Here is a 144,179-nt window from a genome sequence, read left to right on the forward strand (position 1 = left end):
CACTGTAGTGTGGCAACTAGGGGATTTTCACAGCAACTTCATTGCAGTGTTAATGTAAGCTTTACTTGTGACTAATAAATAAACTTTAAATTTAACTTTTTACTTTTGCAATTTGCAGAAAATGTGAGAAAACCGATGAACCCCGATTTCAACATCTGTCTTGTTGTAAATTATGCAAATATTAAACTTTAAAACACATAAGAAAGATAACAGTACGGAACAACACTTAAAATTAACTGCAATAATGGTTAGCCAGGCAATATGCTTAGATTATCCCCCCACACCCCAATCCAAATCTATTTACTTTCCTAACTCAGAGGATACACCTTCCCTTAAACAACATCCCACAGGTTTTAACACTATTGCCAAAATATTACCGGCACGCCCGCCCGAGGCTCGTACGATTGCACCCGAGGCCAACGGAGAACGCCATTCTGTAAGCCTCACCTGCCCCAATTCCGGGATGGCATGCCAGTAAAATCAGGGCCAATGAGTCAAATCCAGCAACAGTAACATTTACCAAACAGAACCTATAGCTTTCATTTGGGAATCTTTCTTCCAGTTTAGAGTAGAACCTATGGGGTCTGAAACAGACTGATTTCTGCTTTCTTTTGTGTGAGAGCCCTGCTTTGTAATTGCGCATGACGATGATCTGGGTCCCCAGACTGCTCGCCTCCACATTTCTTAATAAAGCATCTCTTTCACCCTGCTACCAAACTAAACTGCATCTCATAATTCCTCAGTGTAACTAATTCCCTATCAGTTTCTTTTTTATCCAATTCTTTACTTTTCATTTCATTCCAACTTCTTAACACTGAGTATTGACTTGGAACTCACCAAGGCGCTTCATACAGCACCTTCAAAGCCCATGACCACTACCATCTAGAAAGACAAGGGCAGCAGATACATGGGTATACCACAACCTGGAAATTCCCTTCCAAGCCACTCACCATCCTGACTTGGATATACATGGCCATTCCGTCATTGGCACTAGGACAAAACCCTGGAACTCCCTCCCTAACAGCACTGTGGGTGTACCTACACCACATAGACTGCAGCAATTCAAGTAGGCATTTCAGCATCACCTTTTGCAAGGGCACTTAGGGATGAGGAATAAGTGCTGGTCTAGCCAGTGAAGTCCACATCACTTGGATGAATAAAAAGAAAAGTACCTGACCATGGAATCTATTTACACAAAAAACTAATGGGGCAGCTTGGTTGAATGCTTTAATTTTACTGTTGCGGTGATTTGAAGTGATTTGAAAATGAAAGATGTATTTATGATGTGGAATAAATACTACATTGTGATACAGCGCAAGAATCTTTCACTAACTCAATAGTATAGCAAAGTGGTACAAGGAATATGGCTCAAGAATCATTAAGAACATTTTCACTTCACTTGTGGTTGGTTGTAAATGCCATTACTCTACTTATCTCTTACATAAGAACCTAACATAAGAATTAGGAGCAGGAGTAGAGCATTCGGTCCCTCTAGCTGGCTCTAGCAGTCAATAAGGTCTTGGCTAATTTGATTGTGGATTTACCTCCACTTGCTAATCTGCCTCCCAGAACTATTGACTCCCGAAGATCAAAATCCTCTCTTAGCCTTGAATATAGTCATAATCAGGTTACATAAGATGTCACCTCATCAATTTGGAAATCCAAATGCTCTACATTGACTGATTCCCTTTTATCAATCCAACTTATTACAATCATCTCTTATACATTTGTCAAACATGATTTCCCTTCACTAAACCCTGCTGGCTGCTTGATTGTATTATGATTTTTTTTTAAAGTTCCATGACTATTTCCTTAATAATAGCATTTCCCCAATTACAGATGTTCGGCTAGTTGGCCTATAGTGTCTTGTTTTCTGTCTTCCTCCTTTCTTGAATTATATTCATGACCAACTTTGCTTTGGGATATCATCAGAGTTTATGGTCAGTTGTTTAAAGCTCTTCTTTCTCCTACTCTTCCGAATAGTGAGAGGAGACGCGGGAGTATTAGAACATAAGAACATAAGAAATAGGAGCAGGAGTAGGCCATCTGGCCCTTCGAGCCTGCCCCGCCATTCAACAAGATCATGGCTGATCTGACGCGAATCAGTTCCACTTACCCGCCTGCTCCCCATAACCCCTAATTCCCTTATCGATCAGAAAACTATCTACCCGTGATTTAAACATATTCAACGAGGAAGCCTCCACCACTTCAATGGGCAGAGAATTCCAGAGATTCACTACCCTCTGAGAGAAGAAGTTCACCCTCAACTCTGTTCTGAACCGGCCCCCCCTTATTTTGAGGCTGTGCCCTCTAGTTCTGGTTTCCCTTCTAAGTGGAAAGAATCTCTCCACCTCTACCCTATCCAGCCCCTTCATTATCTTATATGTCTCTATAAGATCACCCCTCATCCTTCTAAACTACAACGAGTACAGACCCAATCTGTTCAATCTCTCCTCATAAGCTACACCCCTCATCTCCGGTATCCACCTGGTGAACCTTCTCTGCACTCCCTCCAAGGCCAATATATCCTTTCGCAAATAAGGGGACCAAAACTGCACACAGTACTCCAGTTGCGGCCTCACCAGTGCCTTGTACAGTTGCAGCAAGACCTCCCTGCTTTTATATTCTATCCCCCTCGCGATAAAGGCCAACATTCCATTCGCCTTCTTGATCACCTGCTGCACCTGCAGACTGAGTTTTTGCGATTCGTGCACAAGGACCCCCAGGTCCCTCTGCACAGTCGCACGATGTAATTTTTCTCCATTTAAATAATATTCCAATTTACTATTATTTCTTCCAAAGTGGATAACCTCACATTTGCTAACGTTATATTCCATCTGCCAGATCCTCGCCCACTCGCTCAGCCTATCCAAATCTCTCGGCAGACTTTCCGCGTCCTCCACGCAATTCGCTTTCCCACTCACCTTCGTGTCATCAGCAAACTTGAATACCCCACATTCAGTCCCCTCCTCCAGATCATCTATGTAAATGGTAAACAATTGAGGCCCCAGCACCGATCCCTGCGGCACGCCACTGGTCACCAACTGCCAACCAGAAAAGCACCCATTTATCCCAACTCTCTGCTTCCTGTTAGATAGCCAATCCCCAATCCACGCCAACACCTTACCCCTAACTCCGTGTTCGCCAATCTTCTGCAGCAACCTTTTGTGAGGCACCTTATCGAACGCCTTCTGGAAATCTAAAAACACCACATCCACCGGTTCCCCTCCGTCAACCGCACTAGTGACATCTTCATAAAAGTCCAGTAGATTCGTCAAACACGACTTTCCCTTCATGAATCCATGCTGCGTCTGCTTGATCGAACCATTCTTATTCAGGTGCTCTGTTATTTCCTCTTTAATAATGGACTCTAGCATCTTCCCAACTACGGACGTTAAGCTAACCGGCCTGTAGTTACCCGCCTTTTGTCTACTTCCTTTTTTAAACAGCGGCGTAACAGTGGCTGTTTTCCAGTCAGCCGGCACTACCCCAGAGTCCAGCGAATTTTGATAAATTACTACTAACACATCTGCTATTACCTCAGCCATTTCTTTCAGTACCCTGGGATGCATTCCATCCAGGCCCGGGGACTTGTCTACCTTCAGTCCTATTAGTCTACCAAGCACCACCTCCTTAGTAACAGTAATTGTATTAAGGACCTCCCCTCCCACCAACTCTCGATCTCTAATATTCGGCAAACTATTTGTGTCTTCCACCGTGAAGACCGACACAAAAAACTTATTTAAAGTCTCAGCCATTTCCTCATTTTCCACTATTAAATCCCCCCTCTCATCTTCCAAGGGTCCAACATTCACTCTAGCCACTCTATTCCTTTTTATATACTTGTAAAAACTTTTACTATCATTTTTTATATTTTGAGCTAGTTTAGTTTCATAATCTATCTTTCCTTTCTTAATCGTTCTTTGTTTTTCTTTAAAGCTTTCCCAATCCACTAATTCTCCACTATTTTTGGCCACTCTGTACGCATCTGATTTTATTTTAATACTCTCCTTTATTTCCTTCGTTATCCACATCCGGTTATCCTTTTTCTTACAGTCCTTCTTTATCACCGGAATATATTTTTGCCGAGTACTTAAAAAAATCTCCTTAAAAATCCTCCACTGTTCCTCAGCTGTCCTACCTACCAGTCTGCTCGCCCAGTCTACATTAGCCAATTCCACCCTCATCCTATCGTACTCCCCTCTGTTCAAGCAGAGGACACTGGTTTGGGACCCTACTTTCTCACCCTCCATCTGTATCAGAAATTCCACCATATTATGATCACTCATCCCAAGAGGATCCTTCACAAGAAGATCCTTAATCCTACCTGTCTCATTGCACAGAACCAGATCCAAGATAGCTCGCTCTCTCGTAGGTTCTGTAACATACTGTTCAATGAAACAATCCCGACAGCATTCCAAGAACTCTTCCTCAAGCCCTCCACGTCCAATTTGAGTCGACCAATCAATATGTACGTTAAAATCCCCCATGATTATTGCCGTTCCACTTTTGCACGCATCCATTATTTGCTTGTTTATAGCCCTCCCCACCTCTAAGTTAGTATTTGGGGGCCTATAGACCACGCCTACCAGTGTCTTTCTCCCCCTACTATTCCTTATCTCCACCCACAACGATTCCACGTTTTGCTCCTTAGAGCCTATGTCGTCTCTCACTACCGTCCTGATATTATCCTTTATTAACAAAGCTACCCCACCTCCTTCTTCTACCTGTCTATCCTTCCTAAATGCCTGATAACCCTGTATATTCAGTTCCCAGTCCTGGTCACCCTGCAACCACGTTTCTGTGATGGACACTAGATCATATTCATTTGTATGGATTTGTGCCAGCAACTCATTTACTTTGTTTCGAATGCTTCGTGCATTCAGGCAAAGTGTCTTTATGCCAGCCTTTATCTGGACCCGGTTTGCTGAAGCGCTACGAACATCTCCCAAGCCCTCTCCTCCTTTAGCTAGTTGTTTATTCACTATACTCCTGGCATTAGAGTAGACACATCTCAATCCTATGGTCTGACCTCTCCCCTTCTCTGTTCCCAGTCCACCTGCCCTCTTGCACTGCCTATAACCCTTCTCTGTTTGCGAGCTACCTTCCTCACTCTCAGTCACGTCACTTTGATCCCCTCCCCCCAACCTATCTAGTTTAAACTCTCCCCAGTAGCCTTAGCCAACCTTCCTGCCAGGATATTGGTCCCCCTGGGATTCAAGTGCCACCCGTTTTTAGTATACAGGTCACACCTGCCCCTAAAGAGGTCCCAATGGTCCAGGAACCTGAATCCCTGCCCCCTGCACCATTCCCTCAGCCACACATTCATCCTCCACCTCACTCCATTTCTTTCCTCACCTTCCCGTGGCACAGGCAGCAATCCCGAGATTACTACCTTTGCTTTCCTCCTTCTCACCTGTCTCCCTAATTCCCTATACTCTTTTTTCATGTTCCCTTCCCCCTTCTTACCCACATCAGCGGTATCAATATGTACCGCTACCTCCGGCTCCTCTCCCTCCCACCTCAGGATTTCTGGGACTCACCCAGCGACATCCTGGATCCCAGCCCCAGGGAGGCAAACCACCATGCGAGACTCCCGCCTGCCTCCGCAAAATCGCCTGTCCGTCCCCCTGACTGTCGAGTCCCCGATTAATACCGCCTTCCTCCTCCTTTCCTTAGCCCTCTGAGTTACAGGGCCGGACTCCACCCCGGAGACACGGCCACTGCTGCTTCCCCCAGATGGGCTGTCCCCCCCCAACAGTACTCAGACAGGAGTACTTGTTATGTAGGGGCACTTCCACCGGGGTGCTCTCAATCACCCGTGTTTTACCCTTCCTGGCCGTCACCCACTTGGCCTCCCCCCATGGCCCTGGTGTGACCACCTGATGATAGCTCTTGTCTATCACCTCCTCATTCTCCCTCACCTGCCTAAGATCGTCAAGCTGCAGTTCCAGCTCCCTAACACGGGCCCTCAGGAACCGCAGCTCGACACACCCCTCACGGATGTGGATGTCCGGGAGGCCAGGTGCCTCCAGGACCTCCCACATACTGCACTGCGAGCAACACACTGGCTTAACACTCATATTTCACCCTTCCAAGGTACACAGAGAAAAGTAAATTATAAATAAAAAAAATAAGAAACTCACCCCTGCTCGCCCTTTCTGCCTAAGCCCGATGAGCCAAAGCCACTCAGTTCTCACTGAGCTCCCTCTCACTCCGCTGCCCGCTCCCAACGCTGCCCGTTAGATAGTGGGGCCTGCCTTTTAAACCTCCCATGCACTAAAAAAAACCTCAAAAGACCCTTCCCAGTAAAGCTCGCAGCCACTGCCGGTTTCGCGCCAAAATTTAAAAATAAATAAATAAATAACACCCGCGAAAAAGTACTTTAAATTAAATCTTACCCCAAAAATCCTGTCACCAGTCACACCTCTGCCTTTCTCCAAAGCAACAAAGAGATAGCCTGTAACTTCTACTTATACTAATTCCTTTCTTGAATTAGTATTAGTAGCCTATCCGAGCCATTTCCGACTCTGAAGAGCATCTTACCCAGGCCTACCCATCCCTCTAACCTTGTGCATTTACCGTGGCTAATCCACCTAATCGACACACCTTTGGACACTAAGGGGGAACTTAGCATGGGCAATCCACCTACCTGCACATCTTTGGACTTTGGGAGGAAACCAGAGTACCTGGAGGAAACCCACGCAGATATGGGAAGAATGTGCAAACTCCACTGACAGTCACCCAAGGCCGGAATCAAACCTGGGTCCCTGTCATTGTGAGGCAGCAGTGCTAACCACTGTGCCACCTATTATGCACCTATTGTTCTGACAGATCTATCATCCTTTAGTTTTTTGCTTTCTTGGAAGTAGCTCTTGATTAGTGTGTGATTCACCTACTTCAAGCCTGTGGGTAGAAGCCAATTGTCATACCATTGGTCTTAGTATAGGAATATAAAAACAGTTAAGTCAGCACAGATTGGCATCAAACCTGGGAAGTTCTCTGATTCAACACCAAACTGAATAAATGCACATGCTAACTGAGCCATTGGAGGAAACTTAGAATTATTGATCTCCAATGTCTTTTCCTTCAGAAATTACCAGATGATACCATCTTAGTAACTATTGGTTTCAGTGAATATTAATCCTCCAGAACAAAAATCAAAGGATGCGTTTTGGAGATGCTACATAAATTAAGGTATTTTGTTACAACAAGCCAAACAAACAAATCAATGGCTGGAAAATTCCGGCTGTTTGTGCCCAGCAGCCGCTGAGGACAGAGAATCTGGCAGTCGCCAAATCTCCGTTCAATGCAGCAGGACTGGAGAATCCCACTGGCATGAATGGCCGGAAAATTCTAGTCAATTATTTTCGATATGACACTGATCTGATGAGAAGGGTTGTGTCTTTTTTATGTTAGTTTTACACCAACCACTCACATAGATACACTTGTTTCAAATGGCGACTTTGGCTCAAATAACTGAGGAAACATTTTATTCAATTTCTTTTCTGAATTCCTCCCCATATTTCTCGTATTTTCTTTATTTATTCTCCCTCATTTTCTTTGGTGGTCTTCCCCCTCTCTGTGATGCTGTCTTTGTTTTAACTTTCCAGCCATGCTTTCCAACGTCCATTACATAATCTTCAAGAATCAAATCAAGCCGCATTTGACTAAGTGCTCTGTCTAGAACGTGAATTGTACTCTGTCAGCTTAACCTGGTCTGAAGTGATTTCCCCCTCTGCTGTGAACAGATAATGTCCTCAATGTACATGGAAGGGCTGGAGACTTCTCGACCACAGATACCAATTATTGCCCGTACATTGGAACAAAGGGAAAGGTGGAGGCTATTTAGCCCCTGAAGCCCGTTCAATTAGATTCATAGAAAAAAAAAGAGAAAATAGAAGCAGGAGTAGGCCATTTGGGCCTTTGTGTCTGCTCCACGATTCATTATGATCATCAAATTCAATAGCCTGATCCCAACTTCTCCCCTTTTCCTGATAACTCCAGCTCAGAATGATGGAATGAAAGTCTCCTCTCTCTGCCATGAGGGATTTTTGTAAAAAGAATTTGAGGACAAGTTTAGGAACACTTTTTGTCCCTACTTCCTCGCCGCCTGAAAGTATCAACCTCCCAGGTGTCTTACAACCTCTCATTCCTTGACCAACTATTCATATGTATGCCAGCACAGAGAATGCCCACTATGTCACAGTGGGAGGCTTCAGAGCCAAGGCCAGTCACGTTCTCACCCATTCCCATGTTCTTTTTATTTAAAGACTAGAACTAATATATCCCTCTATATAAAAACAACACAAACATGTCTACTCTTGGGATTCAACATAACAGCCACCACTAACAGCAACACAGGCTGCAGGTCACATACTGCTTTACATCCTGACTCCATGCTGACACGATTTGCATTTTCTCTTGAAGTTATATTTCAGCAGTAACTTCCTCCACATTCAGAAGATTAAGGGAAAGGAACAGCAGTGACATTGCTGATTAAAATTAAACTAGCAGTGGGCCCGAGAAACACAGTGGCAGGTTGAATAGCTCACTTGCCATATGCTGTCATTGCTGATTTTGTGCTAATTGGCTCTTGCAGGAGTAGAATGCATTAAGATGTGTTTTTTAAATTGCAATATTAATCCACTTTACAGCAACTGAGGATTGCTGATGTTTCAGATACTGAATTACAACCATCCAACAGCGAGTTTTGAATGGGTTTTTTGGAAAATAATTTTCATTTGAATACAGAGAAATGTATTTTATTTTTGGAAAATTGTGTTAAAAGGTAAAAATATTCAGTGGAATTGATTTGTAATACTAAATATTACAAAGTGACATTCTTGTACACTTAAGCAGCATCTTGCGAATGATTTTAAAATGTCTAGTTAGAGATAGGTTGGCAAAAGACTTCCATGTAGAATATCCTGTTTAGTAGCATGGTTAATGAAGAGAAGTCATTTTATTCCCTTTACTCATGCATTCAAGAATGTTGATCACCATAAAAACATTTACTCTTGATGTGATCCAAATTCAATTTTACCATCATATCCAATAGGATTTTCCAACACCTCCTAGGCTACTGGAGAAGACACAAGATCTTACTGTCTGGTTAGCTGGTCATTCTCACTACTTTAAAATTCTCACCCTGCCTTCCAAGCCCCTCCCTATCCCCGTACTCCATTTCAGTTCAACAACCCAATGGGATGGGGCAGCACAGTGGTTGCCTCACAGTGCCAGGGACCCGGGTTTAATTCCAGCCTTGGGTAACTGCTTGTGTGGAGTTTGCACGTTCTTCCTATGTCTGCGTGGGTTTACTCCGGGTGCTCCAGTTTCCTCCCACACTCCAAAGATGTGCGTGGATTGGCCACGCTAAATTGTCCCTTATGTGTTAGGGGGATCAGCAGGGTAAGTATGTGGGATTATGGGGATAGGGCCTGGGTGGGATTGTTGTCAGTGCAGGCTCCTTATGCACTGTAAGGATTCTATGATAACCCATCCAATTATAGAATCGTAGAATCCTACATTGCAGAAAGAGGTCATTCGGCCCATCGAATCTGCACCGACCTAAATCCCATCTAGGTCCTACTCTCATAATCCCACACATTTACCCTGGCTAATCCCCCTAGGGCCTCTCCAGTATCACTGATTTTAAAGGTTCAGCCATTGTAGCTTTCTGCTTCCAGCTGCCTAGGCTTTAAGCTCTGGAATTCCCTCCCTAAATCTTTCCAGCTCACTATCCTCTATTAAGGCAATCTTAAAACTAATCTCTTTGAACTAACATCTACTCGTAGGCTCTGATGGTTGTTTATGTGGATCAATGTTATATCCTGTTAGATTATGGTCCTGTGAAGTATACTGGGATGTATCACTGTGTTAAACAGTCTCAACACCAGGTTAAAGTCCAAAAGTTTATTTGGTATCACAAACGTTCAGAGCGCTGCTCCTTCATCAGGTGAGTGGAGTTCACAAACATATATTGTGCTCGGTGCTATAGTAATCGTTCCTGCTCGGCAATTCTTGAGGGCTGCCTTGGAGAACACTTACCCGAAGGTCGGAGGCTGATGCGCATGGTCATCGTCGACCAAAATGGCCGCCCCCATGAATTGCACATGGGTGAGGGCGCCAAACGTAGCGACTCCTGGTGGTCATCCTCCTCCGACTCCGTCGACCGCAATGGCGTCGTCCTGGACTCGCACGTGGACGAACCCCGTGAGTACTTCGATGACGATGGTGATGATCCCCGTTCTGAAGGGTCACAGGCCGCACTGCCGTTCTTGGGCTTTGATCTGCAGACTTACCTGGATAGTCACATGAGCAGCCTGGGAATGGAGGGATACAAACGATTGGTCTAGTTGGACCAAGGAGCGGCACAGGCTTGGAGGGCCGAGGGGCCTGTTTCCTGTGCTGTACTGTTCTTTGTTCTTTGCACACCTTCGCATAATACCCCTTTTTACCGCATAGGTTACAGACTACCGCTTTAGCAGGACACTTTTGTCGTGGATGCTTGGCTCCTCCGCAGAAGTAGCACCGCGGGCCGCATGGGGCTGCAGCCGTCGTCTGGTCCACATGGGAGCACGCCATAACACTGCACTTCGAGCCCGTGGGGCGAGGAGGGATTTGCGACTGCTCCTGCCACGTTGTCTCCACGTGGTCCTCCGGATACAGGACCAAGCTCTTCGAAGCCGCCTCAAGCATTTCAGCTAATTCCATAGCTTGGGTCAGGTCGAGATTTTCCTTTTCTAGCAGCTTGAGACGGATGTATGAAGACCCGACCCCGGCCACAAACGCATCTCGGGCGAGGTCATACATGTACTGCTCAGCCGACACAGCTTTGCAGTCACAGCCCCTGGCAAGCTGCAAGAGCTCATTGGCGTAATCCTCCATGGTTTCGCCCGACTGCCGACGTCGTGTAGCGAGGAGGTAACGAGCGTGGATCTCGTTGGGAGGTTTCGTATAGCGCTTTTTTAAAAGCTCGAGGGCCCTCGGGTAAGTGGTGGCCGCACGGATCGCGAGGTAGACTGTGTCGCTTACCCTCGCATGGAGGACCCGGAGTCTGTCATCATCTGTGGTGACCGCTGTGGAGGCTGCCAGGTAATCTTCAAAACACTTCAGCCAGTGGTCAAAGGTGTTAGAAGCGCCCACCGCACGTGGATCTAGCATCAGACGTTCTGGCTTTAGGATTTGCTCCATACTCTCCTTTCTTTTTTTTCTTCCGTCGAGAGTTTAATGTTAGTTAATAAAATTGATGCGCATCAATTGGACACGAGGCACGAAGCTTCAGTAAAAGAAGGCTTTTATTAACTAACAATGGAACTAACAGAACTTTAACACTCTATCCCAGACTGAAGAGGTCCCGCCCGAGCAGGGGGTCTTATACCTCTCCCAGGAGGCAGAGCCCGACTGGGATGTACCACAACAGTAACAACCACAGGTGTATCAATCCCACCCTAGCCCAACAACAACATTAGAACAACCCAACAACAACATTAGAACAATCCCACAGTGGGAACCAACGATGGTTCACCACAGAGGCTGAATGCCCTTGACTGCTGAAGTGCTCCCCGACAGGAAGGGAACACTCCTGCCTGGCGATAGTCATGTGGTTTCCGTTCATCTGTTGTCGTAGCATCTGCATGGTCTTGCCAATGTACCATGCCTCGGGACATTCTTTCCTGCATGTACCGTGTACCTGGTGGATGGTGTTCTCACGTGTGATGTTGGCATCAGTGTTGATGATACGGCACATCTTGCAGAGGTGGCTGTGGCAGCGCCTTCAAGACACAACACAGAATCACCAAGCAGCAGCTGATAGCCAAGTTCCGCATGCATGAGGATGGCCTCAACCAGGATCTTGGGTTCATGTCACACTAGGTGTAACCCCTACCATCTGGCCTACGCTTGCAAAATCCTACTAACTGTCCTGGCTTGAGACAATTCACACCTCTTTAACCTGTGATTATCCCTCTTTCCACTCGCACTGTCTGTACCTGTAAAGAATTGATTACCTGTTAAGGTTCACATTCCAACCATTATCTTGTAATTGAGTCTGTGTCTATATATGCCATGTTTGTGAAAACCTACCTCTCCACTCACCTGATGAAGGAGCAGTGCTAACTTTTACATTCGATTTTGGCATTAGGGTGAGCATAATGTCTTTCACTTCAGGTATAATTCACGAGATCCACTAGGAAGATTTTATCAAAACAAACTTTACCCAAGAATAGTTAGACTATAACAAAAATAATTAGCATAACTTTTACCAAAGTACTTGCACATTGCAAAATGTAATTTTTAACAGCTAGCTATCTCTATTGTTCCAAATCAGCAGTATCCCCCATTGACATAAATCCCTTCTGTAGAACCAGTTAGCACAGAAACCAAAGATGCTTACACGATGCTAGATTTTCAGCCTTTTAACACTTCGAGACAGAAATCCAGACAACAGTTTCGAGAGAAGGCGATATCCTCAAAAGAGTAAACTTCAGAGAAGTAAACCTAGTCTCTGGCAGCTCCCAGCCTCCAGAGACAGAAAAGAGAGGCACTTCTTCCTCTCCCAAAAAGCAGACTAAACTGGAGTTCTGTGTAAGCCGAGCTGTACCCAGTCATATGACCATACCTGACAATCATCCCAATCAAATCCAATCTGCAAAATCACAGGGGAACACCAAGAGCAGCAGAACAACATTAGCTCAGATCAAGCAATTATGCTGCTGCAGCAATACAGGATGCTGGTTGGAGACAGAATGACTCCATGCATAGAACTGCTACAAAAGTTCCTGCACAAGAATATGACTCAAATACATTTCTTAAAGGCATAGTATCATCACAGCTGGGATTCCTTGCCTCCCTTGGTGTGTCTTTCCTCTACCAATTTACAGGGATCAGCTTATTATATACCTTGCTCTTCACTTCTCATCAGTCCTTGTGAGCAGGATAGCACCAAGACCAAACGAGCCTTTACCCAGACTCTAAGAAAAAACCAGAACCACAGAAACAATAGCTCCCGTATTCAGTGTGGTCTGCCGTCTTCCATTTCTACTGACCTTTTATCCTTGGTAAGCTGCTTTCGGAGAGTGGGTGCAGAGTTGATGGGCTGAATGGCCTCCTGCTGCATCGTGAAGATTCTATGAAATTGAATTTGAGAGAAACCCAGATGGGTTGTTGGATACATTTAATCAGTGGCTCTCAAACTCTCACATCTATATTGTTTTTCCAGGAGATCTGCAACGTAGGTTGGGTGATGTGGGCAGATAGGTTTGGTGTGAGCTGAGGACAGTATGGACACACTGTGAATTGCAGAGCGGACTGGATACATCACCTGAGAGAGGAGTGTACATGGAGTGCTGGGCCCAGTGCCAGATTTAGACTTGGTGAGGCCCTACGCTATATAAAGCTTGGAGGCCCCTTGTTAAAAAGTTACATCAAAAGGTCTCAAAGGTGTGCACCAAAACAGGACCTTGGGTCACCACAAAAAAATTGAAAACATAATTATGCCTTTTAATTATTTAATAGCAGGGTATTTAAAGTGAAAAATACAAATTTTCAAATGAATGCATTTACTGATTACATATTTATCATTTGGCTGGCTTGATCTCTCTCAGATTTTGGTAATTTTTAAAGTTGCTCTTCAAGCTGGTGCTTTTTTCTTTTCTGGTATCCGCTCTTAAATGTTCACTTCATTGTAAACCTTCTGAAATTTTGAGGCCATTGCGGATTGTGAGGCCCTAAACTGTAGCTTGTTTAGCTTATGCCCAAATCCAGCACTGACTGGGCCCCGTTGGAACATCAACACCTTGGCCATAAATTGAGTTCTCAGGGGTTGTATTGGGTGGGGGGGGGGGGGGGGGGGGTACATAAAAGATGTGCTGGGAAACTCCTTCCCAGAGGTTCCCTAATAAAAGATTTGATGGATTGCAAACTTCCTCTGGACAGCTAAACAGTAATTTAAATCACACACATCAGATGGCTCCAACTGTGTTGCTTCAATAGTTACCCACAAAAGAAGTTATTAAAACCACTTCTAGCTTCTGAGTAACTATTGTACAGACCCACACCAATCCTACCACAGGACTCCCCTCATACCCGTCTACCCCCTCGGAGAAGGCCTAACCCAGCTCCCCGGTGCCTGACTGGACATTCCCCCATAGCACCATCCCCACCAGGAGTGAGCTGCACTGTCCTGATCTCACCTGGCCTGAGTCAGAAGGTCAGGCTAAAAAGGGTCGGTTGGATTTTTTGGTAAGAACTTTCAAATGGAGTTGCAATCTAACTCGATCACCAGTCCATCGGAATGTCAAGCCCAATTTAAATACCAGCTTTCTCAAGAACATTAAACTGTTTAAGATGCAGCATTGTATTAGGGTATTACACAGCATCATAATTTAATGATCTGATTATTAATCCATTTAAAAAGGTACTGAAAAAGCTTTAGAATGATTACAGTAGTTACCCACTCACTTGTGATTTCACAGCATCATCATGTGGTCAAAATAAGCATTGCAGGAGAAAAATACTGCAAGGTGAAACCTTGCCATTTGGCATGAGGGATGGGGCAGCACAGTGGTCAGCACTGCTGCCTCAGCGCCAGGGACCCAGGTTTGATTCCCAGCTTGGGTCATTGTCTGTGCGGAGTCTGCATGTTGTGTCTGATTGGGTTTCCTCGGGGTACTCCGGTTTCCTCCCGCATGTCTGAAAGATGTGCTGGTTAAGTGCATTGACCCAAACAGGTGCCGGACTGTGGCGACTAGGGGAATTTCACAGTAACTTTATTGCAATGTTAACGTAAGCCTTACTTGTGACTAATAAATAAACTTGTTATTTGAGGACCAAACTCACAAATCCAAGACTAAGGCCTTTTGCTGGATAGTACTTTTTTTTTAAAAACTGGGTGACAGTAATCTCGATACACCTACATGCTTTAGAGACTTGAGACAACCTACAACAAGCACCTCAATTAAGCACTGGGGGGGGGGGTGGGGGGTATAATCATGTGCCTTCAGAAAATACTCTAAATTTAGTGGAAGAAACACAATCCAACAGCAGTGCCGTCTCCTAAGCCAAATTGCCCAGTACTGAGGTGCTAATCAAAACCTGCTGGGTTTTGTTTGTATGCCCAACAAAAATTGCTCTACTTTGATCCTTAGAGGCATGATACTTCTGGGAGGGGGGGGAACAACACATGGGCATTTTGGCTTGTTACCAAACAAAATGAAGGCACCAAACAGAAGGTGTTGGGAATATATAAACCTCTCCAGGGGAATGGAAAAGAATTATTAAAAAAGGAGTTGTAGTTGACTGACAGAGTAACGAGCATATGCTTGTTAAGTAACTGTTTAGTTATAGGGACAGAAATTAATGGGAGGCTGTGGCGTAGTGGTTGTCACTGGACTAGCAATCCAGACAACTAGGGTAATGTCCATATTTGAATCTCATCATGACAGATGCTGAAATTGGAATAGAGATTTGGAATTAAGAGTCTAATGATGACCATGAAACAATTGTTGATTGTCCGAAAAAAAGTTCACTAAATGTCCTTTTAAGGGAAGAAATCTGCTGTCCTTCCCTGGTCTGGCCTGCATGTGACTCCAGAGGTGCAGCAATCTGACTCTTAAAATGCCCCCTCAAGGGCAATTAGGGATGGACAATAAATACTGGCCCAGCCAGCGACACCCACATGCCACAAAAGAATTAAAAAACAGATCAAGTATAGTTTCTGGATGAGGACAAATACTATCTAGCTAGGAGATAATGGAGTCTGCTTGGGTGGACAAGATTGTAAATGTACACAAGACATTGTTAAAATTCCAATGTATAAAGTGAACATTCATGATTAGGCAGAGTGCTATCTCAAGACGATGCTCTCAGAACCTGTCCTTGAGTCGCCTGTAATCAGTTTGTGGAACTCCACAACACCGCAGAACAATCTAGCCAACCTCTTGAAGCACCATCTGCCCTACATATGGCAGAGTCTGCAGATCACATGTTGGACTTATCAGCCATTTTAGAACCCACTAAAATCAGAGGGTAAGCAAGTCATCCTCAATTTGGATGCCCAAAACAACTGGGGGGAGCAGGGAAACAAAAACCCATGGCCAGAAGCATCGAAGATGCAGCAATATCTTCGCACACAATAACTAACAGCATGGTGTATATATATATATATATTTTATCAGTATGATATATCTTTATTTATTTGTACTTTTACAAAAGCTACAAGACATACATTTCACAAACAGCAAGCAAGTCAGCAGGAGACTACAGTTAAATATGACTGAGGCAGCTGCAAGTTGCAAAATTAGCTTGACCATAGAAATATTTTACGGCTAAACACAATTACTGCAGATAAATACAAGGTACACCAACCATAAGATGCATCACACCTGATTTTCAAAAGGTTAATACCGCAGGATTGAAACAGCAACTGAGGTCACAATTCAACCTGATTATAAAGTTTTGAGATTTAGTTGACAATTCAGGAAATGTGTCCACAGATGCACATTTGGGTCAATTTAAATTTCAGCTGATTTAAGGATATGAAAAGCTAACATCTAGTGAACGAGCTACCTGCCATTCAGGCACAAGGCTCAATGTCAGATCCTTCTTCTGGAAGATGCGAAAGATTCTCTTTTCCCTGCCGAAGAGCAGCATTTTGCAGTTCCAACATGACAATTTTCTCCTCCAACTCTTGGTTTCTTCTCTGAAGCTCGGCTGAAACAAGAGAGCTTAAGCTTTAGAAATCAGGCCCAAATCCTTATGTTTCATTTTCTCCCACCGACTCTAAACCAGTCTTTGCCATGTGGAGACAGATCCTTAAACATCCACAATAATATTGCTCTCCAGGGTTAGACGATGTGCTGAACACCACAATATATGATAACAGTTTAAACTAGATTAGGAGGGGATTGGGAACCGGAGGGAAAATTTAGAGCAGAGAACAGGAGGTGGAGAATGAGCGTGCAACTCTGAAAGACAGAAGCAGTACAGGTGAAAAAATGTACAGCACAGGCATTTTAAAAAGGTACTTATGTAAATGCAAGGAACATAGTAAATAAAGCTGAGCTGAGGGTACAGATAAATATCCTCGCTATAAAGGAATCTTGACTTAAATTGGCAATTCAACATCCCTCGAATATCAGGCAGGAGGGGGATAAAAAAGGTGGGATGTACAGCATCATTGGTTAATGAATTACATTTGAGGGGTGATGTACGAAGTGAAGCATCAAATGAGGCCACATGGGTTGAGCTGAGAAATATAAAAAGGGGCAGCCACACTGCTAGGAGTGTACTATAGACCCCAAAATAGTGGGAGTTCGAAGAGCAAATTGTAGACAGATTTCTAAGTGAAATAACAATAGAGCAGTAATCAATGGGGACTTGAATGATTGATATCAATTGGGGTGGATATGAACAGTGTGAAGGGCAAAATTCATGCACTGCATTCAAGCCAAGATTTTAGCCAGCACATAAGCCCAACCAGAGGGGTGCAATTCTAGATTTAGATTCAGAAAATGAAGTTGGGCAAGTGGATGACACAATAGGAGACCATTTTGAAGATAGTGACCATAATATAGATTGATTCATCAACAAGGGAAAGGACAAAGCAGGAGTAAAAGTTCTAAATTCTAAGCCATCTCATATCTGGGTGGCAGTTCAATAGTGATTTTAAAGACACCCAATATGGGAAAAGTGACCACAAGTGAAGAAAATGGAGCTTAAAATTCCCACACTATCACTACCGTGTGACAAACTGTCAAACAGATTCATCTAGCTAGAATGGGTTGTGCTCGATCCCAAAAAAGAAATTAATGCATTTTCCTACAAAACACCCAAGCCTATAACAATTGCATTTTTTGAGATACTTCCAACATGAAGTTTGCTGTACGAATTGCGAATAAAAATGTAATGTTCTTCTTTAGCTAGACTATTCATTGAGATCAAATACTTTTTGCTGGTTGTTCAATATCGGACAGTTTCTTGTCAACTCAAAAAATGACAAACTATATCCCAAATGTTTTGCTGAAGCATGACAGACAATTCTCTTAAACTGCAGAAGTTGATGTACAGACAACCTGAAGGCTGAATTTTGTGCCTTGCAGGGTGTGGAAAGCAAAAAAAAAACCTACTTTTCCTTGGGGGTTGATTAGAATGGCCTGTGTAAAGAGAAATAAAAATCAAGACTCTTACCCACTTCTTTCTGTTCAGATTTACATGTGGATTTCGCTGTTTTATTCTGCAAAGAGAGAATCCACCATTACAATTTAATTACCTTTTCAAGCAACACAAAACCATATAATGCAAAAATACAGGACTGGGCGTTGAAGCATTACTCAAGATGACAGCCAGCCAACAGGGAAGATGTGAGCAGGTGTTTTCTGGGAAAGAACACTCGAAAATGTCCCTTGCTGGATTGAGAAATCCCAAATGGTACCCAAACAAAGTAGGCCTCAGCCAATGGTGTTTGGTTGGTCTGCTCTGAAGCTAATCTTGAGTTTTGGGTGAAAAGAGGTAGACAAATGAAAAAAAAACAGGTGACAGTTCTCCATATCTATGGGACAAAATTAGAAACCAAAATATAACTTTCAAATCAGTCTCCTGGAAAAAAAGCTTCCTGATGCTGTTTGCAGGAGCCTGCTATTTGCATTCCCAATTACAAAAGTGACCACACTTCAAAAGCAAGTTAGTCATCAACAGTGAAGCACGTTAGAACAGGGATTGTGAAAGGTGTTACAAAAACCCAAGTCTTTTTCCTGCAAAGGGAAAATGTGTGCACAAAGCAGACATAGCAACTGACCACTCTGCAGAATAACGAGTCAAAACATTCATGCACCCAAGTTTGTGTTTTAAATACCATAGGTGGTCAATTTCTGACATCTCGGGAGGGGAAAAAAAAAAAGAGGGAAAAGAATCTTCCCATCAGTTTTTGTTTCATGTGGTCAAAGACATTTACATACCAATTTGACTTTTGGTTCTGAGGCTAGACTCTTTCCTGCCTTCATCCCCACCTTCTGCTTGCAGGGTAATGGTTCTGTTTTCATTTGAAATTTGGCAGTCACCTCTCCTGTAAAATAAAAGCAGTAGGATTTGACGGAATGGATTTAAAAAACGCAAATAAAAAGGAAGACACAATACTCAAAAAACTAAGTGTCATAGGAAACTTTACACTTCCCCTGGAGACAAGCAACATAAAACTAGAAAAGTAAAACAGCAGTCCCCAGAAAATTTTGTGGCAAGTAATGATGCTTATACAAGACACATCCAATGCAGAAAACAAGGGCAAACCAATTGATAATTAAAACTGGGTACTATTTACTAAAAAACACCACTTAAACTGGTTCAGCCATACACAATTCATGAAGTCAAAACTGCATCAACCATAAACAAATGAACCAAGACCACACAAGATTTAAAATCACTCGGATCTCTAGGGGAGTGAACACATTGTGTTAAGTAGAAAATACCCCAGTAGGAGAAAAGCCAGCATTATTGAAATTAAAAAAGAGGTTGCCAACTTTCAAGTTGCAGCCAACTTAAAGATGTGCATTAGTCTTACAAACGGAAACAGATGGCAGGGAAATCAGCCTGGATATAGAGAAGTAAAACCACTCAATACTACAGCAGGTTAATGCTGCTTTGCAATATGCCATTATTTTGCCCCTGACTTTAGCAATACTAGTTTTTCATTTTGATGGGCATGTATCCTACTTCTTCAGATGTGATTTGAGACTTTTGTAATTTAAAAGCAAACTTTTGAATGTACAGTGGAATAAGTGCACTCGACAAAATGTGAACACACTCAGACTCTCAGATGAATGCATGCATACCTCAAGAAAAGCCCCAGATACTTTTCCAAATAAATTTCATGACACTTACATTTCAACAGCTGTGTAAAATGGTTAGGAATCAAGTGCGCAAAGGAAGTATTCACCTATGATCTGGGTGCGATCGGTTTCAAGTTAGTATTCACCCCAACAAGTAATATTCCCTGAAAATAATCCTACAGACAGACTGTAAAGCCAATACAGAAAACAATGATTTCACTATACCAGCAGTCTTCGATTTCTTTGGGGGTGGACTTAGTGTTCTCTTCTGTTCCATTGCACTGTTGTGCCGTTTTATGCTGGTCACATTATTTTGGGAGGCCAAAACTAAAGAGTTGCTGGCTTTCCGGTTGACATGTGGATGACCAGCCATACCTGTGAAAAATAAGTTAAAATCGTAAATCTAAAATGGAGAAACATATTCCAACTGGACTAAATTGGAGGGGAACAGGTTGGTCTAAATGAAGTGCTGAAACAAAATTCACTGATTAAAAAGATCCTGGATGGGATTTAAGCCAACAAGATGATTTTGATCACTCACTTAACAGAACAAGCAGATAGCCAGAATAAATTTGTAACTTTTACAGAGCAACATCAGTTCAAAGACGGTATAAAATATAAAATACAAGGACAAAGACAGAAATAACCAGCAGGGACCCAAGTGGATTAATTTCCACACATGGCATCTTCAATTATTCAGCTTTTAATATTAGAAGTCCAATAACATGGGTGGCAAGATGGCAGTGGTTAGCACTGCTGTCTCACAGCGCCAGGGACCCGGGTTCAATTCCCGGCTTGGGTCACTGTCTGTGTGGAGTCTGCACATTCTCCCCGTGTCTGCATGGGTTTCCTCTGGACGCTCCGGTTTCCTCCCACAGTCCAAAAGACGTGCTGGTTAGGTGCATTGGCCATGCTAAATTCTCCCTCTGTGTACTCGAACAGGTGCCAGTGTGGCACAACTAGGGGATTTTCACAGTAACTTCATTGCCGTGTTAATGTAAGCCTACTCATGACACTAATAAATAAAATAAACATGAATCAATTAATTAGTGCTGCAAAGATTGATGGAAATTTGAACAAGGAGGCTTTGGAATGACTAGCTTTAATGTACCTCAACAACTGCCAGAGTATTGCAAAATTAACTGTCCAGTAAAATTGGATTTGTTCAATCCCAAAGTATCTCCCTTAGCGAGGTAGGCAACAATAACATAGATCAACTCTACTTATTCACCCACACTGCTCTGCCAGGAAGTAAATTGTGCTAGGACCACAGATTCCCAAAAGTGAAATCTTACTAAAAGCAATCCAAAATGGCAGTGGAAGGGATTTCTGTGCATCGTTATTAGGGTGATATTTTAAGAGGTCATTTTTAATTCTGGGAAGATTAAAAGTTTAATTGTAGAAAATGGATGGGAGAAAGCATCTAAACCAGTTTGAAAACTAGTATATGGAAAAGATTGGGGCCATTTTGAGTGAAAGGGGTTACAAGATCATAAAACAGCAGATGGGATTCCTTAGCTAGGGAATTAGAAATGAAGTGTCTACAATGCTTACAAAGAAATGCAGCCCAGAGAATTGTTTTGTTTTTGGGAGTTAGAGCCCTGGAAGTCTACATCACCATGAAGATGGACACAAAGTTTTTGGGTTTTGATTTATCTGTGTATTTGCTTGGGGAGTGTTCTGCAGTTTGGAAAGGGCTATATTGAAAAAAGTGCTGTTGTTAGGCGTTGCTGTCAGTTGGCTCAGTAGAAGCCCTGAGAATGGGGGTAGTGGCAGGAGGTCACTGGCTCTAACCTGAAACCAGGTTAGGGCCCAGGCACAGTCCTGGGAATCACCTGTAGTTTGGAGTAGCCAGAGAAATTGGAGTTTGGAACTGCTCCTGGATTTCACCAGTCTGGTAAAGTTAGCCAGCTGTTGAAGAGCTGAAATTGTACAGGTTGAGGTGGAGGTGCAGACTGAAATCCAGAGAATGGAGTCTCAGGAAGTTAAGTTGCTTATGAATGCCTGGATAGGTTGCTGAGTAATTCGTAGAAACTCTCTGGGTTGCATTTGTTATTTATTTTACAGTGTGGTGTGCTTTATCAGTTTGTCTGTTAACTTACGTCCACCTCATATTAACTCATGCTCAGATGTTAAAGAGCACAAGGTAGATATCATAAATTGTCTCATCTTTTTGACATTGTATGGAAAAGTTAATTTTTGCTTGTTCAAAACAGGGGATCTGATGACTTCACTTCTTGAATCTCACCCTCCTTTAAACATAACATTCTGGTCCCTCACCAGATCTTAAAAATGCAGGGGTCTGATCTCAAATCATAATACACACTTTCCAATCCTGATGGAGTCCAGTGGTTTAAGCATCGAGTAGTTTGTTTAGGTATCTTGGTGTAGCTTCGCCTGACTTAAGAGGTCTCCAGCTGGCATGATGCATTATTATTTGATCAAGGGTTCTATTATTTTGCATCACTCAGCTTAGTTATTCTAAAATTAAGTGAAAATTCAATTCTAAAGTAAAGAACATCTTTCCTGTATTATTTATTTGTCACAAGTAACCTTATATTAACATTGCTATAAAGTTACGTGAAAATCCCTTAGTTGTCACACCCTGGCACCTGTTTGGGTACACTGAGGGAGAATTTAGCATGGCCAATGCACTTAACTAGCACATCTTTCATACTGTGGGAGGAATCAGGAGCACCAGAGGAAACCCATGCAGACATAGGGAGACTGTGCAGACTCGGCATAGACGTGACCCAAGTCGGGAATCAAACCCAGGTCCCTGGCGTTGTGATGCAGCAGTGCTAACCACTGTGACAAGTATCAATTAAGATTTCTTTCTTTATGCCATCCTAAAAGTTTGTAGGGGCATGGCATAATGGTATTGTCATTGAACTAGTAATAGACACCCAGGGTAATGCTCTGGAGCCCAGGGTTTGAATCCCACCATGGCAGATGGTGAAATTGGAAACGAATAAAAATCTGGAATTAAATGTCTAATGACAGCCATGAATCCATTGCCAATTGCCATGAAAACCAATCTGGTTCACCTTACCCTACAGGTGATTCCAGATCCTAAACTCTTAATTCTAAATGGCCAACAAGGCACTCAGTTCAAAAGGCAATTAGTGATCAGCATTCCCATGAATTAAAGAAACACATTTAGTCCTGTATTAATGGAGGTTGATTAGTGAACACGAGGCACTTTTTCTTTCAGAATCCTTCCACAATTTAATCAGCAAAGTGCACAATATTTACCTATATTAGGAAGCTTCGAGTCTGCTTTTGTTGCCTGCACAGTTAGTTTTGATATTACCAGTGAAGATCTTTTCCTTACTTCAGGTATCTTTGAGATAGCTTTAGTCAAAGGTTGATTAGTTTCTGCTTCAAGAAGTATCTGGAAAAGAACATATTTTAAAAAAAAATCTTTGGTTGTAAATTAAGAAATAGTGTGCAGAGATAATGTCAATAGTATACTATACACAGATAATAGTGTTAAGAAATAGGCAATTAGACCAATGCAAAACTATTAACAGCAATTTGAAGATCGGTGCGGATATACCCTTAGTGATCTTCAATTTCCAGGGACCTGTTGCCATTCAATAAAGCCAAAAAAAAGCAAAAACAAACTCTCTCCTAGCTTATAGATGGCCAACCAACGTTGAATCAAGGCAAGCAGTGCACACAATTATTAGCCATTATAAAGTGACCGGCTCAAGTGAAATACCAAATGTTGTTTAAAATGTGGTTGTGAAAATACAACTTACTTTAGTAGTGACTGCAGCGTGGCATGATGGAACTTTGTTATTTGTTGTACTTTGCCCAATCCCTATCGCACTGTTTGGTCTTCCCGAAACTATACGAGGTTTTGGAACGTGCGTCTTTGAAAAACTAGGTGGTTGCATTGGAGGTTTTCCTCCTCTTCCCACAGCAGCAGAACAACCTACTTTACAGGTTCTAGCAGGTGGTGGTATAGAATCATTTGGAGCTCCATATTTGTGCACTTCAGACACAGGTGCTTGACTAACATTTTTCCTTATGGCTCCAGGGAGACGAGAAACTTGTTTCAAGGAATTCTCAGTTGCAATTTTGGTTTGCTGCAATCGCAGTCCAGGTCTTGGTGCATTTGAATCTTTTCCAGGACAGGTTTTAATTTCAGTGACAGTAGTGTCAGAGCTTCTGCAGACATCTTTAGTGCTGTCTTGTTCCTCTGGGCACTCACCCACTCCATTACCCACACTATCCTGAAGTGTGGAGGTTGAAGCCAGAAAAGAATGTAGATATTCTGGAGAACTCTGCCTCCTCCCTGTAAAGCATGGAGTAGACATGCAATGTGGAGCCCATTCTGAAATCATAACTAAATCTGCCTGCTCACAAATACTTATTTCTTTGTTCTGGGAGGTTTCTCTCAAATGTACACTTCCTTTGAGAGCACAATCACCTTTAGGCAATTCTGTAGAACAGTTGACATTACCGCCTTGATTTGTTTTATTAGATATTTTATTCAAGCATATGGAATCACCCCGCTTCTCTAAATTCAGAGTTAAATTTGAGATGCTACTTTTGCCAGTCTCCTTCACTCGCTCCAACTCTGATCCACAATCTGGAGCACATTTTCTCACAAATCTGGCTTCAGTCAAGCTTCCTGACGATAGAGACAGTCTGCAATCAGGCAAGTTAGTTAATTTGCTGGGGTTAATTTCCAAATTGTTGCCACGCTTTGATGCATCAAATGTAGCAGTGCAGTCATTGACATTCACAATTCCATTTGATTGCTCTCTATCACCCCTAGGTAAAAGCAGCTCACAATCAGACAAGACAGGTGCTTTGCAATCATTTTCAAGATTACTTTCCTGTGGCGGGACATCAAATGTTGCATTTTTGTGGTCATCCACAGTTGTATTATTTAACTGCAGCAGCTCACAATTGGACAAGACCAGTGCATTACTATCATTTTTAAGCTTACTTTCACTTGGTTGTGCATCAAATGTTGAATTTTTATGGTCATCCACAGTCATGGTACCATTTAACTGCACTACAGCTTGGTTGTCACTGGCCTGGAGGTCATTTCCAAAAGTGTTTTCATGTCCTGATAAGTCAAACGTCACGTTTTTATCTTGCACAGTTATTGTTTCGTTCAACTGGATTAAATCAGGTGTAGCAAGAGATGGCTTGTAATCTAACAAAACAGGTGCCTTGGTTTCATTGTCAAAACTGCCTTTGTGCATTGGCAAAATTAGGTTTTCATCACTTTGCATGCTTCTTTCAAACAACTGATCTACCTTAGATAGCAATAAATTGCAGTCAGGCAAAGTCTTGGCAGGCATGAAACTTTCACAAGAAGCATCACCCCTTGCACCTAAAGATTGTGTATTTGATGCACCGCTCCCTTTGATTTCAGTGAACTGGATTAAATCTACTGTCGGTGGGAGCAGCTCACAATTGGATATGGTGGGTGACTTGCTGAGGACATTGTTGGAATAGACATCGTGCTTTGGTGCATCATCTTCATGGTCATTTGGGTCACTTGGCACCATGGTTTCATTTAGTGGAATCAAATTTCTTGCAGGGGACCAAGGCAGGGTTTCAGTTTCAATATCATTATTCATCTTAGCACTAACAGGTGAATCTTCAGTTTTGATTTCTGCTTCTGTGAGAACTAGTTGACGATTGTCATCTGTTAAGCCTTCTTCTTGCAGTTTTGAGGTGCTGCCACCAAGTGGCAATTTTGCAAGAGGGGTTTCGGAACAGCAGGAGAAGAATGAACAGTCAAATGGTACAGGTTCCTCATTTATCATGGAAACATTGGCTGCAGGAACAGGATTTATGGCATCAACTGTACAGAGAGGAGAGGTCTCACTTTTACTACTTAACTCAGCAGCTATACGTAGACATTCTTCTGCAACAAAACTGCTGAATAAGGGTGAGACATAACTAGGTTCCATAAGCTGTGGTGGGCAATGGGCTGATTGCATGTGCTCACGTTCAAATATACTGTCAGACACACTAATATTGGGCACGTTTTGTTGTACCATCACCCCATCTACATTTTTTGTTTTTAGAGGAATCTGCCTTGTACTCTTGTCACCAGAACTTGGAAGACAGTGTGTTGCATTCAGAGAATTTTCATTTGGGAGTGCAGCCATTTTGCATTTAATATCCATCCTTCCACTCAATTTTTGGGTAGAGTTTAGACTGAGGGATCCTCTGCCAAATGGCCTGTTTTTGACATTTGAGACACTTGACGCTTGTTTCTTAAAAACCTTGGTACTCTCAAGTTTTCAAATTATTGGTACTAACTTCCTGCTGCCTCAATTCAGTTTGTGGAATATTTGAGCAACTTTTACATGGATTTTCTCTGGTCAACAGTGGATGTCTACATGTGATGGTGCTACACTGTTCCTCTTAGAAGCAGCAGAAACAACTGTGTTACTTGCAGTTTTAGTGGAAACACATGTTGAAGCACGACACTTTGGTGTAGCTAATGAAGACTTCATTGAACGCTGTCTGGACGAAGTTGGCACTTTTCAGCACTAAGGCAAGGAAAGAATAAAATCTCATCAGCAACAATCTATATAAAAACAGCTTATCAACAACAATGTACATGTGGGTTGAGAGAACACAGTACACAAGCATTTAAGAGATTTATCAGTACATTATACATCAAATAACAAAAATTGAACTAATTTGATGTGAAAAGAGTAGAATGTTCTAATTGCATAGTCCTGTAAGTGATCATTTCTAACATGTGCAAGACAGGATGGACCAGGAGAGAGACTTTCCTCATTCTAGCTTGATATCTTCAAAAACAGTTGAATTGTGAAGGCAAACAAAATTTGACAGAAAAGATGAAAAAACAAAGATGATTTGGAAGACAGGACTTGGGAGTTGGAGAAGGCAGGTTGGCCCTTTAAGATCATGGCTGATCTGGTTGTGGTCTCAATACCACTTTTTTGTTGTCTCATTGCAGGAAAAAAATGATTTTCATTTCCATCTTGGAAAGTAGACCTCTTATGCTTAAACTGTCTTTCCAATATAGGGAGGGGATGACTTAGTGTTATTATCGCTAGACTAGACTATTAATCCAGAAACTCAGCTAATGCTCTGGGGACCCGGGTTCCAATCCCGCCACGGCAGATGGTGGAATTTGAATTCAATAAAAGATGGCTGGAATTAAGAATCTACTGATGACCATGAAACCATTGTCGTTTGTCAGAAAAACCCATCTGGTTCACCAATGCCCTTTAGGGAAGGAAATCTGTCATCCTTACCTGATCTGGTCTACATGTGACTCCAGAGCCACAGCAATGTGGTTGAGTCTCAACTGCCCTCAGGCACCTGGGGATGGGCAATAAATGTTCCATGAATAAAAAAAACTAATTGGAAACATCCTCTTCATATCTACCCTATCAAGATTCCTCAGGATCTCATGCTTCAATAAGATCAACTCTCAATCCTCTAACCTTCAAAAAGCCAGTGGATATAGGCCCAACCCATCAAGTGTTAAGGTAAGCCCCTCAACCACCAGGAATGAAGCAAATCAACGTTCTCCAAACTGCTTCTAAGGAAAATATATACTTTCTCAAACAAAAAAACACCAAAACTGTACACAGTTTTTAAAAATAAAGGCAAAATACCGCAGATATTGGAATCAGAAACAAAAACAGAAAATGCTGGAAAATCTCAGAAGGTCTGACAGCATCTGTGGAGAGAATAGAGTCAACATTTGAAGTCTGGATGGCCCATTGACCGAGCTAAGAACAAATAAAATCAGACAAGAATTATAATATGTGGGGGAGGGGTGGGGCTGTAATTGGACAAAGGAAATAAAAATAGTGAAGGCTGAGAAAGATGCTAAAGTGTCCATTAAATGTGGGAATGGCATTTCAGAGGTTCAGATTGGAAGGGACTATCTGAGGAATGTGGAAGATGCCCTGAAAGGGGGGGGGAGAAGACAGAAAGACATCAGTGGAAAGAGTTGAAGTCACGATGCACAGCAAGATTGGAGAAATGGAAAATTGTAAGAATGAAAAATGATAAAAATGGATGATTGAGATGAAAAATGAAATGATATAAATGGAAAGGGGGTGACGGTGGAGGGGAGAGTTCATGCTCTGAAGTGGTTGAACTCAATGTTCAGTCCGGAAGTGTAAAGTGCCCAATCAGAAGCTGAAGTGCTTTTCTTCCAGTTTGCAATGGGGTTCACTAGAGCATTGCAAAAGGCCAAGGATGGACACGTGGACAGGAGAGCAGGGTGGTGTGTTACTGCGACAGGAAGATCTGGGTCCTGCATGCAGATGGACAGTATTTTAGGTGTGATCTTGTCAAGGTCCTGTACAGCTGCAGTACACCCAGTATTCCCTATTGGGGTGAGGAAAGGGGTGGCATTGGAGAACTAAAGGCAAGGCAAGCAGCCACAAAAACAGAAGCAAAGACACAGGATTTCATTTTATTCATTGGATGTAGGCATCACTGGCTAAGCCAGCAATTATTGCCCACCCCGACCCTCAAACTGAATGGCTTCCTAGGCCATTTTAGAGGGCAGTTAAGTGTCAACCAAATTGCTGTGAATCTGGGGTCATTTGTAGGCCAGACCAGATGGAATGGCAGATTGCAGAGGCAGCACAGTGGCAGTGGTTAGTACTGCTACCTCAGTGCCAGGGACTCGGGTTCGATTCCTGGCTTGGGTCACTGTCTGTGTGGAGTTTGCACATTCTCCCCGTATCTGCGTGGGTTTCCTCTGGGTGCTCTGGTTTCCTCTCACTGTCTGAAAGATGTGCTGGTTAGGGTGCATTGACCTGAACAGGTGCCGGATTGTGACGACGAGGGAAATTTCACAGTAACTTCTTTAGTGTTAATGTAAGCCTTGCTTGTGACTAATAAATAAAATGTTTTTAAAACCTCTTCCCTGAATGGCATGAGTGAACTAGATTAGTTTTTAACGACAATCAATAATGGTTTCATGTCATTAGACTTTTTAATTTCAGATTTATTTGATATAAACTTCACCATTTGCCATGATGGGATTTAAACCTAGGTCCCCAGAGCACGGCTGTTGGGCTCTGGCCTACTAGTTCAGGGACAATACCGTTACACCACCACCTCCCCGTAAGTCAGTTAAAAAGACTAGATTCTCTAGTTGGAGGAGAACCTTTGATAAGAAAAAATGTAATGGCGAAGGAATTAGCAACGATGCTCTCATACAAACTCCACCCCCAAAAAAAGCTTCCAATCCACAACCTATAAAGGACAGGACAAAAATAACCCTGTTGAGGCAAGTAACAAAGGGTGAGTGAGGAAGGGAGTAAAGTAATAAAAGCTACATCCGAGAGAGAATTAATGGGCACATCAGACACTCTAGATTGTTAGTGCTTCCCTGACACGTCAAAATTTCCAAAGTAGCAAAAATTTCATCCTCAAACTATATTTGGAGATGACTTGTCCAAGCCTGAGACTATGTTGGGAAGAACATGCAGTCACTGGCAAACTTAATTATTGAGTGTAATGCAATCTCAATGTAACGAGATTACCAAGACTTGATGCAATCGTCAAAATATCAAACCAATCAACTCAGTCTGCAGTACTACGACCCTCCACAATACGCGCATTCCTCTAATTCTGGCAGTTAGTGTATGCACAATCAGCATACAGTGGTTAGCACTGCTGCCTCAGTACCAGGGATACAGGCTCGATTCCAGCCTTGGGTCACTGTGTGGAGTTTGTACGTTTTCCCCATGCCTGTGTGGGTTTCCTCCGGTGCTCTGGTTTCCTCCCCTGTCCAAAGATGTGCAAGTTGGGGGATTGGCCATGCTAAATTGCCCCTTAGGGTCAGGGGGATTAGCAGGGTGCATACATAGCATTACAGGGATAGGGCCTGTGTGTGATTGTTGTCAGTGCAGACTCAATGGGCCAAATGGCCTCTTTTTGTATTGTAGGGATTCCAAGATGTCCACACATCATAACTGCTCTACCGGTGGCAGGAGTGCCTACTGCTGCTTAGTCCCTAATTCCTGGGATCTCTTCCCTAGATCCCTACACCTCACTCTCTCCTCGGATACATCCTTTGAAATCTACCTATCTGACCAAGGTTTTGGTCAAATAATATAAAGCAAAACCCTGCAGAAACAAAAACAGAAAATGCTGGAAAATTTCAGCAGGTCTGACAGGTCCACACAGTGGTTCGATTCCTGATTTGGGTCACTGTCTGTGTGGAGTTTGCATGCTCTCCCCGTGTCTGCATGGGTTTCCTCCAGATGCTCCTGTTTCCTCCCACAGTCTGAAAGGTGTGCTGGTTAGGTGCATTGACCCGAACAGGCACAGACTGTGGCAACCAGGGGGTTCTCACAGTAACTTCATTGCAATGTAAGCCTTACTTGTGACTAATAAATAAACTTTACTTTAGCATTTGTGGGAAGAGAATAGAGCCAGGGTTTCCAGTCTGGATGACCCTTCATCAGAGCCACTTGACCCAACACCACCCTGAACAAAGAACAAAGAACAGTACAGCACAGGAAACAGGCCCTTCGGCCCTCCAAGCCTGTGCCGCTCCTTGGTCCAACTAGACCAATCGTTTGTATCCCTTCATTCCCAGGCTGCTCATGTGACTATCCAGGTAAGTCTTAAACAATGTCAGCGTGCCTGCCTCCACCACCCTACTTGGCAGCGCAATCCAGGCCCCCACCACCCTCTGTGTAAAAAACATCCCTCTAATATCTGAGTTATACTTCGCCCCTCTCACCTTGAACCCGTGACCCCTCGTGAACGTCACTTCTGATCTGGGAAAAAGCTTCCCACCGTTCACCCTATCTTTCCCCTTCATAATCTTGTACACCTCTATTAGGTCTCCCCTCATTCTCCATCTTTCCAGGGAGAACAACCCCAGTTTACCCAATCTCTCCTCATAGTCACGACCCTCCATACCAGGCAACATCCCGGTAAACCTTCTCTGCACTCTCTAACGCCTCCACGTCCTTCTGGTAGTGCGGCGACCAGAACTGGACGCAGTGCTCCAAATGTGGCCTAACCAGCGTTCTATACAGCTGCATCATCAGACTCCAGCTTTTATACTCTATACCCCATCCTATAAAGGCAAGCATACCATATGCCTTCTTCACCACCTTCTCCACCTGTGTTGCCACCTTCAAGGATTTGCAGACTTGCACACCTAGGTCCCTATGTGTTTCTATACTCCTGATGACTCTGCCATTTATTGTATAACTCCTCTCTACATTATTTCTTCCAAAATGCATCACTTCGCATTTATCCGGATTAAACTCCATCTGCCACCTCTCCGCCCAATTTTCCAGCCTGTCTATATCCTGCTGTATTGCCCGACAATGCTCTTCGCTATTGTAAGGAATAATCATTAAGACAACATATATTGGAAGGAATAATTATTAGGACAAGTAGGAGATAATAATTAACATAGAAGAGATAATCACTACTTAAGAAGCTCTCATATATCACCACATATCTTATTAAGCATACACTTGTACCCTTTTAAGTGCACAATACCTTACCAGGTCAGAACACATGGAAACTCACATAAATGAACATAAAGGCTAAAAGAAGTCAAGCAAACACACAGAAGCTGAAAGTAATTTCTTAAATAAACCTGAGAAGGTAAAAAAGACTTGGATGCCCTACAATGGTTGAACAAACAACAACCTTGGCTGATTAGACAATAAACTTCAGATAAGAAGGCAAGATGTAACCACAATGATATCATAGCACATTCATTAGTGACCAATCAGAAAGAAGGCAGATAACGTAGGTCTAGTAAACCATGGTGGCTAACGAAAAGTGGCCTTGGGGTCTGCAACAAAAAAAACCTTGACTGTAAGATAAGAATGATGAAATATGAAGCTAAGTGTGGATAAAAAAAGACCGAGAGCACTGGTTTTTTGGATTCATCTGGAAATCCCGGCTTTATTGAAATGTATTAGCTAATAAAGCCTTACTGCCTGGAAGATCAAGACTCAGACTCTCTATTCTGATTGATGAACTCTTCTTGCCGTCCACGGGGAACCACGGCACTATCCGCAAGTCCAGCCTGGGCAGCTCAGGCTCGCACTTTGCTTGATAATGTTTGTGAAAAGCCTCAGGACATTTTTATCAGAGACACTGCAGCCAGTGGAGCACAGACTGGCTCTGAGAAAGAGCCACCCAGACACCTTCAGCTCTATTCTCTCTCCACAGAGGCTGTCAGCCCTGCTGAGAGTTTCCAGCATTTTCTATTCTGGTTTGAGCGCAGACCCTGTTGGAATGTGGAGACAGTTAATCTCCCAACCAAGGGAGTGAGAGAAAAATGCCCAATACAAACCTCCCCGACATGGCCACCCTGGGTGCTGCCGGGCCCGCCGACAGGATGCCGCCTGCGGCAGTGTGTGCGGCTCCAGCAGCAGCTCTGGGTGCAGACAGGCAGAGAGACAAACAAACCGGCTTACAACGCTGCGTTCGGCTCCAGCTTCAAGACAAACACCCACTGGAAGCCGGCGCCGCCATTTAAACGGGAGGCCCCGCCCCCTCCCGTCAGCCCGCTCCGGCTCTCGCGGGATCTCCGCCCCGACCGTCACCCGATTCACATTCCAGGAGCGAGGCGGACACTGACTGTCACCATGGAAACCAACCGCCCCGACATCCACTGTCACCATGGAGACCAAACGCCCCGACATCCACTGTCACCATGGAAACGAACCGCCCCGACATCCACTGTCACCATGGAAACCGAGAGCTGGCTCGGAGGAGGCACAGCCAGTTTAAAATGGCGGCAGGTTACTTCAGGGGCGAGTTTTCCGTTTGCACCGCATTGGAGGAAAGCAGGACACTGACACCCGCTGTCCGGGTATGGATTTACCTTGTTGGTCCTGACGGGGAGATATTTGTCTATAATTGCCCTTCCATATTAGGGTGGCATAATGGTTATCACTGCCACCTCACAGCGCCAGCGACCCGGGTTCAATTCCAGCTTTGTGTCATTGTCTGTGTGGAGTCTGCATGTTCTCCCCGTGTCTGCGTGGGTTTCCTTTGGGTGCTCCGGTTTCCTCCCACAGTCTGAAAGGCCGTGCTGGTTCGACGGATTGGCTGTGCTAAATTCTCCCTCAGTGTATTTGATTTATTGTTGTCACATGTATTGGGATACAGTGAAAAGTATTGTTTCTTGTGCACAGACGATGCATACGGTATCTACAGTACACGGGGGAGAAGGAAAGGAGAATGTAGTGATACAGTCATAGCTAGGGTACAGAAAAAGATCAACTTAATATATGGTAGGATCATTCAAAAGTCTGATGGCAGCAGGGAAGAAGCTGTTCTTCAGTTGGTGGTTATGTGTTTTCAGACTTCAGGGGGATTAACAAGAAAAATGTTAGGTTAAAGGGATGGGGCCTGGGTGGGATTGTTGTTAGTACAGGCTTGATGGGCTGAATAGTCTCCTCCACTGTAGGGATTCTATGCTTTTAATTTCAAAATAAATTCTAATGATGAAAGTAAAGGCAGATTTCTCTTAATGACATGAAAGGTGTAGATGTGATGGTGCAACAATGTTAGTTAAAAGTTAAAGTTTATTGATTAGTCATAAGTAAGGCTTGCATTAACATTGCAATGAAGTTACTGTGAAATTCCCCTCGTCTCCTCAGTCTGGTGCCTGTTTGGGTCAATGCACCCAACCAGCACATCTTTCAGAATGTGGGAGGAAACCGGAGCACCTGGAGGAAGCCCACGCAGACACGGGGAGAACGTGCAAACTCCACACAGACAGTGATCCAAGCCGGGAATCGAACCCAGGTCCCTAGCGCTGTGAAACAGCAGTGTTAACCACTCTGCTACTGTGCTGCCCCAATAGTATGTCTGATAGTATATCTGAACATGAGCACACAATCTGCCCTTTACCCACTTTGCCTTATAAAACCCAATCACTTGTCACCTTTACTCAGCAGATTTGTTGCAGAATAATGTCTACATATAGCTGCTGAGCTAAGTAATAAAAATGAGACCTCTCCTCCATACAGTTAATGCCATAAATTCTGTGACCAATAATTCCATGGTGAATGAGATATCTGTACTGTTGGACAGTAACCTTCAGCAAAATTGCCACTTGGTGGCAGCATTTCAAAGTTGCAAGAAGATGACTTGAAGTAACCTGAAGGATACTAATTTTCACAGGAGCAGAAATCAAAACTGAAGACTTGCCTGCTAGTGCTCAGATGAATAATGACTGTATTGAGATTGGAAGTCTGCCTTGGTCCCCTTCAGGAAATTTGACCCAGCTAAAAGAAACCATAAATGACCATGGAGATGATGCAACAGTGCATAGTGTCTGTTCCAATAATGTGCTGAACAAGTTGCCCACTGTATTCAGTTGCAAGCTGACTCTATTTGCAGTCAATGGAATCCAGTTGGTTGAAACCACGACTGAGATAAAATGCAACCTTTGATTGAAAGCAGCTTTGGAAATGAGCCCAAGAGCTCTTGTTTTGTCAAATTGCAAATGGGGCAGTTAAATGGTAAATTGACTATAAAAATACATCCTTTGTAGTAAAACATAAAGACCGTCTTGAAGTGGACAGCAAAGCATCTGTCTTGTCCAACTGCAAGCTATATCTATCTAGAAGTAACAATGCAGTTAAATGGAACCATAGCTGTTCAAGACCAAAAAGCAGCATTTGATACATCAAAGCCTGAGGACTGTTTGGAAAATAACCCCCAGCAAATTAACTAACTTGCTCAATTGCAAGCTACCTTGACCTTCAGGAGGTACGAATGAAGCCAGGCGGACTCCCAAGAATCATAAACTCTGGATGTGGATCAGTGTTGGAGCATGTTGGATTGCTACCTGCTCCAGTGTCAAATTCAACTCTTTGAGTTTAGAGAAGGGGACTCTACATGTGAGAATAAAATATTTAGTGAAGCAAATCAAGGATGTCGTGTCAGCTGTTCCACAGAATGGCAAAAAGGAGCTTGTGCTCTTAAATAAGAGTCTGCATTAGAGAGACACACCTCAGAACAAGGAACTAAGTATTTGTGAGCATACAGATTTAGTTGATATGATGAATTCAGAATGGGCTCCACATTGCATGTCTACTCCATGTTTTCCAGAATGTCTACAACTGACCATTCTTTTCCGACTTCAACTCCCACATTTCAGAGTAGTGTGGGTAATGGAGTGGGTGAGTGCCCAGAAGAACAAGACAATACTAAAGATGAAGGTGGCGGGGGGGACGATGGCTAGTGGCATCACTAGACTATTAATCCAGAAACTCAGCTAACGTTTCTGGGGACTCAAAAACTATAAAAAACCTTTCGATCTGAGTGGCAGTAAAGACTTGGGAGGAAAACTATTCCAGAAGTGTAAGTGGATTAGATTAACACTTTTCAGGGCCAGGTAGCATTCCATGCTTCCCGAACCCAAGAGATTTCCAAATTCTGACCATAACAAGACTTGCAGCTTATGAATGATTAAATAAACCCCTTCCTGGTGTCTGTGGAAAAAAGGAGCCAGGGGGTAGCTCAAGATCACTGATGGCTCTAAAAGGAGAAACTTGAGATGTTTAGCACCCCCCCCCCCCCCCCCCCCCCGCCGCCACACACACACACAACTTTGCTTTGTCTGCACATTCTCCCCGTGTCTGCATGGGTTTCCCCCGAGTGCTGCAGTTTCCTCCCACAGTCTGAAAGACTTGCTAGTTAGGTGCATTGGCCGTGCTAAATTCTCCCTCAGTGTACCCGAACAGGTGCCGGAGTGTGGCGACTAGGGGATTTTCATAGTAACTTCATTGCAGTGTTAATGTAAGCCTATTTGTGATACTAATCAAATAAACTTTAAAAGATAAAATTTATAACTAAAATCTGGACAACCTGCTCACAGGCAGTGCCATTCCACAGTAGCCCTTCGAGCTATCTCACCTTCTCATTTTATACCACCCCCCTCTCCCTCCCATCTTCAACCTGATCCTCTCCCAACTGCCCGCTGGAGACTGAGGACTTATTCTGGGCACAAGCTCACTACTTCTTGGAGCAGTTTGCTGAACCGCCCCAACATTTTCATCCTCCCTCTCTGTGAATTCTTCCTCACCTTCAGTCTTGTGAAAAAGAAAGCAGTGGCCAAAGAAAGCACATGTACTTCAAAGGATAACACGGTCCGCAAAGACCTGGCGGGTTGTGTGGGGAAAACAGTGATATTCCTTCTCAGTCACGATTCAAAATGGTTGCAAGTGTAGGCGGCGTGGTGGCAAAGTGGTTAGCACTGCTACCTCACAGCGCCAGGGGCTCTGGTTCGATTCCCGGCTTGGGTCACTGTCTGTGCGGAGTCTGCACGTTCTCCCCGTGTCTGTGTGGGTTACCTCCCACAGTCTGAAACACGTGCTGGTTAGGTGCATTGGCCGTGCTAAATTCTCCCTCAGTGTACCCGAACAGGCACCGGAGTGTGGCAACTAGGGGATTTTCACAGTAACTTCATTGCAGTGTTAATATAAGCCTACTTGTGACATTAATAAACTTAAACCCTTCCCTTGCCAGATTTCTGCTTTTCATTTTATTATAGTGTAATTTTTCTTTACACCAGTCCCTTGTATAGAGAGGCTGACTGCTTAATCATCAACTATTGTTGGGTCAAAATCTTGGCATTTTGGACCATTCGGGACAAGCTAGCCTTGCCAGTGATGCCCGTCAAAGAATATAACCAAAACTACTGATTATCAATCATTTCACATTAGAATTGTTCATTCTTCAGTTTGAGGGTTAATCACACTGTATAGAAGCACTGAGTTGTATCTATTAGCACTGTCAGCGAACTGGTTAAAGAAACAAGTCAAAATGAAATATCACCTCAGTGTGTTTCTAACCCTGACATTTAAGTGCTCTCCATAGCCGCTTGTGTGTCCAGCCTGGTGACAGTTAAGGCTGGGGGTTATTGCCTGAAGATTCATACTCCTCCAGAACATTTCCAGGCTTTGACTTTAATGTCAGATAAGTTTCCCTCTCACATACACACGCTCTCCCTCCATCTCACTCTCTCATTCTCTCTCCCTCACTGACACACACACCCTTTCCCTCTCATACACATTCATCCTCTCCTCCTTTCTCCCCGGCACTCTGACTGGTGCCAGTGATCACTGATCGTTCCTCCATATCTGCTGTTGATAGTCTCACGCATGGACAAGCTTGGTGTGGAGGAAGCTTTACTCTACATCTAACCCCGTGCTGTCCCTATCCTGGGAGTGTTTGATAGGGACAACGTAGAGGGAGCTTTACTCTGAATCTAACCCTCCCTGTCTCAATGTCTCATCTCCCTTCTAAATTGTCCAAATAGTATTGGCTTTCCACAACCAGTACGGTAGAAGTGGGATGCTTCCCACAGTCGAATAGCAAACGCAATGCCTGGATAAAATTCAGAGCACAAGCACTAGGCTGCAATTACTGGGCCAGTCTTATGTCAGTTTTGTGCTTGAGGGAGGGCAGGGGAGTGGGTGAGAGAACAAGGGTGCTGACAGCAAGTTAAAGCATTTTGGAATATGAAACAGATGGGCACAGATGTGTAAATATGTAGAAATCTCCACTGAGAGGCAAGTTTATTATGACAAAGAATCGGCTAGTTGACACTGTATGCAAATTAATCCAGCAATACAATTTTAATGCAATATAAATTATAAAAACATGCAGATTCCAGTATTTTCCAGCAATTGTTCATAAACACAGATAAAGAGAGAGGTTAACACTTTTTCTCGGATAGCTTTGTAAACAGTGTGTGCTCAAGTGTATTGGGAATTGCAAAATGAGACCTCGACGTTACAAATGAGGGGGTGAGACTCTCAATTTGCAGGGGATAGAGTGAAAGTTGGGAGTGGGACAGTCTGGCACAGGCAACTGTGCTGGAGCTTGGATCAATCTGGTTGGCTAGTCAATGTTTTACTGACAGGAATCTCCAAGCCTGGGACTGTCAAAATCCACTCATCAATTGGTGAAAGGCTGAGAGGGTAGCAGTTATGTTCTGACCCTCTCCCTCCAGCCACCTGGCAGCCAGAGGGGCTCTGGGAAACTATCAGTCCTCAGGCACCCACTATCTCTGCAGTGCTGGCGAAGGTGGTCAGCTACAGTGAGGGGAACCTCCCTCCCTCCATCACTGTTTAGCTGCGCAAAGCCACACAGTCACCGATTAGCACTAAAAGGTCCAGCTCAGTCCTGATGCCAAATTGCCACATGAGCTGGCAAGAGGCAGGCAGAACCAAGCACTCAAACCTTTCGATCTGAGTGGCAGTAAAGACTTGGGAGGAAAACTATTCCAGAAGTGTAAGTGGATTAGATTAACACTTTTCAGGGCCAGGTAGCATTCCATGCTTCCCGAACCCAAGAGATTTCCAAATTCTGACCATAACAAGACTTGCAGCTTATGAATGATTAAATAAACCCCTTCCTGGTGTCTGTGGAGAAAAGGAGCCAGGGGGTAGCTCAAGATCACTGATGGCTCTAAAAGGAGAAACTTGAGATGTGTTTAGCCCCCCCCCCCCCCCCCCCCCCCCCCTTGCTTCGTCTCAGTTTGGGGGAGGGGACAATTTTTTCCAAAGCAATAAATGGCATGTTGGTCCTACAAGAAGAACTCAGCACCACGTTTCTCAAGGGATGAGTAACCAATGCTGGACTTGTCAACCATGCTCACACCCCGTGGAAGAATCAAAAAGAGCTTTCTGACAATGAAGACAGTTCCAGCACAACACAGCTGCTCTCCTGGTTAATGTTCTGCTCTGCAGCCGTGCCCTCAGCACCAGCCCAGAGCCAAATATTGGATACAAAACTCTTAAAGGAAGTATACAGCAGAAAACATTCAGTTAAGACACATTGCAGTTAGGATTCAATGTACACAGGCCTGTATCGTACAATAGCTTTTTACATATAAGGCAAGACCCTCTGAAGGTGTTAAAACACCAGAAATATTTACAATGACATCTGAATTCTACCATCAAAAGGATTATTTTGTTCTGATATTTCAACATTGTCACTGGAATTTCAGTGGAGAGATGCAGGCAGAGACACAGTTGCTGCACAACTCAAAACCTGGCCTGTGTGAGAAGCGATCCCTCAGAGCCAGTTAACACATGGGTAGAGGGATCCCTCAGAGATCTAATACACTGGGGCACGGGGACTCCTCGGGGACCTATCACACGGGGAATCCCTGGGGACCTATCACACCGGGGCGGAGTTGGTAGAATCTGGTCCATGTCAATAAAGGGACAATCAGATGATGTCTAAAATTCAGTCCGGCCTCCAATATCTCCAGTGTCAATTCTTCCCTTTCTACTTTAGTCAGGTTTCTGCGCATCAGGGACAAAATAAAACGGGATTTGCTGCGGGTTCAGAGAACGGGTGCTGAAAATGCTGAGTTGCTGCTGCTCCTGTGGCCCCTGATGTGGATTCAGTTCTTAAATGAAGCTTCAAGCCTGACACAGACAAGGCTGATAGCTGAGGATGGCTTTCCCTCTGCACAGCACCCACAGACAGGCAGGTGGCTGGTCACCTTCATTCTTTGCACACCAATCTCATACAGACGTTTGGACAGGGCTGCAGCACACAGCCATAAAAAGGTTGAGACACAAATGGATTTTGGTGTTTGGAAAAAAATATCCAGTTTACTCTTAGGTTTAATGAATTGAGTCGCTGCCAGACCGCGGGGTCAAGACTCCATTCGCTGAACCATGTTTCGACTGCACTAAGTCTGCTGCCTTATATACTGAACCGAGAGGAATTTCCCAGCTCACATCAGACTCAGGAGAGACTGAAACACAGTAAAATGCAGCAGAATACTGCAGCCAGTTCTGAACTGGGATCATCTAGCTTTGCATTCCAGACCAGTAACCCCTTCATAGAATCCTACAGTGCAGAAGGAGGCCATTTAGCCCATCGAGTCTGCACCAACAACAATCCCACCCAGGCCCTATCCGCGTGACCCCACATATTTAGCCTAGTTAGTCCCCCTGACACTAAGTGGCAATTTAACATGGCCAATCAACCTAACCTGCACATCTTTGGACTGTGGGAGGAAACCGGAGCACCCGGAGGAAACCCACGCAGACACAGGGAGAACGTGCAGATTCCACAGTGACCCAAAGCCAGATTTTGAACCTGGGTGCCTAGTGCTGCGAGGCAGCAGTGCTAACACCGTGCCCCCCAAACTCCGTGTCTCTCTCACTCCCCAATGGATTCCCCATTTGTCTGTCTGACTTGATTTGGAAGTTTCAGTGAAATGTTCAGAATCAGCGAATGATGCACTTCCACCCACGTGGGAGACATTCCCAAGAACACTTCCTATTCCAAACTCTCAGATCCTGATGGTTTGGAAGAGTTGGAGAGTCGGGGAGGTTTTTAAATGTATGGTTTCTAAGCCCTAGATGGCACCTGCCTCCCTGAATCAGTGCCTGGCAGCACCGGGCAGTGAGAAACCCATTCCCACTCAACCCCAGTCTGCAATCACTGACTCTGTCTCCACTGTAATAGGACAGGCCCTTGGATGTCAGGGCCAATATATCCAGATGCATTTCCCAGAGTGCTCAGAACCATCCTTCCAACAAGAAGGTAGCAACTTTCCAGAAACCATCCCATCTCCTACGTGTAGGGGAATATGTTGCAGTGTGTTGGGGTCTTTATGTCCTGTTAAAGCAGCACAATGGGGCAGCAGAAGGAACAAATCTGATCAGGAACAGAAGAAATCGTCAGATCAGATCTGTTCCACTCGCTTCAGCCAAAATAAATGGACCGCACAGGACAGACTGCCCAGTATGAATCCCCTAGGTCAGTGCCACTGACCCTGCACCTGTTTACGCACTCAGGTGGGCTAACACTGGTGTAAACCTTTCCAACACAACAGCGAGAATGGTTTTGGTCTTGTATTTGGCATGTGTCCTTCCCTGGTCATGGGCACCATGAGCGATGTGGAAACTGCAGAACGCTGTCAATCCCATTACAGAACTGTGACTCTCCGGGCTGTGGCTTCTCCTGTTAAACTGACCAACCAAACAACCTGAGGCAACATGAGGAAAATCTTTAAATCTTTTTTAAACACAACGAGTGGCCAGGATTTGGAATGTGCTGCCTGAAAAGGTGCTGGATATAGATTCAATAGGAACCTTCCAAAGGGGAATTGGATAAATACTTGGAAAGAGCCAGCACAGAGGCACTGGACTGAATGGCCTCATTCTTTGCTGTTTGTTTCACATGCAGACCTGTGCTGCGAGGGGTACTATCCACACAGTCTAATGGCACTGCCCAGGGCAGGCAGCCACACAGAGCTCGAAGTGACGAGACCACACAGAGCACTTCCCTGCCCCCCGTCTCTGGGGCTCTGATGCCGACAGGATCCCCAGCCCTCAAGCACCATTCCACGAGTGAGCTAGAAACTAGATCAGAAACCTCTGCACTCGTGATTAAACTCCCTCGCCCCATTCCAACCAACTTCCTTTGCTGATACACGTCCTCACCGGGACTTACTGCGCAATCCAATCTCACCAGTAAAATATAAACAGCAAGAGACGCACTCTCCTGGATACAGAGATACAGCAGATGAAGGAGCAATCAGTATCATTATTAAAATTAAACTGTTTGCATGGACTATCTCCATTTTATACTTTATGCTCAGCTAGCACCCCCCACCCCCCCTCCTGACACTCTCACTTTATGGTCAAGGCAGGTTTAGAGACTTTTTAAAATAAAAATAAGTGTTTCATAGAATCCCTACAGTGCAGAAGGAGGCCATTCGGCCCATCAAGTCTGCACCAACCACAATCCCACCCAGGCCCTATCCCATAACCCTATGTATTTACCCCGCTAATCCCCCTGACACTAAGGGGCAATTTAGCATGGCCAATCCACCTAACCAACACGTCTTTCGGACTGTGGGAGGAAACTGGAGCATCCAGAGGAAACCCACACAGACACAGGGGAACGTGCAGACTCCGCACAGTCACCCAAGCCGGGAATCGAACCCGGGTTCCTGGTGCTGTAAAGCAGCAGTGCTAACCATTGTGCCACCCATCGTTTCGACTGTCACCTGAGTTTCGGGAAGATTGGCACTGGATAGTTCCACCGTTTCCATTCAGCATCACCCTCCCGAGGAATTCCTCGCACCCTTCCCCCTCCCTGGAGTTTATCAGTGCAGTGCGGAACCCACCTGCCCAGGGTGGGGGTGGGAGGAGGTGGCCAACAGGCAAATTCTGTCGAGTGACACGGGACCCGAATATGGCAAACTGCAAAAGGATGGTGAAGTATTTCTAACATGTATAAGAGTCACGGCTGTGCGTGTGTTGCTGCAAGGTTGGTGAGTTGTTCTGTTCCGCATTTTTGAAAATGTTATTGAACAGACCTGGGGAATTAATCGGAAATATCTCTGCCTCTCTCCAGTGTTTCTGCTCGAGTTGCACATTTCAGAAAAAAAGTGTTCACTGGTTCAACCAGTCACAATGTCTGCTCTGCACCGACCCCAGGGAGCAGTGTCCATAGTTCAAACTCCCACTTCCCCCTGCTGAGGTCAGAGGTTAGGCATGGTGCTCAGGAATGACAACTTTACACAGCACCTCAAACCCCGGAAATCACAAGCGCGTTCTCGACTTAGCTTTCCTCACCCGCTTTTAAACTCGCACCACCAACCAACCCCCCTCCCTGCCCAAAACCACCCTCCCAAAGGAGCGATGGACCCCTTCAGTTACTGCACCAAGCTTCTGATCCAGTCAGAGGTGACGAGGATTGAAAAAGAGGAGTCCAACCACACCATTCCTTGTGCGTCATCCGAAAAGCGGCACACTTGGCGGGCTGAGAATGGCAGTCCCGAGGGCTGCGGAACCAGTCACCCCTCCACCATTTGGCTGATGATGTTGATGAGGTTGTCCATGCCCCACAGGTAGCCGTCCTCCCGATTGCCCTCCACCCAGGCCACCCGGTGGTTCAGTGTCGCGTGGTCAGGTAACAGCACTGTCTTCCCAAAGTCAATCATCCAAACCTTGGCCAGCTCCGACTTGTCATGGACGAACAGGAGAGAACTTCCCACCACCTGGAACAAAAGAGACAATTCCAGTCAGGGATCAGAAAATACTACAGATGGAAGAAATTAGCAGATGGCCACTCAGCACATCAAGCCACTGCTATTCAATACATTCACAGCTGATCATCCTTCCCAACCCCACTTTCCCACACTATTCCCAATCTCCTTCATTTCTGTACAGTCCTGAACCCAACAATCTGAGTACTGAACATATTCTCAATGATGGAGGATCCACAACCCTCTGGGATAGAGAATTCCAAAGATTCACAATCGTCCCAATCCATAAGGGCAGGAGAGATCATTGACAAGACTGAAGATGCATTAAAAGAAAAACAACGTGGATAGCTATTGGTCCAAATTTACTGCCATCCTGATTTACCCTCGAGACAGTGGTAGTGAGGCACCACCTTGAACTGCTGCAGTCTGTGTGGTGAAGGAGCTGAAAGAAAGAGGGGGCCATCAGTTGAGCCCCAACTCAAGTGGGCCCCAAAGGAGGGAGTGGGGAAGTGACTGCGATGCATTCCATGGTTAACCAGCACAATTACATGATTTATTTCCCTCTGCAATCTGATACGAGTGGAAGTCATCAATGAATTGAAGAGTCTCCGAATCCAAATGCTGAGAAAACTACAGCACGTGTGGAGTCTGCATATTCTGCCTCGAACAAGTGTTGGGGAGCCACCCACTCCCTCTCCCTCCCAGCCAGCCAGCCAGCCGGGGAGTCTGGGGCAATAATCATCCTCCATAAACCAGTACCAATTATTGCCAAGCCTCAAACACCTGACAACAGGGTAATGACATGGAGGCACATGAGACAACAGTGTCCCACAAACTCCAAGCCAAAGAGCAGGAGTCACAGGCTGACACGTCAGCATCCGGAGGAACTGACATTCGGAGGAGCCCAAATCAGGATCACGAAGCAGAGACCCGTGCCCCGGATAATCTGACAAAAAAACCAAAAAGTCAGGGACAGCCGTTCCTTCAGATGTTTTTGCTTGTGAAAGTGTCACAATCCCTAAAGGTTTCTTTTTCCTTTCCTGCTGCTGCTAGGATTGCTGAGTATTTTCTGCCGTGAACCTTTGATGTGGCGGTTGTCTTAGAAACTGATCTGGGATTTGCGCGCTACGGGCTGTGGGACAGCAGGGAACACCCATTACCTCATGTGTGTTGAAGAACTCGGAGCCCTCCAGTGCTGTCCTCAGTTCTTTCAATCGCGTCAAGTAGTTTCTCTGAGAACAGGACAAACAGGAACATTAGCAACACACAGAGCCAGGTTGGGGGTCAGAATGCCAGCAAGCAAAACCATCCACAATACCCAGAGAGAATCTGGAGGAAACTATGATCTCCAATGTGACGCTGAGACTCTTGTGCCCGAAGGAATGTAGTAACGGAGAGTAAATAGTTACCAAGATGTTTCTATTGCTGTCCACAAAATCTTCCAGCGCCTCCATAACCTCCTCTTTGAGTCTGGTTTTCTTGAAGCTTGTACTGCAGGAACCATCAGCTTTCTGGGGAACGAAAGGGAATCTTTAACTAGAGATCTGAGCAGAGTCAACAACAGATAGATAGATAGTGCCCTGCAGCTGGAACTGGTGACCAAGCTTCCCCCAATGTCCTCCTACCCTGTTAACCTCCTCATTCTGTGACTGGCTAACATAGGACTGCGCAGCACTGAGCACTGCACCTTTGGAAGGAAACACTGGCCTTGGAGGAAGTGCAAGATAGATTCACTGCAATCAGACCTGGAAGCCCCCTCAGAAACTTATATGTTTCAATAAGATCACCTGTCATTTGTCTAAACTCTAATAAGGTATATGGGCCCAACCTGTTCACCCTTTCCTTATTGGATAAGGCCTTCATCACAGTAAAGATATTAAGGGGAACAGATGGGAAAGATACAGCAAAACTATTTCCACAGGCTGAGGAGTCTAGAACGAGGTGACGGTAGTGAAAGACCTTTCAGGAGTGAAATTAGAATCATGGCATCATTACGGTGCAGAAGGAGGGCATACGGACCACAATCCCACCCAGGCCCTATCCCCATACATTTACCCTAGCTAGTCCCCCTGACACTAAGGGGCAATTTAGAATGGCCAATGCATCTAACCCACACATCTTTGGACTGTGGGAGGAGCATCCGGAGGAAACCCACGCAGACATGGAGAGAACATGCAGACGCCGCCACAGACAGTGACCCAAGCCAGGAATCGAACCCAGGTCTCTGGCACTGTGAGGCAGCAGTGCTAACTATTGTGCCACCCCCTGGAAATGCTTCTACACTGAAAAGATGAAGAGAATTTAGAACCATCTCCAGCAACAGTTGATGCTGGCTCATTTGTTAATTCTTGAACTGACATGATGGGATTTTGTTACCAAAGGCAGCCTGGGATATGGGGAAAAGGTGGACATATGCGATTAGGTTACAGTTCAGCCATGTTGCTCCTGATCCTATGCTTCCTCAAGCATGTTCTTGCCAGCACTGGAAGTTGACTGGTATATACGAGCTCTCCACTTACCCTTATGCCTTCTATCCTGAACCCTAGTGTTGCAGTCGAGCTGAGTGTCTCCCGCCACTGCATGTAACGTGGCTTCAAAACAGCTTCCTGCTCGTGCTCCTCCTGCGTGGGTGCATTTGGATCCACTGCGATCATCTTCTCGTACATGTCTTTCCGCAGTTTGGGCTTCTCGCGAGCTTTGGTCAATTCCTCCTCAAGGTACGTCCTTCAAAAGCAAATTTGGAATCCAGTGTCAGAAAAATAAGAATGGACTAAGTGAGCACTAGAAACACGCGCTGCGACTCCGAGACGGTTGTTGCAGCTGTGTTCCTGTTCAAATCTCATCATCACCTCTCCTCACCCCTCTCAATCTCAGTGCCAGCATCAAGCCCCCTCACGACATCTCTGCGTTCTTCCAATTCTGGCCTCTAAGCATTCCCCAGTTTCCATGACTCCACGAGTAACAAAAACTTCAGGAATTCCCTAACCTGTCTCTCCTTAAAACATCCCTTTTGGACATCTACCCAAATATCTGCTTGTGTGGCTCGGTGTCAAATTCTGACAGATTATATAACATAGGATATGCAGCACAGGACGGCACAGTGGCTAGCCAGGGACCCGGGTTCAATTCCGGCCTCGGTCACTCTCTGTGCGCAGTCTGCACGTTCTCCCCGTGGCTGCGTGGGTTTCCTCCGGGTGCTCCGGTTTTCTCCCATGCTCCAAAGATGTGCGGGTAGGTGGATTGGCCATGCTAAATCAACCTTAACGTTAGGGGGATTAGCAGGGTAAATATGCAAGGTTCCGGGAATAGGACCTGGGTGGGAGGAGATGAAATCACACAGCCAGGTATGTAACACAGGGCATGCAGCTAAACATAACATCAGCCCCTGCAGCTCTCACACTCGGGAGTTTGGACCCGTCAAAGATGGAGAATTGGGCAATGTGTTAACAAAGGAACAGGCTGCGGTTGAAGAGGAGACAAAATGCTTTTAGCCTTTAATTACAGCAGAGTGGAAGGTTTGAAGTCACTTTGCAAACTACACATTTGCATTCTGGCCTGGTGTTCACAGCCAGCCTGCTGTAAGTCCCACGCTTTAAGGAAATGTTCCTCGATACTGTGACACACTATTTCACAACTGTTATCCGATGTTTCCACAAGTTTGTCAGCCACAATCGAATACCATGGGAGAGGGACAGGAGGAGGGAAGGGCTTTTGCAAACCCAGCAGGGAGTTGGCAATATCAGAGGGGAAAAGTTCTCATTTCCCACTGAAAGATGCTCTCACTAGGATGTGTGTCCCCGGTGGAGCAATTGGCCACCTACACCTCGCCCAAGTGCTCATTTTTTTACGTGAAGCTAGGTAGCTAGTGTTGATAAACTATTCATTCACTCTCGGCCTTTTGGCTAAGATCAAGCATCGGATCAATCCAAGATGGGGTGCAATGCCTCATCCTGTCAGCTTGGACCTTGTTTGTCTCTCTTCTGGGGACCATGAATTGGATTTTGAATTTGTTTTTTTGGAGAAAGCAAGGAATGGATTTGCTTGGACCAATCTGAGTATTGGCTTTGTAACTTTAAGGATGGAGGGACTTGTTTTTAAAAAAGCTATTCCCTCACAGGGGAATCACAATTAGTCCTCGTCCGCAACCTGAGCACGTTTTCCAGCGGAACACAAGAGACAGTGACGGGTTTTCCACAGTCCAGCCCAAAGGCACTCGGTCAAATTGCAACCCCTAGGCCCAAGGTCACTGGCTGCGCAGCCAGGAGATTACTTTGGATCCTGTGTGCTCTGGGTGGCTCCGACAGTGTAACTTTCTCCAATTACAAGCTCTCTAATCAATATCCTGCTGTGATTCATCAATATATCACTATGTTAAAACCTGAGACAGAGCAACTAGTATTTATTACTACACCCATAACCTAATAAAAACATCCCAAGATGTGAGTGTCATACAGCAAAATCGGACAACTTGCTAGAAAAAATGATATTAGGATAGATGGCCAAAAGTCTAGTCAAGAGGAGAAGTTTTAAGGAGCATCTTAAAGAGAGGTAGAGAGGTTTAGGGAGGGAATTTGGGAGCTTGGTACCTCAGAAGCCACAGTTAATGTTGGAGCGATGTTGGGGATGCTCAAGAGGTCAGAACTGTCGGGGCCCGGCCGGGCCGGAGGGGGCCAGCCAGGCCGGAGAGGGTCAGCCAGGCCGGAGAGGGTCACAGAGATCACAGAGGCTAAGAGGGCGAAAGAAGTTCAGAGGAAAAGGAGACAGTGCCCCACTCAACACCAACTGACACTTCATGTTTCAAAGTCCAACTTACCTCACCCCCATCTTACAGTCCATGATTGAGGGGGAGTCAAACTCTGACAACAGATCATCCATCTGGTTGTAACTGTCACCATCCTTGTCCACCACTCCATAATAGCCTGGTACATAGGGACGCAGCAACGGGTCCTTCATCAGGGACTCCAAGCACTGGTGCTCACACTCACAGTACTTCTTCAGGATCTTTCCATAATCTCCAGCTTTAAAGTTACCTGAAACAAACAGGCAGTTTTGTGAACACCATTTGTCATCCTTCAACAGTTCACACTTCTGTTGCTCCCCATCACAATGGGTCAGCTTATTCTATAGAACCCTTGGTTATTGTCCTGTGAAAGATGAGGCAGCTCAGCCCGGCTGCATTTCACAACGTCACCGGATAGTATCGAGAGACGATTGGATCCCTGTGCAGTCAGGCCCACTCATCAGGCACTATTTCCCCTTCCCCTGGAGTGCCTCTTCACACCAAAGTGGACACATTTCAGCTGCAAGTTGAATGGAAGGGAGAGTCTTCATTGCTCGAGAATCATTGTTTGCTTTACTCAATACCGCCCCAGGGGGCACATTCTTCCTGTGATCTATTAGAGGAGCCTGGGCTGCAAGCTCGGGCAGGTGAGGCAGCTTGCACAATAACTCAGTGTCTAGAGTGGCTTACCTGCATGGCCTGCTAACTGCACCCAAGGATAGCGCTTCCTGAAGGAGACAACAAAGGGGGACCAGTGCACCATGGTCTTCAGCCTCTTCCACGTCTTGCTCTGTAAAAGAAAATTACTTTTAAACAAAAATAAAATGCACATCGCATTCACCCAACATGGACACCCCTGTCCCGCCCCTAACATTTCCACCCAATCCTGCAGCTAAAGCAGCTAGCAATGGCAACAATAATAAAATAAAACTGTACTTAGTTTCTTTAACACAGTAAAACAGCTCCAGCTATTTGACAGACGTGATGAAACAAAATTTGACACTAACCTACACAAAGAGGCATGAGGACAAATGGCCCGAAGCTTAGTTAAAACGGCGAGTGTTTAGGAGGAGGACAGAAGGGTGGAGCTGTTTAGGGAGGGACAGAGCTGAAGGCTGTTCTATCGTTTGAATTAGTGATATATTTCAGCAGAGTAACTGACTCTATCCTGTGACTGCACAGGCAGTATTCAATGGTAGAGCAAAGAAAACCTGGTGCACAAGAGGATAGAATTGGAGGAGCAGTGATCTCGCGAGTGTTGTTGGAAATTGCAGATTTGGCAGGGGGCAAGGCCACGGAGGAATTCACAGAGGCTGACAGTCCCTGTAAGAAGCTTGCAATATGAACTAATCAATGTGCTATTATCAGCAGTGACAGACTGGCCCATCCCTCTTTGCGTGTGTTTTATTGACACTGCTGAGGTTAATGCCCTTCTGAATCTTCCTCAAACTGCAGCTTCTCTCCACTCTTGCAGAGGAACAGCTACCTCAGTCTTTACCAGGACTTAAGATAATGACGAGCTATGCAGAGAGCAGTAGTTCAACATTCCCTCACCTTTGCCCTTCAGTTGAAGAAGAGAAATACATTATAAATCAGGGCTACACAAACAGCAGGCAGCAGTGCTCTCGAGCCCAGGGTGCTGTCAAATCCAGCGCTTGCGGTCTGGGAGTATTTAAGATGTCTTTTTTTATTGAGGACTCTTACAGCCAACATCACAACTGAAAATCGTTGCATCCCCTTGTGTCCTGAACTAACTTATCCAGCTACTTCTAACCCCAGATACGAACACACAAACTACACAGCCTCTTACTTAGAGTATAAGATCAGTACTGGAAAGCAAAACACAGGCAGAGCTGGTCTGCTCAGTATAAGATGTCAAGGAGGAAATGTTTGTTACGTAACCACATGTTTGATTTCCGGTGACCATGTTCTGCCTGAATAATTGCCATGCAAGTCATCCCAGCACCGCCACGCACACATGCTGGACACAACGTGGTGTCTTCTCTTCAAGGTGACTCAGTCTGCTACGTGCAAGTGTCCCAAATAACAGGTGCGACCTCATTCACCCACCCAACATGGGCAGTCCCTCACTGAGCAGTATTGCCGCATGCACGCACAGCCTTACAAACACTGCATTCAATTATATCTGTGTAACCTGCTAACAATCAAGTCCCATTATTTAATTCCCCCCCCCGCCCCCAGATAACCACGTACTATTTTTTGTACCTTTTGCACATGTTGAAACTGTTCTCCTTCTCTCCCAAGAAACTGGGAAGAGTTTAAAATTGATCCAGGTCTGAACAGCAACCAACAAATATTAACCCTCCAGGATAATTAGCATCCATAAACCACAACTCAATGCCCTTGAACCAGCTCCTATTCCTGTCACCTCTATAATATCCTGCGCATTAACCTTCATCAACAAACACCCACCCTGCCATCACTGCTGAAAAATTCAGCTTCACAGCATCCCTGGACTTCCCTTTGTTCGTCATTTCCCCAAAGCTATCTCATTAAAACCAGACAGCGTTCCTGCTGGCTGGAAAGAGCCAACGTTTTGCTGAATGTTTGATTCCGGATTGTCTCTGGGCTCTTTCATGATGCAGCAATCCTGGAGGTACGCGTGTGGGTGTTGGGTGAAAGAAAGATTGGGTTTGGCTGGGATATCGAACTGCCTTTTGAAGCTGACTAGCCATTGGCGGCCATGCCTTCAAGCTGCCTGTGTCCGAGCTCTGGAACTCCCTCCCTGAACCCCTCTACCACTCTCTCACCTTCATTAAGACACTGTTTAAAACCTCTCTCTTTGACCAACTTTTGGTCACCTGTCCGATCATTGCCTTAAGCAACTTTGTGTCAAACCTTGTTCAATAATGCTCCTGTGAAGCACCTCAGAACGTTTCATTACAATAAAGGTGCTATATAAATGCATATAAGTTGTTGTTGACTGGAGGCTGTTCTTTGCAGGGGTTAATCAGATGGTGAGCTCAGTCCCTTTAAGTGCTCCCTTTACCCCTGGCAGTGGGCAGACACAGCAGGTTCTGTGAACAACCAGTTTGATGCCATTAAAACAGCAGCCCCATTGGTCACCTCACAGCTGTTTGGCTGAATAAGTCAGCCATTTTTCACAAGCAATTGACTTGTGTGAAGCACTTTTGGATATTCCGCACTTTGGGTGCAACATTAAGTGCATCGCTGTACATTTTAACACAGACACCTCTGTACATATGGCGGGACACCAACCCTTGTGATGTCCTCTGCTGCTGGGACTCCTGTGAAAAGCCTCCAGACTGTAGCAGACCCATTGGTGCCATTACACAAGAGAAGGAATGTTTCACGCACGCAAGGCTGGACCTCAGAGACGGGACAACTCCTTGTGTTGAGAAGACGGGCAATGAACTGGAACATGTCGATAGCACGGCATTCCTTCACTGGGCGGTCTGGTGCTTTATCTCAAGCAGCAGCTTTCTCCCTCTGATACACCACTCTCATACTGTTCAGCTTTGTACCGAGATAGCACTAAGATTCGGAGTTATTGCCCCACTATTGCCCCCCCGCCCTGTGCGGAGCTACACAGACAAGATCATTCCAACAACTTATAGCACCATTGACACAGTAAAATCGCCTAAAATGCCTCACAGGGGTTTTGTCAAACAACATTTGATATCAACAAAAAGGAGATAGGAGGATAGATCCCCCAGAGCCATGTCGAAAAGATAGGTTTTAAAGGCAAGTCTTAGAGGAGGAAAAAGAGAGTCAGAGGGAGTTAGGGAGGGAATTATGGAGGTTGGACCCTTGGCAGATGAAGGCACATGATGCTCGGAGGTGCCAGTATCAGAGGAGTGCAGGTAGCTCAAAAGCATTTTTGGACTAGAGGAAATTAGATAGGGAAAGGGAGAGGCCACGGAGGGATTCGAAAACATGGGTGAGAATTTTAAAATCGAGACGTTGCTTAACCAGGAGCCAGTGTAGCTTCATCAAGGGCAAGGGGGAAAGAGCAAGCAAGAGAAAAGGGAGAGTAAAGGACATGGGCAAATGGTGCAGGATGGAAACAAAGGAGAGAAAGAAAAATCAACCCGGACTGTTACTTTACATTACTTGTTCTCAATGGTCTGTTCAACGCCGGCATCTCCACATCCTGACTAAACAAGTCCAGCGATGGAGAGGACAGCTGGAATCATTAGGAACAGTGAAATATCCACATAGTATTGAGGCAGCGGGGAGAAACATTCAGGGGAAAGGATGAGGCAACAAGGGTCGAATTGCCTTCTCCTTTCTCTGCCTGTGTTGTGTTATTGGATGTGGACAGGGTGAAGCTCTAAGACAACAGCCACGCTCTGAACACTCACTCAACGCTCAGACAGAACAGCCACCAGGGGGTCAAGTGTCACATTTAATCAACAGAGATTGGCTTTCTGAATGTGCTGCAGGAAATAAAAAGTCAGAATAAAGCCCAGCAGCCTGTTCCCAAAACAACGCGTGAGCACAATTCCGTCAGCCATGGTAAGGATAAGCTCCGTGGGGGGGTGGAGCTTCAGCCCCCATCTGCTGTGATCCTGAATCCATGGTTCTCTCCCTATTGTCATCATACTGTGCACAGGCTGAGTGCTGGTTCAGCTCTGTTGCAGCTTACTTGTCACCAGTGATGACACATCTTTTCCATTACAGCCCATTTGTGGTTTCTGCGGATTTCTCAAGTTTTTTTTGTAACACAATAAACGCAGCACAAGTTGCAGCAAATCTGCCCTAAACCACATCCACGGCAAAGGCTCCATTTTCAATCTACACAGCTGTGAACTGGAACATGGATTTAAAAGGCCTCCGGGAGCAACGCTAACTGCTAGGCTGCTAAAACCCCGTTCAGTGCCAGATCGACAAGTTCACACAGCATCACCAAGACATGTTAGATGAGCCAGTTACTTACATTACACTCGGATTTATAAACTTCCAGCCACCAATCTCTTCATTCAGATAAACGTGCCCTCAACAACAATGTGCATTTATATTGTGCATTTATGTTAAGTTTATTGAAGTTTATTTATTAGTGTCACAAGTAGGCTTACATTAACACTGCAATGAAGTTACTGTGAAAATCCCCTAGTCGCCACACTCCGACGCCTGTTCGGGTACGCGGAGGGAGAATTTAGCACGGCCAATGCACCTAACCAGCACATCTTTCGGAATGTGGGAGGAAACCGGAGTATCTGGAGGAAACCCACGCAGACACGGGGAGAACGTGCAGACTCCGCACAAACAGTGACCCAAGCCAGAATCGAACCCGGGTCCCTGGAGCTGTGAGGCAGCAGTGCTAACCACCGTGCCTTACTCATTTTGTGTTTACATAGTGCATAGGGCTGAGTACGATGCTCTGTCGGAGAGTTGGTGCAGACTCGATGGGCTAAAAGGCCTTGTTCTGCACTGTAGGGATTCTATGATTCTATAAAGGAAGAGAGGGGGGTTTAAGAGAGCGAATTCAGAGCTTAGGGTCCAGGCAGCTGTAGGCATGGCTGCCAACAGCACAGTGATGGAAATGAGAGATGCACAAGAGGCCAGAATTGGAGGAGCGCAGATATCTCGGAGGGTTGTTGGGCTGGGGAAGGTTACAGAACTCTGAGATACTTGGCAAAGCCTCGAGTGGAAATGGAGAGCAGAATACTATCAGTGATAGCCTAGAGACCAGAACACATGCCTGCTCTCAAAGCTGAGGAAATGGCTCCCACTCTGGATATTTAAAAGGACCCCCCCCCACCCCCACACAAGCTGCTATGCAAATGCACAGGACAAGAACACAAAACTAAGCTTTCAGCAGGTTGAGCCCATCTCAGGTGACCTTGCTGCCTCTTCACCATCTCCTCCCCCCCTCCCACCACCCGACCCAAAGTTCTGCTTTGTTACAGCACAGGGGTCAACTTGCATTCCATGCAGAAATGGCTAGAACTAACCATGGGTGCAGCTGGCTCTTGGAAGCCCTACATCCAGCATATAAGGATCTGAGCCCCTGTATGACAGCAGTGTATAACCCTCCATACTGAACACACCAGATTTCAGATTTGCAGCATTCACAGTGTTTCTGTACAGCTACCCTGCCTTCCATATGAAAAAGAATACATCAGGTTTGTGTTTATGGAATTGGAACCCAAACTCTGAGGTCACGAGTTCAAATTCCACCAAGGCAGGTTGTTCAACTCAAGTCAGCAGAATAAGATTAATACAGAACAGGAGGAGGCCATTGAGTCCATTTTTGCATGTGCTGGCTCTCTGAGAAGGCTATCCAATCAATCCCACACCTTTGCTCTTTTCCCAAAGCCCTGCAAATTTCTCCCTTTCAAGTAAACTGGGGTTGTTCTCACTGGAAAGACGGAGGATGAGGGGTGACCTAATAGAGGTGTATAAAATTATGAAAGGCATAAATAGGGTGAACCGTGGGAAGCTTTTTCCCAGGTCGGTGATGACATTCACGAGGGGTCATAGGTTCAAGGTGAGGGGGGGGGGGGGGGGGGGTTGGTTTAACACGGATATCAGAAGGACGTATTTTACACAGAGGGTGGTGGGGGACTGGAATGTGCTGCCGGGCAAGATGGTGGAGGCGGACACACTGGGAACGTTTAAGACTTATCTTGATAGCCACATGAATGGAGTGGTAATGGAGGGATACAAAAGAATGGTCTAGTTTGGACCAGGGAGCGGCGCGGGCTTGGAGGGCCGAAGGGCCTGTTCCTGTGCTGTATTGTTCTTTTAAAAGTTATTATTGAATCTACTTCCACCACCCTCGGGCAGCGCCTTCCAAATCATTGCAACTCGTTACACAAAGTCATTCCCTTCATCTTTAGATAATATGTTAAACCTATGTCCCTCTGCTTACTACCTCTCCTGCCAATGGAAACAGTTTCTCCTTATTTGCTTGCTCAAAAACCATAATGTGATTTTTTTTAAATTCACTCAAGATGTGGGTGTGACTGGCTGGGCCAGTATTTGTTGCCCATCTTTAATTGCCTTTGAACAATTCTTGCTTGGCCATTTTAGAGGGCATTTCAGAGTCAACCACATTGCTGTGGCTCTGGAGTCACATGTCGGCCAGACCGGGTAAGGATGACAGATTTCCTTCCCTAAAGGACATTAGTGAACGAGATGGGTTATGATAATCGACAATGGTTTCATGATTAGACTTAATTTCAGGTTTTTTCACCATCTGCAATGGGGTTGGAATCCAGGCCTCAGATCATTACCCTGAGTCGCTGGATGACTAGTCCAATGAGAGTGATAGATTGCAATCAAGACCTGGTAACTCGAGGGTTGATACCAGAAGTGAATGACCATGAAAACTGACAGAAACCCAAGTTTTCCTTCAATGGAAGGAATCCTATCCTCCTTGTCCAGTGACTCCAGTCCCACGGGTATGTGTTAAGATTCACAAGAGTGAAGGGAGGCAGTGGCCTAGTTATATTGTCACTGGACTAGTAATCTTGAGACCCAGGGTAATGCTCTGGGGACCCGGTTCGAATCTCACCTCGGCAGATGTTGAGATATGAATTCAATAAAAAATCTGGAATCAAGAATCTACTGATGACCATGAAACCATTGTCGAGTGTTGGGAAAACCCATCTAGTTCCCTAATGTCCTTCAGGGAAGGAAATCTGCTGTCCTTAGCTGATCTGGCCTACATCTGACTCCACAGCAACAGCAATGTGGTTGACTCTCATATACCCTCACGGATGGGCAATAAATGCTGGTACAGCCAGCGACGCCCACATGCCGTGAACGAATAAAAAAAAATCTGAAGCAGTGTGACTCAGTTGTACAACAATCACGGCTCAGACAGACTCATCATCTTCTGAGTGTTACTGTGAATACGGCAATTAAACTGAGCTCCACCAGTACTGACTGGCCACATCCGACAACAAATAATCTAACAACCCCCTACCCACCCCACACACAATTTGAAAGGTGCTCTCAATCACAACATGTACACCGGGGGGGGGGGGGGGGGGGAGACACAAAGTGTTACGCAGCTTCACCAACCAAAATTCGACCAGTGAAAGTATTGGTGACAGCTGCCCCAAAGCTCACTGAGCATCCCTGCTCCATGTGCCAAACAGTCCAATTAAAAACCAGTGGTAAAGCCCCAATACTCACTGATTTTGACAGGCTCCAGGCAAAAGTGGTTTCAACAACTACAAGCGATCACAAATCCCTGACGGCTTATCCACAAGAGCTGAATGTTTAGGTGGAGAATGTACCGAGGCAAGACCAGCAATGTCGGGAGGGAGTGGGGGAAATCATCAGATCACAATCACTGCAGTGAAAAACAAAGACAGCTGCTGCTACTAGGAGTGCCTCCTCAATGAATGCTGCAGCCTTGGAGTGCTGGCTTTATCCCAGCTCTCAGGGAATAAGACACTCCCCTCAGTACGTGAGAGACGGCACAATGACGTTCGCAGCAGCTCATGACTGATAATGATGTCAGAAAGCGACCTTGGTTCGGCTGTTTGTTTTTAAAACTCGCTCCTCTCTTTTCAGACAGGGCACTGAGTTTCAGTCCAAACTCACTGACATGTCCCTTCTGGGACCAGGGCTTGTGTGGTCACCTCTGCTGCACCCAGGCAGCTGCCCGAGCTCCTCATGTCCCTCGATAAGAGATCTCGCTACATACTTTATCCTTCCCAGGGAAAGCACCGAGGGCTTCCAGTTTCTACGAAGCAGGGATGGCCAGATTTGCTGCTGCAGTAGCTTTGAGACGATTGCTCAGAAAAATCACAACTTCATAAGATTTGATGCTTCTACGGTCCTACTGAAGATTAAACTTTTGTACATAGTCGAATTGCACTAAGTCACCAGCCCATGACCCAAGAGACTATATGGCAGTCACTACACTACAGAGATTTGAATGATACATACACAGTATCGGAAAATAGAGTTAAACTTCTCTTGGCTCAGAACTTGTGCAATTATATTTTCCAAAATGCCCAATTTGAATCACAGGACTGATACTGACTTTGTGACTTAATACACTGCTATTCCAGTCCCTAATTACTGGATGCTGTGAATTAGTCAGCTATTATAAGCTGATCCACTTCCAGAAACTATTTGCTCAACTCTGCCTCCACCCCCAAAGACACAGGCACAACAGCATTTATGTAGCGCCTGTCACAACCTCAGAGCACCCCAAAGCACTTACAGTTTATTTGAGCCATCTCTGGCCACAAAGGAAGTGTGACAGCCAATTTGCACACAGCAAGATCCCACAAACAGCAATGAGATGATGACCTGTTTTAATCTGAGCTGAGGGGGCCGAGTGGCCAGGACCTCCCCTGCTTGTCTTCAAAATAACATTATGGGATGTTTCTGCCTCCAAATGAAGTCTCAGACGGGGGCCTCAGTTTAATGTTTCAGCACCTTCAACAGTGCAGCACTCCCTCTGTATTGTATTGGTTTGTCAGGAAAGGGAACAGATACTACAAGTAAAAACAATTCAGTACGTTAAACAAAGCAGCCAGTCCAACCTCCGAGCATCCCAAAGCACTTACAGTCCAATTCAGCCATCTCTGGCCACTGTGCTGCAACAAAGGAAACGTGGCACCCAATTCAATCTCTGGGTACATGGGTTACTAAAGTTGTGGTAGAAACACCAGTGTGAATCACAGAATCATCATAGAAACCCTACAGTACAGAAAGAGGCCATCTGGCCCATCGAGTCTGCGCCGACCACAATCCCGCCCAGGCCCTACCCCCATATCCCTACACATTTACCCACTAATCTCTCTAACCTACGCATCTCAGGACACGAAGGGGCAATGTTAGCATGGGCAATCAACCTAACCCACACATCTTTGGACTGTGGGAGGAAACCGGAGTACCCAGAGGAAACCCATGCAGACACGAGGAGAATGTGCAAACTCCACACAGACAATGACCCGGGCCAGGAACCGAACCCAGGTCCCTGGAGCTGTGAAGCAGCAGTGCTAACCACTGTGCTACCGTGCCGCCCTATGGTAACGAAATATACAAGTGTAACAAAGTGTGAGGGTTACTATATGCCGACCTACTCTATGCTTTGGGTGTGTAAACAACACTGCCACTGTGTCTCAGAGGGAGCAACTCACACTCCTTAATTGAGCCTTCAGAGATAGTTTTGTGGGTACCGGGTGAACCGCTACTCATCCCAACTGAAAAGGTGATATCAGAATAAACTACACTGGCAAAGGCTCTGATATTCATTTCATATCACCATGAGGCTGGCATCGCAGGTGGGCACAGCATTGCTGAAAGGCCTGTCAGCTGCCCAAGGCAGATACAGAACAGGAAAAGACAACATGGCTCATTGTTGGACAGAAGTTTGATGAAAATGTTTTTTTAGGGTAGAGTTTGGCACAGTGAGATTCAAGAAGCCAAAACTCTGGCTCACCCACCCTGACCAAACCCCACCCACTAAGGTCAATCCAGCACCCAACTAACAGGAACTGAACTAGGGACTTCAGGTTCCAAACACCAAGCTGTTGGGGAAACCCTGGTCCAAAGTGTTCTTATACTTGGACACTTCGATTTCAAAGTACAAAGCTACCCTATTCAATTTACTATCTGGGAAGGACTACTTGCTGCACTTCATACCGAGCTCGTTTCAGTGGTACTGTCACTGGCATGGGCATCCAGAAACCCAGGCTAGTGTCCTTGGGCCATGAGTTCAAATCCTGCCACAGCAGCTGGTGGAATTTGAATTCAGTTAATTAAAATCTGGAATTGAAAGCTAGTCTCGGTGACGGTAACTGTGAAACTCCCAGACAGCATCCTAAAAGCCCCCTTGGTTAACCGTCAGGAAGGAAACTTGCCATTCTTACCCGGTCTGCCCTACATGCGACTCCAGACCCACAACAATGTCCCCTGAAATGGCATAGCAAGCCACTCAGTTGTATAAAGCCTCTACAGGAAGTCAGTTTGAAGGCAGTGGTTCATCACCATCTTTTCGAGGGCAATTAGGGAAGGGCAAGAAATGCTGGCCTTGTCAGCGACACCCACATCCCAATAAAAAGTTTAAAATTCCCAACTGTTGGTTACTGGAGCAGAAGACCTAATGTATGAGCCATGCTGCTTCCTGTCAGTGGATTAGCACATATTTACAGCTATGATATTACAACAGCTCTCAAAACCTGGAGCTGCAGGGAAAGTCATTCCAAACATAAAGGAGTTTGTGGATTGGAGTTACAGCAGCCAGATCAGACAAGGGGATTGGGAACTGGTAGGGGTGGTTGGAAACTGAAAATGGCCAGGCGGGGAGACGGGGGAGAGAGAGGGGAAGGGGAAATCATAGAACTATAGAATCCCTACAGTGCAGGAGACCATTCAGCCCATCGAGTCTGCACTGACAACAATCCACCCAGGTCCTATCCCCTTAACCCAAGCATTTACCCTGCTAATCCCCCTGACATTAAGGGTCAATTTAGCATGACCAATCAACCTAACTCGCACATCTTTGGAGTATGGGAGGAAACCCACGCAGACATGGGGAAAATGTACAAACGCCACACAGTCACCCAAGGCCTGGAATTGAACCCGAGTCCTTGGTGCTGTGGGGTAGGGGGAGGGAGGGAGAGGGGAGGTAATGGGGTAAGTAGAGAGGGGGGAGATAGCGAGGGAGGGGAAGAGAGGGGAGGTGGCAGAGAGAGACAGAATGAGAAGAGTGAGGAATACTATTGCAAGACCGCAGAGCATACCACACAATGCACATTCTGGAGTGCTGTCACCAGTTTGACTGTGAACGTGACAGCAGCCCTATCCACCAGGTTCGCACACCTCTCTTCACCAGTGACTTTCTGAAGCAGTCCACACTGATCTCACAAAAAACAAAAGCACAAATTCCCCTCCAGCTGGATGAGCTCAGTTTCAGAATTGACTCTGGAATTTCCCGTTTCAGGTTGGAGAGGTTTCTGCCATTTCATCAAAACCTACAACCCGACCAATGTGTCAACGCTTCAGCTGGAATTCGGATCAGCCCCGAGGCAGAAGCTGCAGTACTCCTGGAGTCTCACACACTCTTACTGGAAGAGGAGCAGCAATAACATCAATATGTCACACCATAATCAGTGCACAAGAACAATTCTGTATTTAGGAATGATAAACCCTTTGATACATGACCGGAGAGAGAAAGAAATTCCATTCTCGACACAACCTCACTTTAGTTTGGGTTGTATGTAAATATTTACCAGAATGGAGAGGTTATGCCTATCAGGCTGGGGTCAAATTCTCTACGGAAAAGAAAAAGGCTGATAAAGGAAGATCTTTAAAATTATGAAGAGGTTTTCTAGGGTAGACACGGAGAAGAAATTTCCTCCACCAAACTAGGGGCCATAAGACAGCCACTAATAAATTTAATAAGGAATTCAGGAGGAACTTCTTTACTCAGAGTGGATAGAATGGTAAACTCACTGGCACTCAGCAGTCGAGGTGAAGAGCATAGATGTATTTAAGAAGTTAGATAAAGAAGGGGGGGGTGGTGAAAGGAGTATAAGAATTGATCGGATTCTATGAAGCAAGGTGAGAGGAGGTTTGTGCACAGCATAAACACCAACGTACACCATTGTGCATTACTGCAAATTCTACATAACCTTTAAAGAGACGCGAGGCAGCAGTCAAAAATCCACAATTGGCCTCAGCTCTTGTTCACTGCCCAGTGACACTTGCTGGACAGTCTAAGGACAATGCCAATTGACAAGCCAAGCTGTGATGCCCACGTAGCTGAATAGAGAGCCAACAGTGTCCGAGAATGAAGACTCACACAGGCGATGTACTGAAAAGCCATTGATGTCTGCCAAGAGGGAGTAGAGTGAGGCCAAAAGAGAAAATGCTGGAAAATCTCAGCAGGTCTGGCTGGCAGCATCCTTACAAATGCTGCCAGACCTGCTGAGATTTTCCAGCATTTTCTCTTTTGGTTTCAGATTCCAGCATCCGCAATAATTTACTTTTATTTAGGGAGTAGAGTGAGGATTGCGTGGGCTGCAGTGGCACAGTGGTTTGCACTGCTGCCTCAAAGCGCCAGAGACCTGGGTTCAATTCTGGCCTTGGGTGACTATGTACAGTTTGCACATTCCCCCCATGTCTGCAGGTTTCCTCAAGGTGCTCCAGTTTCCTCCCACACTCCAAAGATGTGCAGGTTGGGTGAGTTGGCCATGCTAAATTGTCCCTTAGTGTCCCAAGATATGTAGGTTAGATGGGATTAGCCCTGGTAAATGTGTGGGATTACAGGGATGGGGAGAGGGCCTGGTAAGGTACTATGTCAGAGAGTCGGTGCAGACTCAATGGGCCAAATGGCCTCTTCTGCACTGTAGGGATTCTAAGACGACCTATTTGGAAGGTGAACAAATATAAACCTAAATCTGGGGTCATAGATGTGACCGGAAAAACTAGGATCATAAGATAAGATGAGGTTTGAAGTGAGGGGAGTGGGGGAATAGGAAAAAGAAAAAGACAAACTGAAAGCCCAGGAAGGGAAGACCCAGTATTGAGGAGCCAATGGCTGGGCTTCAGGGAGCTAAGTTACCTTTGCTGCATTGGATGAGGAAAAGTGTTGGGCCAATGCAAAACTGGACCCAACCACCCAATGAATGGCAGTCACTGATAAAATACAGAAGATGAAACAGCCAATTTGCACAGAGCAAGATTCCACAAACAGCAGTGTGATAAATGACCAGATATTCCATTTTTCAGTGGTGTGGACTGAAGGAAGAACTTTGACTAGGAGAGAGGAAAATCTCCCGTGCCTCTTCAAAATAGAGCCATGGGATCTTTTACAGTCACCCGAGGGGGCAGATTGGGCCTCAGTTTCATATCTCAGCTGAAAGACAGCACCCCTGGATAATGCAGCTCTCCCTCAGTACTGCACAAATTCACTTTGATTTTGTGCCCTGCTCCAGAGTCAGAGTTGAACCCACAATCTCTGACTCAGAGATAAGTGTGTTACCCACTGAACCACAGCTGAGCCAAGGTATTGGAAACTTGCAACACAACTCCATCACCCTTTGGGTCTAAGGATTCACCTGTGGCACAGTGGTTAGCACTGCTGCCTCACAGCGCCAGGGACCTGGGTTCAATTCTGGCCTCAGGTCACTGTCTGTGGGTTTGCACATTCTCCTCGTGTCTGTGTGGGTTTCCTCCGGGAGCTCCAGTTTCCTCCCACAGTCCAAAGATGTGTATATTAGATGGATTGGCAGTGCTAAACTGTCCCTTAGTATCCCAAGGTGTGTAGGTTAAGGGAATTAGCAGGGCAAATATGTGGGGTTACAGGGATAGGGGCTGGATGGGATTGTTTAGGTGCAGACTTGATCGGCCGAATAGCCTCCTTCGGCACTGTAGGGATTCTATAATTCTATGATCTCCCTTCTAACTGTTAACTTGTTAACAAATTAACCATCACAGATTTACTACAAGACACAGCAAGTCCTGGCTCCACTCGAAGTGCACGTTACATCCTACCTCAATGTAGTAGAAAGTCTGTTCATTTTTTGTGGGTGATACAACCTCTTGTGCAATACTCAGTTCATGACCTCAAAATACTCCAACCACAGCAACCACCTGTATCAGATCTCGATTCACTAGTCTCAGCCCAGAGTGACAGAGCAAAGGGCTCACTGTTGACACAACAGGGACAGAATACTGCATCTCTGGGTACTCACACAGGGGAACAGTTATATGCTACTGAAATCCAAGTGCAAACTAAGTGCAATGCCCATTTTCTGGGAGATGGACGTGTCACACAGTTTGTAGAGTTTACTACTTAGGCTGCTGGCTATAAACAGCTCTACAATGGCTCTCACCAGGGATTCTCATAACAACCTTCTTACAATACCTCCAGTACCTTAGGTGACACTTGGGTAGCACTGTGACCATCACATGGAGTATCAAGAGGTCTTGTGGCGCAGTGGGTTAGCGTCTCCGCCTCGAAGCCAGAAGCTCCGGGTTCAAGTCCCACCCCCGGACTTGATGTCCAAGGAAGGTATGTTCATAATATGACAGAACAGGTTGAGCATCAACCTGCAAATCCTTCCAACATACGCCATTACCAGGCGGTAAGAGTGGGAGAGATTCCTGGTCATGGAAAGAATGTTGAACCCTTCCCTTCACTATCCATAGCTTCAGAGTACAATATGCATGGAAAGGTGCATGTTGCTACAGCAACTCAGACTCTGCGAGTGAACCGTGAGACACTACCACATGGAGTGTTGACAGCAACTCAGACTATACTGATCCAGCATGGAGTTTGATCCTATCCTTAGCTCATTTATACACACATACTGCATCAGGGTGCCAGGAAAGGCATTGGGTCCCTGGGAAGGCCACGGACCAAAACTGGTACCATGGGATTGGAATAAATAGGTGCTTGATGGCCAGTGCACGGAAGGTTGACCAAAGGGCCTCTTTCTGTGCTCTAAATCTCTCGGTCTCAATTTTCCTTTCCAGTAATTGCCGGCACCTTCCCTCAGCTGTATTCAATTCTAAATTGTCCAGCAATTGCGGAAAAGAATTCACGTTCTGATGCTGAAGATTACCTCTTGTCTTCTGTCTTCATACATCTAGTTGCCCATCTCCAGGTCATACTTTCAACACAACACTTTCCTCTCACATATCCGTCCTTGGCCTGCTACAACGCTCCAGTGAAGCCCAACACAAGCTGGAGGAGCAGCATCTCATCTTCCGATTAGGCACGTTACAGCCCTCAGGACTCAACACTGAGTTCAAAAACTCAAGATTGTGACCTTTTTCATCCATCTTAAACCCTTTTCTTTAATATCTCATACATTCATTGTCTCAATGTAACAGCCACCACACATGCGCAAACACAGGGCCATCCGCCTCTTGTTCTTCAGGTCACTACATCTTGTTGCATCTCTCCCAGCTACAGTTTAATATCCAACACATCTTCCCTCTCTTTAGTTCTGACGAAGAGTCAAACAAACCCAAAATGTTAACTGTGTCCTCTCCCTACAGATGCTGCCAGGCCTGCCGTGTCTTTCTAGCATTTCCTGCTCTTGTTCCGGGTCAGACTTGCCTGCTTTCTATATCCCTACCAATGAGAATGCCACTTCCTTTTCCATTGCTTTACCATTTTAAACAGCCCTGCCAAATGCCCCAATCTCTGATTTGATGAAAATACAATTCTAGTTGATGCCCTCTTTTTATTACCAAGCCGCTTCCCTCCTGGTAAATCTGCTGTTTGTCCAGGAAAATGCCAGTCCTTGTGCAATGCTGCTGGTGTAGCCCGATCAAACAATCATGACCTCTTGAAAGATACAAAACGCAAAATCCCATCTTTCGTAAACCAAGGATTTAATGCATGCAAAGATGTATTTTCTTGAACGCACTGGACTTTTATCAATCAAGGTACATTACCTTAGTTATTCCTGCCTCTCCGACACCATGGATAACGTCACACTTGTGTGTTAAACTGTGTCTTCCATTTGTCCGCCCTCTCTCCCAGCCTATTTGGGTCCTTCTGTGATCTTGCTTTCCCCTGGCAGTATGCTGCTGCTCTAATCAGCAAACTCTGAAAGCCACCCCTTTCTGTCGAGGTGTGGATCACTGATGCATCACTCTGCAGGTAGCCCATTAGCCATCTGACACCAGTCTGAGCTAGATCCATTTGCACCTTGCCATTTCCTGACCCATATGTTTCATTTGATGCTACTGAACTAAATTTCTCAACCAATGCTCTTTCAAAGCAGCAGATCACTCTCAGAATCTATATAGTGCAGGAGGCGGCCATTTGGCCCATCGCATCTGCACTGGCTCTCTGAAAGAGCATTCTACCCAGTCCCACTCTCCTGCCTTATCCCTGTAAATTTTGCACATTCTTCCTTTTCAGGTAACAATCCAATTCCCTTTTGAATACCTTGATCAAACCTGCCTCCACCACCCTCTGAGGGACTTTGTTCCAGACTCCAACCACTGTCTGGGTGAAAACCTCATCACTTTTCCTCCTTGTGCCAATTATTTTGCATCTGTTCCCTCTAGCTCTTGATGCTCGAGAGGGAACAGTTTCGCACTATTTACCCTGTCCGTCCCCCTCAGGATATTTAATACCTCTATCAAGTCTCCTCTCAGCCTTCTTTTCTCCAAGGAAAACAGTCCCAATCTCTCCAATCTATCCTCATATTACAGTCATTTATCCCTGGAATCATTCTTGTGAATCTCCTCTGTACTCTCTCCAATTGCTTCACATCCTTCATCAAGTATGGTGCCTAGAACTGGATGCAGTGCTCCAGATTGGGCCTTATACAAGTTCAACATGACCTTGTTATCCTTGCACTCAATACCCCTATTAATAAAGCCCAAAATACCATAGGCTTTAGATACTGCTCTCTCAACATGCCCTTATATGTGTACACAAGTCATATTCAATGACTTATGCACACATATCAAGATCCCTCTGTTCCTGCACCTCCTTTAGAGTTTCTCCATTTAATTTGTACTCTCTCCATATTTTCCTATTGAAGTGAATCACCTCACACTACTTTGCAATGGCTCAAGGCAGTGGCTCACCGCCACCCTCTCAATGATAATTAGGGTGGGCAATAAATACTGGCCTGGCCAGCGAAGCCCACATCCCTTGAGTGAACATTTCAAAAGGTGAGCACTCTGGACTCTGAATCCAGCTCAGACTTCATAGGTCGGTGGAATCTTCTTTTCTGGGGCAGCACAGTGGTTCGCGCTGCTGCCTCACAGCGCCAGGTACCCAGGTTCAATTCCTGGCTTGGGTCACTGTCTGTGTGGAGTCTGTGCGTTCTCCCCGTGTCTGCATGGGTTTCCTCCGGGTACCCCAGTTTCCTCCCACACTCTGAAAGACGTGCTGGTTAGGTGCATTGGCCGTGCTAAATTCTCCCTCAGTGTACCTGAACAGGCGCCGGAGTGTGGCGACTAGGGGATTTTCACAGTAACCTCATTGCAGTGTTAATGTAAGCCTACTTGTGACACTAATAAATAAAGTATAAAAAAACTTTAAAATTGATCTTCATCTGCCACTTGTCTGCCTAATCCAACAATATGTCTATGTTCTTTTGAAGTTCAAGACTATCCTCATCACAGTTGACAATGCTTCCAATCTTCGTATCATCTGCAAATTTTGAAATCGTATCCCAAGCACCATAACTCCAGGTCATTTTTCCTTAGTCACTTTTCCCAGTCCCTGAACCCAGGGACACTTGGGCTGATTGTGGCTATTCCTGCTGAGGTCAGCTACTCGGCACTAACCAGGTATTGAACGAGACACTTTCTTGGGCCATAGCGAGTATGCCATTACTGGGACCAAAGGAAAAATAATACTGGCAACCCTTGAAAGAATGCCAGTGTTTTCTTTACTGCACTAATGGTTCTTACACTATGGAATTCTCTGGCACAAACTGTTCCTTATGCTTAAGCGCATAAACTACTTGGAGAAAGAACTGAAGGGAATGGAGAGCAGCCAGACAGCACTATTAGATGGAGAGGTTCAAGTGCAGGTTCAGATTGAAGGCAGCAGAGCAGAACTGATGGGCCGAACGACCTGTTCCTGGCATGTTATGTTCTCTAATTTTATGAAGCGTTGCACATTGAATTTTGAACCAAGAGCTGCCACAGTGATCACAACACCGGGAACTTGAACAAGCTGTCCTGCCATATCCGAATGACAAATGCCAACTTAATTGTGTGCGCGTCATACTCCAGATAACCAGTTCTCACAATCAGAACTGTAATAAAAACTCTACAACTGAGACAGCCAGGCAGTGAAGGAGCAAGCTGAAGCTGGTCTCTCCACATGTACACAGAGAGACAAAGTTGCACCTCCAATCCAAACCGCTCGTGTTTCAGCCTGCAGCTGTGTATATGAGCACAGGTGAATCCCAGCTAATGCCCACCACCTTAAGATAAGAGATAGGATCAGCCCATCAAGTCTTGTCCACCATTCAATAAGATCACGGCGGATCTATTGAGGCCTCAACTCCACTTTCTTGCCTGCCCGACCTGGCAGGAGAGACTCAATGATCAGGCAGGGGGCGAGGTTAGCCCATCACACTGGGGGTGTGCTGACGCCTGCGATGGTGGTTTGCCCAGGCTACGCTACAGTAAAGGATTGGGGTAGCCAATGAGGTTAAACTGAGGCTTTACCTAATGCAATTTTTCAAAGCCATCTCAGCCTTTTGGCTAAGATGGAGTGTTAGATCGAGCCCGGGAGTGGATGCAATGCTTCATCCTGTCAGCTTGGATCTTGTTTGTTCAAGTCTCAAGATGGGATGCAATGTCTCATCTTGTCAGCTTGGATCTGGTTAGTCTTTCATGTGGAGACCACGATTGGGCCTAATTTGAATTGGCTTTTTTGATTAGAAATAAAATATTGAAAGGCAACAATAAAAAGAACACCTCAACTCCTTTGGGGATCAGACAGCACCTTCCAAACCCACGGCAGCCACCATCCAGAACAAGGGCAGCAGACACATGGGAACACCACCACCTGAAAGTTCCACTCCAAGCCACTCACCAACCTGACTTGGAAATATATTGTCATTCCTTCACTGTTGCTGGGTCAAAATCCTGGAACTCCCTAACAACTCTGTGGGTGCACTTACACTTGAGCAGCTTAAGAAGGCAACTCACCCACCATCTTCTCAAGGCAATGAATGCTGGCCAAGCCATGCTGTAAACCTCTATGACTCTCAGCCAGCAAAGCCCACGTCCCTTGAACGATTTTTTTTTTTACATGTATCTAACAGCCTTGAATATATTCAATGATCCAGTCTACACGCTGGGCAAGTGAATTCAAAAGACTAACATACCTGTGAGAAGAAATTCTCTCTCATCTCGGTCTTAAATGGGGCATCCCTTATCTATGTCCCTTAGTTTGAGAGCCCCATGAGAAAAAATCCTCCCAATACCGGCCCCTCAAAATCTCATTGTTTAAATAAGATCACCTTTCATTCTTCTAAACTCCAATGAGTACAGGCCCACCTGAATCAACCTTTACTCTTAAGACAGCACCTGTCTAGTGAACCTTCTCTGAATTGCTTCTAATGCAAGTATAGCACAACAGTTAATAGACCATTAGCATGCTCTGCTGTTGCCTCTTCGTTCCAAAAACCAATGCATAATCATAGAATCGCTACAGATGCAGAAGGCGGCCATTCAGCCCATTGTGGATGCACTGATAGCAATTCCATACAAGCCCTATCCTCATGAATTTATGTTGCGAATCCCCCTGACATTCAGGGGCAATTTGGCATGGCCAATCCAATTAAGCCGCATTCTTTGGATCATACACTCCAACACTATTTTTACGCAGTAACAGGCACATACAATTGCCCAATACCCATGTATATCACGCATCCCGATATACAGTCCATTTCCCTACCACTGTCAAGGTGCAGTGAGAGCCGCTGAGAATTTTGAAACCCAACAGTGGTTAGCACTGCTGTCTCACAGCGCCAGGGATCTGGGTTCGATTCTGGCCTTCTTTGCACATTCTCCCCATGTCTGCATGGGTTTCCTCCGGGTGTTCCAGTTTTCCTCCACAGCCCAAAAGACGTGAGTTAGGTGGATTGTCCATGCTAAATTGTCCCTTTGTGTCAGGGGGATTTACAGGGTAAATATGTGGGGCTACGGGGATAGGGCCTGGGTGGAATTGTCATCGGTGTAGGCTCGAGGGGCCGAATGGCCTCCTTCTGCACTGTAGGGATTCTATGATTACATAACAATCAATCCACACTAGAGAATAAAACGCCAAGACCTCAGGCTGTTGGGATCTTGGGTGCATTTATATATAAAAAACAAAATCGCTTGGAAAAAATTATGCAAATCAATAGGGTACAACACAGCAAAACAAACGCCCTTTATTCCACCCGTGAGGGAGGCATGGCAGAATTGACTGCAACGCATCAGAGGCATGTAGCTCTCCTTCACTTGTGGAACATTCGATTCACACAGTTTCCTAGCCAGCCACGCAGAAAATCTAGCTGAAATAAATAAAGCTCAGGCAGAAATACCCTGGAGAAAGTTTCCATGGTTCTGAAGACATTAAGCAGGGCGGGGGTGAAGGAAAACAACTCACAGTGCACTAGATTAACAGCAGCCAGGGACTCATTATGCACGCTCACACACACACACCTACAGATCAACCCTGAAAGTCAGAGTCACTGACATTTCAGCTAACCCACCAGCTAAAAATTAAATATATTTTCCAAAGTCACAGGCTGAATTTTGGAACATTTACTCTCAAACTCTCCTGACGTCAGTTGAAGCAGGTGAGGATATTCTGCCCACCGTGATCGCTCTTTAGTCAGCCTATCCACTTCATCCCACTCCCCTGTGGTGCTGCAAATCCACACAAAAAGCTGACAAACTCATGGTCAAGCTCATTTCAGCGAAGGATAACTCATAGCGCGCGGTAGGAAAACCACACACGGTCACCAGGACCTCACACTTGTGGGGAGCTCTTGCTCTGTAATTTGAAAGAGACAAAAGATATTGATGCAATGTCCAGCAGTGGGCAAAGACACTGGTCAGACACGCAACCTGTGCCCGCCCTTCGCCACTGCAACCCTAACCCGCCCCTCACCACTGCAACCTGCACCCGCCCTTCATCACGGCATCCTGACCCCTGCCCAGAAAGAAAGGCTTGCATTTCCACAGCACCCATCATTACCTCAGGCCAATGAAGTACATTTTGAAGGACAGTCGCTGCTATTATGTAGGAAATGATGTGGAGATGCCGGCGTTGGACTGGGGTAAACACAGTAAGAAGTCTCACAACGCCAGGTTAAAGTCCAACAGGTTTATTTGGTAGCAAAAGCCACTAGCTTTCGGAGTGTTGCTCCTTCGTAAAGTGATGAAGGAGCAGCGCTCCGAAAGCTATTGGCTTTTGCTACCAAATAAACCTGTTGGACTTTAACCTGGCGTTGAGAGACTTCTTATTATGTAGGAAACACAGCAGTTAATTTGTGCCCAGCAGACAGCAACAGGACCAGATATTCTGATTTACCAATGTGGGTTGAGGGATACATTTTGGCCCAGGACAGCGGGGAGAATCCATGTATTCTCTTCAAAATAGCCATGGTATTTTTCACATCCGCAAGGTGGCACAGTGGTTAGCACTGCTGCCTCACAGCACCAGGAACCCAGGTTCGATTCCTAGCTTGGGTCACTGTCTGTGCGGAGTCTGTGTGGGTTTCCTCCGGGTGCTCCGGTTTCCTCCCACAGTCCAAAAGACGTGCTGGTTAGGTGCATTGACCATGCTAAATCCTCCCTCGGTGTAACCGAACAGGCGACGGAGTGTGGCAACTATGGGATTTTCGCAGTAACTTCATTGCAGTGTTAATGTAAGCCTACTTGTGACACTAATAAAAATCCAGCTGAGGGGAAGACAGGGTCTCAACTTAACATCTCATTTGAAAGACAGACAAGCACATATGCATCTTCTCGGAAGACATTTTAAATGGTATAACTACTGTCTCTGGCATCGAATTCATGTCGAGCCAGTGCCTAGTGCCTGGCCCTGGCAGCAATTTCTCTGTTCATCAGCTCCCACATCCCATGTGACTGTCAGCAGATACACCAAACTTAAAAACAAGTCAGCAAGAATTCATCAACATTCAGCATTTTGGGATGGTATCACTGTTCTCCCTTCCTCTCTGAAAGCTCTGGGGTCCAACTATGCTCCAGGTCTGAGGGTCGGGTGGTGGGGAAGGAAAGCCTTGCTGCTGAACGTGATCCAGGCCTCAACCAATTTACACATTTGTGTACACATACTTTCCAGCAGGATCGCTGAGCGTAAGAAGAGAGACTGAGGCTAACTATCATGTCTGTGTGAGACCCTCAGTGCATGCTTGTTCTCTGCACACAGGTTGGTCACAACACTCACAGGTTCTAAACGTTATGGATCACAAATGAAAAACTAACATACTTGATAGGGCAAACGTGCACTTGCGGCAATTTTACCCACAAAGTCCTCATTCAAAGGGACAACCATTGCAAACAAATGCCAGCTCACACGCTGGCAGAATCACACATTTACAAGTCCCCTCCCCACCTTATTTAGCCCATTGTCAGGACCAGTGTTGTTAAAACCCATCCCTTCCCACAGTGCAGCGAAAGAGTCCAATTCCAGCCCACAACTGTCCCACTGTCAGCTTTGAAATGTGAATCCAGCCAGAAGTGGAGATTAGTGAGCGACACTCCCAGCCCCCCAGGCTTCTGCTGAACATTCGACTCGATTAGGTACACAGTCACAGTCCATGCACATCCAAATTCCTGGAGAAACTTAACAAGAGTTGAAGTTGGCAACAGAATCTCGAGGGCTGTTTTTACAAAGCGCCGAGAAAACAGGATGTCAAGAAGCAGCTGTTTCTAAATGCCCTCCTGTGTGACTAAACCTTCTGACAAAGGCCACTGTTCTCAGAAACAACCATCCTCTCTATCCACCCAGACTCTCAGCTGACAGTGAAGCACGAGTTGAAAATAAAGAACTTGATTGTCGAGATGGAGCCATGTGGAGTTTCAGCACATCATGGGCTTGGGGGCAATTGCAGGATGCTAACAAGTGTTGTATTTTAACTTGCCCGTTGCACACAGGGAGTCACTTATATTCTCCATCCCACTCAGCCTTCTACACTGTTCCAGTGAAGATCCAGGTACCTTACAGCCATCAATCAACATCAACTTCAACCAACTTCAGATCGTAACCATTGCTCATTCTTTAAAAGGACTGTTGCCATTAATAGCTCCCATCATTTGTTTCTTTACTTATTGCATTATCACCCCTCTTGTGCCAACATCCTTTTTGTCATTTGATCTCGTGTTACCCTATTACTGTTTGTTCTTTTCTCTCCAGCCCCCTTTCCCTGCTGTGGCACCTGCTTAACTGCTGCTGAACCTCAAGTATTGTCACAGCCCTGAAACATTAACTCTCTCTTTCTCTCTCAACATATACTGACTGACTAACCCGAAGATTTCAATACTTGGTAATCCTCACTGAAAAGTTCAATTTTTCCATTTCTATTATGAATTCTCCTGTCTCCAGTTAAAATGGAAACTGTCTATGTAAACGTCACGCTGTAACTGCACTCTCCTACCAATGGAGGCACTGCAGTGCTGCATAAAGCTTCGTTCAGTCTTTCAGAGCCACTATCACCCAGAGCAGATCATTTACTGCAGACTGTGTTGCAAAATGCCTGCACATGCCATGTTTGTAAAGAGATTTGAGATTCAAATGTTATTCCAAATATTCCATGAAATGAATCATTAGCATCATAGAATCTCGACAGTGCAGAAGGAGGACAATCTGTCCATTGAGCCTGCACTGGCAATTATCCCATCCAGGCCCTATCCCCATAACCCCACGTATTTACCCTGCTAGTCCCCCTGACATTAAGGGCCAATTAACCTAACCTGCACATCTTTGGACACTAAGGACTAAGAGCAATTTAGCATGGCCGATCCACCTAACCTGCACATCTTTGGTGTGGGGGAGGAAACTGGAGCACCCAGAGGAAACATGGGGAGAAGGTGCAATCTCCACACAGACAGTGACCCAACGTCAGAATTGAATCTGGGTCACGAGCACTGAGCGGCAGCAGTGCTAACCGCTGTGCCACCGTTAAACAGCGAGGAGATGCCATCCCTGCCCTTCTCCTGTGTTATATCAGACCACACCTTAAAATACATTGCTGAGTCCACTGGGTAGTCCCGGTTTTTGGTACCCCCAGGAATCCATGCCAGGCCAGGCATTCCATTCCCAAGCACAGGATCCATCATCACTTCAGCAATAAGTCCACTCACCCTGACAATCAGCTGTGGGCCATGCATAAGCTAAGAACTGATCTGAGCCACAGCTTAGGCAAAAGATCCTTTCAACAGTCCCCATGGAATCAGGAAATAATCTGATGAACAAAACTAAGAGAGACAACCAACAGCTTCTCCCGAGGATGTCGGTATAGGTGAAAAATGGAAAGCAATTTTACTCTGCTCAACAAGAACTCTGTATTGTTAGATTATATACAGTTATGCAGTGTGTAACCCTTAACATGCTGAACAGTGACTACAGTTATAGTGAGTAACCCGTACCCTGCTGAATAAACAGTGACTACAGTTATACAGAGTAACCCTTACCCTGCTGAATAAACAGTGACTACAATTATACAGAGTACTCTTTACTCTGCTGAATAAACAGTGACTAGTTATACAGTGAGTAACCCTTAACATGCTGAACAGTGACTACAGATATACAGTGAGTAACCCTTCCCCTGCTGAATAAACAGTGACTATAGTTATAGTGAGTAACCCATACCCTACCAGTAAATAGGAATTCTGTACAGTAATGTGAGTAATTACTAGCCCGTTCAATAACAGGAATACAGTTGAGTTAGGCAGTGACTAACACTTTCACTTGTACTTTGACATCAATGCAGTGTGATAGCACTCTGCAGAACAACAGTGAACCATGGCATTCAGGATCAATGCTTCATACACCTATGAGTGGGGAAACCAAGCCAGTAGCACCTAATGACATGCTCTCTCTTCTCTTCCCCTCTCCTCACACAAGCACGCACGCACCCAGCCCATACAAAACAGCAATTATACAACAAACAGAATTGCCCCTTGTCCAGTTCAGCTCATTCTCTGAGTCATGCGAATAGCAGGTACTCATAACAGAGAATTCTTACTGCAGCCCTGCATGAGATAATCATAATGTCTGTGGTCTATCTGATCACTAAGGGAGAGGTGCGTAACTTAATACACTTAAAATGGCCAACTGGAGCATAGCCCTTCCATACACCTTCCTTCCAAAAACAGGTATGGAGGGTTACAATACAACTGAAACATCGAGCCTCCCTACATTTATGATCCTCGATGAGGCCTGGAAATAAATTAAAAACTAGAAGCAATGGTCTAGCCTAAACTGAGCATGAAGCTGTCACGGTGTCAGGAAAATGTGGATTTTGTGATATCGGGAAAGTACAGCTCACCTTCACAGCGTCTGAGAGATATGGAGACGCAGGCGATGGACAGTGACCTGCCTGCAGCATCGATAGATTTCTCTGATCCAGGCAGACTCTTGCTGCCCCATTCAACCCAAAGGTCCCCACTCAGAATGCCTCGGCAAAGCGCAGCACAGCTCACTGTCTGCTCTCCTCCACTGGCAATTTCCTGCAACACCCTCCTCAACTGGTCCTGCCCACCACAAAAGGCAAGGTGACGTAACTTGGTTGCCTGGCAACTAGTTACCTGTACAAAAAAAAAGTTTCCATTACACGCCAGCGATGTTGTGGTTGCTGTGACAGGTTAATCAAAATGCACAAAGGACTGTGAGGGGCAGAGTAACTAAATCATTATCTACAAACAGCTCCTCTCGCAGGCAACAATCCTGTTCAGAGCAGCATACTTAATCCATCTCCAGCGACAGCATTATCAGCAATAAAGGACTCCTTATTAGAGTCATAGAGGTTTACAGCATGGAAACAGGCCCTTTGGCCCAACATGTCTATGCCATCCCTTTTTTTTGAAACCACTAAGCTAGTCCCAATTGCCCGCATTTGGCCCATATCCCTCTATAGCCATTTAACCTAAATGCTTTTTAAAAGACAAAATTGGATCCATCTCTACTACTACCTCAGGCAGCTTGTTCCAGACACTCACCACCCTCTCGACTGAAACAATTGCCCCTCTGGACCCTTTTGTATCTCTCCCTCTCGCCTTAAACCTATGCTCTCTAGTTTTAAACTCCCCTGCCTTTGGAAAAAGATTTTAACTATCTAGCTGATCTATGCCCCTCATTATTCCGCACCATCTCTTGTTACAGCACAGGAGGCCATTTGGCCTGTCATGTCTATACTGGCCTTCTGCAAGAGCAACTTACCTAGTCCCACTCCCCACAAATTTTTTTTAAAAAAACACCTTCAGATGATTATCCAGTTTTGTTTGGAAAACTAGTTGAATCTATCTTCACCACTCACAGGGAGTGCATTCCAGATCCTAACCACTTGCTGCGTAAAGATTTTGAACACCTCGAGCAAATCTCCTCAACCTTTTCCAAGGAGAACAGACGCAGCATCTCAAATCTATCCACATAACTAAAGGCCCGCATCCCTGGGACCATTCTCGTGAATCTTTTCTGCACCTGCCTTCACATCTTTCCTAAAGTGTGGTGCTCAGAATGAGAGAACATGCCAGTTGAGGCCAATCCTGCATTTTACAAAGGCTTCACCATAATTGCCTTGCTTTTGTACTCAATGCACCCGCCCCACCCCCCCACTTTTTAAAGCCTGCCGTCACGTTCAGCGACTTATGCACATATTATTGCCCATCCCCTCTGTTCCTGAATTGTATCCTATATTTTATACTGCCTCCCCTTGTTCTTACTACCAAAATATATCACTTCAGACTTTACTGTATTAAATTTCATGCCACATGTCCACCCACTCCACCAGGTCTTCTTGAAACGTATTGCCAATTCCCTCACGGTTCACAATACTTCCAAGTTTTGAGCCATCTTCAAATATTGAAATTGCACCCTGTACACCCAAATCTAGGTCTTTAAGATACATCAAGAAAAATATTGGTCCTAACACTGACCCACTGGGAACCTCACCGTATACCTTCCTCTTGCAAGACTCCGAAAGCTCGTGCCACCCAAATAAACCTGTTGGACTTTAACCTGGTGTTGTGAGACTTCTTACTGTTCCCACCTCAGTCCAACGCCAGCATCTCCACATCATGGCTACCTTCCTCCAGCCAGGAGTAGCATTCGATGTTTCCAAAGCCAGGCTGCACTGTCCCTCTTCTTTCTTAGCCTTCAACTTTGCTGGCAAGCCTCTTACTTTTATCAAATGCCTTTTGGAAGTCCTCAACCACACTTCCTCCATCAAGAAACTTCAATGAAGTTAGCTAAGCATCACCTTGCACTGAACACCTAGCTATAACTGTAACACCACATTCTGCACTCTCTCATTTTCTTCTCTATGAATGGTATGCTTTGTCTGTATAGTGCGCAAGAAACAATACTTTTCACTGCATACTAATATACGCGACAATAATAAATCAAATCAAACATGTGCTGGTTTTCTTTAATTAAGCCACACTTGCCCAAGCTAATTTTGTCCCAGATTATCATTAAGTTTTCCCACCGCAAAGGTTAAACTGTCTCTTGTTGCTGCGTTTAACCTTGCACCCCTTTTTGGACAAGGGTGTAACATTTGCAATTTTCCAGTCCTCCAACACCACCCTTGAAGATTACAGCCAACACCTCCACAATTTCCAGCCTGATTTCACTTTGCATTCTTGGGTGATCCCATCCAGTCCTGATGGCTTATCAACTTGGTAAGTACACCTGGCATTTTTAATGCCCGCTCATTTTTCCATTTTTAGCCCACTGTGTCACAGCTACCTCCTCTTTCACTGTGACTTTGGAAGCATCACTTTCCTTGGTAAAGGCAAAAGTGGGAAACAATAGACAAGGTGGAGATATCAACAAGTTGAAAAGGAAGATCAAGGGGTTGGCGAGTGGAGTTACAGGAAATGGAAGGGATGGGGGGAGCGGGTAAAGAGATCAGGATGGAGCAGATTTGATCTGGTGTTGGCTCCTGGTGTTTTATGGAGAACACTGCAGAAGGCACAAAAAAAAGGTTCAGTGGAATGATACCTGAAGGGCGAATGAAGATCAAATAGCCAGGGGCACTTGCTGCAGGCTGAGAAATGATCTGATTGAGACCTTTCAAATTTTGAAGAAGTTGACATCGAGAAGTTTCAACTAGCGAAGATGACTTGAACTAAGGGCCAGAAATATAAGACAGTCATTCACCAATCTGAGATGGAATTCAGGAGGAGAAACCTCTTCACCCACGAGTGGTGAGAATGGGGAACACTCTGCCACAAAGAGTGGCTGAACCAAACAGTCACAGAGCATTTAAGGGGAAGTTAGATAAGCAGCTGTGGGTGAAAGGTACAGAATGTGTTATTGGCATTAGATGGAGGAGGATGGGAGTTTGTGTCGAGTACACTCACCATGGACCCTTTAGATCAATTGGTCTTTTTTCTGTGCTGTAAATTTGTAACGTGGAGTTTAAAGCAGGGACCAGGATCAAAAGGCCATCGGTGTTGCACAACCCAAATCCAGTGAGGGGAGAGAGATGGAATTGGGGGAGGGGGAGGCAGGGATTTTGGTGGGAGCCAAATGAGATAGCTATACCTTTCCCAGTGTCACAGGCAGTCTGACAACACAGAGATGGTTAATGGAGCCACAGACAGTAGTCTCAGGAAGAGGAGCTACAAGCAGACACATTTCCCCTTACTAAAGGGCTTTTAAAAAATGTATTCTCCAGATGTGGACAATCTGAGGAAGGCTGAAATTCACAGCTCCAAAAGAGATGGTTAATTTATTGAATTTAACTTTACAACTTGCCTCGGTGGGATTTGAACTCCTGACCTTGGAGCTGCAACTTCACTCCGACAACCGCTATCCTGAGCACATTCTTTCTGCACAGATAACAGAGTATTGGTATGTTCAGCAAGGATATTTGGCTCGATTATAACTGAGACCCATTGTTTTCTGGTCCTTGCACTGTGATGTGTTCCCCCGACAAGATCTCCAAGTGCCTGTTTGTGGATGTGCAGTGGCCACGGTGTAGGCCGGCCGGTCTGTACTGCCGGCCTGTTCGAGGGTTCAGTGCAAACTGGAACCTGGTGTGCTGCTGCAGGGCTCCACCTATATCTGCCAGCACAGACCAAATGGCCTGTCTCTCTGCAGCAAGTTCTACATGTGACCTGGAAAGGACTTTTCCAAGACAAGTTGAGAAATACCCATAAATAAGGAGACCAAAACTGCAGAGTATTTGACTTGTGGTCTCACCAATGCCCTGTGCAACTGAAGCATAACATCCTTACTTCTATGTTCAATTCCGCTCTTAATAAAGGATAACATTCCGTTAACTTTAAGTATTTGCTGTGCTGGAAATGCTAACTTTTTGTGACTAATGCTTGGGAACACCTAGGTCTCCCTGCACCTCAGAATTCTGCCGTTGTCCTCTGTTTAAGTAATTTAAATTTATTTATTAGTGTTACAAGTAGGCTTACATTAACATGCAATGAACCTACTGTGAAAATCCCCTAGTTGCCACACTCCGGCGCCTGTTTGGGTACACTGAGGGAGAATTTAGCATGGTCAATGCTCCTTTCTTCCTGCCAAAGTGAACAACTTCACATTTTCCCACGTTGTATTCCATCAGCCAAATGTTATCCCACTCACTCAACCCATCTATATCCAGCTGCAACCTCCTTATGGTCTCTTCACAAATTTGCCACCTATCTTTGTGTCATCTGCAAATTTAGCTACCATTCCTTCACTCCCCTCATTCTGCTCATTCCTGACTTACATACAGGCAACTCTCCAGCTCCTGTCCCAGTCGAGGGTGGGACGGACATTGACCTACTTCCCTTTCTTGTAGCCCACGTCTGAGATCAGCTCCACGAGCAATGACGGAATGTTTGACACAGCTCTACGCCCACACTGGCCATCGCCAGAGTATGGGGTAGGCTTGGTGGGAAAGAAGCCCACAAAATCCGTGTGCGCCATACTGGCTATCACCAACCACGAGGTTTACAGCACACCACAGCCGCCCAGCCATCAACAGAACAAAGACATTTCAACCCAGCATTGCTCAGCACCCAGAGCTAGACCCCTCCACAACCAACTAAACATTATCCAGCCTTTTCCCGAGGTCAGACCGGCAGTTTGACCCGTGCAGCTACAACACCAACTTTCTTAGTCTGTTGAAGAAGTTTTTTTCCTCTTCAGTGCTCCAGCTGAGGGGGCCAAGGGCACTGCCAAGGTGGAATACAGGAATCTTGTACCAGCCAGAGTACCAAGGAATTGAATTTCAATCCAAAGGATAAAATCACACGCGCGCAATCACGCTTTCACACACAGAATGACACTCGCATGGACCCACAATCTCACACACCTTCAGGCACACACACATACATCATGCACATAATATTTATTCCACATGTTTCAATTAGATTTTGAGTTTTAATTATGAGCTGTAGAGAAACCAGTGTACAAGACCCAACAACGGGCTCCTCCATCCAACTCACAGCCCGAGTCCAACCTCCAGTCATGCTTTCAGCCGCTGTCTGAAATCACAAGCACCAGTCGTTCTGACCACATGTAGCAATGAGATACCACACTATCAGAGAATGTCAATGCCCTGGGCAAACAGCAGGGCCAGCACCCGATGAGTTAAGGCAGACTTTCTGCTAGGTGTAAGGGGGCATAAGGTAAAACTATTGCCACAGATATAGTGAGTGACTTAATACAAGTCTTTAAGCCACGTCTGTGATTAGCATGGAATATATCGGCTTAATAACTTGTGTTTAGGGTGAATTGGCCCAAGTTCAGACGGGCAACACAACTATGGATGTGAAATGATTAGAAACGATTAAGGTTAAATGTTGATATTTGTATATTAATTGTGCTTAGCTGCATGCAAGTTAAGGGGGAGCATTAAATGGGGATGAATAGGACAATACTGAAAGTGGGGCTGTTGGGTTCAGAGGTACAGGTTCGTTATAGGTATCTCTGTGCAAGTGTGTAAACATTGGCTCCAGTTCTGTCCTTCATTACTGGAAGGAAACATGTATTGTTCGCTGGGACGATACATTTGCTTCAGTACAATCTGTTGAGGGCAGGTATGGAAGACAGTGATAAAAGGTATATATAGTCCACAAGTGCGAGTCAGAAACCATGAGAATAGTGTGTCAGAAGGACCTGATCCTTCACTGTTTTGTACATGCGTCTGGCTATTTGATGGGACACATTTGGACACAGAAACAGTCCAACCACACGCATCTCCGAGAACACGGTCACCAGCAAAACACTCCCCAAAACTACAGACAGCAACGGCACATTCACAAAATACCCAGAAGATCACACGATAAAGGGAGAATGTACACAATATCAAGATTATGAAAGCACCACAGTCATCAACAGCCAACAATCTGCACAACTCAGCTCACCAATAAGATCGCACCAGATAAACATCTCAAAATGTTAACCAACGTAGTTTTAAAAAAAAACACATTCACCATCAGTAGTCAGCATGGCTTTGTCAATGGCAAATCGTGCCTTACGAGCCTGGTGGAGTTCTTTGAAAATGTGACTAAACACGTTGATGAAGGAAAAGCGGTAGATGTGGTTTACATGGACTTCAGCAAGGCGTTCGATAAGGTCCCCCATGCACGACTTCGAGAAAGTGAGAGGGCATGGGATCCAAGGGGCTGTTGCCTTGTGCATCCAGAACTGGCTTGCCTGCAGAAGGCAGAGAGTGGTTGTAGATGGGTCTTTTTCTGAATGGAGGTCGGTCACCAGTGGAGTGCCCCAGGGATCTGTTCTGGGACCCTTGCTGTTTGTCATTTTCATAAATGACCTGGATGAGGAAGTGGAGGGATGGGTTGGTAAGTTTGCCGACGACACAAAGGTTGGTGGTGTTGTGGATAGGTTGGAGGGATGTCAGAAGCTGCAGCGTGACATAGATAGGATGCAAGACTGGGCGGAGAAGTGGCAGATGGACTTCAACCCGGATAAATGTGTAGTGGTACATTTTGGCAGGTCAAATGGGATGAAGGAGTATAATATCAAGGGTAAGACTCTTAGCAGTGTAGAGGATCAGAAGGACCTTGGGGTCCGGGTCCATAGGACTCTAAAATCGGCCTTGCAGGTAGAGGAGGTGGTTAAGAAGGCATATGGTATGCTGGCCTTCATCAATCGAGGGATTGAGTTTAGGAGTCAGGAGATAATGATGCAGCTTTATAAGACCCTCGTCAGACCCCACTTAGAGTACTGTGCTCAGTTCTGGTCGCCTCATTACAGGAAGGATGTAGAAATTATTGAAAGAGTGCAGAGAAGATTTACAAGGATGTTGCCTGGATTGGGTGGCATGCCTTATGAAGATAGGTTGAGGGAGCTCGGTCTTTTCTCCTTGGAGAGACGAAGGATGAGAGGTGACCTGATAGAGGTGTACAAGATGTTGAGAGGTATAGATCGGGTGGATTCTCAGAGGCTTTTTCCCCAGGGCTGAAATGGCTGCTACGAGAGGACACAGGTTTAAGGTGCTGGGGAGTAGGTACAGAGGAGATGTCAGGGGTAAGTTTTTCACTCAGAGGGTGGTGGGTGAGTGGAATCAGCTGCCGTCAGTGATGGTGGAGGCAAACTCGATAGGATCTTTCAAGAGACTTCTGGATGAGTACATGGGACTTAATAGGATTGAGGGTTATAGGTAAGCCTATATATAGGCCTTGGTAGGTAGGGACATGACCGGCGCAACTTGTGGGCCGAAGGGCCTGTTTGTGCTGTAGTTTTTCTATGTTCTATCAATGAAGGCAAATGACAGCCATCAGCAGCCGCCCTGCTTCATTCATCTCTCAAGCTTCTTTCCCACTGCTCTTGCAGGTAGAGGAGGCAGACCTCCTCTACCTGCAAGGCCGATTAGGTAACATGGTTGCCCCAACTTCCAGTCAGAGAGCCCATTTACAACAAAGGGTCCGTCAGGCTCTCGCTCCCAGCAGGAAAGTACCTGACTACAACTCTGCAACAGGGCACAGAGACAGAACTGCAACTAATTCTGTGGGAAAATGTGATGAGTGGGAAAGAATGGACATTTCGATCCCCTCACCGTGAGGGGGAATGGACAGCTCGATCCCCTCACCGTGAGGGGGAATGGACAGCTCGATCCCCTCACCGTGAGGGGGAATGGACAGCTCGATCCCCTCACCGTGAGGGGGAATGGACAGCTCCGGCCCCCTCACCGTGAGGGGGAATGGACAGCTCGATCCCCTCACCGTGAGGGGGAGAGGATGGACAGCCCAGGCTCCATGACTCCAAGGTGAAATTCAGACAGTGATACACTGCCGTAAATCCCATAGAATCACACAATGCAGATGGAAGCCATTTGGCCCACCATGTCCGTACTGACTCTCCGAAAGAGCATGCCACCCAGGCCATCTCCCCACAGAGGCCAAACATCCCCCCTCATCCTCACAACCCCACAGGCAAACCATGAGTAACAAAGAACAAAACAGCACAGGAACAGGCCCTTCGGCCCTCCAAGCCTGCACCGATCATGAGTTCCTAACGAGACCATTCGTTTGTATCCCTCTATTCCCAGTCTGTTCATGTGGCTATCTGGACAAGTCGTAAATGATGCTAGCGTGTCTGCCTCAACCACCTTGCTTGGTAGTGCATTCCAGGCCCCCACCACCCTCTGTGTAAAATACGTCCCCCGTATATCCATATTGAACCTTGCCCCCCTTAGCTTGAACTTGTGACCTCTTGTGTTTGTCATTTCTGACCTGGGAAAAAGCTTCCAACTGTTCACCCTATCGATGCCCTTCATAATTTTATAAACTTCTATTCGGTCGCCCCTCAACCTTCGTCTTTCCAGGGAGAACAACCCTCGTTTACTCAATCTCTCCTCATAGCTAATACCCTCCATACCAGGCAACATCCTGGTAAACCTTTTCTGCACTCTTTCCAAAGCCTCCACGTCCTTCTGGTAGTGTGGTGACCAGAACTGGACGCAGTATTCCAAATGTGGCCTAACCAACGTTCTATATAACTGCAACATCATATGCCAACTTTTATACTCTATGCCCCGTCCAATAAAGGCAAGCATGCATTCTATATGCCTTCTTCACCACCTTTTCCATCTGTGCTGCCACCTTTATGGATCTGTGGACTTGCACACCCAGATCCCTCTGTGTGTCTATACTCCTGATGGTTCTGCCATTTATTGTATAGCTCCCCCCTGCATTAGTTCTACCAAAATGTATCACTTCACATTTATCTGGATTAAATTCCATCTGCCATTTCTCCGCCCAATGTTCCAGCCTGTCTATATCCGTATTCTCTGACAATGTTCATCACTATCTGCAACTCCAGCAATCTTTGAGTCGCCCGCAAACTTACTAATCAGACCAGCTACATCATCTTCCAAATCATTTATATATATCACAAACAGCAGAGGTCCCAGTACAGAGCCCTGCAGAACACCACTTACAGAACACAGTAGCTGTACTGTCTGGAGACAATACACATCTCTTTAACCTGTGTTGAATGCTCCCTCCACCCACATTGTCTGTGCATTTAAGACCTGGCTGGCTGTAGAGATTTGCATTCTAATCAGTATTCTGTAATTTGATTTCTGTGTCTATGCCCTGTTTGAGAACAGAGACCACTCCATCTGACGAAGGAGCATTGCTCCGAAAGCTTATGGTATTTGCTACCAAATAAACCTGTTGGACTTTAACCTGGTGTTGTGAGACTTCTTACTGTGAACACCACTAGTCACAGACCTCCAATCAGAAAAAGACCCCTCCACTGTTACCCTCTGTCTTCTATGGCCAAGCCAGTTCTGTACCCATCTAGCTAGTTCACCTTTGATCCCGTGAGATTTAACCTTTTGCACCAGCCTGCCATGAGGGACCTTGTCAAATGCTTTACTAAAATCCATGTAGACGACATCCACGGCCCTTCCCTCGTCAATCATTTTTGTCACCTCCTCAAAAAACTCAACCAAATTTGTGAGGCATGACCTCCCTCGTACAAAACCTGCACATCTTCGGACACTAAGGAGCAATTTAGCATGGCCAATCCACCTAACCTGCATATCTTTGGACTGCCAATCAGTCGATCTGAGGCCAATGGATCAGTGCAGCTGTTGACAAGCTGGATTAGAGGTCTGTAATAATTCTAAGCAATAGTGTGTGCCTCAAAATACACCAACTGTGGAAGGACAGCTTCTGCAAAGTTTCACTCACCCGCGGAGAGTAACTCACCTCCTGACTCCCCAAAGCCTGTCCACCATCTACAAGGCACAAGTCAGGAGTGTGATGGAATACTTTCCACTTGCCTGGATGGCTGCAGCTCCGACAACACCCAAAAAGCTTGACACCACCCAGGACAAAGCAGCCCACTTGATTGGCACCCCATCCACAAACATTTACTCCCTCCATCACCGATACACAGTACCGGCAGTGTGCATCACCTACAAGGTGCATTGCAGCAACTCACCAATACAGCACTTTCCAAACCTATGACCACTACCATCTAGAAAGACAAGAGGAACAGGTACATGGGAACACCATCACCTGCAAATTCCCCTCCGAGTTGCTCTCCACCCTGACTTGGAAATATGTCACCATTCCTTTACTGTTCCTTCACTGTCGCTGGGTCAAAATCCTGGGACTCCCTCTCGAACAGCATTGTGGGTGTAGCGACACCACATGGACTGCAGCGGTTCAAGAAGGCAGCTCACCACCATCTTCTCAAGGGGCAGTTAGGGATGGGAATGAATGCTGCCCGATCCAGCAACACACACACCCCAAGAATGATTAAGAAAAACTCCATCAGAAAAGCATTGCCCCAAGGCCAGGCCACACAACACTACCTAACATGTAAAAGAAATGTCAGGTCTGTGGGGATAAAGCAGTCACTGGTGCAATGAACCACCCCCACTCCATCCTGGATGGCATAACCCATAAAGACCCACGGGACACAGTTCGACAGGCTGCCCTCGCACATCATCTTGGGCAATCCAAAATCAAGTGTCAGCATGGAGGGCAGCACAACTAGATTCGGGGCCTCCTGGGATTTGCCCACTAACCTTGAGTGCTGAAGCCTATTGACAACCAGCAGACAGTAGTGGCAGCAGATGATACAGTGCTCAAACACAGTCAAATAAGCAGGGTCTGAGATTGTCTTGACTACTGGGTATGAAACCAAGTAAGAAGTTTAACACCACCACGTTAAAGTCCAACAGGTTTATTTGGTAGCAAAAGCCACACAAGCTTTCGGAGCCCCAAGCCCCTTCTTCAGGTTCACTCACCTGAAGAAGGGGCTTGGGGCTCCGAAAGCTTGTGTGGCTTTTGCTACCAAATAAACCTGTTGGACTTTAACCTGGTGTTGTTAAACTTCTTACTGTGTTTACCCCAGTCCAACGCCAGCATCTCCACATTATGAAACCAAGGTCAGGCCATTCTGGTCATCAGAATCACACCACTATTGGTGACCATATCTTCTGATGCCTGGGCCCCAAGCTCTGGAATTCCCTCTCTACACCTCTCTACTCTCGCTTTCCTCCTTTTGGTCATCTAGTTTAAGTTTACGTTTATTTATTAGTGTCACAAGTAGGCTTACATTAACACTGTTTACGATGAAAATCCCCTAGTGGCCACACTCCGGCACCTGTTTGGTACACTGAGGGAGAATTTAGCATGGTCAATGCAACTAAATCAGCAAGTCTTTCGGACTGTGGGAGGAAACCCACATTGACATGGGGAGAATGTGCACATTCCGCCCAGTGACCCAAGCAGGGTCCCTGGCACTGTGAGGCAGCAGTGCTAACCACTGTGCCGCCTAAATGACCTATTACCTCCTTATATGTCATGCTGCTTCATAGCATTCCCCTGAATTCGTGCCGTGTGGTTTCATTGCATTAAAGGTGCTATGTAAACATAACTGCAGCTTTAGTGAGGCTACGTCTTTGTAATTATTCAACAAAACCCAACTTTGGTTCATGGAGTTACAGAGACACCCGCCATATTATAGATTTGCTGCCGAGATTTACACTGAAGGAGGAATTCAAATCATTTGGGTGTCTGGTGGATAGGTGGCATCAGCAGAAGCTCAGAGAGTTGTTTGTTCAGTCCCATTCTCGATCAACATTCCCAGCACCGAGTGAGCGCTGCACCGTCAAGAGATGTCAACTTTCAGATGCGACAATAAACAGAGGCTCACCAGCCCTCTGAGGTGGTTTTTAAAGATCCCATGGCACTATCTGAAGAGGAGAGTTCTCCCTGGTGCCCAAAATCTCTCTCTCAACCAACATGGCTATAAAAAGCCTAACTGGACAGAGTGCTGGCTGTGGAAGCTTGCTGTGCTCAAATTAGCTCAAACCTTTCCTACATTGCTCCGGGGTCACGAAAGGTGCTATACAAATGCAGCTTTGTCTTTTTTCCCTCAGATTTTCTTTGAGGTAACGGATCCAAGTGGAATGAAGCGCCACTCTAGGAAATTCGGGAAGTGGGGACGATGTGAACGTGGATGTCTGGATGATGATTTTTCTCCAATGGGAGGCGAGCTTCCCAGAGGTAGGGAGAAAAACTGACTCATTCTGGCCTTTCCAGAATGTGGCAGCAGAACAATGATCAAAGGGTTCGGGGGCTCCTGGGGTTTAAGAGGAAGTTTTCTCATGGTTTCCTGAATTAGCTGTCCGTTCTTTCCCACCTCCCCTGGGGGGTGGGAGAGGGCTTCACATGGAAGGTAAAGATGAAAATGGGGCTGTGTCCCCCCTAGCCACAGAACATCCTGAACACACAGTCTACAATGGCAGTACTAACTGAACAGGTAAACAGCAGCTAGTCCAGAAGGTGCGCATTTGAAGGAGAACATTGCTGCTTTGCCACTTATTACCATTCTAAGTACAGTGCCTTATTCAGACAGGAAATGACTGGAAGAACATGAGATAAAGTATTTCCTTCCAATTCGTGAATCAGCACTTCCAGCAGATATTTCTACCCTCGGCCTGTTTAATCATCCAAGTGTGCGAGTCAGTGAATGACCAAAATAGAAGTGTCTCTCACACACATGCTGGGTATAAATATGGGTGGAGCACTGAGAAGGAGTCAACGAGGGGGGCGGGGGGGGGGGGGAGTGGAAATGAGACAGAGCAAGCAGGAGATAGAGGGAGAGGGCACACAAAGTTTAAAAATTTAAGTTCATTTATTGTCACAAGTAGGCTGACATTAACAGTGCAATAAAGTTACTGTGAAAATCACTGTGCCACCCATTGGCATTGAGCAATGTGGTTAATTCTTATATACCCTCGGGGGTGGGAGATAAACGCTGACCCAGCCAGCGACGCTACATCCCATGAATGAATATTAAAAAAAGAGGGAGATGGTGATTATGTTGCTGGATTAGTAATCTGGAAAAGGGGAATTCTAAAAAAGTGAGGTCAGAGTAAAAATCATACACACAATCACAAGTAAGATTTGAGGTTGATCCAAATTTTAAACGTACGCTGCTTCTTAAATGGTTTTATTCAGGTCCAATTATGTCTTCATCACTGTGACAATCTTCCCAAGATCAATCTGAAATTTAACTGACGTTTCGAGCCCAGAGGACATTTTGTCAGAGGGTTTTGACAAAGGGTCATCTGGATTCGAAACACCAGCTCTTTTCTCTCCTTACAGATGCTGCCAGACCTGCTGAGATTTTTCCAGCGTTTTCTCGTTTGGTTCCAGATTCCAGCAATGGGTATCAGACATTTCGGAAGGATAGACAGGAAGGAAAAGGAGGTGGGGTAGCTCTGTTAATTAAAGATAACATCAGGGCAGGAGTGAGAGATGATATAGGCTCTAAGGAGCAGAATGTGGAATCGTTGTGGGTGGAGATAAGGAATAGTAAGGGGAGAAAGTCACTGGTGGGCGTGGTCTATAGGTCCCCAAATAATAACTTTGAGGTGGGTCAGGCTATAAACAAGCAAATAGTGGATGCGTGCAAAAACGGAACAGCAATAATCATGGGGGATTTTAACCTGCATATTGATTGGTTGACTCAAGTCGGACGCGGTGGACTTGAGGAAGAGTTCTTAGAATGCTGTCGGGATAGTTTCCTCGAACAGTATGTTACAGAACCTACGAGGGAGCGAGTTATCTTGGATCTGGTCCTGTGTAATGAGACAGGTAAAATTAATGATCTTCTTGTGAGGGATCCTCTTGGAATGAGTGATCACAATATGGTTGAATTTCTAATACAAATGGAGGGTGAGAAAGTAGGGGCCCAAACCAGTGTCCTCTGCTTGAACAGAGGGGAGTACAATAGGATGAGGGCAGAATTGGCTAATGTAGACTGGGAGCGCAGACTAGTTGGTCGGACAGCTGAACAACAGTGGCGGATTTTTAAGGAGATTTTTCTCAGTACTCAGCAAAAATATATTCCTGTGATAAAGGAGGAATGTAAGAAAAGGGATAACCAGCCGTGGATAACTAAGGAAATAAAGGAGAGTATTAAATTAAAAACCGATGCGTACAGAGTGGCCAAAACTAGTGGGGAATTAGAAGATTGGGAAAGCTTTAAAAAACAACAAAGAACTTCTAAGAAAGCGATAAAGAAAGGAAAGATAGATTATGAAACTAAACTAGCACAAAATATAAAAACTGATAGTAAACGTTTTTAGAAATATATAAAAAGGAAAAGAGTAGCGAAAGTAAATGTTGGACCCTTAGAAGACGAGAAGGGAGATTTAATAATGGGAAACGAGAAAATGGCTGAGGCCTTAAACAAGTTTTTTGTGTCGGTCTTCACGGTGGAGGACACAAATAGCTTACCGAAAATTGATGGTCGTGGGACTGTAGGGGGTGAGGTCCTTAAAACGATTACTATTACTAAAGAGGTAGTGCTTGGTAGGCTAATGGGACTAAAGGTAGACAAGTCCCCGGGCCCGGATGGAATGCATCCCAGGGTACTGAAAGAAATGGTAGAAGTAATAGCGGATGGGTTGGTTGTAATTTATCAAAATTCGCTGGACTCTGGGGAAGTGCCAGCTGATTGGAAAACAGCTAATGTGACGCCACTGTTTAAAAAAGGAGGTAGACAAAAGGCGGGTAACTACAGGCCGGTTAGCTTAACATCCGTAGTTGGGAAATTGCTGGAATCCATCATTAAAAGAAGAAATAGCAGGACACCTGGAAAAAAATGGTTCGATCAAGCAGACGCAGCATGGATTCATGAAGGGAAAGTCGTGTTTGATGAAATTACTGGATTTTTATGAATATGTAACGAGTGCAGTTGACAGAGGGGAACCGGTGGATGTGGTGGTTTTAGATTTCCAGAAGGCATTCGATAAGGTGCCTCACAAAAGGTTGCTGCAGAAGATTAGGGTACACGGAGTTGGGGGTAAAGTGTTAGCGTGGATTGAGGATTGGCTATCTAACAGGAAGCAGAGAGTTGGAATAAATGGGTGCTTTTCCGGTTGGCAGTTGGTGACTAGTGGTGTGCCACAGGGGTCGGTGCTGGGGCCTCAACTATTTACCATATACATAGACGATCTGGAGGAGGGGACCGAGTGTAGGGTAACAAAGTTTGCGGATGACAAAGATGAGTGGGAAAGCGAATTGCGTGGAGGATGCGGAAAGTCTGCAGAGAGATTTGGACAGGCTGAGTGAGTGGGCGAGGATCTGGCAGATGGAGTATAACGTTGACAAGTGTGAGGTTATCCACTTTGGAAGGAATAATAGTAAAATGGACTATTATTTAAATGGTGAAAAATTACAACATGCTACTGCACAGAGAGACCTGGGGGTCCTTGTGCATGAATCGCAAAAACTCAGTTTGCAGGTGCAGCAGGTGATCAAGGTGGCAAATGGAATGTTGGCCTTTATCGCGAGAGGGATGGAGTATAAAAGCAGGGAGGTCATGCTGCAACTGTACAGGGTACTGGTGAGGCCGCACCTAGAGTACTGTGTACAATTTTGGTCCCCTTATTTGCGGAAGGATGTATTGGCCTTGGAGGGAGTACAGAGAAGGTTCACCAGGTTGATACCGGAGATGAGGGGGTTAGCTTATGGGGAGAGATTGAGTAGATTGGGCCTGTACTCGTTGGAGTTTAGAAGGCTGAGGGGAGATCTTATAGAGACATATAAGATAATGAAGGGGCTCGACAGGGTAGAAGCAGAGAGATTCTTTCCACTTAGAAAGGAAACAAGTACTAGAGGACATAGCCTCAAAATAAGGGGGAGTCAGTTTAGGACAGAGTTAAGGAGGAACTTCTTCTCTCAGAGGGTAGTGAATCTCTGGAATTCTCTGCCCATTGAAGCAGTGGAGGCTACCTCGTTAAATATGTTTAAGTCACAGGTAGATAGATTTCTGATCAATAAGGGAATTAAGGGTTATGGGGAGCGGGCGGGTAAGTGGAACTAAACCACTATCAGATCAGCCATGATCTTATTGAATGGCGGGGCAGGCTCGAGGGGCCAGATGGCCTACGCCTGCTCCTATTTCTTATGTTCTTATCCGCAGTAATTTGTTTATATTTATTATGAAATTTAACTTATACATTCAAACATGTGTTTGACACAATTCGATGTTTGAATCTAAATTTCACATTGCTTTTCTCCCTCTATAAGACCTCTCTCGTGAAATTTCCCCCAATTATTTCTCATGTGGACCTCTCATCAAGTCTCTTCCCCCCCCCGCCCCCCATCTGAATGCCTGTTTCCTGATGAGCAGAGCTTGGCACAGTGCAGTCTGAATTTTAATTCCAATCAAAGGTTAACACTTTCTATTCCAGTTCAAACCTTTCCTCCCCACCAACCCCTCCTTCCCCGCCGCCCCGGGTCACAAGTCTAAAGTTTCTGCTCCTTCCTCCTAATTAACTTCAAGTCTGAATGACATGTGAATGTCCTGTGATGATGTGGAGATGCCGGCGTTGGACTGGGGTAAACAGTAAGAAGTCTCACAACACCAGGTTAAAGTCCAACAGGTTTATTTGGTAGCAAATACCACTAGCTTTCGGAGCGCTGCTCCTTCGTCAGGTAAGTGGGAGTTCTGTTCACAAACACGGCATATAAAGACACAAACTCAATTTACAAAGTAATGGTTGGAGTTTAGAAGGCTGAGGGGAGATCTTATAGGTCCTCATGTATGCGGAACTTGGCTGTCAGTCCCTGCTCAGCGACTCTGCGTTGTCGTGTGTCGTGAAGGCCACCTTGGAGAACGCTTACCCGAAGATCAGAGGCCGAATGCCCGTGACCGCTGAAGTGTTCCCCGACAGGAAGAGAACACTCTTGCCTGGTGATTGCCGAGCGGTGTTCATTCATCCGTTGTCGTAGCGTCTGCATGGTCTCCCCAATGTACCATGCCTCAGGACATCCTTTCCTGCAACATATCAGGCAGACAACGTTGGCCGAGTTGCAAGAGTATGTACCATGTACCTAGTGGATGGTGTTCTCACGTGAGATGATGGCATCCATGTCAATAATCCAGCATGTCTTGCAGAGGTTGCCGTGACAGGGTTGTGTGGTGTCATGGTCACTGTTCTCCTGAAGGCTGGGTAGTTTGCTGCGGACAATGGTCTGTTTGAGGTTGTGCAGTTGTTTCAAGACAAGAAGTGGGGGTGTGGGGATGGCCTTGGCGAGATGTTTGTCTTCATCAATGACATTTTGAAGGCTCCAGAGAAGATGTCGTAGCTTCTCCGCTCCGGGGAAGTACTGGACGACGAAGGGTACTCTGTCCGCCGTGTCCCGTGTTTGTCTTCTGAGGAGGTCGGTGCGGTTTTTCACTGTGGCGCGTCGGAACTGTCGATCAATGAGTCGAGCACCATATCCTGTTCTTATGAGGGCATCTTTCAGCGTCTGGAGGTGTCTGTTGCGATCCTCCTCATCCGAGCAGATCCTGTGTATACGGAGGGCTTGTCCGGAGGGGATGGCTTCTTTAATGTGTTTAGGGTGGAAGCTGGAGAAGTGGAGCATTGTGAGGTTATCCGTGGGCTTGCGGTACGGTGAAGTGCTGAGGTGACCGTCCTCGATGGAGATGCGTGTGTCCAAGAATGCAACCGATTCCGGAGAGTAGTCCATGGTGAATCTGATGGTGGGGTGGAACTTGATGATGTCATCATATAGTTGTTTCAATGATTGCTCACCATGAGTCCAAAGGAAGAAAATGTCATCGCTGTATCTAGTGTATAGCATCGGTTGAAGGTCCTGTGCAGTGAAGAGGTCTTGGGCGAACCTGTGCACTCATGCCCACAGATAACCTCACGATGCTCCACTTCTCCAGCTTCCACCCTAAACACATTAAAGAAGCCATCCCCTACGGACAAGCGCTCCGTATACACAGGATCTGCTCGGATGAGGAGGATTGCAACAGACACCTCCAGACGCTGAAAGATGCCCTCATAAGAACAGGATATGGCGCTCGACTCATCAATCGACAGTTCCGACGCGCCACAGCGAAAAACCGCACCGACCTCCTCAGAAGACAAACATGGGACACGGTGGACAGAGTACCCTCCGTCGTCCAGTACTTCCCCGGAGCGGAGAAGCTACGGCATCTCCTCCGGAGCCTTCAACATGTCAGTGATGAAGACGAACATCTCGCCAAGGCCATCCCCACACCCCACTTCTTGCCTTCAAACAACCGCACAACCTCAAACAGACCACTGTCCGCAGCAAACTACCCAGCTTTCAGGAGAACGGTGACCACGACACCACACAACCCTGCCACAGCAACCTCTGCAAGACGTGCCGGATCATCAACACGGATGCCATCATCTCACGTGAGAACACCATCCACCAGGTACACGGTACATACTCTTGCAACTCGGCCAACGTTGTCTACCTGATACGCTGCAGGAAAGGATATCCCGAGGCATGGTACATTGGGGAAACTATGCAGACGCTACGACAACGGATGAATGAACACCGCTCGACAATCACCAGGCAAGACTGTTCTCTTCCTGTTGGGGAACACTTCAGCGGTCACGGGCATTCGGCCTCTGATCTCCGGGTAAATGTTCTCCAAGGCGGCCTTCACGACACACGACAGCGCAGTCGCTGAGCAGAAACTGATAGCCAAGTTCCGCACACGAGGACGGCCTCAACCGGGATCTTGGGTTCATGTCACACTATCTGTAACCCCACGACTTGCCTGGGCTTGCAAAATCTCACTAAACTATCCTGGCTGGAGACAATACACATCTCTTTAACCTGTGCTTAACCCTCTCTCCACTCACATTGTCTGTACCTTTAAGACTTGATTACCTGTAAAGACTCACATTCCAACCATTATTTTGTAAATTGAGTTTGTGTCTATATATGCCCTGTTTGTGAACAGAACTCCCACTCACCTGACGAAGGGGCAGTGCTCCGAAAGCTAGTGGCTTTTGCTACCAAACAAACCTGTTGGGACTCTAACCTGGTGTTGTGAGACTTCTTACAATGTCCTGTGATCCACACCTGACAATATTTTTAAAACAATTCACAAGGTGGGGGAAGATCTTCAGTTACGTGGATAGATTGGCAAAGTTGGGACTGTTTTCCTTCAGGAAGAGAGGAGATTTAATCAAGGTATTTAAGATCAGGTGAGGTTTAGATAGTGCAGACAGGGTGAAACTGCTCCCACTGGGGGGGAAGCATCGAGAACCAGAGGGCACAGACTTAAAGCAATTAGCGAAAGAATCAATGATGAAATGAGGAACACTATCTTCATGCAGTGTGATTGGTTAGGATCCGAAATGCGCTGTCTGAGAGTGTGGGGGAGGCAGGTTCAATTGAGGCATTCAAAAGGGAATTGTATTAACTGGAAAGGAACAATGTGCAGAGTTGCAGAGAGAAGGCAGAGGGAGTGGCACGAGGTGAACTGTTTCTTCAAAAAGTCAATGCAGATACAGCAGCCAGAATAACCTCCTGCTGTGCTGTAACTATATTGATGCCGAGTTTAAATTCCCCAACCACTGCGCTGGGATTTATACTCATGCCTCGAGGTCATTCGTTCAGGTTTCCAGGTGACTAGTCTACCATCCTAGCCCACGTTATGCTGCAAACCTCTGATTAGTGCTATTAGCTCCTTACACCGGTACTCTGCAGCTAGCTGAAAAGACTGAGAAGAGTCTCAAACTCCCTGTCCAAACAACCCAGGGAGAGATTCTCGCTGCAAGGCACTGGTGTGAACTCTCAGCCCAAGCCCCCAGGAGGACTCTGTCGTGTCCCAATTTTTAAATTCTCATCCTTGGTGTCAAATCATTACGAGCCACCCCTCCTTTCCTCCGTAACCACCTCCATCAACCCTCGGAAACCCTCCATCAACCCTCGTTTTTCCTCAAACTCTGGCCTCTCCCCACCATAATCGCACCACCATTGTGTTCATACTTCCTGCTGCCTCGGCCCCAGCTCTGGAATTCCCTCTCTGTGTCAAAGATGCTTCATAATTTCCCTCTCTTTGTCCAGCTATTGCCATGTGACTCCATGTATTTTGTTTGAGAATCTTCTTATGAAGCATCTTGGGCAAGTGCTTGTCACCAACCAACAGAAGCAAGCTTTCGCTGGAGGCCACAGAATTTCAATTTGCCACCACAGTTTTTCCTATTCCCATGTGACAACTCATTTAATCTCAATTGCTGTCTCCTGACTCCTGAAATTCTTTTCAATCTCGCAGCCCTTTTTCAGTTCCTGAGGAAAAAAATAAATCCTTAATTTTCTGAGCCTTTCCCTCGTAACTATGGATCCCCTGGCCCTGGGATCACCCGAGTGAATCTCCACTTTCCTCCCTTGCCTGCGACAAGGTGCCCAGAACCGTAAGCAGTCCTCGAACTGAGGTCTCACTAATGTTTCGCACAAACGCCACATCACTTCCTTGAGTTAATATTTAATGTTAACTGCACACTTTCCTGTACTTTCCCACTCTGCATACCCACAACTTCCAGCTTACACCCAAATAATTTCTACAAATGGGCAACGAAGAGCCCCAGGCAGATTCCTGGAGCTCATTACTGCCGCACCATTCCAGATCATATCTCTTTACCACTAATCATCACTTTGTCAACTGCCCGCCCCAACCTCTACATTCTCTCTATCCACACTCTTAAAGATTCCCTTCAATAATGTGCCTTAATTTGGGAAAACATTAAATCAGCTAAAGCTCAAATGGAAAAGGGAGGACTCTCATACAAGTGTCCAAATGTCGTGGGTTCAAGTCTCCGCACCAGAGGCCTGAGCAGCTAGTTAAGGGATAGGGAACAGCCCATTTCCTTGTCAAATAATCTTAAACAAGGGCAACCATCTTCAATTGTTGAAAATCCAACAAAAAACACAAGTCAAAATGCTGGAAAACAGTCAGGAAAGAGTTAACGATTCATGTACAGTCAGAGAAGAGCAGATTCAGGGAGTAAACCTGACAATGGTCTGCATGATCTCGCCGAAAACCCACACTGACTAGAACCTGCCCAATCTCCACAGGTTCTCACTGACTAGATCCTGCCCAATCTCCACAGGTCTTGACCTGCTGTGAGTCTCGGTATTCCCTGCTCTTCTAATGCAGTTGTTGGAGGGAGCAGGGTTCCAATGAGTGTACCGGTATAATGAACTGTCAGGATTCTCCTGATCCTCTATGCTTCTCTGTGTGGCAAATATAACTGGAGCTATAAAGGACCTGCAGAGTGACAGGCCGTGATGGATTACGAATAGCAACCACAAAGCACTAGGAAGACCTGAGGGGGTATCAGCCCAATTCTACATTCCTACACACGAGAAAAGGCAATAACGCAGACAAGCTATAAGCAATAGAACCCTGAATGGGTGTCTGATCCAAATTCTATCTTTCCAATAGTGGCAGATTCAGGTCTGTCGCTGCATCACAGACAGTGCTGTTGGCAGCGCATCACACTGTGATACAGTGCTGTTGGCAGAGCATCACACTGTGATACAGTGCTGTTGGCAGTGCATCACACTGTGATACAGTGCAGGTGGCAGCGCATCACACTGGGATACAGTGCTGTTGGCAGCGCATCACACTGGGATACAGTGCTGGGGGCAGCGCATCACACTGGGATACAGTGCTGGGGGCAGCGCATCACACTGGGATACAGTGCAGGGGGCAGCGCATCACACTGGGATACAGTGCTGTTGGCAGCGCATCACACTGGGATACAGTGCTGGGGGCAGCGCATCACACTGTGATACAGTGCTGTTGGCAGCGCATCACACTGGGATACAGTGCTGGGGGCAGCGCATCACACTGGGATACAGTGCTGGGGGCAGCGCATCACACTGTGATACAGTGCTGTTGGCAGCGCATCACACTGGGATACAGTGCAGGGGGCAGCGCATCACACTGTGATACAGTGCTGTTGGCAGCGCATCACACTGGGATACAGTGCTGGGGGCAGCGCATCACACTGGGATACAGTGCTGGGGGCAGCGCATCACACTGGGATACAGTGCTGGGGGCAGCGCATCACACTGGGATACAGCGCTGGGGGCAGCGCATCACACTGGGATACAGTGCTGGGGGCAGCGCATCACACTGGGATACAGTGCAGGTGGCAGCGCATCACACTGGGATACAGTGCAGGTGGCAGCGCATCACACTGGGATACAGTGCTGGGGGCAGCGCATCACACTGGGATACAGTGCAGGTGGCAGCGCATCACACTGGGATACAGTGCTGGTGGCAGCGCATCACACTGGGATACAGTGCAGGGGGCAGCGCATCACACTGTGATACAGTGCTGTTGGCAGCGCATCACACTGGGATACAGTGCTGGGGGCAGCGCATCACACTGGGATACAGTGCTGGGGGCAGCGCATCACACTGGGATACAGTGCTGGGGGCAGCGCATCACACTGGGATACAGTGCTGGGGGCAGCGCATCACACTGGGATACAGCGCTGGGGGCAACGCATCACACTGGGATACAGTGCTGGGGGCAGCGCATCACACTGGGATACAGTGCAGGTGGCAGCGCATCACACTGTGATACAGTGCAGGTGGCAGCGCATCACACTGGGATACAGTGCTGGTGGCAGCGCATCACACTGGGATACAGTGCAGGTGGCAGCGCATCACACTGTGATACAGTGCTGGGGGCAGCGCATCACACTGGGATACAGTGCAGGTGGCAGCGCATCACACTGGGATACAGCGCTGGGGGCAGCGCATCACACTGTGATACAGTGCAGGTGGCAGCGCATCACACTGGGATACAGTGCTGGTGGCAGCGCATCACACTGGGATACAGTGCAGGTGGCAGCGCATCACACTGTGATACAGTGCAGGTGGCAGCGCATCACACTGTGATACAGTGCAGGTAGCAGCGCATCACACTGGGATACAGTGCAGGTGGCAGCGCATCACACTGGGATACAGTGCTGTTGGCAGCGCATCACACTGTGATACAGTGCAGGTAGCAGCGCATCACACTGTGATACAGTGCAGGTAGCAGCGCATCACACTGGGATACAGTGCAGGTGGCAGCGCATCACACTGGGATACAGTGCTGTTGGCAGCGCATCACACTGTGATACAGTGCAGGTGGCAGCGCATCACACTGGGATACAGTGCTGTTGGCAGCGCATCACACTGGGATACAGTGCTGGGGGCAGCGCATCACACTGGGATACAGTGCTGGGGGCAGCGCATCACACTGGGATACAGTGCTGGGGGCAGCGCATCACACTGGGATACAGTGCAGGGGGCAGCGCATCACACTGGGATACAGTGCTGTTGGCAGCGCATCACACTGGGATACAGTGCTGGGGGCAGCGCATCACACTGGGATACAGCGCATCACACTGGGATACAGTGCTGGGGGCAGCGCATCACACTGGGATACAGTGCTGGTGGCAGCGCATCACACTGTGATACAGTGCAGGTAGCAGCGCATCACACTGTGATACAGTGCAGGTGGCAGCGCATCACACTGGGATACAGTGCTGGGGGCAGCGCATCACACTGGGATACAGTGCTGGGGGCAGCGCATCACACTGGGATACAGTGCTGTTGGCAGCGCATCACACTGGGATACAGTGCTGTTGGCAGCGCATCACACTGGGATACAGTGCTGGGGGCAGCGCATCACACTGGGATACAGTGCTGGGGGCAGCGCATCACACTGGGATACAGTGCTGTTGGCAGCGCATCACACTGGGATACAGTGCTGGGGGCAGCGCATCACACTGGGATACAGTGCTGTTGGCAGCGCATCACACTGGGATACAGTGCTGGGGGCAGCGCATCACACTGGGATACAGTGCTGGGGGCAGCGCATCACACTGGGATACAGTGCAGGGGGCAGCGCATCACACTGGGATACAGTGCTGTTGGCAGCGCATCACACTGGGATACAGTGCTGGGGGCAGCGCATCACACTGGGATACAGTGCTGTTGGCAGCGCATCACACTGGGATACAGTGCAGGGGGCAGCGCATCACACTGGGATACAGTGCTGTTGGCAGCGCATCACACTGGGATACAGTGCAGGGGGCAGCGCATCACACTGGGATACAGTGCTGTTGGCAGCGCATCACACTGGGATACAGTGCTGGGGGCAGCGCATCACACTGGGATACAGTGTTGGTGGATACAGGCCTGTCATTGCACTGCACTGTGACACAAAGTTGGTGAGGACAGGTCTGTCACTGCATTGCACTGGGTTACAGTGCTGGTGGGTACAGGTCTGTCACTGTGTGACACTTGGGGACAATACTAATCGATAGAGACGATGGTGGCATTTTTCCCAAAGGCACTGGTATCACATTAAAGCTGAATAGGATACATAGGAGGTGTAGCGGTGATGCAAAATCATTAAGTGAGTGAACAATTAAGATAGCATTTCAGAAAAAGATACTGAAAACAAGGGAAATTAAAGTCAAAATATGTGCAGGTTAGGTGGATTGACCATGCTAAATTGCCCCGTTGTGTCTAAAGATCTGTAGGGCATTTAGGAAATTAGTGGGGTGATTGTGTGGGGTTATGGGGATAGGGCGTGGACTGGGCCTGGGTGAGGTGCTCTTTTAGAGAGTCTGCAGACTCGATGGGCCCAATGACATCCTTCAGCGCTGTAGGTATTTAAGTATTAACAATGATAAGTGATTGCACAAATATATTGGCAAAAATAGACCTGCTGGAAGTGAGGCAGGGGCCCCATGCAGAGGGGTGAGCGAGTTCACTGAGATAATCAGAACTTGTCCAGGAATGTTTAACAACGCTTTTGTCTTAGTGTTTACACAGGAGCTTGGGAAAAGGGAAATGCTGAACTGGATCAAAGTGAATTAGAATAAATAAGAGAAAGATTTGAGTCGTGAGTTATCTAGGTGCGCTCAGCATGAGAGAGGCAGTGCTCAGTGCGGGCAGCCCCTTCCCAATGGTGCCCTTGATGTTTCTGATCCAGTGGAGCACTGGCGATTTCCCTCAGCCAGCTCAGAACGAAACATTCCATAAAAACCCCTGAAAGCCATTTCCTCAAGTCAACAAGAATTTCAGATCAGTTTCAGCTTGAATATTTACCAATTCAAAATGTCACTAGGTTACAGTGTTGATTGTGAAAGTAATCGTGCCTGATTTAAAAATATGTTGAATATCCGGTCTCGGATCGATTGCCTCAAGACCAGTTTCAGGCTGATAAATTACCTGCTGCCATTGGTAGCTGAAGTCAGTCATTACTACACTCTCACTGCACAGAGCTGGAGTGAAGCTCAGGCTCTGCATTGCCCACTTGTACCCCGTTCATCTTGTGCTTGGCTGGAGCTGACTTGGGGTAAATAGGGCTACAGAATTACCCAGAACTTAAAGACCAGTCACTGCTCCCAAAACAAACCCGGCTGGGTGAAGCAATGAAGCCCAGTATACAAGGGTGGCACGGTGGCACAGTGGTTAGCACTGCTGTCTCAGCGCCAGGGACCTGGGTTCAATTCCCGGCTTGGGTCACTGTCTGTGGGGAGTCTGCACATTCTCCCCATGTCTGCATGGGTTTCCCCCGGGTGCTCCGGTTTCCTCCCACAGTCCAAAGATGTGCGGTTCTGTGGATTGACCATGCTAAATTGCCCCTAGTGTTAGGGGACTAGCAGGGTAAATATGTGGGGTTACAGGAATAGGACCTCGGTGGAATTGTGGTCGGTGCAGACTCAATGGGCCGAATGGCCTCCTTCTGCACTGTAGGAATTCTATGATTCTGTATGTGAACCACCCTCCACCTTTACCTCAGTGAGCACTCAAATAAGTGATCATTCACCTGGAACTATGTTAAATCACACAACCCAATGGACGGCACAACAGTTAGCATGGCTGCCTAACAGTGCCAAGGACCAAGGTTCAAATTCAGCCTCGGTTGACTGTGTGGAGTTTTCACGTTCTCTCCGTGTCTGCGTGGGTTTCCTCCATGTGCTCGGGTTTCCTCCCACACTCCAAAGATGTGTAGGTTCGGTGGATTAGCCATGCCAAACTGCCCCGTAGTGTACCAAGATGTGTGGGGCTACAGGGATAAGGCAGGAGAGAGGCCTGGGTAAGATACTCGATGTGGAGATGCTGGCGTTGGACTGGGGTAAACACAGTAAGAAGTTTAACAACACCAGGTTAAAGTCCAACAGGTTTGTTTGGTAGCAAAAGCAAAGCTTGTGTGGCTTTTGCTACCAAATAAACCTGTTGGACTTTAACCTGGTGTTGTTAAACTTCTTACTAAGATACTCGATACAGACTTGATGGGCCAAGAAGCCTCCTCTGCTCTGTCGGGATTCTGTGAGTACCGTCTAGTCAACACATCACTCAGCCTTTAAAGAATGTTTCATTCCTCCCAATCATCACATGATAAGAGGGAGGCTTTCTTACTGAAACCACAATTGGTGGTTACTCAGATACCTGAAATTCCTTTGGGAGTCTCACCTCCAGCACACGGTTTATTAATAGTAGCGTCGGCAGCTCATCAGTTACAACACTGCTCACATTGAGGGGAAATGAATCACAGCAAACTCATCACAACACAAACATCTGACTAACCAGCACACACACAGATATACACGTGTGTACACACACATACTGTGACACACTCATCCGCAGATTCCAAGCTAATCACAGTTACAATTATTGCCCAGAAACGTTAACTTCTCCCTCCGCCCTCCCTCGCTCGACACTGCAATCAGCAGTTTCTGTTTACAAGTTACACACACTAAGGATTGCGACCAAGTGTTGTCCCACCTTCTAAGACACCAGACTCCCCAGTAAAGTTGATTTATTAGTCACAAGTAAGGCTTACATTAACACTGCAATGAAGTTACTGTGAAATTCCCCTAATCGCCGCACTCCAGCGCCCGTCGGGTCAATGCACCTAACCAGCGCGCCTTTCAGACTGTGGGAGGAAACCAGAGCACCTGGAAAAAACCCATGCAGACCCGGAGAGAATGTGCAAATTCCACACAGACAGTGACCCAAGCCGGGAATTGAATCCGGGTCCCTGTGAGGCAGCTGTGCTAACCACTGTGCCACCAGTAATATTGCTGCCCTGTGTAAAATGTACAAACAGCCACTTCTCTTGCTTTTAACCACCGGGGTTTGTTTTTTTAAAAGGGACGTTACGATGACAGCTTAAGCCAGCTCAAAATTATACACCAAGTAATTACACAAAGCACAAATCCAGAGATTGTGCCAGTGGATATGATGTGGAAGATATTATTCACACACACCCAGATCTTTATAATCTCACAACTCAGTCAGAAACAAACACAAATGTTTCTATCAAGTTGCCTTGCATTTCTCTGGTGACTTTCATATCCTTAGAACATTCCAGAGCAGTCTACAGCGAATGAAGTGCAGTCTTTGCTGTAATACAGGAAAGGTAGCAGGCAAACAAATCACCCTCAAACACCAATGCCACAACAATGAGGACAACAGTATGTGTGTTTTTGTACGTTATGTTGGTTTCATGGTGGCACAGTGGTTAGCGCTGCTGCCTCACAGCGCCAGGGACCCGGGTTCAATTCCTGGCTTGGGTCACTGTGCAGAGTCTGCACGTTCTCCCCGTGTCTGCGTGGGTTTCCTTCCACAGTCCAAAAGACGTGCTGGTTAGGGTGCATTGGCCATGCTAAATTCTCCCTCAGTGTACCCGAACAGGTGCCGGAGTGTGATGACTAGGGGATAATGAATAAACTTTAAGGATGAATACTACCCTTGACCTGGGAGAACTCCTCTGCCCTCCCATTAACAGATTAATATCTCATGCCATCAGTGCAACACTTGGACTCTCAGCCACGATTGTGGGATGCCCCTTGAATAAGATTCAAACTCTCCGCTGTCTGACTGGCGACCAGCTGAGAACTTAACACTGAGCCACACAAGGGCGGATCGCATGTCAAATGGCCAAAAGCTAGGTCAACGAGATAAATTTGGGGGGTGGGGAGGAGGGGGGGGGGGTGGGGAAGAGGAGAGACAAAGGGAGAGAGGAACAGAGATTTAGGGAGGGAATTCCAGAGCTGAGGACCCAGGCAGTTGAAGGTATGGCCACCAACTGGGGTGTGATTACCATCAGGGAGGCTGGAAGTGGAGGGGAGCAGAGTTTTAAGCGGGTAGGAGGAGGTTAGCAATACAGAGAGGTGGGGAGGTCAGCGGTGGAACAGAAAAGAATGAGAATTTTAAACTCAGGGTGTTTCCAGACTGGTGGCGACTATGGGCCAGCGAGTGCGGGGTTGATGGGTGAATGGGACTTGCTGAGAGTTTGCGAAAGGGCAGCAGAGATTTGCAGGAATTCAGGATTATGAGGGGTGCAAAGTGGAGACCATCAAGGAACAGCTGAAGACACTCTGTATAACACTGAGCCCATTAAAATGCACAGCCTGTGCTGGAGTCCTCCAAATGGCTTCCAGAATAAAGAACAGTACAGCTCAGGAACAGGCCCTTTGGCCCTCCAAGCCTGTGCCGATCATGGTGCCCGAGCTAAACTAAAAAAATCCTTCTGCCCTTACTCGGTGCATATCCCTCCATTCCCTCCCTATTCATGTACCATCCAGTTGCCTCTTAAATGTTGTTAATGTACCTGCTTCCACCACCTCCTCTGGCAGCGCGTTCCAGGCACCCACCACCCTCTGCGTGAAAAACTTCCCCCACACATCTCCCTTAAACTTCCCCCCTCTCACCTTGAACCTGTGTCCCCTGGTAATTGACCCTTGGAAAAAGCTTCTGACTATCCATCTTGTCTGTGCCTCTCATAGTTTTGTAGACCTCTATCAGGTCTCCCTTCAGCTCCATCTTTCCAGTAAAAACAATCCTAATTTATTCAACCTCTCCTCATAGCCAACACCCTCGATACCAGGCAACATCCAAGGTTTTATATAGCTGCAACATGGTTTGCCAACTCTTGTACTCAATGCGCTGGCTGATGAAGGCAAGCATGCCGTACGCTCTCTGAATCATCCTGGTTACCTGCACACCTCCCAAACAGTTCCTGAGTTAGGGAGTATCAGACAGCGCTCACTAACCAGTGAATCCTAAAAGGTCCCTGCAAAGGTGTGCACTGGGTTTGATTCTGACATACCCCGTGGTAAAACATCCTGCACAAACATGGCTCACCTGGAGGCAGCCCACAAAGGCCCCAACATCAGCAGAACTGGACAGCAGCGAGGGACAGATAAAAGGGCAAGAAACATCGTCACAACAATTTGTGCAACAAGCTGGAGAAAGTGCTTCTCTTGCTGATTAACACTGAAAAGGAGAAGACAAACACTTGAACCTCTCCCCAGAGAATTTGGTCTGTGCCACAAATCGGTGGCACAGTGGTTAGCACTGCTGCCTCACAGCTCCAGGGACATGGGTTCGATTCCCGACTCATGTCACTGTCTGTGCGGAGTCTGCACATTCTCCCCACGTCTGCGTGGGTTTCCTCCGGTTTCCTCCCACAGTCCGAAAGATGTGCGGGTTAGGTTGATTGGTCATGCTAAAATTGCCCCTTAGTGTCCCGGGATGCGTAGGTTAGAGCGATTTGTGGGGTAAATATGTGGGGTGATGGGGATGGGGCCTGGGTGGGATTGTTATCAGTGCAGACTCGATGGGCCCAATGGCCTCCTTCTGCACCGTAGGGATTCTATGAAGTGGACTCATAGTCACCCACCTAACATTAACATGCAAACAATGTTGCTGGCTCCACACAAATAAATATTTCCATGCAGCATAGCTGCACATAAATACAAGGTCAAACAAAAGAAAGGAGGATGCCCCCAAAACCTGGACAATAGGTAAAGAAAGATCTATGGAAGAAAATAAAGATCTTTGAAATGTGAACATTAAAACAGATGTTTAAACTTCCCCAAGGCAAATGAAGAGATGCTTGAAATTGCAAAAAGAGCTCTGGAAAGTGATGTCCAGAATAATGCCAGTGTTTCAGCCATTGATCACTGCTGGACAGCTTTAGAGATCTCTTCCAGGGGGCAAAGCCGAGGGCAGCAGGAAAAGGGGTTGACCCAGGCGGAATTGGATGACGAATGTCACGGAGCACTGGGTGAGAGGCGAGTGAGGATGGCACAAGACAGACGAGTGTGACATACCATGACAGCCAGTCTCCTGGTAGAGTAGCTGCCCTCTTTTTAGGTTTTTTTGACAGACAAGGGAATCAAGGGGTATGGGGGACAGATTGTAGAATCTCAACAGTACAGGAGGAGGCCATTCAGTGGCACGGTGGCAAACACTGCTGCCTCACAGCGCCAGAGACCCGGGTCAAACTCCGGCCCCGGGTTACCGTCTGTGCAGAGTCTGCACGCCCCCTCCGCGTCTGTGTGGGTTTCCTCCGGGTGCTCCAGTTTCCTCCCACACTCCAAAGATGTGCGGGTTAGGTTGATTGGCCATGCCAAACCGCCCCCCAAGTGTCAGGGAGACTCGCAGTGTAAATAGGTGGGATTACAGGGACAGGACCCGGGTGGGACTGTGGTCAGTGAAGGCCCAATGGGCCAAATGGCCTCCTTCTGCACTGTAGGAACTGTATGAGCACTGACAACAATCCCTATCCCCGACCCCATCCCCATAACCCCACGTATTTACCTTCCTAATCCCCCTGACACCAAGGGGCAATACAGCACGGCCAATCAACCCAACCTTTGGACTGTGGGTGGAAACTGGAGGAAAGCTACACAGACATAGAGAGAATGTGCAAACTCCACACAGACAGACACCCAAGGCTGGAATCAAACCCGGGTCCCTGGCGCTGTGAGGCACAGTAAGAAGTTTCACAACACCAGGTTAAAGTCCAACAGGTTTATTTGGTAGCAAATACCATAAGCTTTCGGAGCACAACTCCTTCGTCGCAGCGCACAGTGCTAACCACTGTGCTGTCCACAGGTATGGAAGCAGAGTGGAAACCACAATCAGATCAGCCATAGTCTAAATGAATGGTGGGGCAAGTGCAAAGGACTGAAAGGCCTACTCATGCTCTGAAGTTCTCCGTACAGTACACCAAGCAACAAACAACCAAACCCAGCACAATTCCCTTTGCTGGCAACGGAAAAATGGCAGAATGCACAATATTCCTGGCTCAGTCAATTAACATCGATTAAACTGGAATACATTTGCCTCAGAGTGTTTAAATGTCTCTGCTTCATCCTTCATAATCCCAATTACAAATACAACAACTGCTGCAAATCAAAAATAAAAACCAAGGAACAGAGAGTGGACCATTCAAACTCCAACCCACACGTCAAACACAAAAGGAACCAGCACAGAGCCAACCCGAGCAGCCCGGCAGCGCCACAAGCTGCTGTTCCAAACTTTCACCGTGTCTGCAACCCTTGTCCACGGGCACGGTTGACGCCTTCCGTGCCCGTTGGGCACCGCAGGGGTTGGGGTGCGTTATTGACCCTTGACAATCACATTTTAATTTGATGTTTTTAAGTTTCCTTTGTGCTTTGATTTCTGTTCGGGCTGTTTTCCCCCCTCTTTTTGGGGAGCTGCCCCATTTTACTTTGTCCTGACTTAATCTGAGTTTGTTTATTTGGTTTGAGCTAAAAAAAAAGAGGGCAACCCTCAACTCCTCTCTGCTCTCTCCAGGAATGTCCCCCCATCCTGACTCCAAAACCCCCACCCAACAGCCCCCACACCTTTCCCAGGTGCAGGATCTCCCTCTGCTCAGAGCATGGCTGCATCACCCTCTCTGATGGACCCTGCCCGGGTAGGTCACCCTCTTCACTCCCAGCCGGGACACTCTAACCACCTTCACTCCCATCTGTCGGACGAGGTGCAGACGCCACATTACCCCTGCCCACGTCCCACACGGCGACTGACTCACCCTGGGCTGTCTCTCCCTCTCCCCGGGCTCCCCCCCGTCACTCACCCCCGGGCTGTCCTCCGGGCCCAGCTGCCGCTGCTGCGGGATCTCGGCGTCGCTGGCGGGGCTGCAGTCATCCTCGGATTCCTCGAAGGAGGAGGAGAGTCCGGCCGAGGACACGGACGATCCGGACAGTTTGCGGAGCAGCAGCGACGGGGCCGGGGAGCCGCCGCAGCCGCTGTCCGACGAGCGCGACTCCTCGTCCGGCAGCGGCTCCTGCGGAGTCTCGGGGCCGGGCGGCAGCGACTCGTCCTGGGTCACAATCAGCCGCGGGATGGGCCTGCGGAGGCCCGGGGCCTCGCACTCGGCCGGAACCGGGCCCCTGGCGCTCTCCGGGCTCTTCATCAAACTGCCAGTCCGCGCATCGCCGGCCCCGAGCGGAGCCGCTCCTCAGGCGGACACCCCGGCCTCTGGCACGGCCCGGGCCCAACCGCCAGCCCGCCCGCCGCCGCCTGTCAATCACCCGGCCTGAGCCCCGCCCCCGGCTGTCAATCACCGGCCCGTGCCCCGCCCCCACCTGTCAATCACCGGCCCGAGCACCGCCCCAACTGTCAATCACCGGCCCGAGCCCCGCCCCCAGCTGTCAATCACCGGCCAGGGCACCGCCCCCAACTGTCAATCATACACTGACTCCGTCCCTCCTGTCAATCACATACCGATCCTGCCCCTCCTGTCAATCACACACTGACCCCGCCCCTCCTGTCAATCACACACTGACCCCGCCCCTCCTGTCAATCACACACCGATCCTGCCCCTCCTGTCAATCACACACTGACCCCGCCCCTCCTGTCAATCACACACTGACCCCGCCCCTCCCGTCAATCACACACTGACTCCGTCCCTCCTGTCAATCACACACTGACCCTGCCCCTCCTGTCAATCACACACTGACCCCGCCCCTCCTGTCAATCACCCACCGACCCGCCCCTCCTGTCAATCACCCACCAACCCGCCCCTCCTGTCAATCACACACCGACCCCACCTCTCCTGTCAATCACACTGACCCGCCCCCTCCTGTCAATCACACACTGACCCTGTCCCTCCTGTCAATCACACACTCACCCCACCTCTCCTGTCAGTCACACTCTGACCCCGTCCCTCCTGTCAATCACCCACCAATCCGCCCCTCCTGTCAATCACACACCGACCCCACCTCTCCTGTCAATCACACCGATCCGCCCCCTCCTGTCAATCACCCACCGACCCGCCCCTCCTGTCAATCACACACTGACCCTGTCCCTCCTGTCAATCACCCACCGACCCGCCCCCTCCTGTCAATCATACACTGACTCTGTCCCTCCTGTCAATCACACACTGACCCTGCCCCTCCTGTCAATCACACACCAACCCCGCCCCTCCTGTCAATCACACACTGACTCCGTCCCTCCTGTCAATCACACACTGACCCTGTCCCTCCTGTCAATCACACACTGACCCCGTCCCTCCTGTCAATCACACACCAACCCCGCCCCTCCTGTCAATCACACACTGACTCCGTCCCTCCTGTCAATCACACACCAACCCCGCCCCTCCTGTCAATCACACACCAACCCCGCCCCTCATATCAATCACCCACCGACCCGCCCCTCCTGTCAATCACACACTGACCCCACCCCTCCTGTCAGTCACACTCTGACCCCGTCCCTCCTGTCAATCACACACTGAAACTGCCCCTCCTGTCATAGAGTCATAGAGGTTGACAGCATGGAAACAGGCCCTTCGGCTCAACTTGTCCAGGCCGCCCTTTTTTTTTTAAACCCCTAAGCTAATCCCAATTGCCCGTATTTGGCCCATATCCCTCTATACCCATTTTACCCATGTAACTATCTAAATGTTTTTTAAAAGATAAAATTGTACCCGCCTCTACTACTACCTCTGGCAGCTTGTTCCAGACACTCACCACCCTCTGTGTGAAAGAATTGCCCCTCTGGACACTTTTGTATCTCTCCCCTCTCACCTCAAACCTATGCCCTCTAGTTTTAGACTCCCCTACCTTTGGGAAAAGATGTTGACTATCTAGCTGATCTATGCCCCTCATTATTTTATAGACCTCTATAAGATCATCCCTCAGCCTCCTACGCTCCAGGGAAAAAAGTCCTGGTAGCATCCTAGCAAATCTTTTCTGCACTCTTTCTAGTTTAATAATATCCTTTCTTGAATAGGGTGACCAGAATTGCACACAGTATTCCAAGTGTGGCCTCACCAATGTCTTGTACAACTTCAACAAGACGTCCCAACTCCTGTATTCAATGTTCTGACCGATGAAACCAAGCATGCCGAATGCTGCCTTCACCACTCTATCCATCTGTGACTCCACTTTCAAGGAGTTATGAACATGTACCCCAAGATCTCTTTGTTCTGCAACTCTCCCCAACGCCCAACCATTAACTGAGTAAGTCCTGCCCTGGTTCAATCTACCAAAATGCATTACCTCGCATTTATCTAAATTAAAATCCATCTGCCATTTGTCAGCCCACTGGCCCAATTGATCAAGATCCCGCTGCAATTGGAGATAACCTTCCTCATTGTCCACTATGCCACCAATCTTGGTGTCATCTGTAACCATGCCTCCTATATTCTCATCCAAATCATTAATATAAATGACAAATAACAGTGGGTCCAGCACTGATCCCTGAGGCACACCGCTGGTGACAGGCCTCCAGTTTGAAAAACAACTCTCTGCAACCAACCTCTAGCTTCTGTCATCAAGCCAATTTTGTATCCATTTAGCGACCTCACCCTGGATCCCGTGAGATTTAACATTATGCAACAACCTACCATGCGGTACCTTGTCAAAGGTACCTGTCAATCACACACTGACCCCACCCCTCATGTCAATCACACACTGACCCCGCCCCTCCTGTCAATCACAAACTGACCCCGCCCCTTCTGTCAATCACACACTGACTCCGCTCCTCCTGTCAATCACAGACTGACTCTGCCCCTCCTGTCAATCACACACTGACCACGCCCCTCCTGTCACTCACTCACTGTGGACGGTTTCCAGACGATTACACCACTTAGAATTTTTGGAATTTTCTGCTCAATATCTACGGAACCCGAACCCCAGTGAGAGTCAGTGTGTGTGGGACCCGTACCCCAGTGAGATTCAGTGTCTGTGGAACCCGTACCCCAGTGAGAGTCAGTGTGTGTGGGACCCGTACCCCAGTGAGAGTCAGTGTGTGTGGAACCCGTACCCCAGTGAGAGTCAGTGTGTGTGGGACCCATACCCCAGTGAGAGTCAGTGTGTGTGGAACCCGTACCCCAGTGAGAGTCAGTGTGTGTGGGACCCATATCCCAGTGAGGGTCAGTGTGTCTGGAACCCGTACCCCAATGAGGGTCAGTGTGTATGGAACCCGTACTCCAGTGAGAGTCAGTGTGTGTGGAACCCAAATCCCAGTGAGGGTCAGTGTGTATGGAACCCATATCCCAGTGAGGGTCAGTGTGTGTGGAACCGGTACCCCAGTGAGAGTCAGTGTGTGTGGAACCCATACCCCAGTGAGAGTCAGTGTGTGTGGAACCCATATCCCAGTGAGGGTCAGTGTGTGTGGAGCCCGTACCCCAGTGAGAGTCAGTGTGTGTGGAACCCTTACCCCAGTGAGAGTCAGTGTGTGTGGGACCCGTACCCCAGTGAGGGTCAGTGTGTGTGGGACCCATACCCCAGTGAGAGTCAGTGTGTGTGGAACCCGTACCCCAGTGAGAGTCAGTGTGTGTCGAACCCGTACCCCAGTGAGAGTCAGTGTGTGTGGAACCCATATCCCAGTGAGAGTCAGTGTGTGTGGAACCCATACACCAGTGAGAGTCAGTGTGTGTGGAACCCATACCCCAGTGAGAGTCAGTGTGTGTGGAACCCGTACCCCAGTGAGGGTCAGTGTGTGTGGGACCCGTACCCCAGTGAGCTTCAGTGTGTGTGGGACCCGTACCCGAGTGAGAGTCAATGTGTGTGGAACCTGTACCCGAGTGATAGTCAGTGTGTGTGGGACCCATACCCCAGTGAGAGTCAGTGCGTGTGGGACCCATACCCCAGTGAGAGTCAGTGTGTGTGGGACCCGTACCCCAGTGAGAGTCAGTGTGTGTGGGACCCGTACCCCAGTGAGAGTCAGTGTGTGTGGAACCCGTACCCCAGTGAGAGTCAGTGTGTGTGGGACCCATATCCCAGTGAGGGTCAGTGTGTGTGGAACCCGTACCCCAATGAGGGTCAGTGTGTATGGAACCCGTACTCCAGTAAGAGTCAGTGTGTGTGGAACCCAAATCCCAGTGAGGGTCAGTGTGTATGGAACCCATATCCCAGTGAGGGTCAGTGTGTATGGAACCCATATCCCAGTGAGGGTCAGTGTGTGTGGAACCCGTACCCCAGTGAGGGTCAGTGTGTGTGGGACCCGTACCCCAGTGAGAGTCAGTGTGTGTGTGGAACCCGTACCCCAGTGAGAGTCAGTGTGTGTGGAACCCGTACCCCAGTGAGAGTCTGTGTGTGTGGAACCCGCACGCCAGTGAGGGTCAGTGTGTGTGGAACCCATATCCCAGTGAGAGTCAGTGTGTGTGGAACCCGTACCCCAGTGAGAGTCAGTGTGTGTGGAACCCGTACCCCAGTGAGAGTCAGTGTGTGTGGAACCCGTACCCCAGTGAGGGTCAGTGTGTGTGGAACCCGTACCCGAGTAAGAGTCAGTGTGTATGGAACCCGTACTCCAGTGAGAGTCAGTGTGTGTGGAACCCAAATCCCAGTGAGGGTCAGTGTGTATGGAACCCATATCCCAGTGAGGGTCAGTGTGTGTGGGACCCATATCCCAGTGAGGGTCAGTGTGTATGGAACCCATACCCCAGTGAGGGTCAGTGTGTGTGGAACCCATACCCCAGTGAGAATCAGTGTGTGTGGAACACATATCCCAGTGAGGGTCAGTGTGTGTGGAACCCGTACCCCAGTGAGAGTCAATGTGTGTGGAACCCATATCCCAGTGAGAGTCAGTGTGTGTGGGACCCATACCCCAGTGCGAGTCAGTGTGTGTGGAACCCGTACCCCAGTGAGAGTCAGTGTGTGTGGAACCCGTACCCCAGTGAGAGTCAGTGTGTGTGGAACCCATATCCCAGTGAGAGTCAGTGTGTGTGGAACCCATACACCAGTGAGAGTCAGTGTGTGTGGAACCCGTACCCCAGTGAGAGTCAGTGTGTGTGGAACCTGTAACCCAGTGAGAGACAGTGTGTGTGGAACCTGTACCCCAGAGAGAGTGAGTATGTGTGGAATCCATACCCCAGTGAGAGTCAGTGTGTGTGGAACCTGTACCCCAGTGAGAGTCAGTGTGTGTGGGACCCATATCCCAGTGAGGGTCAGTGTGTGTGGAACCTGTACCCCAGTGAGAGTCAGTGTGTGTAATACCCATATCCCAGTGAGTGTCAGTGTGTGTGGAACCTGTATCCCAGTGAGGGTCAGTAATCATAGAAATCATAGAAACCCGACAGTGCAGAAGGAGGCCATTCGGCCCATCGAGTCTGCACCGACCACAATCCCACCCAAGCCCTACCCCCACATATTTACCCGCTAATCCCGCTAACCTACGCATCTCAGGACTCTAAGGGGCAATTTTTAACCTGGCCAATCAAACTAACCCGCACACCTTTGTGAGAGTCAGTGTGTGTGGAACCTGTAACCCAGTGAGAGACAGTGTGTGTGGAACCTGTACCCCAGTGAGATTCAGTGTGTGTGGAACCAGTATTCCAGTGAGAGTCAGTGTGTGCGGACCCCATACCCCAGTGAGAGTGACTGTGTGTGGAACCTGTACCCCAGTGAGAGTCAGTGTGTGTGGGACTCGTACCCCAGTGAGAGTCAGTGTGTGTGGAACCCGTACCCCAGTGAGAGTCAGTGTGTGTGGGACCCATATCCCAGTGAGAGTCAGTGTGTGTGGAACCAGTACCCAGTGAGAGTCAGTGTGTGTGGAACCAGTACCCCAGTGAGAGTCAGTGTGCGTGGGACCCATATCCCAGTGAGCTTCAGTGTGTGTGGGACCCGTACCCCAGTGAGAGTCAGTGTGTGTGGAGCCCGTGCCCCAGTGAGAGTCAGTGTGTGTGGAACCCGTACTCCAGTGAGGGTCAATGTGTGTGGAACCCATATCCCAGTGAGAGTCAGTGTGTGTGGAACCCGTACCCCAGTGAGAGTCAGTGTGTGTGGAACCCGTACCCCAGTGAGAGTCAGTGTGTGTTGAACCCGCACGCCAGTGAGAGTCAGTGTGTGTGGAACCCATACCCCAGTGAGAGTCAGTGTGTGTGGAACCCGTACCCCAGTGAGGGTCAGTGTGTGTGGGACCCGTACCCCAGTGAGCTTCAGTGTGTGTGGGACCCGTACCCCAGTGAGAGTCAGTGTGTGTGGAGCCCGTACCCCAGTGAGAGTCAGTGTGTGTGGAACCCTTACCCCAGTGAGAGTCAGTGTGTGTGGGACCCGTACCCCAGTGAGAGTCAGTGTGTGTGGAACCCTTACCCCAGTGAGAGTCAGTGAGTGTGGAACCCGCACGCCAGTGAGAGTCAGTGTGTGTGGAACCCATACCCCAGTGAGAGTCAGTGTGTGTGGAACCCGTACCCCAGTGAGGGTCAGTGTGTGTGGGACCCGTACCCCAGTGAGCTTCAGTGTGTGGGGACCCGTACCCCAGTGAGAGTCAGTGTGTGTGGAGCCCGTACCCCAGTGAGAGTCAGTGTGTGTGGAACCCTTACCCCAGTGAGAGTCAGTGTGTGTGGGACCCGTACCCCAGTGAGGGTCAGTGTGTGTGGGACCCATACCCCAGTGAGAGACAGTGTGTGTGGGACCCTTACCCCAGTGAGAGTCAGTGTGTGTGGGACCCGTACCCCAGTGAGAGTCAGTGTGTGTGGGACCCATACCCCAGTGAGAGTCAGTGTGTGTGGGACCCGTACCCCAGTGAGGGTCAGTGTGTGTGGAACCCTTAACCCAGTGAGAGTCAGTGTGTGTGGAACCCGTACCCCAGTGAGCTTCAGTGTGTGTGGGACCCGTACCGCAGTGAGAATCAGTGTGTGTGGAACCCATACCCCAGTGAGAGTCGGTGTGTGTGGAGCCCGTACCCCAGTGAGAATCAGTGTGTGTGGAACCCAAATCCCAGTGAGGGTCAGTGTGTATGGAACCCATATCCCAGTGAGGGTCAGTGTGTGTGGAACCGGTACCCCAGTGAGAGTCAGTGTGTGTGGAACCCATACCCCAGTGAGAGTCAGTGTGTGTGGAACCCATATCCCAGTGAGGGTCAGTGTGTGTGGAACCCATATCCCAGTGAGGATCAGTGTGTGTGGGACCCGTACCCCAGTGAGCTTCAGTGTGTGTGGGACCCGTACCCCAGTGAGAGTCAGTGTGTGTGGAGCCCGTACCCCAGTGAGAGTCAGTGTGTGTGGAACCCTTACCCCAGTGAGAGTCAGTGTGTGTGGGACCCGTACCCCAGTGAGGGTCAGTGTGTGTGGGACCCATACCCCAGTGAGAGTCAGTGTGTGTGGAACCCGTACCCCAGTGAGAGTCAGTGTGTGTCGAACCCGTACCCCAGTGAGAGTCAGTGTGTGTGGAACCCATATCCCAGTGAGAGTCAGTGTGTGTGGAACCCATACACCAGTGAGAGTCAGTGTGTGTGGGACCCATATCCCAGTGAGGGTCAGTGTGTCTGGAACCCGTACCCCAATGAGGGTCAGTGTGTATGGAACCCGTACTCCAGTGAGAGTCAGTGTGTGTGGAACCCAAATCCCAGTGAGGGTCAGTGTGTATGGAACCCATATCCCAGTGAGGGTCAGTGTGTGTGGAACCGGTACCCCAGTGAGAGTCAGTGTGTGTGGAACCCATACCCCAGTGAGAGTCAGTGTGTGTGGAACCCATATCCCAGTGAGGGTCAGTGTGTGTGGAGCCCGTACCCCAGTGAGAGTCAGTGTGTGTGGAACCCTTACCCCAGTGAGAGTCAGTGTGTGTGGGACCCGTACCCCAGTGAGGGTCAGTGTGTGTGGGACCCATACCCCAGTGAGAGTCAGTGTGTGTGGAACCCGTACCCCAGTGAGAGTCAGTGTGTGTCGAACCCGTACCCCAGTGAGAGTCAGTGTGTGTGGAACCCATATCCCAGTGAGAGTCAGTGTGTGTGGAACCCATACACCAGTGAGAGTCAGTGTGTGTGGAACCCATACCCCAGTGAGAGTCAGTGTGTGTGGAACCCGTACCCCAGTGAGGGTCAGTGTGTGTGGGACCCGTACCCCAGTGAGCTTCAGTGTGTGTGGGACCCGTACCCGAGTGAGAGTCAATGTGTGTGGAACCTGTACCCGAGTGATAGTCAGTGTGTGTGGGACCCATACCCCAGTGAGAGTCAGTGCGTGTGGGACCCATACCCCAGTGAGAGTCAGTGTGTGTGGGACCCGTACCCCAGTGAGAGTCAGTGTGTGTGGGACCCGTACCCCAGTGAGAGTCAGTGTGTGTGGAACCCGTACCCCAGTGAGAGTCAGTGTGTGTGGGACCCATATCCCAGTGAGGGTCAGTGTGTGTGGAACCCGTACCCCAATGAGGGTCAGTGTGTATGGAACCCGTACTCCAGTAAGAGTCAGTGTGTGTGGAACCCAAATCCCAGTGAGGGTCAGTGTGTATGGAACCCATATCCCAGTGAGGGTCAGTGTGTATGGAACCCATATCCCAGTGAGGGTCAGTGTGTGTGGAACCCGTACCCCAGTGAGGGTCAGTGTGTGTGGGACCCGTACCCCAGTGAGAGTCAGTGTGTGTGTGGAACCCGTACCCCAGTGAGAGTCAGTGTGTGTGGAACCCGTACCCCAGTGAGAGTCTGTGTGTGTGGAACCCGCACGCCAGTGAGGGTCAGTGTGTGTGGAACCCATATCCCAGTGAGAGTCAGTGTGTGTGGAACCCGTACCCCAGTGAGAGTCAGTGTGTGTGGAACCCGTACCCCAGTGAGAGTCAGTGTGTGTGGAACCCGTACCCCAGTGAGGGTCAGTGTGTGTGGAACCCGTACCCGAGTAAGAGTCAGTGTGTATGGAACCCGTACTCCAGTGAGAGTCAGTGTGTGTGGAACCCAAATCCCAGTGAGGGTCAGTGTGTATGGAACCCATATCCCAGTGAGGGTCAGTGTGTGTGGGACCCATATCCCAGTGAGGGTCAGTGTGTATGGAACCCATACCCCAGTGAGGGTCAGTGTGTGTGGAACCCATACCCCAGTGAGAATCAGTGTGTGTGGAACACATATCCCAGTGAGGGTCAGTGTGTGTGGAACCCGTACCCCAGTGAGAGTCAATGTGTGTGGAACCCATATCCCAGTGAGAGTCAGTGTGTGTGGGACCCATACCCCAGTGCGAGTCAGTGTGTGTGGAACCCGTACCCCAGTGAGAGTCAGTGTGTGTGGAACCCGTACCCCAGTGAGAGTCAGTGTGTGTGGAACCCATATCCCAGTGAGAGTCAGTGTGTGTGGAACCCATACACCAGTGAGAGTCAGTGTGTGTGGAACCCGTACCCCAGTGAGAGTCAGTGTGTGTGGAACCTGTAACCCAGTGAGAGACAGTGTGTGTGGAACCTGTACCCCAGAGAGAGTGAGTATGTGTGGAATCCATACCCCAGTGAGAGTCAGTGTGTGTGGAACCTGTACCCCAGTGAGAGTCAGTGTGTGTGGGACCCATATCCCAGTGAGGGTCAGTGTGTGTGGAACCTGTACCCCAGTGAGAGTCAGTGTGTGTAATACCCATATCCCAGTGAGTGTCAGTGTGTGTGGAACCTGTATCCCAGTGAGGGTCAGTAATCATAGAAATCATAGAAACCCGACAGTGCAGAAGGAGGCCATTCGGCCCATCGAGTCTGCACCGACCACAATCCCACCCAAGCCCTACCCCCACATATTTACCCGCTAATCCCGCTAACCTACGCATCTCAGGACTCTAAGGGGCAATTTTTAACCTGGCCAATCAAACTAACCCGCACACCTTTGTGAGAGTCAGTGTGTGTGGAACCTGTAACCCAGTGAGAGACAGTGTGTGTGGAACCTGTACCCCAGTGAGATTCAGTGTGTGTGGAACCAGTATTCCAGTGAGAGTCAGTGTGTGCGGACCCCATACCCCAGTGAGAGTGACTGTGTGTGGAACCTGTACCCCAGTGAGAGTCAGTGTGTGTGGGACTCGTACCCCAGTGAGAGTCAGTGTGTGTGGAACCCGTACCCCAGTGAGAGTCAGTGTGTGTGGGACCCATATCCCAGTGAGAGTCAGTGTGTGTGGAACCAGTACCCAGTGAGAGTCAGTGTGTGTGGAACCAGTACCCCAGTGAGAGTCAGTGTGCGTGGGACCCATATCCCAGTGAGCTTCAGTGTGTGTGGGACCCGTACCCCAGTGAGAGTCAGTGTGTGTGGAGCCCGTGCCCCAGTGAGAGTCAGTGTGTGTGGAACCCGTACTCCAGTGAGGGTCAATGTGTGTGGAACCCATATCCCAGTGAGAGTCAGTGTGTGTGGAACCCGTACCCCAGTGAGAGTCAGTGTGTGTGGAACCCGTACCCCAGTGAGAGTCAGTGTGTGTTGAACCCGCACGCCAGTGAGAGTCAGTGTGTGTGGAACCCATACCCCAGTGAGAGTCAGTGTGTGTGGAACCCGTACCCCAGTGAGGGTCAGTGTGTGTGGGACCCGTACCCCAGTGAGCTTCAGTGTGTGTGGGACCCGTACCCCAGTGAGAGTCAGTGTGTGTGGAGCCCGTACCCCAGTGAGAGTCAGTGTGTGTGGAACCCTTACCCCAGTGAGAGTCAGTGTGTGTGGGACCCGTACCCCAGTGAGAGTCAGTGTGTGTGGAACCCTTACCCCAGTGAGAGTCAGTGAGTGTGGAACCCGCACGCCAGTGAGAGTCAGTGTGTGTGGAACCCATACCCCAGTGAGAGTCAGTGTGTGTGGAACCCGTACCCCAGTGAGGGTCAGTGTGTGTGGGACCCGTACCCCAGTGAGCTTCAGTGTGTGTGGGACCCGTACCCCAGTGAGAGTCAGTGTGTGTGGAGCCCGTACCCCAGTGAGAGTCAGTGTGTGTGGAACCCTTACCCCAGTGAGAGTCAGTGTGTGTGGGACCCGTACCCCAGTGAGGGTCAGTGTGTGTGGGACCCATACCCCAGTGAGAGACAGTGTGTGTGGGACCCTTACCCCAGTGAGAGTCAGTGTGTGTGGGACCCGTACCCCAGTGAGAGTCAGTGTGTGTGGGACCCATACCCCAGTGAGAGTCAGTGTGTGTGGGACCCGTACCCCAGTGAGGGTCAGTGTGTGTGGAACCCTTAACCCAGTGAGAGTCAGTGTGTGTGGAACCCGTACCCCAGTGAGCTTCAGTGTGTGTGGGACCCGTACCGCAGTGAGAATCAGTGTGTGTGGAACCCATACCCCAGTGAGAGTCGGTGTGTGTGGAGCCCGTACCCCAGTGAGAATCAGTGTGTGTGGAACCCAAATCCCAGTGAGGGTCAGTGTGTATGGAACCCATATCCCAGTGAGGGTCAGTGTGTGTGGAACCGGTACCCCAGTGAGAGTCAGTGTGTGTGGAACCCATACCCCAGTGAGAGTCAGTGTGTGTGGAACCCATATCCCAGTGAGGGTCAGTGTGTGTGGAACCCATATCCCAGTGAGGATCAGTGTGTGTGGGACCCGTACCCCAGTGAGCTTCAGTGTGTGTGGGACCCGTACCCCAGTGAGAGTCAGTGTGTGTGGAGCCCGTACCCCAGTGAGAGTCAGTGTGTGTGGAACCCTTACCCCAGTGAGAGTCAGTGTGTGTGGGACCCGTACCCCAGTGAGGGTCAGTGTGTGTGGGACCCATACCCCAGTGAGAGTCAGTGTGTGTGGAACCCGTACCCCAGTGAGAGTCAGTGTGTGTCGAACCCGTACCCCAGTGAGAGTCAGTGTGTGTGGAACCCATATCCCAGTGAGAGTCAGTGTGTGTGGAACCCATACACCAGTGAGAGTCAGTGTGTGTGGAACCCATACCCCAGTGAGAGTCAGTGTGTGTGGAACCCGTACCCCAGTGAGCTTCAGTGTGTGTGGGACCCGTACCGCAGTGAGAATCAGTGTGTGTGGAACCCATACCCCAGTGAGAGTCGGTGTGTGTGGAGCCCGTACCCCAGTGAGAATCAGTGTGTGTGGAACCCTTACCCCAGTGAGAGTCAGTGTGTGTGGGACCCGTACCCCAGTGAGGGTCAGTGTGTGTGGGACCATACCCCAGTGAGAGTCAGTGTGTGTGGGACCCGTACCCCAGTGAGAGTCAGTGTGTGTGGGACCCGTACCCCAGTGAGGGTCAGTGTGTGTGGGACCCATACCCCAGTGAGAGTCAGTGTGTGTGGGACCCGTACCCCAGTGAGAGTCAGTGTGTGTGGGACCCGTACCCCAGTGAGGGTCAGTGTGTGTGGGACCATACCCCAGTGAGAGTCAGTGTGTGTGGGACCCGTACCCCAGTGAGAGTCAGTGTGTGTGGGACCCATACCCCAGTGAGAGTCAGTGTGTGTGGGACCCATACCCCAGTGAGAGTCAGTGTGTGTGGGACCCGTACCCCAGTGAGAGTCAGTGTGTGTGGGACCCGTACCCCAGTGAGAGTCAGTGTGTGTGGAACCCTTACCCCAGTGAGAGTCAGTGTGTGTGGAACCCGTACCCCAGTGAGAGTCAGTGTGTGTGGGACCCGTACCCCAGTGAGAGTCAGTGTGTGTGGAGTCCGTACCCCAGTGAGAGTCAGTGTGTGTGGAACCCTTACCCCAGTGAGAGTCAGTGTGTGTGGAGTCCGTACCCCAGTGAGAGTCAGTGTGTGTGGAACCCTTACCCCAGTGATAGTCAGTGTGTGTGGGACCCGTACCCCAGTGAGAGTCAGTGTGTGTGGAACCCTTACCCCAGTGAGAGTCAGTGAGTGTGGAACCCGCAAGCCAGTGAGAGTCAGTGTGTGTGGAACCCATACCCCAGTGGGAGTCAGTGTGTGTGGAACCCGTACCCCAGTGAGCTTCAGTGTGTGTGGGACCCGTACCCCAGTGAGAGTCAGTGTGTGTGGAGCCCGTACCCCAGTGAGATTCAGTGTGTGTGGAACCCTTACCCCAGTGAGAGTCAGTGTGTGTGGGACCCGTACCCCAGTGAGGGTCAGTGTGTGTGGGACCCATACCCCAGTGAGAGTCAGTGTGTGTGGGACCCATACCCCAGTGAGAGTCAGTGTGTGTGGGACCCGTACCCCAGTGAGAGTCAGTGTGTGTGGGACCCATACCCCAGTGAGAGTCAGTGTGTGTGGAACCCTTACCCCAGTGAGAGTCAGTGTGTGTGGAACCCGTACCCCAGTGAGAGTCAGTGTGTGTGGGACCCGTACCCCAGTGAGAGTCAGTGTGTGTGGGACCCGTACCCCAGTGAGAGTCGGTGTGTGTGGAGCCCGTACCCCAGTGAGAGTCAGTGTGTGTGGAACCCTTACCCCAGTGAGAGTCAGTGTGTGTGGGACCCGTACCCCAGTGAGGGTCAGTGTGTGTGGGACCATACCCCAGTGAGAGTCAGTGTGTGTGGGACCCGTACCCCAGTGAGAGTCAGTGTGTGTGGGACCCGTACCCCAGTGAGGGTCAGTGTGTGTGGGACCCATACCCCAGTGAGAGTCAGTGTGTGTGGGACCCGTACCCCAGTGAGAGTCAGTGTGTGTGGGACCCGTACCCCAGTGAGGGTCAGTGTGTGTGGGACCATACCCCAGTGAGAGTCAGTGTGTGTGGAGCCCGTACCCCAGTGAGAGTCAGTGTGTGTGGAACCCTTACCCCAGTGAGAGTCAGTGTGTGTGGGACCCGTACCCCAGTGAGGGTCAGTGTGTGTGGGACCATACCCCAGTGAGAGTCAGTGTGTGTGGGACCCGTACCCCAGTGAGAGTCAGTGTGTGTGGGACCCGTACCCCAGTGAGGGTCAGTGTGTGTGGGACCCATACCCCAGTGAGAGTCAGTGTGTGTGGGACCCGTACCCCAGTGAGAGTCAGTGTGTGTGGGACCCGTACCCCAGTGAGGGTCAGTGTGTGTGGGACCATACCCCAGTGAGAGTCAGTGTGTGTGGGACCCGTACCCCAGTGAGAGTCAGTGTGTGTGGAACCAGTACCCAGTGAGAGTCAGTGTGTGTGGGACCCATACCCCAGTGAGAGTCAGTGTGTGTGGGACCCGTACCCCAGTGAGAGTCAGTGTGTGTGGGACCCGTACCCCAGTGAGAGTCAGTGTGTGTGGAACCCTTACCCCAGTGAGAGTCAGTGTGTGTGGGACTCGTACCCCAGTGAGAGTCAGTGTGTGTGGAACCCGTACCCCAGTGAGCTTCAGTGTGTGTGGGACCCGTACCCCAGTGAGAGTCAGTGTGTGTGGAACCCGTACCCCAATGAGGGTCAGTGTGTATGGAACCCGTACTCCAGTGAGAGTCAGTGTGTGTGGAACCCAAATCCCAGTGAGGGTCAGTGTGTATGGAACCCATATCCCAGTGAGGGTCAGTGTGTATGGAACCCATATCCCAGTGAGGGTCAGTGTGTGTGGGACCCGTACCCCAGTGAGCGTCAGTGTGTATGGAACCCATATCCCAGTGAGGGTCAGTGTGTGTGGAACCCGTACCCCAGTGAGAGTCAGTGTGTGTGGAACCCTTACCCCAGTGAGAGTCAGTGTGTGTGAGACCCGTACCCCAGTGAGAGTCAGTGTGTGTGGAACCCTTACCCGAGTGAGAGTCAGTGAGTGTGGAACCCGCACGCCAGTGAGAGTCAGTGTGTGTGGAACCCATACCCCAGTGAGAGTCAGTGTGTGTGGAACCCGTACCCCAGTGAGGGTCAGTGTGTGTGGGACCCGTAATCCAGTGAGCTTCAGTGTGTGTGGGACCCGTACCCCAGTGAGAGTCAGTGTGTGTGGAACCCTTACCCCAGTGAGAGTCAGTGTGTGTGGGACTCGTACCCCAGTGAGAGTCAGTGTGTGTGGAACCCGTACCCCAGTGAGAGTCAGTGTGCGTGGGACCCATATCCCAGTGAGCTTCAGTGTGTGTGGGACCCGTACCCCAGTGAGAGTCAGTGTGTGTGGAACCCTTACCCCAGTGAGAGTCAGTGTGTGTGTGGGACCCATACCCCAGTGAGAGTCAGTGTGTGTGGGACCCATACCCCAGTGAGAGTCAGTGTGTGTGGGACCCATACCCCAGTGAGCTTCAGTGTGTGTGGGACCCGTACCCCAGTGAGAGTCAGTGTGTGTGGAGCCCGTACCCCAGTGAGAGTCAGTGTGTGTGGAACCCTTACCCCAGTGAGAGTCAGTGTGTGTGGAACCCTTACCCCAGTGAGAGTCAGTGTGTGTGGAACCCTTACCCCAGTGAGAGTCAGTGTGCGTGGGACCCATACCCCAGTGAGCTTCAGTGTGTGTGGGACCCGTACCCCAGTGAGAGTCAGTGTGTGTGGAGCCCGTACCCCAGTGAGAGTCAGTGTGTGTGGAACCCTTACCCCAGTGAGAGTCAGTGTGTGTGGGACCCATACCCCAGTGAGAGTCAGTGTGTGTTGGACCCATACCCCAGTGAGAGTCAGTGTGTGTGGGACCCGTACCCCAGTGAGAGTCAGTGTGTGTGGGACCCGTACCCCAGTGAGAGTCAGTGTGTGTGGAACCCGTACCCCAGTGAGAGTCAGTGTGTGTGGGACCCATATCCCAGTGAGGGTCAGTGTGTGTGGAACCCGTACTCCAGTGAGCTTCAGTGTGTGTGGGACTCGTACCCCAGTGAGAGTCAGTGTGTGTGGAGCCCGTACCCCAGTGAGAGTCAGTGTGTGTGGAACCCTTACCCCAGTGAGAGTCAGTGTGTGTGGGACCCGTACCCCAGTGAGGGTCAGTGTGTGTGGGACCCATACCCTAGTGAGAGTCAGTGTGTGTGGAACCCGTACCCCAGTGAGGGTCAGTGTGTGTGGGACCCGTACCCCAGTGAGCTTCAGTGTGTGTGGTACCCGTACCCCAGTGAGAGTCAGTGTGTGTGGAGCCCGTACCCCAGTGAGAGTCAGTGTGTGTGGAACCCTTACCCCAGTGAGAGTCAGTGTGTGTGCGACCCGTACCCCAGTGAGGGTCAGTGTGTGTGGGACCCGCACCCCAGTGAGCTTCAGTGTGTGTGGGACCCGTACCCCAGTGAGAGTCAGTGTGTGTGGAGCCCGTACCCCAGTGAGAGTCAGTGTGTGTGGAACCCTTACCCCAGTGAGAGTCAGTGTGTGTGGGACCCATACCCCAGTGAGAGTCAGTGTGTGTGGGACCCGTACCCCAGTGAGAGTCAGTGTGTGTGGAGCCCGTACCCCAGTGAGAGTCAGTGTGTGTGGAACCCGTACCCCAGTGAGAGTCAGTGTGTGTGGGACCCGTACCCCAGTGAGGGTCAGTGTGTGTGGGACCCATACCCCAGTGAGAGTCAGTGTGTGTGGGACCCGTACCCCAGTGAGAGTCAGTGTGTGTGGGACCCATACCCCAGTGAGAGTCAGTGTGTGTGGGACCCATACCCCAGTGAGAGTCAGTGTGTGTGGGACCCGTACCCCAGTGAGAGTCAGTGTGTGTGGGACCCGTACCCCAGTGAGAGTCAGTGTGTGTGGAACCCTTACCCCAGTGAGAGTCAGTGTGTGTGGGAGCCATACCCCAGTGAGAGTCAGTGTGTGTGGGACCCGTACCCCAGTGAGAGTCAGTGTGTGTGGGACCCGTACCCCAGTGAGAGTCAGTGTGTGTGGGACCCGTACCCCAGTGAGAGTCAGTGTGTGTGGAACCCGTACCCCAGTGAGAGTCAGTGTGTGTGGGACCCATATCCCAGTGAGAGTCAGTGTGTGTGGGACCCGTACCCCAGTGAGAGTCAGTGTGTGTGGGACCCGTACCCCAGTGAGAGTCAGTGTGTGTGGAACCTGTACCCCAGAGAGAGTGAGTGTGTGTGGGACCCGTACCCCAGTGAGAGTCAGTGTGTGTGGGACCCGTACCCCAGTGAGAGTCAGTGTGTGTGGAACCCGTACCCCAGTGAGAGTCAGTGTGTGTGGGACCCATATCCCAGTGAGGGTCAGTGTGTGTGGAACCCGTACCCCAATGAGGGTCAGTGTGTATGGAACCCGTACTCCAGTGAGAGTCAGTGTGTGTGGGACCCAAATCCCAGTGAGCTTCAGTGTGTGTGGGACCCATATCCCAGTGAGGGTCAGTGTGTGTGGAACCCGTACCGCAGTGAGAGTCAGTGTGTGTGGGACCCGTACCCCAGTGAGAGTCAGTGTGTGTGGAACCCTTACCCCAGTGAGAGTCAGTGAGTATGGAACCTGCACGCCAGTGAGAGTCAGTGTGTGTGGAACCCATACCCCAGTGAGAGTCAGTGTGTGTGGAACCCTTACCCCAGTGAGAGTCAGTGTGTGTGGGACCCGTACCCCAGTGAGGGTCAGTGTGTGTGGGACCCATACCCCAGTGAGAGTCAGTGTGTGTGGGACCCGTACCCCAGTGAGAGTCAGTGTGTGTGGGACCCGTACCCCAGTGAGAGTCAGTGTGTGTGGGACCCATACCCCAGTGAGAGTCAGTGTGTGTGGGACCTGTACCCCAGTGAGGGTCAGTGTGTGTGGGACCCGTACCCCAGTGAGCTTCAGTGTGTGTGGGACCCGTACCCCAGTGAGAGTCAGTGTGTGTGGAGCCCGTACCCCAGTGAGAGTCAGTGTGTGTGGGACCCGTACCCCAGTGAGAGTCAGTGTGTGTGGGACCCGTACCCGAGTGAGAGTCAGTGTGTGTGGAACCCGTACCCCAGTGGGAGTCAGTGTGTGTGGGACCCATATCCCAGTGAGGGTCAGTGTGTGTGGAACCCGTACCCCAATGAGGGTCAGTGTGTATGGAACCCGTACTCCAGTGAGAGTCAGTGTGTGTGGAACCCAAATCCCAGTGAGGGTCAGTGTGTATGGAACCCATATCCCAGTGAGGGTCAGTGTGTATGGAACCCAGATCCCAGTGAGGGTCAGTGTGTGTGGGACCCGTACCCCAGTGAGAGTCAGTGTGTGTGGAACCAGTACCCCAGTGAGAGACAGTGTGTGTGGAATCTGTACCCCAGAGAGAGTGAGTGTGTGTGGAACCTGTACCCCAGTGAGAGTCAGTGTGTGTGGAGCCCGTACCCCAGTGAGAGTCAGTGTGTGTGGAACCCTTACCCCAGTGAGAGTCAGTGTGTGTGGGACCCATACCCCAGTGAGAGTCAGTGTGTGTGGGACCCATACCCCAGTGAGAGTCAGTGTGTGTGGGACCCGTACCCCAGTGAGAGTCAGTGTGTGTGGGACCCGTACCCGAGTGAGAGTCAGTGTGTGTGGAACCCGTACCCCAGTGAGAGTCAGTGTGTGTGGGACCCATATCCCAGTGAGGGTCAGTGTGTGTGGAACCCGTACCCCAATGAGGGTCAGTGTGTATGGAACCCGTACTCCAGTGAGAGTCAGTGTGTGTGGAACCCAAATCCCAGTGAGGGTCAGTGTGTATGGAACCCATATCCCAGTGAGGGTGTGTGTTTGGAACCCATATCCCAGTGAGGGTCAGTGTGTGTGGGACCCGTACCCCAGTGAGCGTCAGTGTGTATGGAACCCATATCCCAGTGAGGGTCAGTGTGTGTGGAACCCGTACCCCAGTGAGAGTCAGTGTGTGTGGAACCCTTACCCCAGTGAGAGTCAGTGTGTGTGGGACCCGTACCCCAGTGAGCGTCAGTGTGTATGGAACCCATATCCCAGTGAGGGTCAGTGTGTGTGGAACCCGTACCCCAGTGAGAGTCAGTGTGTGTGGAACCCGTACCCCAGTGAGAGTCAGTGAGTGTGGAATCTGCACGCCAGTGAAAGTCAGTGTGTGTGGAACCCATACCCCAGTGAGAGTCAGTGTGTGTGGAACCCGTACCCCAGTGAGGGTCAGTGTGTGTGGGACCCGTACCCCAGTGAGAGTCAGTGTGTGTGGGACCCGTACCCCAGTGAGAGTCAGTGTGTGTGGGACCCATACCCCAGTGAGAGTCAGTGTGTGTGGGACCCGTACCCCAGTGAGCGTCAGTGTGTGTGGGACCCGTACCCCAGTGAGCTTCAGTGTGTGTGGGACCCGTACCCCAGTGAGAGTCAGTGTGTGTGGAGCCCGTACCTCAGTGAGAGTCAGTGTGTGTGGAACCCTTACCCCAGTGAGAGTCAGTGTGTGTGGGACCCATACCCCAGTGAGAGTCAGTGTGTGTGGGACCCATACCCCAGTGAGAGTCAGTGTGTGTGGGACCCGTACCCCAGTGAGAGTCAGTGTGTGTGGAACCCGTACCCCAGTGAGAGTCAGTGTGTGTGGGACTCGTACCCCAGTGAGAGTCAGTGTGTGTGGAACCCGTACCCCAGTGAGAGTCAGTGTGCGTCGGACCCATATCCCAGTGAGCTTCAGTGTGTGTGGGACCCATACCCCAGTGAGAGTCAGTGTGTGTGGTACCCGTACCCCAGTGAGAGTCAGTGTGCGTGGGACCCATATCCCAGTGAGCTTCAGTGTGTGTGGGACCCGTACCCCAGTGAGAGTCAGTGTGTGTGGAGCCCGTACCCCAGTGAGAGTCAGTGTGTGTGGAACCCTTACCCCAGTGAGAGTCAGTGTGTGTGGGACCCATACCCCAGTGAGAGTCAGTGTGTGTGGGACCCATACCCCAGTGAGAGTCAGTGTGTGTGGGACCCGTACCCCAGTGAGAGTCAGTGTGTGTGGGACCCGTACCCGAGTGAGAGTCAGTGTGTGTGGAACCCGTACCCCAGTGAGAGTCAGTGTGTGTGGGACCCATATTCCAGTGTGGGTCAGTGTGTGTGGAACCCGTACCCCAATGAGGGTCAGTGTGTATGGAACCCGTACTCCAGTGAGAGTCAGTGTGTGTGGAACCCAAATCCCAGTGAGGGTCAGTGTGTATGGAACCCATATCCCAGTGAGGGTCAGTGTGTATGGAACCCATATCCCAGTGAGGGTCAGTGTGTGTGGGACCCGTACCCCAGTGAGCGTCAGTTTGTATGGAACCCATATCCCAGTGAGGGTCAGTGTGTGTGGAACCCGTACCCCAGTGAGAGTCAGTGTGTGTGGAACCCTTACCCCAGTGAGAGTCAGTGTGTGTGGGACCCGTACCCCAGTGAGAGTCAGTGTGTGTGGAACCCTTACCCCAGTGAGAGTCAGTGAGTGTGGAACCTGCACGCCAGTGAGAGTCAGTGTGTGTGGAACCCATACCCCAGTGAGAGTCAGTGTGTGTGGAACCCATACCCCAGTGAGAGTCCGTGTGTGTGGAACCCTTACCCCAGTGAGAGTCAGTGTGTGTGGGACCGGTACCCCAGTGAGGGTCAGTGTGTGTGGGACCCATACCCCAGTGAGAGTCAGGGTGTGTGGGATCCGTACCCCAGTGAGAGTCAGTGTGTGTGGGACCCGTACCCCAGTGAGAGTCAGTGTGTGTGGGACCCATACCCCAGTGAGAGTCAGTGTGTGTGGGACCCGTACCCCAGTGAGGGTCAGTGTGTGTGGGACCCGTACCCCAGTGAGCTTCAGTGTGTGTGGGACCCGTACCCCAGTGAGAGTCAGTGTGTGTGGAGCCCGTACCCCAGTGAGAGTCAGTGTGTGTGGAACCCTTACCCCAGTGAGAGTCAGTGTGTGTGGGACCCATACCCCAGTGAGAGTCAGTGTGTGTGGAACCCGTACCCCAGTGAGAGTCAGTGTGTGTGGGACCCATATCCCAGTGAGAGTCAGTGTGTGTGGAAGCAGTACCCAGTGAGAGTCAGTGTGTGTGGAACCAGTACCCCAGTGAGAGTCTGTGTGAGGAACCCGTACCCCAGTGAGAGCCAGTGTGTGTGGAATCTGTAACCCAGTGAGAGTCAGTGTGTATGGAAACCGAACCCCAGTGAGAGTCAGCGTGTGTGGAACCTGTAACCCAGTGAGAGACAGTGTGTGTGGAACCCATATCCAAGTAAGACTCACTGTATGTGGAACCTGTACCCGAGTGAGAGTCAATGTGTGTGGAACCTGTACCCGAGTGATAGTCAATGTGTGTGGAACCCATATCCCAGTGAGAGTCAGTGTGTGTGGAACCAGTACCCCAGTGAGAGACAGTGTGTGTGGCACCTGTACCCCAGAGAGAGTGAGTGTGTGTGGAACCCATACCCCAGTGAGGGTCAGTGTGTGTGGAACCCGTACTCCAGTGAGGGTCAGTGTGTGTGGAACCCATATCCCAGTGAGAGTCAGTGTGTGTGGAACCCGTACCCCAGTGAGAGTCAGTGTGTGTGGAACCCGTACTCCAGTGAGGGTCAGTGTGTGTGGAACCCATATCCCAGTGAGAGTCAGTGTGTGTGGAACCCGTACCCCAGTGAGAGATAGTGTGTGTGGCACCTGTACCCCAGAGAGAGTGAGTGTGTGTGGGACCCATACCCCAGTGAGAGTCAGTGTGTGTGGGACCCGTACCCCAGTGAGGGTCAGTGTGTGTGGAACCCTTACCCCAGTGAGAGTCAGTGTGTGTGGAACCCTTACCCCAGTGAGCTTCAGTGTGTGTGGGACCCGTACCCCAGTGAGAGTCAGTGTGTGTGGAGCCCGTACCCCAGTGAGAGTCAGTGTGTGTGGAACCCTTACCCCAGTGAGAGTCAGTGTGTGTGGGACCCGTACCCCAGTGAGGGTCAGTGTGTGTGGGACCCATACCCCAGTGAGAGTCAGTGTGTGTGGGACCCGTACCCCAGTGAGAGTCAGTGTGTGTGGGACCCATACCCCAGTGAGAGTCAGTGTGTGTGGAACCCTTACCCCAGTGAGAGTCAGTGTGTGTGGGACCCGTACCCCAGTGAGGGTCCGTGTGTGTGGGACCCGTACCCCAGTGAGAGTCAGTGTGTGTGGGACCCGTACCCCAGTGAGAGTCAGTGTGTGTGGGACCCGTACGCCAGTGAGAGTCAGTGTGTGTGGGACCCATACCCCAGTGAGAGTCAGTGTGTGTGGGACCCGTACCCCAGTGAGCGTCAGTGTGTGTGGGACCCGTACCCCAGTGAGCTTCAGTGTGTGTGGGACCCGTACCCCAGTGAGAGTCAGTGTGTGTGGAACCCTTACCCCAGTGAGAGTCAGTGTGTGTGGGACCCATACCCCAGTGAGAGTCAGTGTGTGTGGGACCCATACCCCAGTGAGAGTCAGTGTGTGTGGGACCCGTACCCCAGTGAGAGTCAGTGTGTGTGGAACCCGTACCCCAGTGAGAGTCAGTGTGCGTGGGACCCATATCCCAGTGAGCTTCAGTGTGTGTGGGACCCGTACCCCAGCGAGAGTCAGTGTGTGTGGAGCCCGTACCCCAGTGAGAGTCAGTGTGTGTGGAACCCTTACCCCAGTGAGAGTCAGTGTGTGTGGGACCCGTACCCCAGTGAGGTTCAGTGTGTGTGGGACCCATACCCCAGTGAGAGTCAGTGTGTGTGGGACCCGTACCCCAGTGAGAGTCAGTGTGTGTGGGACCCGTACCCCAGTGAGAGTCAGTGTGTGTGGGACCCATACCCCAGTGAGAGTCAGTGTGTGTGGGACCTGTACCCCAGTGAGGGTCAGTGTGTGTGGGACCCGTACCCCAGTGAGCTTCAGTGTGTGTGGGACCCGTACCCCAGTGAGAGTCAGTGTGTGTGGAGCCCGTACCCCAGTGAGAGTCAGTGTGTGTGGAACCCTTACCCCAGTGAGAGTCAGTGTGTGTGGGACCCATACCCCAGTGAGAGTCAGTGTGTGTGGGAGCCATACCCCAGTGAGAGTCAGTGTGTGTGGGTCCCATACCCCAGTGAGAGTCAGTGTGTGTGGGACCCGTACCCCAGTGAGAGTCAGTGTGTGTGGGACCCGTACCCGAGTGAGAGTCAGTGTGTGTGGAACCCGTACCCCAGTGGGAGTCAGTGTGTGTGGGACCCATATCCCAGTGAGGGTCAGTGTGTGTGGAACCCGTACCCCAATGAGGGTCAGTGTGTATGGAACCCGTACTCCAGTGAGAGTCAGTGTGTGTGGAACCCAAATCCCAGTGAGGGTCAGTGTGTATGGAACCCATATCCCAGTGAGGGTCAGTGTGTATGGAACCCAGATCCCAGTGAGGGTCAGTGTGTGTGGGACCCGTACCCCAGTGAGAGTCAGTGTGTGTGGAACCAGTACCCCAGTGAGAGACAGTGTGTGTGGAATCTGTACCCCAGAGAGAGTGAGTGTGTGTGGAACCTGTACCCCAGTGAGAGTCAGTGTGTGTGGAGCCCGTACCCCAGTGAGAGTCAGTGTGTGTGGAACCCTTACCCCAGTGAGAGTCAGTGTGTGTGGGACCCATACCCCAGTGAGAGTCAGTGTGTGTGGGACCCATACCCCAGTGAGAGTCAGTGTGTGTGGGACCCGTACCCCAGTGAGAGTCAGTGTGTGTGGGACCCGTACCCGAGTGAGAGTCAGTGTGTGTGGAACCCGTACCCCAGTGAGAGTCAGTGTGTGTGGGACCCATATCCCAGTGAGGGTCAGTGTGTGTGGAACCCGTACCCCAATGAGGGTCAGTGTGTATGGAACCCGTACTCCAGTGAGAGTCAGTGTGTGTGGAACCCAAATCCCAGTGAGGGTCAGTGTGTATGGAACCCATATCCCAGTGAGGGTGTGTGGTTGGAACCCATATCCCAGTGAGGGTCAGTGTGTGTGGGACCCGTACCCCAGTGAGCGTCAGTGTGTATGGAACCCATATCCCAGTGAGGGTCAGTGTGTGTGGAACCCGTACCCCAGTGAGAGTCAGTGTGTGTGGAACCCTTACCCCAGTGAGAGTCAGTGTGTGTGGGACCCGTACCCCAGTGAGAGTCAGTGTGTGTGGAACCCTTACCCCAGTGAGGGTCAGTGTGTGTGGGACCCGTACCCCAGTGAGCGTCAGTGTGTATGGAACCCATATCCCAGTGAGGGTCAGTGTGTGTGGGACCCGTACCCCAGTGAGAGTCAGTGTGTGTGGAACCCTTACCCCAGTGAGAGTCAGTGTGTGTGGGACCCGTACCCCAGTGAGAGTCAGTGTGTGTGGAACCCTTACCCCAGTGAGAGTCAGTGAGTGTGGAACCCTTACCCCAGTGAGAGTCAGTGTGTGTGGGACCCGTACCCCAGTGAGGGTCAGTGTGTGTGGGACCCGTACCCCAGTGAGAGTCAGTGTGTGTGGGACCCGTACCCCAGTGAGAGTCAGTGTGTGTGGGACCCGTACCCCAGTGAGAGTCAGTGTGTGTGGGACCCATACCCCAGTGAGAGTCAGTGTGTGTGGGACCCGTACCCCAGTGAGCGTCAGTGTGTGTGGGACCCGTACCCCAGTGAGCTTCAGTGTGTGTGGGACCCGTACCCCAGTGAGAGTCAGTGTGTGTGGAGCCCGTACCTCAGTGAGAGTCAGTGTGTGTGGAACCCTTACCCCAGTGAGAGTCAGTGTGTGTGGGACCCATACCCCAGTGAGAGTCAGTGTGTGTGGGACCCATACCCCAGTGAGAGTCAGTGTGTGTGGGACCCGTACCCCAGTGAGAGTCAGTGTGTGTGGAACCCGTACCCCAGTGAGAGTCAGTGTGTGTGGGACTCGTACCCCAGTGAGAGTCAGTGTGTGTGGAACCCGTACCCCAGTGAGAGTCAGTGTGCGTGGGACCCATATCCCAGTGAGCTTCAGTGTGTGTGGGACCCGTACCCCAGTGAGTGTCAGTGTGTGTGGAGCCCGTACCCCAGTGAGAGTCAGTGTGTGTGGAACCCTTACCCCAGTGAGAGTCAGTGTGTGTGGGACCCATACCCCAGTGAGAGTCAGTGTGTGTGGGACCCATACCCCAGTGAGAGTCAGTGTGTGTGGGACCCGTACCCCAGTGAGAGTCAGTGTGCGTGGGACCCATATCCCAGTGAGCTTCAGTGTGTGTGGGACCCGTACCCCAGTGAGAGTCAGTGTGTGTGGAGCCCGTCCCCCAGTGAGAGTCAGTGTGTGTGGAACCCTTACCCCAGTGAGAGTCAGTGTGTGTGGGACCCATACCCCAGTGAGAGTCAGTGTGTGTGGGACCCACACCCCAGTGAGAGTCAGTGTGTGTGGGACCCGTACCCCAGTGAGAGTCAGTGTGTGTGGGACCCGTACCCGAGTGAGAGTCAGTGTGTGTGGAACCCGTACCCCAGTGAGAGTCAGTGTGTGTGGGACCCATATTCCAGTGTGGGTCAGTGTGTGTGGAACCCGTACCCCAATGAGGGTCAGTGTGTATGGAACCCGTACTCCAGTGAGAGTCAGTGTGTGTGGAACCCAAATCCCAGTGAGGGTCAGTGTGTATGGAACCCATATCCCAGTGAGGGTCAGTGTGTATGGAACCCATATCCCAGTGAGGGTCAGTGTGTGTGGGACCCGTACCCCAGTGAGCGTCAGTTTGTATGGAACCCATATCCCAGTGAGGGTCAGTGTGTGTGGAACCCGTACCCCAGTGAGAGTCAGTGTGTGTGGAACCCTTACCCCAGTGAGAGTCAGTGTGTGTGGGACCCGTACCCCAGTGAGAGTCAGTGTGTGTGGAACCCTTACCCCAGTGAGAGTCAGTGAGTGTGGAACCTGCACGCCAGTGAGAGTCAGTGTGTGTGGAACCCATACCCCAGTGAGAGTCAGTGTGTGTGGAACCCATACCCCAGTGAGAGTCCGTGTGTGTGGAACCCTTACCCCAGTGAGAGTCAGTGTGTGTGGGACCGGTACCCCAGTGAGGGTCAGTGTGTGTGGGACCCATACCCCAGTGAGAGTCAGGGTGTGTGGGATCCGTACCCCAGTGAGAGTCAGTGTGTGTGGGACCCGTACCCCAGTGAGAGTCAGTGTGTGTGGGACCCATACCCCAGTGAGAGTCAGTGTGTGTGGGACCCGTACCCCAGTGAGGGTCAGTGTGTGTGGGACCCGTACCCCAGTGAGCTTCAGTGTGTGTGGGACCCGTACCCCAGTGAGAGTCAGTGTGTGTGGAGCCCGTACCCCAGTGAGAGTCAGTGTGTGTGGAACCCTTACCCCAGTGAGAGTCAGTGTGTGTGGGACCCATACCCCAGTGAGAGTCAGTGTGTGTGGAACCCGTACCCCAGTGAGAGTCAGTGTGTGTGGGACCCATATCCCAGTGAGAGTCAGTGTGTGTGGAACCAGTACCCAGTGAGAGTCAGTGTGTGTGGAACCAGTACCCCAGTGAGAGTCTGTGTGTGGAACCCGTACCCCAGTGAGAGCCAGTGTGTGTGGAATCTGTAACCCAGTGAGAGTCAGTGTGTATGGAAACCGAACCCCAGTGAGAGTCAGCGTGTGTGGAACCTGTAACCCAGTGAGAGACAGTGTGTGTGGAACCCATATCCAAGTGAGACTCACTGTATGTGGAACCTGTACCCGAGTGAGAGTCAATGTGTGTGGAACCTGTACCCGAGTGATAGTCAATGTGTGTGGAACCCATATCCCAGTGAGAGTCAGTGTGTGTGGAACCAGTACCCCAGTGAGAGACAGTGTGTGTGGCACCTGTACCCCAGAGAGAGTGAGTGTGTGTGGAACCCATACCCCAGTGAGGGTCAGTGTGTGTGGAACCCGTACTCCAGTGAGGGTCAGTGTGTGTGGAACCCATATCCCAGTGAGAGTCAGTGTGTGTGGAACCCGTACCCCAGTGAGAGTCAGTGTGTGTGGAACCCGTACTCCAGTGAGGGTCAGTGTGTGTGGAACCCATATCCCAGTGAGAGTCAGTGTGTGTGGGACCCATACCCCAGTGAGAGTCAGTGTGTGTGGAACCCATACCCCAGTGAGGGTCAGTGTGTGTGGAACCCGTACTCCAGTGAGGGTCAGTGTGTGTGGAACCCATATCCCAGTGAGAGTCAGTGTGTGTGGAGCCCGTACCTCAGTGAGAGTCAGTGTGTGTGGAACCCTTACCCCAGTGAGCTTCAGTGTGTGTGGGACCCATACCCCAGTGAGAGTCAGTGTGTGTGGGACCCATACCCCAGTGAGAGTCAGTGTGTGTGGGACCCGTACCCCAGTGAGAGTCAGTGTGTGTGGAACCCGTACCCCAGTGAGAGTCAGTGTGCGTGGGACCCATATCCCAGTGAGCTTCAGTGTGTGTGGGACCCGTACCCCAGCGAGAGTCAGTGTGTGTGGAGCCCGTACCCCAGTGAGAGTCAGTGTGTGTGGAACCCTTACCCCAGTGAGAGTCAGTGTGTGTGGGACCCGTACCCCAGTGAGGGTCAGTGTGTGTGGGACCCATACCCCAGTGAGAGTCAGTGTGTGTGGGACCCGTACCCCAGTGAGAGTCAGTGTGTGTGGGACCCGTACCCCAGTGAGAGTCAGTGTGTGTGGGACCCATACCCCAGTGAGAGTCAGTGTGTGTGGGACCTGTACCCCAGTGAGGGTCAGTGTGTGTGGGACCCGTACCCCAGTGAGCTTCAGTGTGTGTGGGACCCGTACCCCAGTGAGAGTCAGTGTGTGTGGAGCCCGTACCCCAGTGAGAGTCAGTGTGTGTGGAACCCTTACCCCAGTGAGAGTCAGTGTGTGTGGGACCCATACCCCAGTGAGAGTCAGTGTGTGTGGGAGCCATACCCCAGTGAGAGTCAGTGTGTGTGGGTCCCATACCCCAGTGAGAGTCAGTGTGTGTGGGACCCGTACCCCAGTGAGAGTCAGTGTGTGTGGGACCCGTACCCGAGTGAGAGTCAGTGTGTGTGGAACCCGTACCCCAGTGGGAGTCAGTGTGTGTGGGACCCATATCCCAGTGAGGGTCAGTGTGTGTGGAACCCGTACCCCAATGAGGGTCAGTGTGTATGGAACCCGTACTCCAGTGAGAGTCAGTGTGTGTGGAACCCAAATCCCAGTGAGGGTCAGTGTGTATGGAACCCATATCCCAGTGAGGGTCAGTGTGTATGGAACCCAGATCCCAGTGAGGGTCAGTGTGTGTGGGACCCGTACCCCAGTGAGAGTCAGTGTGTGTGGAACCAGTACCCCAGTGAGAGACAGTGTGTGTGGAATCTGTACCCCAGAGAGAGTGAGTGTGTGTGGAACCTGTACCCCAGTGAGAGTCAGTGTGTGTGGAGCCCGTACCCCAGTGAGAGTCAGTGTGTGTGGAACCCTTACCCCAGTGAGAGTCAGTGTGTGTGGGACCCATACCCCAGTGAGAGTCAGTGTGTGTGGGACCCATACCCCAGTGAGAGTCAGTGTGTGTGGGACCCGTACCCCAGTGAGAGTCAGTGTGTGTGGGACCCGTACCCGAGTGAGAGTCAGTGTGTGTGGAACCCGTACCCCAGTGAGAGTCAGTGTGTGTGGGACCCATATCCCAGTGAGGGTCAGTGTGTGTGGAACCCGTACCCCAATGAGGGTCAGTGTGTATGGAACCCGTACTCCAGTGAGAGTCAGTGTGTGTGGAACCCAAATCCCAGTGAGGGTCAGTGTGTATGGAACCCATATCCCAGTGAGGGTGTGTGTTTGGAACCCATATCCCAGTGAGGGTCAGTGTGTGTGGGACCCGTACCCCAGTGAGCGTCAGTGTGTATGGAACCCATATCCCAGTGAGGGTCAGTGTGTGTGGAACCCGTACCCCAGTGAGAGTCAGTGTGTGTGGAACCCTTACCCCAGTGAGAGTCAGTGTGTGTGGGACCCGTACCCCAGTGAGAGTCAGTGTGTGTGGAACCCTTACCCCAGTGAGAGTCAGTGTGTGTGGGACCTGTACCCCAGTGAGAGTCAGTGTGTGTGGAACCCTTACCCCAGTGAGAGTCAGTGTGTGTGGGACCCGTACCCCAGTGAGGGTCAGTGTGTGTGGGACCCGTACCCCAGTGAGAGTCAGTGTGTGTGGGACCCGTACCCCAGTGAGAGTCAGTGTGTGTGGGACCCGTACCCCAGTGAGAGTCAGTGTGTGTGGGACCCATACCCCAGTGAGAGTCAGTGTGTGTGGGACCCGTACCCCAGTGAGCGTCAGTGTGTGTGGGACCCGTACCCCAGTGAGCTTCAGTGTGTGTGGGACCCGTACCCCAGTGAGAGTCAGTGTGTGTGGAGCCCGTACCTCAGTGAGAGTCAGTGTGTGTGGAACCCTTACCCCAGTGAGAGTCAGTGTGTGTGGGACCCATACCCCAGTGAGAGTCAGTGTGTGTGGGACCCATACCCCAGTGAGAGTCAGTGTGTGTGGGACCCGTACCCCAGTGAGAGTCAGTGTGTGTGGAACCCGTACCCCAGTGAGAGTCAGTGTGTGTGGGACTCGTACCCCAGTGAGAGTCAGTGTGTGTGGAACCCGTACCCCAGTGAGAGTCAGTGTGTGTGGGACCCATATTCCAGTGTGGGTCAGTGTGTGTGGAACCCGTACCCCAATGAGGGTCAGTGTGTATGGAACCCGTACTCCAGTGAGAGTCAGTGTGTGTGGGACCCATATTCCAGTGTGGGTCAGTGTGTGTGGAACCCGTACCCCAATGAGGGTCAGTGTGTATGGAACCCGTACTCCAGTGAGAGTCAGTGTGTGTGGAACCCAAATCCCAGTGAGGGTCAGTGTGTATGGAACCCATATCCCAGTGAGGGTCAGTGTGTATGGAACCCATATCCCAGTGAGGGTCAGTGTGTGTGGGACCCGTACCCCAGTGAGCGTCAGTTTGTATGGAACCCATATCCCAGTGAGGGTCAGTGTGTGTGGAACCCGTACCCCAGTGAGAGTCAGTGTGTGTGGAACCCTTACCCCAGTGAGAGTCAGTGTGTGTGGGACCCGTACCCCAGTGAGAGTCAGTGTGTGTGGAACCCTGACCCCAGTGAGGGTCAGTGAGTGTGGAACCTGCACGCCAGTGAGAGTCAGTGTGTGTGGAACCCATACCCCAGTGAGAGTCAGTGTGTGTGGAACCCATACCCCAGTGAGAGTCCGTGTGTGTGGAACCCTTACCCCAGTGAGAGTCAGTGTGTGTGGGACCGGTACACCAGTGAGGGTCAGTGTGTGTGGGACCCATACCCCAGTGAGAGTCAGGGTGTGTGGGATCCGTACCCCAGTGAGAGTCAGTGTGTGTGGGACCCGTACCCCAGTGAGAGTCAGTGTGTGTGGGACCCATACCCCAGTGAGAGTCAGTGTGTGTGGGACCCGTCCCCCAGTGAGGGTCAGTGTGTGTGGGACCCGTACCCCAGTGAGCTTCAGTGTGTGTGGGACCCGTACCCCAGTGAGAGTCAGTGTGTGTGGAGCCCGTACCCCAGTGAGAGTCAGTGTGTGTGGAACCCTTACCCCAGTGAGAGTCAGTGTGTGTGGGACCCATACCCCAGTGAGAGTCAGTGTGTGTGGAACCCGTACCCCAGTGAGAGTCAGTGCGTGTGGGACCCATATCCCAGAGAGAGTCAGTGTGTGTGGAACCAGTACCCAGTGAGAGTCAGTGTGTGTGGAACCAGTACCCCAGTGAGAGTCTGTGTGTGGAACCCGTACCCCAGTGAGAGCCAGTGTGTGTGGAATCTGTAACCCAGTGAGAGTCAGTGTGTATGGAAACCGAACCCCAGTGAGAGTCAGCGTGTGTGGAACCTGTAACCCAGTGAGAGACAGTGTGTGTGGAACCCATATCCAAGTGAGACTCACTGTATGTGGAACCTGTACCCGAGTGAGAGTCAATGTGTGTGGAACCTGTACCCGAGTGATAGTCAATGTGTGTGGAACCCATATCCCAGTGAGAGTCAGTGTGTGTGGAACCAGTACCCCAGTGAGAGACAGTGTGTGTGGCACCTGTACCCCAGAGAGAGTGAGTGTGTGTGGAACCCATACCCCAGTGAGGGTCAGTGTGTGTGGAACCCGTACTCCAGTGAGGGTCAGTGTGTGTGGAACCCATATCCCAGTGAGAGTCAGTGTGTGTGGAACCCGTACCCCAGTGAGAGTCAGTGTGTGTGGAACCCGTACTCCAGTGAGGGTCAGTGTGTGTGGAACCCATATCCCAGTGAGAGTCAGTGTGTGTGGAACCCGTACCCCAGTGAGAGACAGTGTGTGTGGCACCTGTACCCCAGAGAGAGTGAGTGTGTGTGGGACCCATACCCCAGTGAGAGTCAGTGTGTGTGGGACCCGTACCCCAGTGAGGGTCAGTGTGTGTGGAACCCTTACCCCAGTGAGAGTCAGTGTGTGTGGAACCCTTACCCCAGTGAGCTTCAGTGTGTGTGGGACCCGTACCCCAGTGAGAGTCAGTGTGTGTGGAGCCCGTACCCCAGTGAGAGTCAGTGTGTGTGGAACCCTTACCCCAGTGAGAGTCAGTGTGTGTGGGACCCGTACCCCAGTGAGGGTCAGTGTGTGTGGGACCCATACCCCAGTGAGAGTCAGTGTGTGTGGGACCCGTACCCCAGTGAGAGTCAGTGTGTGTGGGACCCATACCCCAGTGAGAGTCAGTGTGTGTGGAACCCTTACCCCAGTGAGAGTCAGTGTGTGTGGGACCCGTACCCCAGTGAGGGTCCGTGTGTGTGGGACCCGTACCCCAGTGAGAGTCAGTGTGTGTGGGACCCGTACCCCAGTGAGAGTCAGTGTGTGTGGGACCCGTACGCCAGTGAGAGTCAGTGTGTGTGGGACCCATACCCCAGTGAGAGTCAGTGTGTGTGGGACCCGTACCCCAGTGAGCGTCAGTGTGTGTGGGACCCGTACCCCAGTGAGCTTCAGTGTGTGTGGGACCCGTACCCCAGTGAGAGTCAGTGTGTGTGGAGCCCGTACCTCAGTGAGAGTCAGTGTGTGTGGAACCCTTACCCCAGTGAGAGTCAGTGTGTGTGGGACCCATACCCCAGTGAGAGTCAGTGTGTGTGGGACCCATACCCCAGTGAGAGTCAGTGTGTGTGGGACACGTACCCCAGTGAGAGTCAGTGTGTGTGGAACCCGTACCCCAGTGAGAGTCAGTGTGCGTGGGACCCATATCCCAGTGAGCTTCAGTGTGTGTGGGACCCGTACCCCAGCAAGAGTCAGTGTGTGTGGAGCCCGTACCCCAGTGAGAGTCAGTGTGTGTGGAACCCTTACCCCAGTGAGAGTCAGTGTGTGTGGGACCCTTACCCCAGTGAGAGTCAGTGTGTGTGGGACCCATACCCCAGTGAGAGTCAGTGTGTGTGGGACCCGTACCCCAGTGAGAGTCAGTGTGCGTGGGACCCATATCCCAGTGAGCTTCAGTGTTTGTGGGACCCGTACCCCAGTGAGAGTCAGTGTGTGAGGAGCCCGTACCCCAGTGAGAGTCAGTGTGTGTGGAACCCTTACCCCAGTGAGAGTCAGTGTGTGTGGGACCCATACCCCAGTGAGAGTCAGTGTGTGTGGGACCCATACCCCAGTGAGAGTCAGTGTGTGTGGGACCCGTACCCCAGTGAGAGTCAGTGTGTGTGGGACCCGTACCCCAGTGAGAGTCAGTGTGTGTGGAACCCGTACCCCAGTGAGAGTCAGTGTGTGTGGGACCCATATCCCAGTGAGGGTCAGTGTGTGTGGAACCCGTACCCCAATGAGGGTCAGTGTGTATGGAACCCGTACTCCAGTGAGAGTCAGTGTGTGTGGAACCCAAATCCCAGTAAGGGTCAGTGTGTATGGAACCCATATCCCAGTGAGGGTCAGTGTGTATGGAACCCATATCCCAGTGAGGGTCAGTGTGTGTGGGACCCGTACCCCAGTGAGCGTCAGTTTGTATGGAACCCATATCCCAGTGAGGGTCAGTGTGTGTGGAACACTTACCCCAGTGAGAGTCAGTGTGTGTGGGACCCGTACCCCAGTGAGAGTCAGTGTGTGTGGAACCCTTACCCCAGTGAGAGTCAGTGAGTGTGGAACCTGCACGCCAGTGAGAGTCAGTGTGTGTGGAACCCATACCCCAGTGAGAGTCAGTGTGTGTGGAACCCATACCCCAGTGAGAGTCAGTGTGTGTGGAACCCTTACCCCAGTGAGAGTCAGTGTGTGTGGGACCCGTACCCCAGTGAGGGTCAGTGTGTGTGGGACCCATACCCCAGTGAGAGTCAGTGTGTGTGGGATCCGTACCCCAGTGAGAGTCAGTGTGTGTGGGACCCGTACCCCAGTGAGAGTCAGTGTGTGTGGGACCCATACCCCAGTGAGAGTCAGTGTGTGTGGGACCCGTACCCCAGTGAGGGTCAGTGTGTGTGGGACCCGTACCCCAGTGAGCTTCAGTGTGTGTGGGACCCGTACCCCAGTGAGAGTCAGTGTGTGTGGAACCCGTACCCCAGTGAGAGTCAGTGTGTGTGGAACCCTTACCCCAGTGAGAGTCAGTGTGTGTGGGACCCATACCCCAGTGAGAGTCAGTGTGTGTGGGACCCGTACCCCAGTGAGAGTCAGTGTGTGTGGGACCCGTACCCCAGTGAGAGTCAGTGTGTGTGGAACCCGTACCCCAGTGAGAGTCAGTGTGTGTGGGACCCATATCCCAGTGAGAGTCAGTGTGTGTGGAACCAGTACCCAGTGAGAGTCAGTGTGTGTGGAACCAGTACCCCAGTGAGAGTCTGTGTGTGGAACCCGTACCCCAGTGAGAGCCAGTGTGTGTGGAATCTGTAACCCAGTGAGAGTCAGTGTGTATGGAAACCGAACCCCAGTGAGAGTCAGCGTGTGTGGAACCTGTAACCCAGTGAGAGACAGTGTGTGTGGAACCCATATCCAAGTGAGACTCACTGTATGTGGAACCTGTACCCGAGTGAGAGTCAATGTGTGTGGAACCTGTACCCGAGTGATAGTCAATGTGTGTGGAACCCATATCCCAGTGAGAGTCAGTGTGTGTGGAACCAGTACCCCAGTGAGAGACAGTGTGTGTGGCACCTGTACCCCAGAGAGAGTGAGTGTGTGTGGAACCCATACCCCAGTGAGGGTCAGTGTGTGTGGAACCCGTACTCCAGTGAGGGTCAGTGTGTGTGGAACCCATATCCCAGTGAGAGTCAGTGTGTGTGGAACCCGTACCCCAGTGAGAGTCAGTGTGTGTGGAACCCGTACTCCAGTGAGGGTCAGTGTGCGTGGAACCCATATCCCAGTGAGAGTCAGTGTGTGTGGAACCCGTACCCCAGTGAGAGTCAGTGTGTGTGGAACCCGTACCCCAGTGAGAGTCAGTGTGTGTGGAACCCGCACGCCAGTGAGAGTCAGTGTGTGTGGAACCCATACCCCAGTGAGAGTCAGTGTGTGTGGAACCCGTACCCCAGTGAGGGTCAGTGTGTGTGGGACCCGTACCCCAGTGAGCTTCAGTGTGTGTGGGACCCGTACCCCAGTGAGAGTCAGTGTGTGTGGAGCCCGTACCCCAGTGAGAGTCAGTGTGTGTGGAACCCTTACCCCAGTGAGAGTCAGTGTGTGTGGGACCCGTACCCCAGTGAGAGTCAGTGTGTGTGGAACCCTTACCCCACTGAGAGTCAGTGAGTGTGGAACCCGCACGCCAGTGAGAGTCAGTGTGTGTGGAACCCATACCCCAGTGAGAGTCAGTGTGTGTGGAACCCGTACCCCAGTGAGGGTCAGTTGTGTGGGACCCGTACCCCATTGAGCTTCAGTGTGTGTGGGACCCGTACCCCAGTGAGAGTCAGTGTGTGTGGAGCCCGTACCCCAGTGAGAGTCAGTGTGTGTGGAACCCTTACCCCAGTGAGAGTCAGTGTGTGTGGGACCCGTACCCCAGTGAGGGTCAGTGTGTGTGGGACCCATACCCCAGTGAGAGTCAGTGTGTGTGGGACCCGTACCCCAGTGAGAGTCAGTGTGTGTGGGACCCGTACCCCAGTGAGAGTCAGTGTGTGTGGGACCCATACCCCAGTGAGAGTCAGTGTGTGTGGGACCCGTACCCCAGTGAGGGTCAGTGTGTGTGGAACCCTTACCCCAGTGAGAGTCAGTGTGTGTGGAACCCTTACCCCAGTGAGCTTCAGTGTGTGTGGGACCCGTACCCCAGTGAGAGTCAGTGTGTGTGGAGCCCGTACCCCAGTGAGAGTCAGTGTGTGTGGAACCCTTACCCCAGTGAGAGTCAGTGTGTGTGGGACCCGTACCCCAGTGAGGGTCAGTGTGTGTGGGGCCCATACCCCAGTGAGAGTCAGTGTGTGTGGGACCCGTACCCCAGTGAGAGTCAGTGTGTGTGGGACCCATACCCCAGTGAGAGTCAGTGTGTGTGGGACCCATACCCCAGTGAGAGTCAGTGTGTGTGGGACCCGTACCCCAGTGAGAGTCAGTGTGTGTGGGACCCGTACCCCAGTGAGAGTCAGTGTGTGTGTGGAACCCTTACCCCAGTGAGAGTCAGTGTGTGTGGGACTCGTACACCAGTGAGAGTCAGTGTGTGTGGAACCCGTACCCCAGTGAGAGTCAGTGTGCGTGGGACCCATATCCCAGTGACCTTCAGTGTGTGTGGGACCCGAACCCCAGTGAGAGTCAGTGTGTGAGGAGCCCGTACCCCAGTGAGAGTCAGTGTGTGTGGAACCCTTACCCCAGTGAGAGTCAGTGTGTGTGGGACCCATACCCCAGTGAGAGTCAGTGTGTGTGGGACCCATACCCCAGTGAGAGTCAGTGTGTGTGGGACCCGTACCCCAGTGAGAGTCAGTGTGTGTGGGACCCGTACCCCAGTGAGAGTCAGTGTGTGTGGAACCCGTACCCCAGTGAGAGTCAGTGTGTGTGGGACCCATTTCCCAGTGAGGGTCAGTGTGTGTGGAACCCGTACCCCAATGAGGGTCAGTGTGTATGGAACCCGTACTCCAGTGAGAGTCAGTGTGTGTGGAACCCAAATCCCAGTAAGGGTCAGTGTGTATGGAACCCATATCCCAGTGAGGGTCAGTGTGTATGGAACCCATATCCCAGTGAGGGTCAGTGTGTGTGGGACCCGTACCCCAGTGAGCGTCAGTTTGTATGGAACCCATATCCCAGTGAGGGTCAGTGTGTGTGGAACACTTACCCCAGTGAGAGTCAGTGTGTGTGGGACCCGTACCCCAGTGAGAGTCAGTGTGTGTGGAACCCTTACCCCAGTGAGAGTCAGTGAGTGTGGAACCTGCACGCCAGTGAGAGTCAGTGTGTGTGGAACCCATACCCCAGTGAGAGTCAGTGTGTGTGGAACCCATACCCCAGTGAGAGTCAGTGTGTGTGGAACCCTTACCCCAGTGAGAGTCAGTGTGTGTGGGACCCGTACCCCAGTGAGGGTCAGTGTGTGTGGGACCCATACCCCAGTGAGAGTCAGTGTGTGTGGGATCCGTACCCCAGTGAGAGTCAGTGTGTGTGGGACCCGTACCCCAGTGAGAGTCAGTGTGTGTGGGACCCATACCCCAGTGAGAGTCAGTGTGTGTGGGACCCGTACCCCAGTGAGGGTCAGTGTGTGTGGGACCCGTACCCCAGTGAGCTTCAGTGTGTGTGGGACCCGTACCCCAGTGAGAGTCAGTGTGTGTGGAACCCGTACCCCAGTGAGAGTCAGTGTGTGTGGAACCCTTACCCCAGTGAGAGTCAGTGTGTGTGGGACCCATACCCCAGTGAGAGTCAGTGTGTGTGGGACCCGTACCCCAGTGAGAGTCAGTGTGTGTGGGACCCGTACCCCAGTGAGAGTCAGTGTGTGTGGAACCCGTACCCCAGTGAGAGTCAGTGTGTGTGGGACCCATATCCCAGTGAGAGTCAGTGTGTGTGGAACCAGTACCCAGTGAGAGTCAGTGTGTGTGGAACCAGTACCCCAGTGAGAGTCTGTGTGTGGAACCCGTACCCCAGTGAGAGCCAGTGTGTGTGGAATCTGTAACCCAGTGAGAGTCAGTGTGTATGGAAACCGAACCCCAGTGAGAGTCAGCGTGTGTGGAACCTGTAACCCAGTGAGAGACAGTGTGTGTGGAACCCATATCCAAGTGAGACTCACTGTATGTGGAACCTGTACCCGAGTGAGAGTCAATGTGTGTGGAACCTGTACCCGAGTGATAGTCAATGTGTGTGGAACCCATATCCCAGTGAGAGTCAGTGTGTGTGGAACCAGTACCCCAGTGAGAGACAGTGTGTGTGGCACCTGTACCCCAGAGAGAGTGAGTGTGTGTGGAACCCATACCCCAGTGAGGGTCAGTGTGTGTGGAACCCGTACTCCAGTGAGGGTCAGTGTGTGTGGAACCCATATCCCAGTGAGAGTCAGTGTGTGTGGAACCCGTACCCCAGTGAGAGTCAGTGTGTGTGGAACCCGTACTCCAGTGAGGGTCAGTGTGCGTGGAACCCATATCCCAGTGAGAGTCAGTGTGTGTGGAACCCGTACCCCAGTGAGAGTCAGTGTGTGTGGAACCCGTACCCCAGTGAGAGTCAGTGTGTGTGGAACCCGCACGCCAGTGAGAGTCAGTGTGTGTGGAACCCATACCCCAGTGAGAGTCAGTGTGTGTGGAACCCGTACCCCAGTGAGGGTCAGTGTGTGTGGGACCCGTACCCCAGTGAGCTTCAGTGTGTGTGGGACCCGTACCCCAGTGCGAGTCAGTGTGTGTGGAGCCCGTACCCCAGTGAGAGTCAGTGTGTGTGGAACCCTTACCCCAGTGAGAGTCAGTGTGTGTGGGACCCGTACCCCAGTGAGAGTCAGTGTGTGTGGAACCCTTACCCCACTGAGAGTCAGTGAGTGTGGAACCCGCACGCCAGTGAGAGTCAGTGTGTGTGGAACCCATACCCCAGTGAGAGTCAGTGTGTGTGGAACCCGTACCCCAGTGAGGGTCAGTTGTGTGGGACCCGTACCCCATTGAGCTTCAGTGTGTGTGGGACCCGTACCCCAGTGAGAGTCAGTGTGTGTGGAGCCCGTACCCCAGTGAGAGTCAGTGTGTGTGGAACCCTTACCCCAGTGAGAGTCAGTGTGTGTGGGACCCGTACCCCAGTGAGGGTCAGTGTGTGTGGGACCCATACCCCAGTGAGAGTCAGTGTGTGTGGGACCCGTACCCCAGTGAGAGTCAGTGTGTGTGGGACCCGTACCCCAGTGAGAGTCAGTGTGTGTGGGACCCATACCCCAGTGAGAGTCAGTGTGTGTGGGACCCGTACCCCAGTGAGGGTCAGTGTGTGTGGAACCCTTACCCCAGTGAGAGCCAGTGTGTGTGGAACCCTTACCCCAGTGAGCTTCAGTGTGTGTGGGACCCGTACCCCAGTGAGAGTCAGTGTGTGTGGAGCCCGTACCCCAGTGAGAGTCAGTGTGTGTGGAACCCTTACCCCAGTGAGAGTCAGTGTGTGTGGGACCCGTACCCCAGTGAGGGTCAGTGTGTGTGGGGCCCATACCCCAGTGAGAGTCAGTGTGTGTGGGACCCGTACCCCAGTGAGAGTCAGTGTGTGTGGGACCCATACCCCAGTGAGAGTCAGTGTGTGTGGGACCCATACCCCAGTGAGAGTCAGTGTGTGTGGGACCCGTACCCCAGTGAGAGTCAGTGTGTGTGGGACCCGTACCCCAGTGAGAGTCAGTGTGTGTGTGGAACCCTTACCCCAGTGAGAGTCAGTGTGTGTGGGACTCGTACACCAGTGAGAGTCAGTGTGTGTGGAACCCGTACCCCAGTGAGAGTCAGTGTGCGTGGGACCCATATCCCAGTGACCTTCAGTGTGTGTGGGACCCGAACCCCAGTGAGAGTCAGTGTGTGAGGAGCCCGTACCCCAGTGAGAGTCAGTGTGTGTGGAACCCTTACCCCAGTGAGAGTCAGTGTGTGTGGGACCCATACCCCAGTGAGAGTCAGTGTGTGTGGGACCCATACCCCAGTGAGAGTCAGTGTGTGTGGGACCCGTACCCCAGTGAGAGTCAGTGTGTGTGGGACCCGTACCCCAGTGAGAGTCAGTGTGTGTGGAACCCGTACCCCAGTGAGAGTCAGTGTGTGTGGGACCCATTTCCCAGTGAGGGTCAGTGTGTGTGGAACCCGTACCCCAATGAGGGTCAGTGTGTATGGAACCCGTACTCCAGTGAGAGTCAGTGTGTGTGGAACCCAAATCCCAGTAAGGGTCAGTGTGTATGGAACCCATATCCCAGTGAGGGTCAGTGTGTATGGAACCCATATCCCAGT

General features: G+C 49.1%; 2 protein-coding genes across 4 annotated transcripts; both read right to left on the minus strand.

The window, feature by feature from the left end:
• Window positions 1-16,161: 16,161 nt before the first annotated feature.
• LOC144511364 (uncharacterized) lies at window positions 16,162-32,418 on the minus strand. Of its 3 annotated transcripts, none has more exons than XM_078241655.1 (7): window positions 32,267-32,417; window positions 23,588-26,353; window positions 23,079-23,217; window positions 20,049-20,198; window positions 18,957-19,063; window positions 18,190-18,235; window positions 16,162-16,713 (listed from the first exon to the last, which is right to left on the minus strand). In XM_078241655.1, exons 2-7 carry the CDS (start codon window positions 25,982-25,984, stop codon window positions 16,577-16,579), a joined length of 2,976 nt encoding a protein of 991 aa, XP_078097781.1. In that variant the 5' UTR covers window positions 25,985-26,353; window positions 32,267-32,417; the 3' UTR covers window positions 16,162-16,576. The 3 variants fall into 3 exon arrangements, with proteins under 3 accessions (XP_078097781.1, XP_078097780.1, XP_078097782.1); XM_078241654.1 differs by having other exon boundaries at window positions 32,143-32,417; XM_078241656.1 differs by lacking the exon at window positions 18,190-18,235 and having other exon boundaries at window positions 16,247-16,713; window positions 32,143-32,418.
• Window positions 32,419-37,354: 4,936 nt separating this feature from the next.
• Window positions 37,355-105,902, minus strand: LOC144511366 (inositol-trisphosphate 3-kinase C-like). The gene is made up of 7 exons (XM_078241659.1): window positions 105,463-105,902; window positions 48,308-48,407; window positions 47,651-47,867; window positions 45,357-45,561; window positions 44,247-44,348; window positions 43,998-44,069; window positions 37,355-42,849 (listed from the first exon to the last, which is right to left on the minus strand). The coding sequence occupies exons 1-7, from the start codon at window positions 105,799-105,801 to the stop codon at window positions 42,646-42,648; spliced, it is 1,239 nt and encodes a 412-aa protein (XP_078097785.1). The 5' UTR covers window positions 105,802-105,902; the 3' UTR covers window positions 37,355-42,645.
• Between the last annotated feature and the right edge of the window lie 38,277 nt (window positions 105,903-144,179).

Source organism: Mustelus asterias, chromosome 24 (genome assembly GCF_964213995.1).
Source record: "Mustelus asterias chromosome 24, sMusAst1.hap1.1, whole genome shotgun sequence".
Classification (NCBI taxonomy): Eukaryota; Metazoa; Chordata; class Chondrichthyes; order Carcharhiniformes; family Triakidae; genus Mustelus; species Mustelus asterias.

Bases quoted from the DNA above. Each gene is read 5' to 3' on its own strand.
- LOC144511364 (XM_078241655.1), bottom strand. From the start codon at position 25,984: ATGGATATTAAATGCAAAATGGCTGCACTCCCAAATGAAAATTCTCTG. The intron at 23,218-23,587 runs GTAAGTTGTATT...GTTCTTTTCCAG, and splicing joins ACGCTGCAGTCACTACTAAA to ATACTTCTTGAAGCAGAAAC. The intron at 16,714-18,189 runs GTAAGAGTCTTG...CTCTTGTTTCAG, and splicing joins ATCTGAACAGAAAGAAGTGG to CCGAGCTTCAGAGAAGAAAC.
- LOC144511366 (XM_078241659.1), bottom strand. From the start codon at position 105,801: ATGAAGAGCCCGGAGAGCGCCAGGGGCCCGGTTCCGGCCGAGTGCGAG. The intron at 45,562-47,650 runs GTAAGTTGGACT...TTGCTTTTGAAG, and splicing joins GACTGTAAGATGGGGGTGAG to GACGTACCTTGAGGAGGAAT. The intron at 42,850-43,997 runs GTAATGGGTGTT...CTTTTGTTCCAG, and splicing joins AGTTCTTCAACACACATGAG to GTGGTGGGAAGTTCTCTCCT.